The sequence below is a fragment of the Strix uralensis genome, chromosome 2, assembly GCF_047716275.1.
Source record: "Strix uralensis isolate ZFMK-TIS-50842 chromosome 2, bStrUra1, whole genome shotgun sequence".
NCBI classification, from domain to species: domain Eukaryota; kingdom Metazoa; phylum Chordata; class Aves; order Strigiformes; family Strigidae; genus Strix; species Strix uralensis.
Genome location: NC_133973.1, coordinates 30,629,055 through 30,773,233, shown reverse-complemented (window position 1 = coordinate 30,773,233; position 144,179 = coordinate 30,629,055). Strand labels below are relative to the sequence as shown.

The following is a 144,179-nucleotide window of genomic DNA, read 5'->3' as shown; positions in this document are numbered from 1 at the left end:
ACTGCATAGCACTGGCATGACCAAGGCTATCCTAAGCCAACCCAGAAGAGAACAGAAAGAATAAGGAATAGAGGAAGCACAGCAATGGATATATGGTGTCAGAGAAAAGGTCCACCTAACCCAGATCCTGCGTCCCATGGTGACCAAAAATCGAAGGCTGGCGAAGAGTGTCAGAGCATGGCAAGCTCGCAGTCCTGCTTTCCCTGGGTATTCTTCATGCCTTGTATAAAACCATGGTTCAGAGAATCTGCCTGCCCCAGAGATAGTGGTTTTGTATTTAATTCCCCTGAGTAAAGATCTTTTTTCCACAGCCTGCCTTGCCACTCTTAAGCCGACATGCATTTTAGCATCCTATGACAGTCTAAGTACATGTTTGTGAAGAACCACCTCTTTTTTCCTCTTTTGGACCTTCCACATAGTAATTTTATTTGATGCTCCCTAGTTCTTGTACCAAAAGAAGCCCTGAGGAATTGATCTTCACTTGTCCCTTCAGTAATTTTAGAGATTTCCTAGACATCCACTGTGTTCTCCCCCAGCGGTATCTCTTTGCCAGGATTCCTTGAAGGGTGCTAGTTACTGAGTGTACAGCAGCTGGTGCAAACCTCAGAGAACATTTAACATCCACAACACCTGGTCCAGATAGGCACTTCTAGAACATGGCAGTGCAAAGTGGGGCCTTAATGGAATGCAGATGTATAGGCCCTCTTTATAATAGAAATACACAGCAGAGTGTGTCTAGCCAAGATAACTGTTATAGCCTTTGGCCTGTATTGACACTTTAATGCAGAATCACATTTGTGTCACAGAATCATTAGAATAAAACCCAGCACTTTTAAGCAAGCAACATGTCAGAGAATAAACTCTCTTTAATTTTGTTGAACATATACCAGTCCCACCAGAGGACTGAATCATCATTCTGAACATGACTTTGATCAAATAATATAATGCTTAAACATAATGGTTAAATGACATAATGCAAATCAGAATGATAATTTTGCAGATTCCTCAGAACTCCCACCTTCTCTAGCCTTCTGGCAATATTAAGGAATTGGGATTTGGTATGATTTTAGTTGAAGTTGCTACTGAGCTCATGGCTAAAGCTAAACAGTATAAATGCACATTGAAGGTGGCTTCAGCTTTCAAATCTGAACTCTAGATGAAAAGGTAGTCTCAGTATTGTGGCAGGTAAGTAAATGGCATTTTGGACTTCTCTTTGTAATGCCACATTTAAAAAGTATGTGCAATTAGAAATCTATTGGATGTCTGACTGTAAGAGTAACAGCAGACGAGCCTCAGATACCAGCTAAGGGAAAGGACTCAAGTTCAGGGAGCTTCCAGACCTTACCCATATTGCCACCTAAACTGCTGAACTCTGTAGACCTGTAAATCCCTTCTGCCCCTGCAGCAAAGCCACGTGAATCCTGTTCTGGGAAGATGCTTGTGATTTCACATCCCTGCTCCTGGGACAGAAGAGGTAGCAATGAGACCAGGCATTACCCACCCCTCACCACCATGCTGCAGGTAGATGTGCCAAGGAAGCCGGGGTTTTCCTTCCTGTCTTTCCTGAAGTACAGGCTCAGCCCCATGCCCACCTACAGACTTGTGACCAATGAATGTACCATAATGAAGAGATACAGCTCTTCATGACTTCAGAGTATAAAGAGTTAATTAGTCTCATCATCGTTTCTATTTTCTAGTGATAAGCCCACTGACAGGAGCCTTCCTCAGCATATGGGACACAAGATGGCTCAAGTCCTGAGCTGCAGAGGTTTCAAACATGCTTTTCCCATTTATCCCAGCAGAGTAACCTGCCTACCCAGTGAGATTCACAGGTTCAGCACTGGGAGGAGGCTCTCCTGCCCATCCTGTGACACCTTATAGCATGAAGTTAACTGAGCCTGAGAGGGAAAAAGAGCCTAAGAAGGCTCTGGTAAGGTAGTCATGAGGGTTTGGGGATTTTGTTCATCCAGATAGGGGAAGTTGTGGAGTTCTGTGTTAAAAATCAGTTCAATACAAAATAAACAAGGGGCAAAAACCTCAACTGCATTTTATGAGCAGAAGATTAAACCTTGCACAGTTTCTGGAAGGAGGAGACATACAAACCTACTCTCTGGGGAGGATTTATTGCCCTACTTTAAGAGGAAGCAGAGACAGAGCTCTGAAGCCCTGAGGATATGGAATAAACACCCACATCCTCAGGTTTTCTTACTGGTTTGCTCTAGAGGGCTTTCTAATAATTATCCTGACTGTAAGGCATCATCTGAGGCTTGGGAACCAAGCACGTTGAAATAAAAAACAACACCACAGCTTTTATGTGCATCAGTCTTCTATTGATCTGCCTAAAATCATAAGCCCAGGCATATGGCTTTGGTAGCCATATGTGAGTGCTGTAACAAGTTTAGTTGAAAGAAGGAGCATTCCGCAGCATTAGCAGTCCTATGCATTCAAAACATGTGCTTGAGCAATGCAAGATCCTGAGACTTCAATATATTATGCATTCTTATCTATCTCCCTCCTGCTTTCAGGGCCTTGAAGATATACTCACAGCTCACTTCCAAGCGCTTGGCTGCACTCACACGGACTACAGCCTGCTTGTGATGCGGTGGTCAAAGCGCAAGGCGAGATACTTGTGAGATTAGTCCAGTCCATCATCAGCCCACATGAAATCCCTAATGCTGCTGAGACTGAGACAGAGTAAAAGATCATATTTTGTGATTATAAAATTGCCCTTAAAAAAAAAAAAAAACCAAAGAAAAAAAGCACCACAACACTTCTATATCATGCTGGCAAAACCAAGCAATTTTATGTCAGAAATCTTACCAAGTTAGCATACCTAAAATACATACCTGTTCAAAATGCAGTGCCTGTATGCAGGCAAGACACCAAGAACCGGGGATTTAGAATCGGGGATTTAGACTCAGAAGTGAGCATGAAGATTCACTTTTCCCCCAGTAAACTCTCTTAGCCCACTAGTATGCAGAAACACAAGCACAGCTAATACCTAATCAAACAATTTCTCTTGCTGGCTGGGAAGGAAGACAGAAAATGCTACTATTATTTCTATTTTGACATAATTGGGAGCTGTTTGAGGTCCGCAGCTCTGTGGATTTATAAAATACACAAGATTCTCATTAACATAGACTTTTATATTTAAAAGTTCAAATTTAAATACACAACTCAGGAAAATTTCTAAGTCAAAGGCCATAATAAAAATAGGCCTCTATCACACAGTCAACTACATTAAGAATACACACTTGTAGATCCATCTCTGTGAACCTATAATTACAATAAACACCAAATATATGCACAGTGTAGGCAAGTCAGTGTTAGCTGAATGGCATTTTAAACGGCTCCATATGCTTTTGACTAAACTACTTTGTAAATGTACACAATAAAGTCCTCAACATTTTGCTACTGCATAATGGTTCCTTCAGTTTTTTTATAGTGCTGCAGACTATTACACAACCCAAGAACAAACTCTGGCTCCATTAACACAAAACCATGGATTTGTTTATAATTCTGCTCAGATTCTTTTCCTCCCACCTGGTTGCAGACTACATAAACTGTAAACTCTTTGAAAGTGTCTTTTTTTAATCTGCTTTGATGGCACTTAGCTGAAGGACACTCTGGTCCACAATTGATACTTCTTCAATAATAAATAATTAGATCTTAATAAGCACTGTTAGCCTTTTCTTCTCTGTGAGCAAAGGTCTTAATTAGTTTAAAAGCAGGCAAAGTATTGTCTCTGTAAACATGTAACATTTTCCATCTTGTATCACTTCCAGTTTGGGAGCCTTCAGCTCAGGACTTCATGAAAGAGGGTAGTGCATAGGTCTCGATATTACAAAAGAAATGCAAATTCTTCCAGGGTTGAATTAGACAGAGCTGTTCAAGCAACTGGAAAAGACAGCAGGGGAACCATGAAATATAAAAGCTGTTCTGCAGGAAATGAGTGCTGAGATGCATAGAAAACTTCATGCTGCTGCTGCTTTTGATGAAGAGAAAGCTGGTGTGACATCTGGCTGAGCCTACCTTAGCAATTAATGCAGTGTAATAAGTGTGGATCTGCTGATCAAAGCATTTGGTCCTGAGGCGTCTCACGTCCCCATTACAACCTAAATTCAAGGTGTTCATTTCAGAGTATCTATAATCCAGCCTCCAGGGCTAAACAATTCGACTGCACATACGGTTTGGCACTTTCAGGAGCTGAGTGACCCCACCAAACCCTGTCTCCCTCACTTGTCATCCCTTCTAGAAAGTACTGCACTGTCCTTTCATCTGTCTTCCGTTAAAGTGTCACTCCCAACATCAGTTCATACACACATCATCTCCCTTTTAAGGCTTAATGCCAAAAATTTCTCTATTTCTGTCTTTCCTGGTGCTGGTCCTGAGTGGCACCATGAAGCTGGCTTCTCCATCCACCTCCCTGCTCATGTTTGGACAGTGTGATCTGCAAGGGGCTGTGGGCCGAGGGCTGAGGGTGGGAGCCTAATCCTGAAGCAGTACTGGGAGGACACCTGACATCTGTTGTCCTGGACTGTTTTTTCCCAAAGGGTGAGGATGGAAGGATTTCCTCTTGAGTGGCCACCATGCTTGGACTCCTTTACCTGATTGTGATCACGCCCTTGGGAACATGTGGGGCTGCATCACTCGTGGGGTGCTTCCAGACATCTAGTTTCTGGATGTGAGTGGCCACAGTCAAGACCATCAGCTGTGAGTGTACTCCAGTGCTCCATGTCACCTTTTGGGAGCATATCCCTGGGATCAGAAGTGGAGATACTGCCCTGAGGCATCTCACCATGCAAGTCCTGCCAGTCAAACACTACCCAGTTTGGGGTGGGCAAGACTGCCAGGGTAAGGTGGTGCTCAGCATTTGTGAGCCAATCCTCCAGGCTTGTTTCCTCTGAGCAGTGCAAGTGGGAGATGCTGCCAAAATAATGCAACCCTCCTGGCCGTTGCTCCCCACGGGAGACCATCAGGGGAGCTGCTGGCTGTGCTCACCTTATTGTCCCAAGCTTAGCTCAGGGAGGCGTGACTGCTCTGGCCACCAAGGCTGCCTAGTCATATAGGGGCCTTCGTGGACCCTCACAATATAGTTATGGACATCTCTGCAGGACTCATGTCACCCATGGCATTTGCGTCCAGCCTTGGATTCAACAGCTTTGCTGGTACCTTTCTTTTCAAGCCCTCACCACTTGCATGGTGGAAGTCAATGGCTGTTTCTTGACAGAAGAGCCCTGTGTGGCTGACGAGGTGCCAGTCCTCCCATGGCATCCAGGACATGGAGATAATGGCTGTCATTGATGAGGACCACAAACACAGTGGTCACCAGGAGTGGACTGCATGGCAGGGTGGGGAACATGCTTAATCACGGATGCTTTTGTCATTAAATGTCAGTGGATATAATGCCAGTACAAAGAGACTCTCTGTCAACTTTCTCCACTCCCTTTCCTCGTTGTTCCTACACCCTTTTCTAAGATTTGCCTACTCCACTCACTCACTCCTGAGTAACAATCAATCTACAAACATGGGGCAAGCAGGGTTACTTGAGTTACACCTTCCCCAACCCTCTGTGATTACAAACAACTACAGACTTGTTTTTACCCTTTGGACTGCCCTGGGTTTGCTCATGATAACCACTTTTCCCATCTAGCAAGTGTACAGGGTCAATCTTTGAATTCACTAGACACACCACCAAAAAGCAAAAGGTTTGCATTAGGTTTTCTTACTGCTATCCCGGTCATATGAGTCCAAGCCACGCAGTTTGTCAATGCTTTTATGCTTTCACACTATGCATTACAGTCAGTGCAATCAAGCAAATGAGTCATCTCAACCCAAAATGTATACATTTGGTTGCAGAACTTGCATGCTAAACTAGATCACCATTGACTGAAATGAGAGAGGAGGCAGCCAACATGGTAGGGTGTGGGGGGACTGTAGTTGTTACAGACACCTCTTGTGGCAGTACAGATGTAAAAATCCCAGTGGGGAACTATAACCTTGGCCTGAATGGGAGAAAATCATCTCTCTCCAGATACTGGGTTCCTCTTGTTTCCTTTTATCTGTCTACAGTGTAGGCATCTGCTCCTGAGTGGCCTTTCCATTGACCATCGTGGGTCTTAGGGACCCACTCTGTACGTGTTACTCATAGCTACATGATAGAGATTTAAAATGAGGCAAGACAAAATGGAGTAATTAAGGATGCTAACTGAAGGGTCACTAGCTCTACAACAAGGAACCTGGTTCAAAATTGGGAGCAAGTGTACCAAAGTAGAGCACAGTAGCTAGCAAAACCAGAGGCTTTGTAAACCAACAATAAATGTATTATACATTCACCAGCTGGCCAAAAAGGAATCCCAGTAGGTAAATTTACTGACAGAGGAACCCAGTTCAAGGGTAGAAAAAAGCTGGAATTCCTACAGGCACCAGTTTAAGCCTTTTGCTCAAAATACCTGTCAGTGGGGACATTTTTAAAGCTTTTGACAACTCCCTCGGAAAGCTTCACTACACAATAAACATTTGTTGCAAAGCTGCAACATTTTCCTCTTTTCCATTCTGACTGTAAGACACCACCTTCACCTCTATGCCTACAAATGATTAATTAGGCAGCTGGTGTGTGGATGCTGCTTATCACACCAGAGGAGAAATGGTAGGACACAAGGTTCGGGGTGCGAGTGAGGAGGCCAGCCGTCCTACGCTTGCTCTGTGGGCAAGGAGACAGAGCTTCTAGGGTGAGTCAGGGAAGGCAGACTCGAATGGCACCCCCCATTCAGGGCTGAGTGCTGCAGAAGAGATGAGATCTGAAACTTTCCCAGGCAGGCACAGTCTCTGCGCTAGCTATCTGCAGGCATAGCGCGTCACAGGCTCTGGCTTGCTTAGAAATAACTCAGTTGTAACTAAATAGCAGCTGCATTTTAGAAATGCAGAAAGAGAAGTACCAGCTTTTTGCAGGTGTGGTGTATAGGTATAAAATGTTATGGCAGGAGGAAGGGTCAATCAGAACAAAAACTGAGGGGTCAAGCTGACTATCTGTGTACTGCTGGAAGTGCCAGGACAGGTCTTCTTCCTTTCTAGGAAACCCTGATTTGTAGGGAGGAACAGAAGTGGAGAGGAAACCACTGAGATATTGATTTGCAGCTCCCAAGACATCCCAGCTAGCTGATGATCCACAAGCATTTTGCCTTGTACTACAAAGTTATTTCGCCTGCTAGTGCCTGTCCTTGAATGAGCCACAAGCAAACCCTACACCCAACAGTGTGATGCACGGGGTGGGGGAGAGAGAGGGATGGGGAGAAGTTCTTGTTTCATTTGAGCAGATCAAAACACAGCTGGAAAATAGTCTGTTTAAAACACCCACATTCTGCTGCCCAGTTCATTAGAGGAAGAGTTTCAGACTAATGCACTGATACTCAACGTTAATATGGAACTAAACCAGAAATAGTCACATGTGACAACTTATGGAAAACTCAGTAAGGAGACAGACAAAAAAACCAACTGTGGTAATATGCACAGCTTAAGATATCAGCATTTCAGAATCTTATTTTTAACTTCCTGAAAAATGCATTTACACATCCCACACATTAGCTACATAATCTCTTCCTAACACTAACAAGCCAACAAACCTCCCCATCATATAGAATATAAAGAGCTCATTAACCGCTTGGAGAAAGCAAAGAAAGCATCATCTGGGGAGGCCTTGGGCTGGGGGAGGGGTGTGACCCAAGGTTTACAAAGCCGTGATGCTGGATGTGTAACTGTTATCCATCACCTTGTGCACAGCTGGAGTTTGAGGGCACCTTCCCAGACAGGGGAAAGCAAGAACATCTTTACACCGCAGGCAGTCAGCTTGCACTGACTGCCTCGGGAGCTCGAGAGGGCAGACAGAATCATCAGGTCCAAAAAGGGACTAGAAAAGTTCATCAACAATAGGTCCATAAGTAAATACCAACGAGACTAGGCAAGGATGTACCCTCTAACAGCCCAAATAAAGAGCCAGGGAACGTGAGGAGAGTGAGGAGGAAGGGCTGCCACTGGTACCTGGGCTCACATGCTCACCTTAAATGGCATCTCCCGCTGGCACTGTCAAGAGTTAAGATGCTGGGCGGCCGAGATGGCCCATTAATCTGATTCAGTAGGGCATTTATCATGTGACAAATGGGGGGGAAGCCCTTCCAAGTGACTGCAGAAAATGAGAGAATCATAGAGAGCATTTACAGTCGAGGGAGCTTTGGCAGTGCTGGCCACCTCAGGAGCTGCTTAATTACACCGTTAAGCCCGTTCCCCCCGGGGGCTCTTTGCGGCCAGCTAGCACTGGAGAAGCACTGGGGGTAATATTTCAGATGGACTGACAGCAGAGATCATTGTCAGGGTCATTTTGCTGCTCTCTGTGCATTAGAAAATTAATATGAAAATGCAAATGATGGCAATTCTGGAGCAGGAGTGGGTACTGAAACAGAAGAATAACACCGCAGTGCTGACATGGAGTAAACTCTGACCAGGAGAGGTTAGGGGTATGCATGGTCGGTGTTCCCTTCACTGATCAAATTTAAAGCAAGCAGTGTGGGAAGTAGAGGAGCATACGTCACACTGCCACAGGGGTGCAATGCCTCGGACATTGCAGAGCTAACAGTTTGCTTTTCCCCTCTATGTAGATCTGGCCCATGCTGCGCTGTCTCGGTCTGTTCATGCAGCAACTAAGACAGGCATCACCAGGGCTGCTGAGAGAGAGCTGGGGAGGAGGAGGAGTCAGATGCTGTGTCCTGGCTCACCTGGCCGCCACACAGTATCAAGCAGGGCTGATCCCTGTCAGCACTGAGGTGGACAGGTGCAAGGTGAAGATCTCTGGGAGTGTGCAGGCAAGCTTTCACCACTCAGTAGCACTGAAGATTGGGGACCAGCTGCTGAACTCAGCCATTGCAGATGGGTTTTGTGATGCTACGGTTTAGACCAGAGATTAACAAACCTGTCTTCAAGTAGCCATTAGGGATGTGATAGAACAGATGCTGTTTCTCTGCTTGCATCCCTCCTGTTGAACATCCACCTGTGTGATGTGGCCACCTATACTCTCACTTTTGATTCATACCTGTGTTTGTGTGTGTACTTGCTCTCTTCCTACCAAGTGCCTTCTCACACTAAAGGGCCTTTGAATGTGGGGTTTCTTTTTTTACACTATCATTAAGGTACTGTATGGACCCCCATGCTCTAAACAAGATTTGTAGCCATCAGGACTCAGGCAGCTTTACAAAAAAGAACATGAAGCAGATAACTCACTCTTTTGATAGCCGCAGGTCTTTTTGCTGGTGCTAAAGGCAGTGGGATGCTACACCTGCTGTTACCAGGCAACATCCAGGAGATATCTTTTCTTTGGGGCTTTACCCAGTGGACTTGTCAGGGGAGGTTTTCTGGCCCTGAGAGGAGATGGGGAGACTGGAAGCCTCAGGGAAGGAGGAGCCGGCTCAAGAAGTCTGCAGATTACAAATTCCTCACTAGTCTCTCAGACTGCTCTCCCTTTCTTGTCTCCACAGGAAGACATTAGTTGGTCCATTGTCAAGGATGCTGGAGCTGTGGGCTCAGACACCACCGAGCTAGTCAGAGGTGGGCATCAAAATCGGCTTGACTAGCTGAAATCCTCTCTCAATCTCTCTCTGGAAAAAATAAAAAAAAAAAAAAGACTACTTCATCATTACCGAGAAACTCATTTCAAAATTCTGTAACCAAATCCTATGAAGTAACACAGTGAATTTCCTGTGAGCTTTCCTGGGAGGAAGACGCTAATCTGGGATGTTCTCCCCTCTCCTTTGTCCTGCACTTTCTTCTCACCTCCCTCCCTGCTGGGCACTCCTCCCCGCTTACAGGGAGAGCCTGGCCTTCCCTGGGGTTTAATTTATTTGTCTTTGTGGCTTTTATGATGCTAAAATAAAATGCTGAAAAAAAAGTGAAAACTATCATTTGTGTAAAGCTGAAATGAAGAGCGATTAAGTGTGTGCCAAAAAAAAAAAAAAAAAAAAAGGAAGCAAAGGAACAAAAAAGCTAATTTAGTCTTACACCCTGTCTCCAGAGACCCCCAGTGCCTCTGCTTGCCTTGCCTGGAAGAGCCTTTGCTGTGAGGATACACATCAGGGAATTTAGCAGGGTGTCAGTGCTGTACAGCCTCTCCACTTCAGACCGGCACCCAGCCACCCCTTTTGCCTGGCCCTGGAGGTGTGAGCTTCTCCGGTGGGCAGGCGGCTTCGTGTGCAGTTACAGCTCCAGCTCACGGGGAGCCAGAGCCCGTGCTACAATCGTACAGGGGAATCAGGTGACATGTGCATGCCTTTTCTCTCACCACATTTCATAACACTCCCTATGAATTGCTTTATCAGCAGTTGGTAACTAGTGTTCTAAAAACCCTCCACATCTGGGGCAGGAATAGAGGAGGCGGATGACAGAATGTCATGTCCTGTGTGGAAAGGTGCAGCTCTGCCATTACTGCTCGTGCAAGGACCATGGTTTGCTATGACTAGTTAAAAACCTCTTGGTAGCTCCTATGCTTTTTTGAAAGAAGAGCCCCCAGAGCAGTCTGTAGCCTTGTAGGCTCTGCCTTGGGCTGCCTCATGGATGCCTTAACGGCAGCCTCTGTGGGCATGGCTCACCCAAACTCACATCCCTGGACAGATGGGGTCTGCAGGCTCCCGTGGGCTCTGGTGGTCACAACTTTGTTGCACCTGAGACCGTGATAGCCAGCTTAGAATGAAAAGGCAGGCTACTCGGTTTGGAGGGCAGTCCCCAGGCTGCCCATAACAGAAAGTACTGACACAGTAGATTAGTATTCATGAATCATGCACTAAGGGGAGATCTGGGGTCAGGTGAACGTTACTGTCTGTGTTGCAGCTGGCAGGCTGGGTACCTGCGTGCACTAGCAACACCTGGGCAGCATCATGCCATCTGAGCCATCCTTAACAGGGAGCCTACAGGAACTTCTGCCTACAAACAAACGTCAAGGGGAATTTCCTTTCCACAAGGCAAGGGTGGTTTCCCTCTCTTGAGTCTTCTCTGAAGGACCACCCATGGCAGGCAGGGTGGTTGATGGTGTGCCTGTGTGGTGGGCTGACCCTGGCTGGACACCAGGTGCCCACCAAAGCTGCTCTATCACTCCCCCTTCTCAACTGAACAGGGGAGAGGAAATACAATGAAAGGATCGTGGGTTGAGATAAGGACAGGGAGAGAACACTCAGCCTAATATTACCATCATGGGCAAAACAGACTTGACGAAAATTAATTTATTACCAACCAGTACAGAGTAAGTTAATGAAAAATAAAAACAAAATCTTAAAATCCCTTCCCCCCCACCCCTCCTTTCTACCTGGGCTCAACTTCACTCCCAATTTCTCCACCTCCTCCCCACCAGCAGCACAGGAGGACAGGGAATGGCAGTTGCTGTCAGTTCATCACTCATTGTTTCTGCTGCTCCTTCCTCTTCAGGAGGAGGACTCCTCACACTCTTCCCCTGCTCCAGCATAAGGTCTCTCCCACAGGAGACAGTCCTCCATGAATTTCTCCCATGTGAGTCCTCCCCACAGGCTGCAGGTCTTCAAGAACTGCTCCAGGTGGGTCCCTGCCACGGGGTGCAGTCCTTCAGGAACAGACTGCTCCAGTGTGGGTCACCGACATGGTCACAAGTCCTGCCAGAAAACCTGCTCCAGTGTGGGCTCCTCTCTTTCCACGGAGCCACAGGTCATGCCAGGAGCCTGCTCCAGCGTGGGCTTCCCACGGGGTCACAGCCTCTTTCGGACACATCCACCTGCTCTGACGTGGGGTCCCCCACAGGCTGCAGGTGGGCATCTGCTCCACCGTGGACCTCCACGGGTGCAGGGCACAGCTGCCTCACCATGGGCTGCACCATGGGCTGCAGGGGAATCTCTGCTCTGGCACCTGGAGCATCTCCTCCCCTCCTTCTTCACTGACCTTGGTGTCCTCAGAGTTGCTTCTCTTGCACAGTCTCACTCCTCTCTCTGCTGCTGTTATTGTGCAGTAGGCTGTCTTTCCATTATTAAATATGTTATCTCAGAGGTTTTACCACCATTGCTGATGCTCTCAGCCTTGGCCAGTGGTGGAGCTCCATCTTGGAGCTGGCTGGCATTGGCTCTGTTGGACATGGGGGAAGCTTCTGGCAGTTTCTCACAGAAGCCACCCCTGTACTCCCCCGCTACCAAAACCTTGCCAGGCAAACCCAATACAACCTGTCATCCTGTGATTCTCATCTGTATGGGGTACAGCACAGTACCCTCAAGCAAATAGACCCCCTTAACGTGGTTTGGGTTTAGTTTTTAAAAAAATAAATTGAGTAGCAGTAAGCTAAGGCTGTTGCCCCAGGAGCAGTGGGTAATTCTCTGACTGAAGAAAGGCAGCAGGTCAAGGAAAACATGTGGGCTGCAGTGCATGAGGGCTTTCACTGATCGCAGCGTCAGGATGACTCACTATGAGATGGTGTGAGGGAAGACCTGAAGAGGGCTAATAAATCTCTTAGGCAAGCAGGGAGCACCTGCAAGTGCCCTTTTCACTAAACTGCTTAAGAGAGACAACATACTTCCAGGGATCGCTTGTGAAAAAATAGAAACACAGAGCTGCTACTGCCGCTGGCAGCTGTTTCAACCAGAAACTGTGTGCCCTCTCAGGCAGAGAATAGCATTTTATGGGCTGGGTGAAAAGGAGCAGCAATCCTCCTGTCCCTTAAAGGCCTGCATGTGCTCCTTCCTGGCAAGCTGCTGCCAGCAGCACTGCCAAACTTGTTGACTCTCCAAAGAACTGATAACATCACCAAAAAAAAAAAAAGGAGAGGACTGTAGTGGGTTGACCTTGGCTGGCTACTAGATGCCCCCACCCAGCTACTTTCTCACTCCCCTTCCTCAACAGGCCAGGCGAAAAAAATAAGATGAAAAATCTCAGGGAACAAGATAAATACAGGGGATCACTTACCAATTACTCTCATGGGCAAGCATTAATTTAGTTTATTGCCAATTAAAATACAGTTGGATGGTGAGAAATAAAGACAAAAATTAAACACCCTCCCCTTACCCCTTTTCTTCCCAGGCTCAACTTCACTCCATCCCCAACTCCTCTGCCTCCTCCCTGCTCCCCACCCCAAGCAGTACAGGGGGATGGGGAATGGGGGTTGTGGTCAGTCCATAATGGCTCCCCACTGCTGCTCCTTTCTCTGCACACTCTTCTCCTGCTCCAGCATGGGCTCTCTATGGCTGCAGTATTTGTATTGCCTGCTCTTTCTGCTTAGACCAAATACGCTTAGAAAATCCCACATACAAGCGCAGCAGGCACAGCTTTTGGCATGGGCAAAACCATGAGCAGTGGAAGAGCTACAGCCCAGGTCCCACTGTACAGTGCTACTGCAAAGACCAGGATTTTCCTCTTGTCCTCTGGACAACAAAATTCAGTGTTGCTCATGCTATGAGGGCTTTGAACTTCCTCTGTGTTTTGCATCAGCAATGTCCTTTCCACCCTGGCTGCTGCGGTGTGGGTTGAAGGACAGGAGAGGTGGGCCCAAGATAGCTTCCTCTCTCTGGCAATGACTCACGTGGGTGAGAGATGTCTTTTTCTCCATTGAGAAGTCTGGATGAAGGCTTTTCAGGCAAAATATTTTCATTTTTGGAAAACAAAAAACAGTCTGACCCGCAGACGTGTCAGTGGGAAAGACAGACAGGCCCAAACACATGTATTCTCTTCAGAGACTCAGGTTAGCAAACACCTAAATCTGACAGAGAGCTCCACTGACATTGATGCTGACATGGAAAAGTTTCTTCTTTCCTTTTTGGTCATGTCTTTTTATCCTCTAACACAGAAAAATGAGGTATAGGATGTCTTTTGCTCTCTAAAGTCCTGAATAAATTCAACCAGACAGATGTATAATGAGGTTTATTTAACGGACCTTTTACAGCTCAGATGTTTCCACAGAGAAGCATGTATGTGGAATCCATCCATTTCACAGGAAGCCCATAATACCCACTTGAATTTAAAATACACACTTAAGAAAAAATTGCACTGTATCTTAATAACTGCAGGGGACTTTCGAGGTCATGAACATGGGGAGACAAGTGGATGTATTAGCATCAGACACTAATTCCCTTTTGTAAGGTTTAGCAGCACATGGCAGTCCTTGACCTGTCACAGTGCAACATTGATTTTCCAATCCTGAGTGGGCCTCTTCTGACCAGAAACCAGCAATTGTAACAAACTGCATCGCAGTTTTATTAATCAAACAAACACCCACTGGAGACTGCTATTTTCACTAACAACTCACTAATATCTTTGGACAAATCCCATGCATAGTGCCAGCAGGGATTTAAATGGTAATTCAAAGTTCAAGCTAAGGCTCATTTGTGCACTACATCAGGGTCACCTGTGTAGCTGTCACATTTCACATCAGAGTGAGGAAAAGAGAGAAAAGAAATAACCAGTACAAGCTAAAAGTCATCTGTTAATTGCTTTGGTCAAGAGATTCCTGATGGTAACCCTTTATTTACAAAATTACTGCTTTTGTCTCCTCAATGCTCATAATGAAAGATAGATATGAAAAAGCACTCCTGACATCTTCCATATGTTCACGTGCCTTCCAGTGAGGCTGGGAGATATGTGTGAAAAATTCCTTATGGCAGGACACAGCTTTCACAGACAAAAAAGTAGCCCAAGGGCAGCCGTGTCACCCAGATGCAGGGTCCCTCCTTGGGCTGAGGGTCGCTTCATCCATTTGTCTTGGCACTGCCTGAAAACCTACTCTGTTTTCAGCCTACAGAAATGATCCCCAGGCACACATTTCCAGGCTGCTGCCTCAGAGCATTTCAGGGCTCTCTTACTTCAGTCAGAGGAAATGCTTTTAGAAGTAACGTCTCTGGCAACCTGTGTTTATTGTCCTGCTTTTGCATGATTTACAAAGTCTTTTCAACGTTTTCAGCATTGTCTCTTTCTTTTCAATAATATAAACAAATTTCAAAGCAGGTATCACAGCATAGTAAGTATTACACAGACAGCTCATGTGTGTAGAATATTAGCTTCTTTCTACTCTCAAGAGAAAAGATGAAGGGATCAGGCTATCCCAATGTCTGTTAAGAGGTGTTAGAAGCAAAGATTTTGCTGAGCAGCCCTTACAAATACATATGGCAGCAGGTTGCTAAGACAAAATATTTGGGTTTCCCTTTTTAGCATATGCAGACAATGGTCTTGGAAGGCTCAGAAAGGCTTTGTGGGGCTTGCTGACTTTCATCCATGCATCAAATTTGTGAGAAATAACAGACTTGTAGGAAAACAGAATAACCTTGACTGGATATTGCCTCCTTTTTTAGGGTTGAGTAGGGCAGTGATTTATGCCTGAATGTTACCACATGCAAAAAACCACCTGAACCCAGAAGGTATCACAAGGATCCATTAGCTCCCTGTGAGCAGGAAGGCATTTCACACTACTTTGCTGGTTTAGGGGCTGCCTCTACCCAGTCAGAGTTGAAGGGGAATAAGCTTCACCTTGACACAATCAGATCAAACCTACAGATGCTGTGAGAACTTGTATGAGTATCAGTTTTTCTGCACCATGCTGCCTTCACGCATGGCCTCAGTCTGTTGGTGTTGCTTGACTTTGGAGCCTGGAGCAGCCTGCTGACACAAGCTGAACAGAAATCAGCAGCGTAAGTAATGCACGCAGTCATCTGTTTGAATTTGCTGGCCTTGCTTGCCTTGAGAGAGAGGATTCTTGAAAATCCATGTCTTGGGGTTCAGCATGATTGCAGACACCAGTAGGAAGTCACTGAAAGTGAAAAATATCATAGTTTTAACAGAATAGAAGACTAATATGGTGGTTGAAGGAAGGGGAGGACCTTCTATCTCCTTAAACCATAATGGTTACAAAATGTGAGACTCCTGTGTCTCTAAATTACTGCTTACTGAGGCACTTCAGTGAATCAATCTCTGCAAATAGCTATCCCATTTTAACTTCTCTCTAGGCATCCACTAACCCAGCCTCCTGCTCTGACTCTGAATGCCAGAAGTGGCTGCCACTGGCTACTGAATTATAGGCTCTGGCATCATCACAGTGACATTTCATAACAACAAAAATTAGCCTGGGTTTAAAATGAAAAAAACCCAAACCGGAAAAAGCATCTGAGGGGAGAAGGACGTTTTCTCCTTCTAGTCACTGTACATGTGACAGCAGGGTACCCTCTAAGAGAACATGAGCAGGACTTGGTGCCAACACACCAACACAAGCTGCCTACCACTTCTCATGAAACTAGAGGTGAGAAGGATCCCCTCCAATTGTCTAGCAACTTCACTAGGCCAGTTATTGGAGTCCAAGTGTACTTTTAGCAGCTGCTGGTGTTCAGGAGATATGGGCAGTTGTATATCATGCATGCTAATGACACATAACGACAGTGTTGGCTGATACTTCATTTCTCTCTACAAATCGCACTTCCAGTAAACTGACAAAGGAAAGGAAAGTTTTAGGGATCAGGTTAAGACCTGAGAGTGCTTCACAGCATCATCCCTGTGCCACCTCTTGGGTGCTGGTCCCAGGGACATTGCTGCCAGAGGCAAACCCAAGCTGAGCAGGGCCTGGCCCTTGTCATATGCACATGTATGTTTCTATCCCCATGCAGTCTTCTCCACTGAGTCCATTACAGCTCACAGGGACACATCATTGGCAGGATTGTAGAACTGATCCAGCTGAAAAATAACCCTAACAAAACTACTGTAAGGGTTATTTTAAATAATTTATCTATTCTATGCAAATATTAGGTATATACAATCACATATTATGTCATATATAACTGCTATATATGTTTTCATACATGTAAATGTATATTTTTTTACTATATCTGCCCAAACATCAAAACTCATCATTTTTAACCTGTTTGAGTTTACTGGTCTGGCTTACCTTCCTGCAAAGCAATGCATTTTTAACAAAATCATATTTCGCAAAGCCTCTGCCATTCACTGTTGCTAGATCTGATCGGTCTCCGGTACCGCTTTCCAGCTGGGACTCCAGGTTGGATCCTGTCACCTCATGAGCATGCAGCCCACAGGCTGTAGCCAGGACACATCATTTATCCAACCCAGCGAGAGCATAAAATCTGAGTGGTGACAATGCTGGCCACCCAAAAGATTCCCCACTTGAACCAGTGGTCCCCTCTGTCATCTGGCTGGTCCGCGACCTAGAGATGGGGAGAAATGAGGTATGGGGATGCTCCCTGAAAAACCCAGAGGCGCCTGTGCTTCTGCTCACCTCCTTGGCTGCAGAAGGGCAGAGCAGGGAGTCAGCAGCGCTTTCTTCTCTGCCTCCCCCCCCCCCCGCCAAAAAAACGCTGCTGGAGGTTGAAGGACTGTACCTGTGCACTTTGCAAAGGCCTCACCTCACTCAGGAAAAGAGGTGCAACCAGCGGAGCTGCTGACCAGCCAGGCCAGGGTGCCTCTTCTGCTGTGCGAGCTGCAGCCCCAGAGTAGTCCCCCTTCTTCTCCCACAGCTTCCTGTGCCTCGGTGCTAAAACATCAAGTTGTGTAATAGCATAATGGAACTGATTTTTTAATAAAAAAAGGCCCTGCTTTTGAAGTCAGAAGTAAAAAGATCATAAATCTTTAGAAATAGCTCATTAGGAAGCCGGAATTAACCACAAGCGAGTAGGAATTTTAAAGATGACATTCTAATTTTTTCATTCAAATTATTGATAATGCAATCTTCTATTAATTTCTCTGTAATTTGTATATGAACTTAAGAGAACATGTATCCCCATCCATCTTGTCAGGCACATACACCCAGGATTTTACTAGCAAGAGACTGAGAGAACAACCCAAGGTTAGCAGGGAGAAAACTGCAGCAACACCCACTGTCACAGGGAAACCTGAGTGCCTCTCCAGGAAATACATCAGAGCAGAGTTTTGTAATACAGGAGGCTTGCAGACCCTGTAGCTTCACAGCTTCCCCCCACCTCCTCCCCGCATTACTTCAGTTGAAGTGTTTCAAGCACACCACTGAAAATGTCAGAGAACAGATCAATATAATCGAGAGGAGAGTGTTGTTGATGCACCACCGTATCGCATGTGACGAGAGGGACAGCACTCATGTCTGCAGTGGTTTTGCTGGTACGAATGATACTGCCTGACACTTTCCCCCTAGGGAAGAAAGAAGGGTTGGGATTTTAGTCTTACTTCCACTAACCATCCTCACTGTAATTCAGCTTAAAGCTCAGAAACCATGACAAACCATCTCCAGGGTGTGTCATAGCAGACAACCAAAGTGATTGTTTAGAAAGGACGGGAGTAATTTTCATATACTTGGAAAAAAGCCTGGGTTGAAAATAACCATTTTCAGCTGATTCATTGCATTCACTACCTGCTGTCCCAGAAGACACATTTTCCACACAGTGAGGAAGGCAAAAGCTCTGTGCCCACAGCCGGCAGCTGCAGGTGGTGGGGAGGAGGAGGAGGAGGGATGTGCATTCACCCCAGGGAGCTGCAACCCGACCAGGCAGCTTCAGAAGGGCTGAGGTGCAGCAGCAGCACATGGGAAGCTCTCTGCTGGACTTGGTGACAAAATGGTGTGAAGCAGCATTAAAAAAAAAAATCCAGTAAAGATGAGTGGTTCATACTTTTCAGCATAGTTCTGCCAGAATCCCTGCAAATTCAGACCAGGGGCCCTGAGAGTGCTTTGTCACTGTGGGCCCCACCTCCTTGACACTTTGTAGGCACCCAGTTAAGCAATTAACCAAGACAAGCAACTTTCTCACAGGAAGAAAAAAGAGGCTGTCTTCAACAGAGAACTTTGACATGTGACATGGTCTTATTTTGGTAACATAAGAGGGAGTTTTGAAAACGGTTATGGAAGATCAAGGGGGGTTTTCTGCTTTTTTAACATCCTGCTACTTGTCATTACCTGGCAATCTTCTGTTATGCTTACCTCATGTGCTAAGCCTACCCATTTATAATTACATCCTTGCTTTTGACTTTATAAATCCTTTTCGCTTGCTTTTCAGGTTTTTTATGCTCCTTTGTGCATTTGCACGTTATCTTCTTAGCTTTTTCTGGGCTTTGTTCTGATGTGAAATATGACCAAGTCACATGCAAAGCCTTGGAGAATATTCATCATTACCTCTTTTCTGGATTTAATTTCCCCCACACCCTTGACAGCATTATTCATGTGTTTCTTGGCTGACAATAGTGTACTTGGGATACGTATACCTGATGACTCTACTGAGATCTGGAAACTTCCCCTACCGAGCTGCCAAATACCTGCAGCAATCACAGGCTGCCCCTCCAATTCCTTGCAGGAAGGATGTGGGCTACCAGGCTTCTGGGCAATGTCCTCCAGCCAGGCCCAGCCCTGCCGCAGTGGAGGCCAGGCTGCAGCAGAGGCCTCATGGCACCGCGAGCCAGGGGCCCAGTGAGGGCAGAGCCCTGAGGGCGGCAGGTGGCCACGGTCAGTGGTCCCGTCACCCTGGAAATGACCCCCACCATTTCTGCTGGCCAGGCCACAGCAGCCGAGCGACACTGTGGGGCTCAGCTGACCGCTGGTGCCCACGCTGAGCCTTCACCTCCACCATAGGTGTTAACACATCTCCCTCCTACGCCCCCAGGATGAGTGTCCTCCCTGTTCAGGAGCATCATTAGATTTTAGAGAGTGCTGCTTTTCTCTCTGGTGTGCTTGAATTCATTGTCAGAGTGACATCAGCTGGGAAAAGCTGGTACTGGAGCAGAACTTTATTTTAAAGATGTTTCTTTCCACCCAAAAGCGAGTTCTCCCCACGTTGCACAGAACACCTCAGATCTTCTGAAGTCCAAAAATCCCAGGTAAATTATAACTTTCCATAATCTGAAAGCAACCAATGACCTCTCTTTTCAAGAGTGTTACCCAGATTAATACTAAATGAAGTTTTACTTTAATTATTAATTTTAACTGTAAATTCTTCATACATGAAATGAGCAAGAGAAAACTGGAGCACGACAGTGCAGTCAGCCTCGTTGAAGGACAGAGTTGGGCACAGTGGGGTTTTCTTTTTCAGTCGTACAGGAACGAAGCTTCAGTATCAGCTCTCGTGGGGCCTGGAAGTGACAATTATCATACTGATGGGCTGACTGCCTGATATGATTCTTTTGGGGGGGGTCCTTCTGGTGGTAGTAATTGTATTTTAATGTTACACTAAGACTACAGGCTTCTTGTTAAAAGGCAAGGCAGAGGCAGTTGCAACACAATACTAAGGGATTCAACACGTTTGTAATAATTTCTGCTTCTGACTGGCAACACATTACTACGCAAGAATCTACTGTGTTTTGTATGATCCAGCCATAAATCAGGACTATATTTCTTTCAGAAAGATATCAGCAATTGCTGTAAAGTACCTTGCACAATTCTGGCATATACAGATGAGCAGAAATATATCAAGGTTTTTCCTTTGGCAAGAAAGCATGCATACTTTATTTCTGAATGTGTGATAGGTGAGGTTGGAGAAATCCTCAAAGAGGAAGACAGGTAAAGAAATCCTTAGGGACTCAGATCAGCATTGGAAAAAGGTTTTTCTTGGGGCAGAAGACTAATGTTTATGGAACTTTTTCAACCAGAAATCTCCATAGGTGCAGCTGAGCTTGTCTTTTGGGAAAAGAAGATGTATGAGCTCTTACTCAGTGATACCTATGATTGCTACTCTCAAATCTATTATTGATTTGATGAACCACCACAACTGTGACAGAAGGGCTTCTGATTAGGATTTTGTTTAGTGACTGAAGTTTTGTAGTTCCAGCAAGTGACAGGCATTTTTCAATAAGGTAAGCCTTGAAAAGGGAAATTGCCCCTTTTTCATATAGAAAACTGATTGCCCTGAAGGTCACAGGAAAAAAAAAACTTTCTAGACACAAGCTAATTTAAGAGATGATGGAAATATCACATGAAAACCAGTCCACACACAGCATGTCTTTTGGGAAATGGGAAAAAGATTAACTTCCCAGGAGAACATCACTCCTGGGCTTGTTTTGGCACCAATGCCCTTCAGTAAAAAGACAGGTGCTGAGCTAGCACTCTCCCTGGGACCACTGTTGGAAAGAAGGAGTATTTATGCCTTTCGTTCTTCCATTTCATTGAAGAGTTTCCAAGGTTATATAAGGAAATGGAAGGAGCAAAGGGCTTACTGGAGTAAATAGCTCCAGTAATTCCCAAATTATTTTTGAAAATAGATGAAGTTGGTATGAGGTTTGTGAGTTTCTCTGCAGTGAACAGCATCTGGCCTAACTTTAATTCTGCTGCTAGTTGAAAGAAAATTGTGATCCGTAGCTCAAGCAATGGAAAACTGCAGGAAAAGTGTAGAGCATTACAGCACGCTTCTCTCCAGCAAGAGCTCTGCTACAATCACAAGTCCAGATACGGTTTTAAAAAATGAAACACAAGGTTCCCCGGTATGTAGAAGCTTCAGGATCAAAGTCTTTAAATGGGTCATTTAAAATGCTTCATTGAATAAGGCTGTAATATAACAGTGTGTTGGAAGCCTATCTGCTCCCTGGGATCACCGCTCACTGGACAGATCTGTTATCTGACATTGAAAATAATTCTGCAGAGGATGTCCAAAGTTTAATCAGAGCAGGTTTTTCAAAACCCTTCACTGAAACCCAGATAATGACAGAAGAGATGTTTCTAGGTGTACACTGTTGAAAATGAAAGAGGGAAAACTGTGTTTATCTGTTTACTCTTCCTGGCCCAAGGGGATAATTAATGCGGCTGCTTCGGTCAGCAGCTACGGAGAATATAATCAAGAACTACCTTAACACCATCTGGTTTAGTTAGAGGGTCCCTGAGATACAGAGACGACAGGAGACAGTCCCTTGGCATACAGTACCAGGCTGCTCCCAGGCAGCAAGCAGCAGCTACAGCTCCTACTGTGTTTTCCTCAGAGCCGCTTCAGCTGAGTCAAGAGTTTCTTTGCTTCCCTGCATTTTTGTTTTTCAGTGATGGCTCCATTTGCCTCCCCTCCAGCTTGCCTGCACCTTCAGTCAACATCAGTGCTCTACCTGTATTTATAGTCAGCCTATGAAGTAACACATGCAGCCTCACAGTTGACATTTCTGAGCAGCTTTACACCCCTAAGGAAGAAGTTTTTATTTCTTCCCTCAATTTATTCTTTTCAGTCAGGTCTTTTTTAAAAATAAAAAAAATTTAAAAAAGCACTCATCCATTTCAGCTTTGTTTACTGCACACTGAAGTCCAAAGGGCACAACACTATGCAACCAAGCAAAGCTAGGGGTGACCCCCCTCAGTATATACGTATATATTTATAAACTTGCACAGCACTTTTCTGTCAGGATGTGTTCAGTCCCTCAACACAAGCCAGTTTTATTCCAGCCCTGTCCAAAGCCCCTTTGATTACCCCGGCAGAACATCCAGGCAAAGACCGTCTGTCCTCTTTGTACCTGCCAGCCTGGTCTAGCTTGCCTTCTGGTCCAGGGAAAAAACTCATCTCTATTGCCACCTGTCTGGTCTTATAAGCTTTTACAACAGCTTTCAGAAATTAATATTGCTATTTTCAGCTTAGTGTCATAAATCAGCTATTAGTATGGTACTGCACTCTAGCTGGTTATCAGTCATCCTTGAAGAACTATCCTCCTTCTGACAAAATATTGCAGAAGCAACAGTGAGTCCTTTCCATGCCAACACACACATGTCCATGAATCGCAGCTCTCTTCTGTTTTTCCCTACTTCTCCAGTTGGGTAAAATTCAGCCAGTCCACAAAAGCATACTGTTGATTGCAAAAAGGCTGAATCATGCTTTATTTTCCTTCTGGGGCACACCAATTTGAGCATGATTGCACTTACTCAGCTCTTCAGTTTCACAGAACTCCTGAACATTTATTGTTTGCAACCCTTTAGATGTAACCAGCCAACAGGTTGAAAAGTTGGTAGAGCAGGAAAGACGACTTCTCTGTAAAAAAAACCCTCTACAGTGGAAGTATTCCTCAGCTGAGTTTTTTTTCTCTTAATTCTTATAGAGCTCACTTTAGACCTGGTGAATTATTCCCGAGGACAAGTTCAAGATCCTGTTACAGCTTCTAGTTCTTTGTTGGGTACCGTTCAGGTCATCTTATTCATTTATGGTTGTTAGCCAAACTGCTTCCCCATCAGTTCTGCCTCCCTCAGCTGTTTTTAGTGGACAAGAGCCAGGAGAGGCTGCAGTTACACAGTGAGTTTCGCATCCCCAGCGGCTGCCTCTAACCTCCCTTCGCTGAGCTCTGTTGGGAAATCAAAGTCCTGAGGTGGGTATTCTCCTGCATGGGGCAGTTCCTGCGAAGCCCAGCACGCTTTAGGGAGCAGGGACCGTGCTTCATTTTGGGAATAATGCTGCTTTGATGAAACATCGCTTTTACGGGGAAAAAAAAAAAATTAATACCTTTTCTATCTTAACCCTGAAGTTTAAAGAACTGCACCCTGCAGGTGTCCTTCTCCCCAGTTAATCTCATTAAATCTCACCTCTTGCATTCTCACTCTTCCAAACTCAATTTTTCCATGCACGCTGTTTACAGCTTTCACTCTTACAAGATTTTTTTTAAACATACTGGTTTCTCATTGTCTTCTACAGCTGCAGCTTTTTGCTAACTCAGTTCCTATGAAGCAGTTCCTGCAGAGTCCTTGAAAACGAGAACACTGAAAAACCTAAGCTTACTGGGATGAAGGGGGAAACAGCTAATGCTTTTTCATCCTAAAATACCTTTCCCTAACTGGGAGGGATTTCAAATAAACAACAAATCTTCTAATTTCTAAGAAACTGTTTGTTTAGTGCCATCCATGCTTGCTTCAATTACAATCAATAATTGATATATATTACATATCAATTATAATATAATTTATATAATTTTCTTTTGGTCTACTGATATGGGTGTTATTCTACTTTCATTAGTGAATTCTGACACGTAGCCCACGTAGCACTAGAAATGCAGCTCCTAAATGCTAATTTCTTCCATGTAGGCTACAAGGCAAGTTGCAAAGGTAAGAAAGAGTTGTGTCTCAAGATAACAGATCTATTATGAGCAATAGGCTTTTTTCATACTAAAGACTCCCAGCTCATTTACATCATTAGTAGCAAATACCTGAAGCTATTCAATAGACAAAATCAAATGTTTCCACAAGTTTTCACACTCAGCTGTGCTGAACTAAACAAGCATTTTTCCTACTGTTTTTGAACAATCATTTCAGTGCCAGCAACCTGAAAATTACTATAAATTGAAATTTTATTACTATCTGCTGTCCAGCAGTTGTTTTATAAGTCAAGAACTGTTGGGCAATTATAAACTAATGCACTGCAGGTAGCTTCAGCTGTTTCTGCTAACACAAGACAACTATTTAGATGAGGATTTCAGCTGTTCCTGATACAGAAGAGTTATCTCCTCTTCTAAACTGTCTTTATTTTTACTGAGTAAGTGCATAAGCAAGTTGCTTACAACTACAATCAATAACAAAAATTATGTTTGGATTCTTTCTTTCCCATCATAGCCAGTTACGGTGACACCACCTACAAAAAGAACCAACTTGGATGTTGTGTGTCACGAACCACAAATGCAACAACCAATTCCTCCTTTTCCAGGTAAATGAGAACTGTTTCATGGGTTAGATACATCTTCTGATACCACTGCCATTAGCACCATTTAATTTTGGTTTCCAGAAAACCAGTTCGAGTAAAGAACAATTTTAATTACAGACATTCGTTTCTTCCCCCTCAGCACTTTTTAACATTAGTTTCAAATTATTAATGGCTGAGATGTCAATACTCTAAAGTTACAAGATGATAAAATTTCAGTTTGGTGCCTGATTAGATGCTGTCAGCTCTAATCCTGAAATAATGATGCAAAAATATAATTGAGTCATGTCTAATGTATTGGGTCCTGCATTACAGTTCTCAAAACCAATCAATCATTCCTCTCCTTTAATTATTAAGTAATCTTCTGTTTAGCATCATCCACATTAAGAATTACTTTTCCAAAAGAAAAAAAAATTGTACAGTTATCAAACCAAGTAAATTGCAGAAGTCCTGATACAGGTATATCAAAACCACAACCTTTAAGAATATGTATGATCTTGAAAAACAAACACCCCTCCCCAGTCTAAAAGTATTCCCCATAGACCTGTGAGCATGGATCTTACATCACGCTGCTTTAAAAAAAAAAAAATCCATAAACCTACGTCAGCAGACCTTGTATCATCCTCCTTTTGCTATCAGGCAGTGGAGCCTTATGTCAGCAGATCGACAGTTGCAAGCTGTTAGTCTGTAATTCCCTATTGTTCCAACAAAAATTTCAGTCCAAGAATGGGAATCCCCAAACAAACTCTCACTAGCATGAAGATACTAATAACTATAAACACAAATAAAAGATCCTCTATTAATATGATACTGAACATTTGTAAGTGTACTTTAAGAGGTCAACAAATTATTGAAATGTCCAAACCATTATTTTCAATCCATTACATGCTGTTGCTGCTGAGCTAAACAAACATTTTGAAATCAAGTGATCTGGTAGGTTTAAGGACAAAAAAATATTTCAGTCTTTAATTTGCCAGTCCAGATGGAGGAGTTCAGAGGTATAATGAGGATATTTCTATTTAAACACAATTAAAAGATAAGGTAATAACAGTATAATCAGAATTTTATCTTCTTTTTAAAAAGGACAGTACTAACCATTTTGTTAGTGGGCCACTAAAAGTAAGTGGGCCTATTTGCAAGAATGAAACAAAGTCCAAAGCTTACAGATCAACATGAACCTTTCCAATCTAAACACAGCTAAAAGCACAAACTATTTTACAGGGTTCCATTTTGTCCTACTATTAAGTTCCCATCATTTTTATCAAAGCCCCATTTTGAAATTTACAATTAAGATGTTAAAGAAAGTTGTCACTGTAATGAAGGACAGAGTTACATTTAAAAGTAGAACCACATAACCAAGTATTGAGTCAAAGATGCATTTTCAGAAAATAAGGTAAATCTGCCTTCTTCCTGTAAAGAGCTTGTGATCTTAAGAGTAACGAGAATAAAGTGCACGTATTCATCTTTAAACTGGTTGCACCTGAATGACATTACAAACGACTTTCTGAAAAATTAAGAAGTCAACAGGCATTAGCTGTATAACATTTTTATTTTACTATATTGACATTTTATGCACAAATATTTTATCAGAGTAAAAATAGAAAATAATTGTTTCATGTAAAATTACCAAAAAAAATGCAAAACACAAAAGAAATACATAATTATTAGCAGAGTATAAGTGTTTTTATTTAGAGTAAAAAGTATGCAAAAAACCTTCCGTTTTACAAAAAATTGGGAATATTCTTTCTATGTTTTCCTTCTGGCAGCAACAGAACAACCTTTGACAATATATTCTACATCTTTTATTTTATTGAAGACATCAAGTTAGTCACAGATTTTTCCCTCAACTACAGAGAATGTGACAGTGATTTTATACCATTTGAAAGATTCCATCTTTACTAATTAGAACATAGTGGAAAAGCAGATGATCCCACAACAAAGAACCCAAAGGACTATCATACCTACTGAAAAGCTGCAAAATAATAATCAGATTATTTACAAAGAAAGTGTGATATCAGAAACTTCCCCTAGGGGGCCTATCATGTAACAAAAACATGCAGGGGGATAAAGTATTGATAGAACATTTCAATTTTGCTGTTAGTTTATCCTCCTACTGTCCAGTTTGATCTAGAAAGCTGATATTTTAAGCTTCTTTTTATACTGTATTTTAACTAAAAAGGCCTCCCATGAACTCTGCTAAATAAAACTAGTGACTTGCATTGGACTTCCCAGTAATGAGCAGTGTTATACACATAGTTGCTGTCACCGAACTATCAGCTTCATCATATTCTTCGTAAGCAACCCTGCGTCTATCTGCGGAAGTCACCTGAAACACCTGCCAGCTGGTGGGATCAGACTACTGTAACAGTAATAAATGGATTGGTGGTTGACCTCTCATGACAGATGCGTTTACATATTTTACTCAGGGCTTGAGATGTAAAAAAAAAAAAAGAAATAAAACCAGCACGCTCAGTAGATGGAGTGCTTTAAGAGTTCAAGAATGAAAACAAGAGTTACTGTAAGAATCTGGCAAAAAAAAAAAGTACAACCGCGATGATGAAAAAAGTAGGCTAGAACTACATGCAACATTTCCAGTTAAGCAAAAACTATCTGCCAATGAACATCCACCTATAAACGAAAAGCTTTGTCCTCAAAGCATCTTTAAAATATACATGAGCCTTCTGTGTTCTTTGTCCTCTGCCTGCAAGTACGACCCTTCCTCTTCAGATCAAGAGCAACAGCCCAGTGCTCTTGCTACTCAGTATAAACACATTTTATGTTTAGAACCTCACTGCACGAGCATTTCGATTTAAGACTTAAGAGTAGCTCAATCCTCCACAGAATTAAAGGTTTTCCCTTATAAATCTGCATTTTAATAGTTCAAGTGTTACCAAGGGGTTTTCATAAAAAGTTGGAAAATATGCATGGTGACATAATACTCATACTGTTTAGTAACATGAAGGGGCAAAAGCAAACCCAGAATCACACCCATTATCAGCCATCAAAAGAAATAATCTAATAGGCATCATTACAGAAGCTCAAAAGTTGCAGCCTACTTTTTACTGCACATATGTTTGCATGAAGTACTCTCTGTAGCTCAGAATTCAGGACACATTCCAAGTATTTCTATTCACCATCCTGACTTCAAATTGCACCCAGCTCTGGAGCGTGCATTTGGCTTGTGAAGCTTCAAAAACATCACTTGAAGTTCAGAAAGAATTAATTTTAAATAAAAAATACATCTTTCTATTTTAATATATGTCAGACTGTACAATAATTTGGAAATCAAACTTCAGTTCTCTGTAAAACTATTTTCAACTTGCATTTTGTTTCTAAACAGGGACTACTGACTGTGATTAACTGAAGTCTTCAGTTACTAAGGTTGACTACCGTGTAGGTATAAGCACCTTATAGAATAGCGCATTAAAACTCCCCACCAAAACAAACTACTCTTTGGGTGAGGGCTATTTTTTCAAGTTTTCAAATCACCTGATGGGGGTGGTAGTGGGGGAAGAAGTTTGTCTTCACTTTTTGCTAAATGGTTAGCGTTAACAGTGTCTTTCAAAACAGGTACTTGCCCTCATATATGCATATTATCTACACATTACAATGAAATACTCATAATTGGCTTTTCACCTAAGCCAGATCTAAACCTGGATCTCCTTCTTCAGCACTGATCTTCAGTTCGGTCTAGTCTTAGTTTCCTTCGCTTATAAACACAGAAGCTATTTTAAGAACCTGATGCTTTGCCACGTTTAATGTGCCTTTCAGCTCTGCTTGATTAAATGAGAATAATGAACATGTTTAGCTTTGAAAGCATCATTTGGTAGTTCAGCAGAGAACAAAAGACTGGACAAGACTGAGTTCAGACAACTGATCAGCCTGCTTGCAGTAAGTACTTCATTTTTGTTAAAAGCGCTGCAAAAATTACTTTGTACAGCTGTGGAGACAGAGCACTGACCAGTTCAACCTTTCTCACCAATTTCAGATTGCATACCACAGAGGCCCTGATTCAAAGTTGCAGAAGTTGTGGTGATCCCTTAACTTATATTGAAATATATGCTGTTAAAAGATCCAGATTTATGCGAGTCCCAGTTCTTTACAGAAAATCATGCTCTATATTGTACTGTCAAGAAGCAAAAGAAGTTTCCAATTCTGCTAAAGGTAAGAGCAGCAATTGCTCTGGTTATATAGGAAAGGCCTCAGGCTCCCACTTTCAGGTCCCAGTGCTTAATTATCTTTCTCTGTTTGCAGGGATGCGGTAGCTAGTGCCACTGCTGTAACTGGCTGTGCAATGCCATGGAGCTGCATCTTGGCTAGTTTCTTCTGCTCACATTCTGTGACCAACCGATTCAACTCCGCTGCGCTGTATCCAATGAGAGTTTTCAAGTCGCAGACAAATTTGTACACAAACCTCTTGCCTTGCACTTTGCAGATCATGTCTCCATCATAGTAATACCTGTAAAAAGAAAAAAAAAAATCCAATATAAATTTTCAGCATCTGCAACTTCCATATGCATTGGTTATTTATTTAAGGTCACTTGGAGGCCAAAATATTAATCTTTTTCTCATGAAGATTCTCATATAATTTCATATACCAAAACACTGCTTAGGCATTTTCTTATATGAGAAAAGGGAAGAGGGTCAAAAATTGTCCCTGCACCTTAATATGTTAATGAGAAACAAAACACAGTAATTATTTTATAGGCAGTCAGAAGCACCAGTTCAGAAATGAAGGTCTCGGAGCAGTTTAAAAACAGCTTAAGGTGGAATAAGTTTTATATAGTGCTTTGCCTAAATAAGAAAATATTGCTTCCCCCCTCATTATTGTCCTTTGCTTTCTCTACTCGTCTCTGCTTTTCTGAGGAAAAAATTCATGTTGGAAACAGTTTGAGAATTAGCATTGTAGTTTCTATGACACTAAAGAAGCCATTCTCTCCCTATTGTTTTCAAAGAAGGAAGTAAAACTATAAAAGCATCTTTGTTTTTTTTTTTATAGTTCATATGCTGGCAAAACGACATTTTTTGCCTTTATTTACAACTAAATGTGACTAACTATGAATACTTTTTACATTGTGTCACAAAAAAATTATCAGACTGCGCAGAAATGCAGTAAAGATAACAAAGTCTATATGACCCACTATACTTCAGAGGCATTATGAAACTTTAGGTGATACCAATAAAACAGAAGTTAGAATTTTACAGTTTTGTTGCTGTTCTTGTCTCACTGAAGGCATTAATAGAACACGTCACATTTCTCATTAAAAAACCCCAAGTGGCTGGGACATAACTTGGACTTGATGAGCCTAACAAGCATGAGATAAATTTGGAAAAAATCAAAACCAAAACCAACGAACAACAACAAAAAAATAATCACACAATTTAATTTCCTCAAAATCATCGCCCAAATGTAGTACAAATGAGCCCAGATTTCTTGACTCTACAACGCAATCCTCTTGAGTGACATGCTTGTAAAGCAAAGACGATTCTTGTTCATGAGCAAAATCAAGTCAATTGAAAGACTAATTTCTGCCTCCCAGCCCTAGTGGAAAAGAGATCAATTACAATCAAAAGATCTCAAAAGAGATCAAATCCAATCAAATTTCTTCAGACACCTCAAATTCTGAAAAAAAGCCTTTTAATTTCTTACTTTTGAGGGTCAGGATCTAAGCAACAGGACCAAAGCAAAGATGAGACTATATAGAATGAGACTATATAGAAAAAATGCTGGCATATATAGAAAAAAGCTGCTCTTCTATTTTTTCACCTTGCCCTCGCTTCTATACTGCTTGGTTTTCCTACAGCTGGACAGAAGAGCTAGCACATTTCTCAATAATATCAACATCATTTTCTTTATTAACAAACAATTGACACAGTAATTTCAGTACATTAGTAAACAAAACGTACCACCATTTAATAAAACTTTAGCTTGGCAACAGTGTTTATCATGGGAGTAGCAAGAAGCATTAAATATCCCTTCAGACATTCAAGTCTTAGAAAACATGTCAATATTGATGCAGCTGCCAAAATGGTAACATTTTGAGGAATGTGATTTCTGTAATTCTGTGAATAAAATATAAATGCAAAACTTCTCTAATAGTGATTTATGCAAATTACTGTGCAGACATCTGTTTAATATCCCAGTGATAAGAACATTATTCTAAAGTTCTTCAGCTGCCTTTGAGATCTTCTGCGGAGTTTGTTGACAAAACCCAAAACACATTAGCATCATTTACATCATTTTTATGTTCCAGAAAGTTTTCACATATACCTTCAGTACACAAACATATAGATTCACAGAACCAGCTTGGAAATATGGGAATGGTATTGCAACAATACAGGCTGAGGGGCAGGTCTACTGGAAAGGCCCTGCTTTGGGCAGAAAGTTTGACCAGAGACCTCCTGATGCCCTTCCCACCCCAGGGATTCTGTGATCCTACAAAAAAGTAACATTCTAATTTAATGTATAAATAATGCAAGAACAGCCACACAAGACCAGACTAAAGATCTATCTAGAACAGGATATAGACTCCAACAGACCAAAAGAGGATGCCTAAGGAAAAGCATGGAAGTAGAGTTAAGCATGTATCAGTGCTCTTCTCCTTGCTTCCAATGATCTGGGGGGCTCAGGAACTTCCAGAAGTTGCATCTTTCCATACCTAATATCCTTCAAAATATTTCTTTTTCATTAATTTGTCCACTTTCCTCTCAAGCTCATAAAATAATTCTGGCGTGCACAATACTGTGCCTAAAGAAGTTACAGGACAAACAAAAGGGAATAGTTAAGCTGTGTATCTGGTGCCTGGCAGTTTCTTCTGACGCCTCCTGTTCATGTAAATGAGCAGTCATTCTTTACTGACTCTGCACCAGTCCTGGTCTTTTAGACTTTGATCTCCCCCAGTGAAAGTGAAAATTCAGCATTACACATATTGATGTTATTTAAATCCTCCCTAAAAGACTAAAGAAAGCCAGAATATGGCAACTTTACCATCATTTCTCATAGCGGTATTTTTAAATGTAAGTTGATGGGGTTTTTTTAAACAATGCTAGATGAGTTTACTTCCATTTAAAAAAAAAAAAGTAGCCAACAGTGGAAATGCTAAAAAGTAAGTCTTAGATCTCAGACTTCAACCAATATGCAACTTCACTCATATAAAAAGAGTTCCTAAAACTGCTTCAATAATTTGCAGTATTAGGCAGTAAATACCTTTCTTGAAAACTGATCAAGAGAAGTAGATTTAACCGTATCAGAGTAAGAAATAAGAAGTTCAGTCTTAATGATTTCAGAGAACTTGGATAAATATTCAGATTATTCCAGGGGCCAAAATAATCAGGGAAAAAAAGTCTAAAATTCAAGTACTTGCATTCTTCCCCCTCCCTTTTACCAATGTCAAACTACAAAATCACGATGGAATGAAGACAGCCTGAAATGTTTCCATTTCTTCAGATGATAAAATTTCACTATGTTGGAATCTCAGCAACTATTGAAACTTACCTGTCAACTGCATTTTTCAATTTAACATCCCTACTTTAAGAAGAATGGAATGTACCAATGAATATCTGAACTTAGAAGAAGTTTTTTTACATACAGAAAAAATTGTTACATACAGAAAACTACTACCAATTATGTAATTACAGGAATGTATCCACTTCATAGCATAACAAGAGCAAGAGGAACACAAACAAATAAACTGTAAAATATAAAAATAAGTCAATAATTCAGAGTCTTCACACATTTCTGTATCTTTCACCAATAATCAATATTGTTTGGCATACTACTGAAAACATAAATGCTGAAGATACATCAAAAAGAAATATTTCTCAAAGTGTGCTACCCAAATTAACTACCATGTCAGTGTTTAATAATCTTGAAAAAAGAAAATATATTTTCAAGAAGTTATTGTATTAGCTTCTTTAAAAAAAAAAAAAAAAAACAAGAAAAAAAACCCCAAGGAAAAAAAAAAAAACAAAAACAGGAAGAAGAAAAAAAACCACCCCCCCACACACACAAAAAAAAGAAAAAACCCCAACAAATACCTTGCCCCTAAAACTAGTAAGATCTGGGAAGGAGTAGCTTCAGAGGATCTGTTTATCCCTTTACTAAAAAAGCTGCAAGTCTTGCATTATGATAGTTAAAAATAAACTAGCCAAGTGGAAGCAAATCACTTCATACCTGATCAGTTCCTAAAGTTAATCTTACCTCAAAGCCCGACTAAGCTTCTCATAGTTCATCGTGGGTTTGTTTTTGCGCTGTCCCCATTTTTGCGCAACCAGTTCAGGTTGATTCAATTTAAACTCTCCTTCATCACCAACCCAAGAAATACAGTCCCGAGCATCTTTGTCAGTGAGAAGTTCTAATAAAAACTGCCACAACTGGATCTGGCCATTGTTTCCTGTTGAAATAGGAATAACAAGATACATTTCAATTAGTGCTTTTTATGTTCCCCTCACAGTTAAAAATTTCCAACTAACATATTAAAGCAGACCAACATAGAATATATGATGGAAGGAAAACTTGCACTTAATTTCTTCTAATTATTATTTTTCAAACATTTTCTTGCAAAGTCATCAGTATTAATCTATTAAAAAAAGAAACTGATGAATACAGAAAAAAATAAACAAGATTTCTCATAAATCTGTCCCTAGAACATACAAAAATTAAGTAACACTACACACAGTCATTTAGACACACATCTATCCAGTAAAATAGAACAGGTTTAGCAAGAGCTGCTTATTCCTCTTCAGGCATATAAACACACACATATGTATATGCAACAGAAGCTGTTTTTATAAAAAATAGTTTAGTCTCCAATTTCATGAAATATTAGAAATAAAAGAAAAATCAAACTTCAGCTTACATCAATATAACATCTTTCATGTCCAATTATTAAGATTTCTTTTTAACTCGAGTATCTGCAGTTAAACTCCTAAATTTTCAATGAGATACAGATAGCAGACCTCATGTCTAAAGAGAGAAACACAGAGTATTCCCCACTGATGTCAGCTGGTAACATCTTGGCCTAAGAATCCCAAATGGCATTATAATAGACTTTTATGGAGAGTTTAAAACAAGTAAAAATTCAAGGGGAAGGAGAGGAAAGGATTTAACAGAAAAATTCACAACAGTGGAGAGAAGCAAAGCAAAAAATGACAGCAACAAAAAAATAAGATAAATTAAGAGGAATTATTAATACTCAAAAGAGTATGTACAAATAACAGTAGCTCCAAAAATAAACTGCAGATTTACTGTGCAGTTTTCTAGAAGGTGCATTCATTTAACAAAACAAGAAATCTGAAACTTGCCAAATTCTAAAGTCATGAAACTTGGGGGTGGGGCGGGGAGCGGAGAGGAAGAGGGCAACAAGTAGAGAAAGTAGTAGCTAAGCTAGGATTCTACAACATACAGTTTATTTTCTCCCCCATCTGGAAATGAAAAGTGGAAAGAAGTTAAAAGCATGAATAAATGCTATGGTTTGAGAGGGCAGACTGTTAAGTCACAGGAAGAGAAACAATTTTATTCCTTTTATTTACCGCAGGACTCAAAAGCTGCAGCACCACATTAACACAGTGCCTCTGTGAGCTAACCAACCTGCCAGGGCTGCCTGTGCTTGTGAAGTATTTTGTAGCTATGGTCCCCTGCATACCACATGGACTTCTAAAACCTCACATTTAGAGTGACAAAGACACATTCTACAAAACTGTAATTCAAATTAATGAGTAACTGTTTACTTCATTTGCATTTAAAAATAATGGAGACAATACCCGTTCTGTTCCCAGGGGAGCTTCTATCTTCCCCAGAGATCCTTGGAGCTCTCTGTACTTTAGCTGCCTTTGCGCTGCTGTTTATTACTTTAATGGTGGTTGGGGTAGCAGGCTGTACAGATGCTGGAATAATCTGCACAGCTGTAAAGCAGAGAACATTGCAGAACATCAATTATAAATTGCTGGCACAGAAATAGGCATATATTATTTATTACCTGTATTATCATAACATCTAGGAGCTATTTTTTTTTCCTTTGCTAAAAAGACACACTGTATAAGTCACAATGCTAAGAATAATGCAGACTTTTTACTTCTTACAGCAGAAACTGTGGTTTCAGACTTGTAGTAGAGATGCCTCATTACACATGAAACATCAGCTTTAGTTTACTATCATGTGTATTACATGTTTCCATTAAAAAAAAAAAACCCTCTCATGCCTTTGTTTTCATCTTTATGCTGTTCCCATATGGTCTGCCCTAATGCACTTTTCTCTATAGTCACTGTACAACCCACCACAGCTGCTATTCAAACAGCAATTAAATACCCTTCTATTGCAATGGTATAACAGGATGCAATACATGGTCTATCTATTTAACATATAAGCTGCTTACAAGTCTTCTGAAAATTGATTTATGTTAATAATTGAAGACACTGCTTCAGCTGGAAGAATGAGTTTCAAATAAGCAGAAAGTTATTTCAATGTATTTTTCCTAGTACTGGTTTCTAAGTAAATCCTGTCTTCCACACTCCTGTTCAGCTTTTTGAAACACTCTTTTGAAATCATAACATTTTAATGTATCTATTCATTAATGCAATATATAACCTAAAAAAACAGAAAAACTCAAGACCTCAAATATGTATCCTAGGCAGCTTATTTCAAGACAGTGGAAAACCTACCATCCAAAGTGAGAGTTAGAAACTTTCAGAGTTCAGATCATACACCACCTTTTAGCCAGTAACAAAATATCAAGAAATCCAACATTCTGCTTTGAAGTTTAAAATATGCCCTCTTCCTCTCATCAAGGAAAACTACCCTCTCTCAAGTGATTTTCTAAATGTTGTACTAGTATAGCACTGAACCAAAGTACAGTGCTAAACCTGCAAACAGTTAATTGTGTGAATTAACTGCTGACAGAAGTACTTACGCTGATCAATAGTAACAGTTGCTATTTCTCCAGAGTGTTCTTGGCTAGCCAACACATCTGCAAATTAGGAGAAAAGAAAAAGCGAGTTTTTATTTAACCCACAAATTTCAAGTCACCCAAAGATCAAAAACTTTCATGCTTCAAGGAGGAAAAAAGTGAAAATTTGGTATCAGTTTTCAAGAGACATGCATAGCTCATGGTCTTATGAATAGAGACACTTAATATCTGTCATTCAATTTTTAGAAATAAGGATGTACATGGTGAATTTCAAGTATCTTATGCATTTTCCATCCCCTAACACCTCTAGCTATACCATGTAAATGGAAATAGTTTTTATTCTGCCAAGCATGGTAAATCTGAAATGCACATATACATTATTGTATTACATACATAAAACTCATCACTTATTGGTTGTGTACAATCTAAGGATTTAATTGCCTGTGCTTAATAAGCTTCACTTCTGTATGAGAGAGATGTACATTAAATAACTCACAATCGATATTTAATTATAAAACTGTCAAAATCAGGAGATGCACAAACTAAAAATCTTTATTAAAACAAAGGAGGACTCATCAGTCACTATTCCTCCCTATTAGTTATGAAGTTTGATGAAAGACATGCAGTGTTTAGTATGCAGACATGTTTCATAACAGCAGACATTCTCACTAATACCTCCTGTTATCTTGTATTAATGCCCTCATTTTTACTGCCAATATTAAACAGAGGATAAACAACTGTTCACAATTGGCTTCAGCTTTAAAGAAAAAAAAAATAAAGAAAGAAGCGGGGACAGGGAATAAGTAAAAGTAAAATCTCCCATACACTTTCGAAGAAGCTCCAAATGGCTCCAGAGGATTTCTCCCCTCGGGACACGCTGGAAGAAGTCTTCCTGACTGAGGTTGCAGAGCTCCCGCCCAGGAATGCTGAGGGCATTGAGGTCAATGTCAGTCATGCTGAACTCCTTCATCACCCACACCACCCAGTGGAGCACCTGGTCTGTCGACCACTGCACCGGGTCTGGGAAAAGAGAGACAAAACTGCAAATCATCCCATTATATACTGCAAGGCTGCTGCTTGCTGAGGATACAGAGCTAGTCCTTACTGTAACTGACAATAAGAATGAAATACAAGTGGCTTCTGATCCAGAGCTTTCAAACGAGTGTAACCTAGAGTTCACTTTTTTGTATGACCATTTCTGAAGGCCTTTTAAGAAACTTTATTTAGGGGGGTGGTTCTTATCTATTTATTTTTAAAAAAGGGCCTGCTTCCAGGCCAGTCAGTGCTGCTATTCAGTTAAAGTCCAATGATAGTATATTTTCAACTATACAATAACTTCCATGAAAGAAAATACACAGCACTGAGAAGTGTAGTTACCATGACCAAATCTGACTGGATGGAAAGCTGACTCCTTAAAATGCTGATGGAGTGGTGTTGCTTGGTGGGGAGATGGAAAGAGCAAAAGAGGGATTTTCTTTAGCAAAACCTTTTACATCAGAACTACACCTGACATTTCTCAAACACAGAAAATAATTACTTTTCTTTTTCCATAGGTCTGTAGTTCCAAAAAAAGAGTAGTCTCACACCACAATGCTCTTCCTCAAATATGTTGATCAGCATGTGATTATGACTAAATACTACATTCTCAATACATTCACATTATCCCAGTTTCTAAACTATTTAAAATCATCGTCATACTGGGTTTGGCTGGGATGGAGTTAATATTCTTTATAACAGCCCATGTGGTCCTGTGTTTTAGGTTGGTGACCAAAACAGTGTTGGTAGCACGCATGTTTTAGTTACTGCTGAGCTGTGCTTGCACAGAGTCAAGGTGTGACTGACTAAAGCCCGAGGGGTGGAACATGACAATGGAAGAAGGCTGAGGAGATGGGCAAGGGTGAAGTGCCTAAGCAGCTCAGAATAATGCAGAGCAGCTGACTTTAGCTCAACAAAAAGGAGGTGGAGGGTGGCCTTTGTCTAAAACAAAGGCCTATCAACAGCTAAGTGGATCAACTGGTGTAAATGTCTCCCTGAGTCAGACAGACCAGCATGGGAGGAGTGAATATGCTGCTCAGCCCAACACAGAGTACACAAACCAGACGCCTAGCAAAAGAGTATCAAAGAGAGCAATAGGCTTGGGCTGGTTTCAACCCACGTATTCCTTCCTGGCAACTAGGGACACCCAATGTCGTGATGGTGAGTATATTATATAGAGACCAGTTGTGGGAGTCACATTGGTACTCTGACTGAACAGTGTATTGCAACTGCTGTATTTTTCTAAGTGTAACTTACCTCTGTACTGTGTTTTTAGTATAATTTGTATTACTCTGCTAAATCAGAAATCCCATGTAACATCAACCATCTTCAAGTAAATTTGATATTAAACATTACACCCTCCACGCATGGAGTATCTAAAAGAGACTGGTCAGAGAGTACTGGATTCCAACAAGGCATTCTCTGTTTCCCACTCGTCCACCCCAGCGAGTAGGCTGGGGGTGCACAAGAAACTGGGACGGGACAGAGCCAGGACAGCTTATTAAATTGTCTTTATATTGACCCATGATTTTTTTTTTTTTTTTGTTTAAACTGGCTTTGTCCCTTTTGATTCTTTTCCTCATGCCTCTGGAGGGGAAGTGAGCAAGTGACTGGGTGGAGGCTCACCTGTCAGCTGGGGTCAACCCACCACGTGGGTGGGCTAATAAACATGCACAATATATATAAAAATATAAAACAGTAAGTGTAATACACCACATTTAGAAAGACCACATTAAATAAACCATTAAACGAACATTTGGTACAGTAGGACCCAATGCATGCCTGTATTTGAATCAAACAAGCCACAGCATCAAGTGTTGGGATGCCTATCTGACACTTCACCAGAACACAACACACACATCATTTAAATGCCAGTGCCAAACACACAGAAGTACAGACAATTCACACAGCAGAGGAACACATAGAAACGGAAATAAATAATCAACTCAAGACACATGCAATACATGCTTTGTTGACTTGAGACATTTTAACATAAAAAGTCTGTTGTTTCAAACAGCAATAGTGTGAACAAGCTAGAAATGGAATGGGTAAATCTAAGCATCATCTTCAAAACTTCAATATAAAAACTTCAAAGCTTAATATATGCAATATATTAAAACATGTCAACAAGTATGAACTGGAAATGGAAACTAAAGCAGGAATATTCACTTTAACTGTCTGAAAGGCAAAAACCAGGAGCAGAACAATTATGTATTTTTAAATTATACCCCAAACAGATGTCACCTTGAGAAGTTTTTATTTTAAGAATTAAAAAGAAAACAAAGCTTTCTAAATCTATAAACTTCATTTAAGAGCCACAAATTCCACTTTGCTTAATAAAGAACAGTAACACTGCATCATTTTTCAGTGATGCTACCTAAAACTATGCAATGTAATCCTTTGGGAAAAGCCACACCAAAAGGGTTTTTGGTCTTCAAAACGTTATCAGCAGTTAATTTTCATTAAAAAGCTGCTAATTTGCTCTCATTGACAGAACACAATCTTCAAAGTAACATGAATCATTACTTTCTCTAACCAGTTCCATGGTTTCCAAGCTTTCTGCTGCTCCCTCTTCTGGTTCTATTTCTCATACCAATTAACATTTTCCTTCCTTCCTTCCCTGCCATGGTACCAAATTTTTGGATTCTATTAGAAGAAATACCTTTAACAGCTAAGAAGAATCTGTAATCTCTAGTAAAACCCACCAAAACCCATAAAACAAAGAGAAAGCCACAACATTTTAAAGACCTGCTAAAAGCTATTTTTCCATTTGCAGCAAAACAGAGAAACCTGTAAGGATGAAGATACAGAACCTCTACCCTTCTGGATGATTATTTACTGACTGGACTTGACTTTTAATACCAACATATCCTGTCTTTTGAAAAGATTCAAGGAATAATTTCACAGAATTTTACAGAACCAAGTCTCACAACTCTGAAGGAAACTCACCTCTTTATTTTTTAAGATGTATATTTATAAATGGGGGGGGGGGGGGCTTTTTGGGGGACTGCGTAAGAACCTTAAGAACATTCTTTATTCTCAGAAACTCCTGACTGCATCATTAACATTTTAAGTAATTTTCGTTTTATACTAATGGGAGAGCAGGGTGAAAAATATCAGTCTGCTCCTGTTAACGTCTCAAGATTTTTTTTCAAACATTCTGCATCAAATCCCTGATAATCAACAGACATAGCATGATGAAAACTATTTTGGAGGTGTTTGGCAATGAGAACAACAAAAAAGCATGAAAAAGCCACTGCTTTAGTTATCAAAAATATGTTCAAAATACTGGCAATCTGCAAAGATGTGCGATTTCACTGGAACTCTTAAACAATTCCAAATGGAACTCTTAAACACTTCCAAATATCCCACTTGCCAAATATATTCCAATTTTGCAGGTCTGCTTAGATACTACAGCTTCATGTGCTGAATATGACTTCACAGTATGTATCTGCAAGTCACAAGCAACTCGGATAATTTTCTGAATGTAACGTAGGTTCCAAACCCACAGTTTCAGTTCAATCCTAAACAGACATTCAAAGATGCTTTTTCTAAGCTAACATTAAATTAGCAGTCTGCTAAGTAACAACATTAATTCAAAAGAGATGATGACCAACAAGAATACTTATATTCAGTTCTGAATCATCTTTTTCCAGTATGTTGAAGTATGGCTTTCCATGCAAAATCTGATTTAATACTATAGTCAGCATCCTACAATCTGTGAACAATTTGTTTCAGAATCTTTAGAGGCAACCCCCACCAAGTACTGATTCTAGTTCATATTCAGACACACATGAAAAAGAGCTTTATCATTAACATACACATTATTAAGGAGGGGAAGAAGAAGAAAACTGCTTTCTAAAAAATGCAATAAGGTTATGGAGCAAAAAGCACTATTTTAATAAAACTATTACAAGCTTTGATCCTACTTCTCTTTAGGCTTCTCTTATGCAGATATTTGCACTGTACTTACCCATACCATAAGAAGCCTTCTCTGATGTATTGGAGCACTTTAATTATATAACCAAAATAAATTATCATTTATGAAAATACACCAATCCCCCAAACAAACAGAAGAACCCAGCCCTCACCTGAACACACACATGCACACACATGCACACCCAGAGTATTATTACCATAGGGTATTCCAAGGCGCTCCTGCTCCTTTCGGTAGCCTTCCAGCGCTGCAGCCCATCGTGTCACTTGTTCAGAGGTTTCGTCTGAAATTGTTGTAATATGTTTTGTTCCATCCAAGGTTATCACTTGAGCTTCCTCAACAAGGTGAGCTTCAGCCTCTGCATGATGAGCATCTGGATCAATCACTACCTCCACAGTCTCCACAGGCTTCACAATTTCAAGGATGTTTAATTTGGGCTCTATCCCTAGGTACAAAAAGAACAAACAGAAAACTTAAAGACAGCAATGCAAATACAGCAAAAACATTGTTTTAAAGCTTTCTGATTACTAGGTGTTAGCATGCTTAGGAAAGAAGCATGACACAACAGCATCATCAAATTTCTGCAAGTGTCCTAAATTAGAATGACATATTCTATTATACAGAATATACTTCAGTAAGGCGAATACAAAGCTGTCCCTCCTTGCCCCCCTCAGTATTACAGCTTCCTGTTCTATTCAGACTTCACATATCTTGAACAGAATGTTCACCATGTGGGCATAACAAGTATTTCGGTCTGTAAGAAATATATTGAATCAAAGAAAAAAAAAAAAGCAAACCCCAAAAAACAGAACAAGCATCCACCTCTTTCCCCCAATCAAGAGGCACTTCTTTCAGCCTTTACAGTATTGCCCAGATGTTTCTGAGGTCTACACAGAGGAATTTAACATTTTCTTTCAGTACCTTGCAAGAGGCAATGTGTTCAACAGCAAGTTAAAGGAAACATGTTTTAAGCTTCATCAGCTATTCATGTTTTGGTTTTACGTCTGTCATTTAAGATACTAGATCACGGAGCTGGACCATCTGTACCTGTTCTGCGGCAATAAAGACTACATTCACTAATGCTACTAATGCTTTGTATCACCACCTTCTGAGAACGTATTTTGTCCAACTGGTGCCTCACCAAATTTCTGACATTGTATAGAAGATTTTCCTTGTCATTATAATACGCTAAACAGAAAAAATTCTTTCAATTTTTGAGACCCATAATTTCCATTATAATAATAACTAACAACCACACTTCTTTAAGAGATTTTTATCAAACAAAACTGCACATTAAAAAAAAATTCCATTTTCTATGACTTGGAAAACCTTGACTAGGGTTAGGCAGTTGAAAGTAGGATTCACAGGACATCACATGGCCAGAATAACTTCAGTATCTTGTGCCATAAGGTATTACTTTGTGTCCCTCCCATCTAATCTATATTAAATCTCAATGTAAGATGGTAGGTTCTGTAGGTGACCGTCTTAAAAAGTAAAATATTCACAGTTTATAAGGGAAAACAAATGGAATACTTACCTGTAGTACAAGTAAGAACAAACCAAGCCTTTTTCAGAAAAATATTCCTCTACACTTTAAAAGAAATTCAGCTTGAGAAAAATATGAGAAAAGGAACACTACAAAGACCATAAGTGCAACATGCAGCAATATGAAATTAAGGAAGTGAAATAGATGTAGACAATCAGTAAGTGGCTGATTAGATGAAGAATCAAACATGAAGAAAAAGCAAACAAGTACCTTACTTGGGAGAGTAAGTGCTTTATCTAGGCTTGTTTTAAAGTCAGATAGAAATGGGTAAGGAAAAACACTAAGGGTTAAGATTCTGGTTTTGATCTTAAAAAAAAAAAAAGAAAAAAGCTTCTAGAGAGAACAGTTCACTATTGCTCAACAAAACAATTCACTGTCTGTCAAATAACTATATGTCAAAAGAACTGTGAGTCTACTGTGTTATCCATAATGCAAACAGGGAGATCAAAGTCATGAGTCTCTGTAGAGGAATCAGCTTATAAGTAAAAATACTGTGAACAGTCTGCCACCTAACATATTGCAACATTAGATCAACATTAATTTACTGGGTTTGTCTGCATCTCTTCTCACATCTCTCCCTTTACCTAGTGCACAAGAAAACAGATGTTCTGTCTTCCTTGGACAGCACATAAGTTGTGGAACACAGTGTATCAGTCTCACACACCACAGCAGTATCAACTGGTACAAAAGTACAAAAATTCAAGGATGTGTCCAGATGCTGCCAGTACAAGCCCCTTCACTACTAACTGTCTGAAGCTAGAGAATATACTAGAGTTAAGACTGACCTAACAAGCAACGTGGGTTTTTTTTTTTCTCCTTGAAATGTCTAGTATTAACCACAGCCAGAGACAGGACATTAGTCAAACTGCACTTTCAATCTGAATCATTATGTTTCATTACATTTATGAATCATACCTTTACATACTAAAATAATAAAAACCTAGTTATTGAAAAAAACAGTTTAGAAACCACAGTCAAATGAGGAGTTACACACTTAAAACAGGATTTGGACTTCAGCTACCTAAATCCAAAAAAACCTTTTGTGCTTGACCACCACTTAGTCTCAAAATCTGTGTAAGTATCTATAGTACCGCTACATACACATGCTCAGAAATTTTCAAAACAGTTAAACATTAACTTCTTATGTCAGTCAAGCATTTAAAAAGTAGGTGGAACAGCATCTATTTGGAAAAATGTTAAGCTTGCAGGTGTGCTCTGGGTGTGCATTAACAGAGAAAACCGAGCTCACCACAAACAGCAGCTACACTTTCATTCACAAACACAGCTTTGACTGGTTTGTGTACATGGTATGTCAACGACCTCAATGGCAGGTTAACTGGACTCCCTAAAGTCCATATACTTTGCAAACAACAAAAAATAGAAGCAAAACTATATTTTCTGCCTCCTATTGCTCAAACCAATGACTGTCAGAGATCACTGTTCTCATTCTAGCCCTTTCAATCTTGTATCTCTGTCTCCCACAGTTCATATGAAAAAAGTGTGGCAAGTACCTCCAGTCAAGCTTGCCTCTACTCTGTTGATTAAGGAAGTAGAAAAATCACAAAAAGATTCCTTCAGGTGACAGGCTGCCAGCCAGATCTTCCACCTCTGAAGTTTCCCCCAAAATATTTGTCTATGCCATACACCTAGCACTGGAGTTTACAACCTGAAAAGTTTATCTTCCCTCCCCCACTACCTGTTTCTTTTCTTTAAAAAAAAAAAAACAAACAGCTCCACCACCACCACCCCCCCCCCCCCCCCAAAAGAAACAACCAAAAAAGAAAGTTAGCAACTAAAGATAGGGTCAGAATTAATTTTATCATATCTCAAGCAAAAAAACACCTATCAACCTTAAGAGTTTAAGGATGGCAAATGTTAATCTGGTATTATCTACAGTCAGACAGGCAGGAAAAGCCTTGATCAGATATAACTTGTGTCTGGATTAAAAACAAAAAAAAGAGACCAAAATATTTGCTACGGAGGTCTTAAAAATTAAAGTTTTTTCAAGTTTTTTTGACATACAATGCAACACAGTTACTCAGATCTCCACAAACTTGCAAGAGTCTTAGTTCAGAGCAACACAGAACAGGGCTGCACCCAAAATTGCTGTTCTCACAATGACAGGAAAACCATATACATCTCCATTCTTCAAAACAGAAGAAAAGCGTTAAGGCAAGGTGGAGTGACAGAATGGTCTTTCTAGTAAAAAGAATAAACAGGACCAATATTTTATCTGCTGTAACTTATATTAAGATATCTTTACATGAACTGCTATAAATGAACTACAATGGACTATATTTCAGCTGGTGTTTATTCTTCTGAATTTACAGATGGCTAATCAAAATTTGACAGAACACTTGAACTGACATAACAGCTTTTCTCTTAAGAAAGTCAAATCCATCACAAGGATTAGCATCACTTATTACTGCTAGCTGAATTCTATATATTATACAAGTTGGGGAAAAATAAAAATAAGTACATCGAGAATCTTTCAATACCTCATCCATACAAGAAAAATATGCGGATGGCGTAAGAACCTGTTTTTTCCCCCTCTGTCTCAAAGGGGCACTGCAGTCAGAGTAACAAGTCCATTTCCCTGTTAGTGATCCAAATACCTTCCTTTAATTATTTATATCCCTGCTGTTTGTTTTCTGATATTCTGTCTTGCCATATTTTACTTGCCTTCAGACAGTTAAGTGTCAAGTATCATGGCCTGAAAAACAACCACTGAGGATTGTGCTGAAGTTATACAAAAATGCTTAATACTCAGGTGTTTCTTTTAAGGAGAGAGAAACAGAGAGAGCAGGGGGGGGGAAAACACTCCTTGTGCTATATAGTCATGCACCTCAGTTTTAGATTAAAGAAAAAAAAACTAAAGAAAGAAAATGGAAGATAATAGTGAAGATATTTATCACCTGCATCCTTTTGAAAATGGAAGTCTGAGCATTGCATACTACAAGTTACTGGGCATGAATTAAGAGTAGTTATTCTAGCTCCCTGAAGGATATTTCTACGCTATTTTTAAAACCAGAAAGGTAGCTCAATCCCCACTACATACAGGGAACAGAATTCAACCTAGTACTAGTCACCTGACATTCAGCATCAACTGCAAATTAACAGTATTAAGTAAGACTGACAATACAAAACAGAAAGGCTTTCTTCTGTCTAATATACACTCAAGCCACAATAAAACAAAACATGGTCCCCAAATTATGCTAATCTGCTTTGCTGACATAACTCAAAACAGATAATCAAAGATACTGTACACTCCAGTAGGAACTTGTTGTCACTGTTTGTTTGAAAATATGGCAACAAACATCTGTAGCTGTTCCCAGAGCCCAACATGAACACTGTCTTCAGTGAGTGGTGGCAGTCCTTCCACTCAAGACATATGGAGGGGGCAAAGGAGAAGAATAGGACAAAAAGCAAAACAATGAAGCTACTAATTCCTGAGGATTCAACACAGGAAAATCCTGTCATACCTGATAATATGAATAAAAACTATGCATCAACAAATCCTTACCCACCTGGTTAATGCTCCTCTGTCACAATGGTTTACTCTGACTCCTCATCCAAAGAAAACAGACAATAGACAGTGATCCTAGCCTCTCATACCAATTTTCGGTTAGCTACATATACTCTCATAATCAAATCATTCATGAAGCACACAAGTTCACTCACCTCACAAAGATGAAATTGTCACCTACCTAGACAAAAATCTTTCGCCTGCTTAGATACTTGGCTTGGTATGAGCAACTACTCACCCTTAACAAAAGTCTCATGCTGTAACTGTCATTATTTGACCCAAGTTTGTCTGGGGTTTTTTGTTTGTTTTTTACCTCAAAAATTGATATGAAGTTACTATAGACAAACATTTCAAATAGCATCAGTCCATGACATTTATTTTAATTACTACTACTTATAACCACAGTACACAATGAAAGAGACATTCTGAAGCTATGTGACCATTCAGTGATTTTCTCAATTTTACAGCTAGAAATAGTAGGGGATTAGATTTGCTCACAAGCACTTCTACAATATTAATTTGTCTGTACAACAGATGAACATAACTACTTACCTTGCCTAGATATTACTTGCACACTGAGTTGCACTGTTCCATCTGTTTTTACTCCTTGATCAAAAAGGCTTCGATCTGGGTCCAGCTTGATAAAAGCAAAAAAAGATTAAAAATATGTATTAGTCACAGTTATAAGAAACAATGCTCCTTTAAACTTTAGAAACACTTAGTGTCTGCAGCAAATTTTCTGAAGAAGCATGTAAATATTTTTAGTAGTATGCAGACATAGTACAAGACAAAGAATTCGACTGGAATTTGAAACTCGCCACTCTGTTTAAGGTAGTTTCACTTACAGGTAGTTTCACTTACATTTTTTAACCTAAAAAAATGCAATGCAATACCTGGAAGTACCTTCACTTTGTGAAAAGTATCTACAGTTCCTTTTCTCAGTTTTTAACACATTCATAAAAATTCCAGTCTTTAAAGCAGTATTCTCCCTGTTGTTTCTGGAGAAGCCACAGATGTCTGATTACAACTATAAGTAAAACATGCAGCTGAACACATGTGAAACAGTTACATTGTCTAACATGTGGCCATGCCTGTAAAAATAGTGTGCGTGTGGGTTTCTTAAGTAATGTTTTACTGTCTATGCAACTGAATAGTATAAAAACCCTCTTGCTTTATTCAGATTCAAAACAAGATTAGGCTCACGGAAGTACAGGCAGCAACAAATTACGTGGGCTACCTCAAGAGAAGATAGCATTGTCGTTGCCCTCATTCTTTTTTCACTTGCAAGGTGGCAATTTTTTGCTTTCTTACCCTCACCTCAGGAACCCCAAAAGTATTTTGATTTTATTCACACTGAAATAGTGTGTACATATTAAATGGTCTGATGATAACAAACCAGACATAAAATTAAACTCTTAATTGTAATTAATGTATCAAATGAAGCATGAATTCCATGAACAATAGAAGAAAGTGACGAAGTATGTAAAATGCTTCTCCATTAAGAGGTTAAATCTTTCACAGCCTTTCAATTTACCTGGATATCTTGCAGGCAAATTTCATGTGCATCCAAGGAACACTGCAGTCTGGGTTCCAGCAACTTCTTAAGATTTCCAATCGGTTCATTGATGTCTATAGCTTGACTCACAAATTCTGCTGTGGTGTAGGTTTGCTCAACAATGCTTAAATACCAAATTAATACAACAAATCATTACCTACATGTTCATACATAGGCATAGGAAAAAAAAGTTAGAAGTAAACTACAGAAGAGGTAATACTGACTCTGAAATCTTAATGCCATGCAGAAAACCCCTTAGCTTGAGTAGAGTGAATTACTAAATTTGGTCCTATTGATGTTACAGTTGTGCAACTCTTCTTTCGCCCTGTTGCCATTAAAAAGCTAAGTCAAATACCAAGATTATTTTCAGATCACCGTTTTCAAGAGACTAAGTCATGATTAGTATGTTACACATTATTAGCTTGCATAGAGTAAACTAATCCTATTTACCTTGCCTAGACTGCATTTAAAGGATATTCAAGTTAAAAAACACACACAGAAACTTAACAGATAGGGAAAAAAGAAGGAAAAAATGTCCACTCTCATACAGAGGAATTAATTGTCCATATCTTTTCACCAGTCAGCACAAGGACTTAATGCATACAAGAAACAATCGGAAGGAACTACAGAAACATGGAGCCTTGAAGGAAACATTAGTCATGTGTCAGGGCTGTCCTGCACTAAAATGATGACAGTATCAGTGTAGCCATTCAGAAACCTCAATGTTACGAGACACCTGTCTTAACAATGACCTCAGACAGTTGGTGTCTCTACAGTTAGAAGGAAATCAGAAAGTATACAGACATAGTTTGTAAGTAGTAAAATATACAAGGAGCTCAGAATAAGAAGAAACTAGTAAGTGGCTTCGAATCAGTTCTCCAAAACAGGTTCTTAAAAAGCAGGTCACCCAGCAGCCTCAGCTATTTCTATCTAAAACATTAACTGTCTTTCTGTACTTTCAAAAACAGTTGTAAAACTTAGGAGGGAAGCATTAGGAAGAAAAAAACAGGCTGAGGTATCAGACTTCAGTATCTATGGTTTCAATGGCCCTAGCAACAATATAGTCAATCGATACAGAACATCATTTCTGCCCTGTTGAAAACAAACGACCCTGTGTAACAGTAAAGCAAGGGACTGAAGAAACTGAAAGGTTCATCTCAAGTACAGAAGGATACATCGAAGCTGAGAGGTTTGCAGCATGTACGTGTAGATATATTCCTACAGACATGAAGTTAGGCGAAGAGGACTACTAAGAACGCAGCAAGAGATAAACAAAATGGTTTGGGAATTAAGACTGAAGAACATGATAGCACTATACTGGTTTTCCTATAGTAGCTACAGCTCCACTTGAAGAAAGTCACCGTTTATTTAGATAAGAAACAGAAAAACTGAAGAGAGCACAAGCAAAACCATGAACTTTGTATCCAGCAAGAAAGCTGAAAAACTGTGGAAACAATCAACAGCAGGATTACAGAGATCATATTGAGCGAGTTACATCCGCCAGTTTAAAGTTACTTCTTTTGCCTAGCTAGAAAACACTTATTTCCTAACCATTCATGGCCATCTCAGAAGCATTACACAATACCCAATAATGAATCTGAATAACCAAACTTAGTGTGTGCAGCCACAAATCTGAAACCAATTAAAGAAAACAAATAAATAAATCAATTGCAGCCTAAGGACCCCAAAAAGCAAAGACGGTACATACCTTTCTTCAGTGCATTCCTGTTTCTCAGTTCCATCAATTTCTATTTCTATCAGCTCCTCTGCCTCCCTCTTAGTCATGGCTAAAATGTCTTAAGCACAGAGCTATGAACAGAAAAGAATTTTTTGTTTGTAAGTCACAGAACAACAAAACTAGATGATGGGCTGTGTCCTATCAAACATTTTTTAAACCAAATACCAAGATAGCTTTTTAAAGACAAGAATTCACCTAAAAAATAAAGCCAAAATCTACTACAGATTTCACAAAATAGATGACATGACAATACCTGTTCCTCAAACAAACGTTCTAGGTGCAAATCCAGGACCACAAATGGACATTAGCACTGAGTCCAAAGCCTGATTTTCTTGGAGGCATCCAAATTTACTGAATGTTTTTGTTATGGGCCAGCTACAGCTTTTACTGGCTGGTTACAGAGAACTTCTGAAAATTCTTTGAAAGTTATGTGTATTTTTGCCATCTAGATTAAGCTACATATCACTTTCCTAGCATGGCTGCAAGATGCTGCTTATGAATTTAAGCAGCATTTTACATAAAATGCTGCAACAGGAAGCTAGACAGAAGATCCATGATTTCCTCATAAGTAAATAAACTCAACAATAAAGCATTTATTGACAGTCCCATCTTTCCATGCATCCCTCTCACGGGATGCATAACGAACACATCTCGTTAAGTCCCAAACCAATGCAGTATGTTAGCAATTAAAAGGAAAGCTATCCTGTGATGATATTCTCATTGACACTGCAGATTTTCACACCCTGTAGAATACTGGAGTCTGCTGGAACGTAATGGGTAAGAAAGAATTACAGCATTTGATCTGTAAATACATAATTTGTATAATATTATCATGTTTCACTAACCATCCCATATATCGTAAGTATGAAATACACAAGATAAAGAACTGGGCCAAATTATATTAACAGTTTACAATAAATAACACAACCAACTCATAGGAAAAGGAGTAGGAAGTAGGAGTACAGAGGAAAAAAAGTCGCAGTAGAAAAAGCAAACATGCTACTATGTAAATATCCACAACAGAAGAGATTAGCAAGGTTTCCATCCTGGAATCATTCTTTCCCAGGGACTACTCTACTGCAAACCCAACTGCTACTAGAACAATTTATTAAAGACAACTTAATAAGAGAACTCATTAAACTTTAACATTTCTCAAAAGGAATAATAGCCAACTAAGTTGTACAGTTGTTAGAGAAAATGTGTAAAGAAATTCAAACTACTCAACTTATTATCTCCTTCAAAAACTATTATCTAAAACTAGTTTTGAAGAAATCAAGTCCTGCATGTGATATCAATCTGTAAGAAGCTACCACAGCTAGACAGGAAGCAAAGGGCACCTCATTAAGTATCTCACCACTAGAAGCAAAACCAGGATCTTTTCTGCTCACAGACCTGGCTCTGTGAAAATCCCCGAACTGCCAGGGTAGGGTCCACTGAACTGCAGTGGTAGTGCCCACTGACAGGGCCCTGGGAGTCCAATTCCTGTATCGCTTAATCTCGTATATCATCTTCATGATAAATGGGGAAGAATGAAACACCATTTCTGAAGAATGCAGAGAAGCTTAATTAAGTATCTGAAAGAACTGACACCTGCATGGTTACAGGTGATCTGGTTGACTGTTAGAAGATTTTTCGAAACTAAGGTTTGAGCAAAGTCCCTCACTGAATACTCCCAAAGAAGCTAACTGGTATCATGAAAAAGGGGGGAAATTCTTTCCTGTATTAGCAATCAGATTAAAAACCCAAAACAACAAGAGTAAGTTATCATTTTTTCTGTGACGAAAGGAGTTTTGTGAGGAGATTTCTGTTCCTTGACGTACTCGTAAGTTATTTATTGAGAACTGCACAGACCTGCAGGGCCTCACCATTTTGAATTATTTCTGGCAGAAAATATTCAATATTGGTAAATACAAAGTGATGCACAGTGAATAAACATTAGAACAGCATAGTTGCTGTGTAGAAGTAGGTAAGACATTTTGAAGTCCCTATGGATTGGACTCCAAATTGGCAGCTGGACTAGTAACTGTTCACTCACTCTTCAAAGACAGTTTGTGGTTGCCTCTTCCAGGCTCCACGTTTCTGGTTACCCTGGGGAAGTGGGAGGGGGGAGCACAGGCACAGAATGAAGGATGGCAAGAAAGGAGATGACAGGTGGAAAGAGAAAGAATAACATTATGAAAACTTGTAAAAGTCATTAACAGTTCAGAGAAACCTAATGGGGAAAAATTATTCAGTGTTTCCTATACTGAAATAGAGAGATTCCCGATGATATAAACACTTCACACAAAGTCTGGAGAAATTTGTTGCTACAGGATGCATTTGTTCAGAGGAACATATAAAACTGTGCTTGATTTGTGGAAGGTATGGCCAACTGATCTGTTAGTTTTTAATTTCCCTTCAACCTAAAAAGCCCTAAGACTTACCTGTTATCCAAGAAGGAATCTGACCGTAATGCCCGACACAGACCTCCACTAACTTAAGCAAGAGAAGGCACTTGTCAACAGAGCCTGTTTTGCCCCTGCACAACAGCCCAGTGCTACTCCAGTATCTTTTACAGTTTCACTTTTTGCAGTCAGGTGAGAAGTCCCATTGTTCTGTTAAGATCTATCTTTTCTTTTCTCTAGAACACAAGGAATTAAGCAAGTAACAAGCCCATCATGATACGGGCACAAACTCCACTAGTAGAATTAGCGTTTGTTATCCTACCAGGTAATTGTGAAGTGGGGGCAACTGCTGGAGCCCACATGCATTATCAACTGATACTGAAACCCAATCACTGGAGATACTTGTGCTCCCGAGAAGCTCCGGTGTTCGTGGAGCATTCGGTACTATCCATCCCTATTATTATTCGAATTGTAAATACCAACACAAACTAGGTAACAAAGCACACAACCTATCCCTTCCAGATCAGCTTTTACAAGTTATCAGCCAGTTCGGATTTAAGACAAAGACAGCGGACCACCAAACGGGGTGGAGTCACGCCAGATTTCAAGTGGTTTTCTTCCTTATCAACAGTCAGACGTTAGAAAATAAATCCGAACTGGGAGAAGTGGACGTGCAGCACGTACCTGGCGGAACACCAGGAAGCAAACGCAGTAAGGTGCCAAATACCCTCTTACGTTTTCACCCAAGATAAGTAAGTTTTTACAAGTGGAGGGAAGTTCTTACGCCCCAGAGAGGACTCGCGGACCGCGCTCCGGGCCGTAGGACCTGCGGCGGGAAGGGCTTCACCCGCCCCCGCCCGCCCGCCCGCTCCGCCGCGCTGCCCGGGGGCCCTTCCCCGCGCCCCGCCGCCGGCTCCATTTCCCGCCCGCGGCCTGACCCGGCGGCGCCGAGGCCCCTGGGGACGCGGCGCCCCAGCCCGCTCCTCCGGCCGCGAGGCCGCCGCCACCGGCCCTCCCGCGGGCGGGCGGCGCCGCAGCCAGGCCGGCGCAGATCCGCGGCTGGGCGAGGCCGCTCCTCCCCGCAGGCCCCGGTTCTCCCCCCGCCACCCCGCCCGCTTCCCCCCCTCCTCCTCCCCGCGGCGCCTCGTCGTTGTTTGAACCCGAAACGGAAATGAGACTCGCGGCGCCGGGGAGAAACGGAAACAAAACACGGGCCGGGCCGCCAGGCCACGCCGCGCTCACCCGCTGCTGCCACCGCCGCCGCCGCCCGCCGTGCCGGCCCCGAGGGGAGCGGCCGCACGACACCTCCCGCCGGTCGCGGCCCTCGCAGCTCCAGCGGGTCCCGCCGCCGCCGCCCTGAGGGGGCCGTCGCGCGCTCGGGATTGGGCAGCGCGGGCCCGCGCGGGGAGGGTGCGCCAACACCGCCACCCCCCGCGCAGGGGCGGGAACTACAGCTCCCGGCGGCCCCCGCGCGGCGCCAATCGGCGGGCGGGGGCGGAGCTGGGGACACCTGTCACTCCGATCCCTGTCACCCGCCTCACGCACACCCGGAAGCGTATCGCCTGCTTCCGGCGGCGGCCGTCGGTGCCAGGCTCTTCCGTGCTCCCTCTCCCCGCGGTGGGCAGCTGAGCGGGGCCGTGCGGTGGGGCGGGTGCCGCCGCCACCCCTCCCCCCCCCACTCGCGGGGGTCCCGTGTGCGCGGCCACGGGGTTTAGCGCTGTGGCGCTACCAGGCCGCGCGGACGGGGCAGCTTTCCCGGCGTGCATTGCGCGGGGGGCGGGGCGGACCTGGAGCGCTGGCGGTGGTGGCGGCTCCCAAGGTGACCGGTGCTGGGCCGGGGCGGCCCCGGGAAGCCCCTGTACCCTTCCTCCCGCGGCGCCGGTGGGTGCCGGGGGGCGGCTCCTCCTACCTCGGTTTATGTTTGGGGCATCCGGGCCGCAGGGCTAACGTCACCTCCCGGCCCCGCCGCCTGCGGGGGGTTCCTGGCCCGGGTGAGGTGGAGACAGACGGGGGGAACAGTAGGGCCGGCGGCCGGTGCTGCTGCTGGCTTTGGCTGGGTTAAAATTGTTACTTCTTTTTGTAAACAAAGCAAAACCTGAATTTCCCTGTTGTCTCGGTCGCGCTGCGCGGTTGAACGGAACGGTAGCGGCGTGCGGGGTGCCGTGGTGCTCGAGTTCTGGCCCCGGACTGCATGCTCGTTTTAAGTATTTTTTCTGGTTTAAGGTTCATCCCTGATCTAAATTTTTTGCTTTTCTACGCATTTACATTGCTGAAAGAGCTACCTAATTCTGCGATTCCGTTTTGGCTTTTTTTTTTTTTTTTTTTAGCTAAAACGTTAGTGTCATCATGATTCTGCATCAGATTCTGCGACTTTCTTCCATTTTCCGCTCTGCTGTTTCCGTTCACTTGCGCAGAAACATAGGGCTTTCTGCTATTGTCTTCAATAAGGCAAAAGAACTTGATCCAGTTCAGAAGCTCTTCTTGGACAAGATCAGAGAATACAACACAAAGAGCAAGTAAGTAAAGGAAATTATCTTAAGGCTGATGGCAAAAGAGGGAAAAATACTGATTTTGACAAAGGCTAAAATATGCTAGCTTTGTAGGTTGGTCTCTAAGCATTTAAGTATGTTTTCCTGCAACGCTTGCTGATAACGTCACAAGTGAGAAGGTTTGTTCTTGCATAGCTGATAGAAAATGTCTATTTTTTTCCCCTTAAAAAACAATAAGGCTGATGTTATTCTTCTTGGGGAGTTAGGCACTCAATTAAGGTTTTTTGCACACTATGTGAACATACCAGTATGTTAATTTTTACCCATCTGTGTGTTCTGTAAGTAGAAAAAAAAAATAAAAGCACCTTTTTTTTGTCTGAGAAAAATGGTTATTCTTCAGTCTTGTTTCCAGAACCTGAATGGAAATAGCCTCCAAAAGCAATTGAGAATTAATGGCACTGTGAGGCTGATTTAAATTCAAATGGAATCTTAGATTCTTGTAATGTTTGAATGAACTATTTAACAGGAAACTAAAACTGTAGTAATGCTGCATAATTTATTCTTGGGAAGGAAGTAAGAACAACTTAGTTCTAGTGGAGGAAGATGTGTGTTTCCACACCTACAAGCTAGCCTGTGTAGGGAGGCATATTTTTTGTGACTTTACCAATCATAAGTGATACCTGTGTTGGTACAACTGAACATTGGAAGTCTAAGGAGTTACTGTTTTAATTATTTTCTATTTGTATCCCAAGAAATTCCTGTCTGAATCTACATGAACATAAGGTGCCCCGTCTCTTGGTTTTTTTTTTCTTGTTTAGTGTTCAAAACATGTTATTTTTGCAAGAACAATTAAGCTTTACTAACCAAGGTCACTAAATCAGAAATAGCAGAGGTACAAATCCCAATTTTGTTAGAAAATCGCACCTAGAACAAGTGAAACTAAGAGCCCTGAAAGCCTGGATAGTCAGCATAGTTTTATGTCTCAGAAGGCTACCTCTGTAGCTTGGATTTTCATCAATGATCGTAGAAAGCCTGTACTTCACCTTGAGAACCTTGTTTATGTGTATGTAGGCCCTGAGGTGTGTCATATCTCAACTTTGGAAATATTTTAAATGGTTTGCTTTAGTTGGTTGTCAAAAAGATTTTTAATTCATAAATGGCCATGCGAATGTAGAACTTCCACATGAAATTTCAGAACTGAACTGTTAATCAGAATGTCTCATGTTTTTTAGGCAAACTGGAGGACCTGTTGATGCAGGTGCTGAATTTCAGAAAGACCTGGATGAATCCCTTGCTAGACTTCAACGGGCATATGGTGAGGGAGATCTAACCAAGTTTCCAGAATTTAAATTTGAGGGTGAGTAAACAATCTTACTAAATTTCTAATTGAAAGTAAGGACATGTTCACTGATTGGTTTTCTTAATTCCCATTTAGTTTTCATTTGGACCATTAATTTCATGTAAGATGCCCTCAGTGAATCTCCTTGCTTTTGCACAGTTCACATCTGAATTCACCTGACTTCTTTTTTTGATTACTTGCCTTTTCCAGTAAAGATGTAGACTTACCCTGATGCTTAACAAAGCTTGCAATCAGATCAGGCTATCTTAATTACCCTTCACAGACCCTAAAGAAATAGCCCAAATATAAAAGTAACCCTGGCCTATTATAATTTTTTTTCTCATCCTTCCAAAGGGGTCAGCGGACTATAATTTGAAAAACAGTTGTCAGTGTCATCCAAACTGCAGTTTGTAAATTTTGTAAGCCTGTGTGGAAAATCAGTGATTTCAGAAAACAAACATGGAACTTAACTTTGTTACTTATGATTACTTTGTGACTAAATTATATTAAACCTTTTTCTTCAGTTATTTGGGTATAACTTTTGTTTAACTGCTCTAAGTTTGTGTTAGGATGTTTTCATATTACCCAGATTGATTATGACAAGAATGCTTGTGAGGACTGGTTTGTCAAGAATGCAAAGAAACTGCACAGCCTCTGTCTGCCTTAAGACATAAAGGCAACTTAATTTTCTTAGACAGGCTCATTTCTATACTTTTTCATTTCTTTTGCTTGCTTTTCTAAGTACAGCTCTTAAGTCTTTGTTGCTCACAAGCAGGTTTACTAAAGTCAGGTTTTGCAGGAGGTAAGCTGTCTTTCTTATAATCTGTAAGCAGCTGGTAGCTGGCATTCAGCAGTCTTTTGAATGTACCAGTGTATTTGGTTTATGTGGTGAGGTTTTGGTAGTGGGGGGCTGCAGGAGTGGCCTCTATCAGGAGAGGCCGGGGGTGTCCACACATCAGACAGAGCCAGTTCCATCTGGCTCCACAACGGACCCACTGCAGGACACAGCTGAACCAGTCAGCAATGCTGGTGGTGCCTCTGTGACAATGCATTTTACAAAGGGTGAAAAACGCGGTGTCTATTCTCAACCTTTCTGTGGAGGGAGGGAGCGAGCGAAAGAGCGAGAGAGCTCGAGGCTGGGTGCCCATCTGGCAGCCAGTCAAGGTCAAGCCACTATAGTCTGTGACTTGTAATTCTGATCAGGCTAACTGGAAATTCTAATTTAGACTAGGAACGCACCTAAAAATATTTGGGTGGTATTTCAGATGGATTAAGGAGCAACTTGGTGTCAGATTATTACTGATGCAAATAAAACAGAGCGTCTGTAAAGTAGGATCCATGGTGTTTCTTCCCCTCCCTCCCCCCCCAGTTTTAGGGATGTGGTTTCTTTATATTCAGTTTTATTTCTATGTAATATGTGAAACAATACCTATTAAAGTTTAATTTGTGTGACCATAGGAACAGAACAAAGCGGGGGGGGGGGAGACCATGTTCTTTTACCACTGTTGCCTATACTTAATCTAATTTCAGTAAGTTTTCAAAGCTAAGTGGCTAGATGGGTAGAAACTTTTTTTTTTGTTAGTGCAGCCTACTATAAGCTGAGCCTTACCTCTCAGACTCTTTGTAGCAAGAACAGGCATTAGTAGCCCACCTGTCAAAAGTCCTAACCCTTCTGAGTTTGTACCTTTGACACCAAGAACTCCTTCCTCAGTGTTTGTATGTGAAGAATATCTTTTTCGGAGTAGAGCTGAAATTGTGCAATCCATTCTGTTCATCAACTAGAAGATGCTAATCAAGAGGAAAGAAGAGCTTGGGTACTTGTTCTTATATCAGAGCTACGTTGGAAATACTAGTGTCACATCCAGTAACATTCTGGTTGACTTCTTCAGTTTCTCTGTTGCCTTCTCCCCTGCGCCACATGCGCACTTTGGTAACATTCTGCCAAAACAGCTTTTAGCAACGTCTGTCTAAACCTTATGTACAACTCCTCCAAGGTGGAAGAGACCTGTCTTTGGCATAGTTTATTCTTTAGTGCTGCCCACATCCAATCATACCCTGGTCCAAACAAAGTAAATGGTGATACAGACTGTAACATACAAGAGCTTGCTTTAGCTTGCCAACTTAATGTTCAGTTTTCTTTGAATAACAGATGAATTGCGGCGTTTGAGGCTGGTATAAAAAGAGATTAATGGCGCTTTTTTTCTCTCTCCCCTTCTTCCTCTAGAGCCCAACTTTGAGGAGACTCCAAAGTGATACCTGCAGGTTGTACACCAGACAGCAGTGTACACCAGTGGAGTTGCTGAACATGGAACCAGTTGTAACTTAATAAATGTAGCATTTCAGTTTGACTTCAGAAGTGTGAATAAGTTCTTAACTGTATGGTGAGCAGAGTTAGCTATGATCATCAACTCTTTAAGTGACTGAGGCATCTGATCAGTGTTTCTCAATGTCAGCTGCAAAACTCCTTTGCCAAGCTACATCTTAGTGCTGAGAAGTTGTAACACCAATAATGACACACCAAGGAACTACATGGTTTTGAGTTTGTTACATCCAAAAAGCTTCTACAGAAAAAAAACCCCATGAACCCTAAATCTGTATCAAAGCTCTAGGGTAGTAATAGATCTGTACAGCCAAAAGCAGAGGCACAAATATACTAATTTTACACTTGATCAATAAACACACAAGTGATGGAAGTGTTACTCTTATAGAAGCAACTGGAACCTGTTAATGAGGCTATGAGATTTAAATTTCAGTAACTGGACTATTGACACAAACACTTCAGGTTCTGAGGAACTATTTATTTGTGACACTTAACAGTTAGAGTCCGGATACTATAACTTGAGTTGTACTGGCATGATTTTTCTTCAGAATTAAATTACATATGCAGTCTACAGAGAGAGGTATACTTCCTTGTGGAAGAGAAGCTGGAGGCATTTTATATTAGACAATAAACCACTGCTTGACCCTCAATTACAGGAAGCTTTATTCTGTCAGGATAGTGAGTTTAAGTCTGCGTGACTACTTACGCACTTATAGATGGCTTTGGCAAATCTAATACAATGTCAAGGTACCAGTAAGTCAGAATTGCAGGAGAGTTTGAGCCCTTGACAACAATGTAAGTAGTACAAGTAGTGATGAAGGTCATCTATGAAAGTTACTTGAATAGATTGTTCCAAGCTGTAAGAGTGAATCCTGTATTACTGCATATATACATGAACAAAATGAGAAGGCTTCACACAAATTGACTTGTACATTCAATTTAGTTCTATTTTTAAGTGAAGTTTTTTTGGGTTTTGTTTTTTTAAAAAGCCATCACAGTTAGGTTGACTAGATTGAAACATTGGCAGTTTCTATCTTCTTCAGCATGGAGTACATGGAAACAGTATTTACAGAGTAGAGGTCAAAAGATCCCTTTGATACTTTTGTATAACAAGTAGTCATTTGATGTCCCTCACAGAGGCAGAAATCTTCTAAATAACAAAGGACTTGGTATGCTTGAAATCCTAAATGAAGCAGACAAGGTTATATAAGTAACAGTTCGAAGATTTTAACCAGATTGACATTTAGTGTACATTTCAGAAGAAACTAAAGCATCAAGATTGAAAAGAAGCATGCCTGAAGCACTGTTGGTTAATGTTTACAAGAAAACAGCTCTGAGCATCAGGTTAACAGCATTAATACTGATAAACAGATACCACTTCAAAGTTTGTTCCTTCCAACTCAGAGCAATCAGGTAGTTGGCCTCTGGATGTTTCTTTTATACATACTAGGTGAAGGAATAAGCTTATGCTATTTAGTACATTCTGTTTTGATTAAAGAAATGAGTGGCATTCAGTGAGCTTTTAAGGCTACTAATGTAGCACTATACATAGTGAAATTACGTTGCTTCTAGTTGAAGCTTTAGCTGGCGCTCCATTCTTTTTGCACCCATCTGAACAATGGACGTGCAGTTAAAGCCCTTGAGCCCTCCCAGTGAGGAAGGGGGAAAAAACTAGTAAGTTTATCTTCCATATTTAGTCAAGCCTTTCGACCCACATTACTCTGAGAAATTAAGGCCCTTCCTCTCACTGCTGCCCTGGACTGTGTCTCAGTTAGTTTCCTTGGTTAACTAATATGTTCAAGCAAGGCAGAGTGGAATTCTTCACAAGAAATGGCATTATTAAGTGGACAGTACAGAGATGATACTACCAAACAGTGTAAGGGTGTTGCCTCTTTCTGATAGAAAATAATCATGAAAATGGGGAAGAAAAAAAAATGAAAGCTAATAGAACAGGGAAAGGTAGGAAGAGGTAGGTAAAAGACAACTGGGTAAAAATCTGGTTAGTGTGGTAAAAAGATAGTAAAGTATGGAGCAAGGTACTGTAGTTGTATGGCACTTACAAGTGAGTAAGGAAGCTATAAAAGCAAACAGAAGGTATCTCCAGGTATTGGTGGCATGTATGGGTTGGCAGGTGTGTGTGGGGGGGTGTATGTGTGCAAAACCATCAAATATCTAAGGAATTCTGAAGACATCTAAAACTTTTAAAACACACTATTGAATGCAAAATACTTGCCTTTTCACTTGTAGATTGATAGTTGGTCTTCTTTCTGTTAACAGAACAGGAAAGGAACATAGGTTAAATAAGTCACTTTTCTGGTGTTAGCATTAACCCTTTGAGAACATTATTTATGAATGCATTCTTCCAGATTTCCAGCAATCCTTAGAGTTTTTTCCCCCCCTCTTAGAAAAAAGTTACAATAACACATTCATTGAATGCTTTTAGATAGCTGTCATTATCTCATGAAGCACTGTCAAACTACCTTCCCTAGCTTGTTTTTTCAAGTCTCCCAGTTATGCTTTTTGTCTAGTTCATGGCCAGTATAAATCACACAGTATTTTAAAGTAATATTTATATTTCTCTTTAGTACATTACTATTTTTTTTAACCTGCTATTATCTAAAGTGCAACAATAAACTTTTAAAAGAAAAAAAAATTGGAGGCCAGCCTCCATTGAAGCATACAATTTTAGCCTTGTGTGGGAGCACTAAAATAGCGTGAGGAATTCTGACTTGCTACTAAGACATTTAAGTGCATGAAATGCATTCATATCAAAGGAGTAGACCAGACACCCTTTCTGAACACTGAAGTTTCCACCAGTTATATTTTTACAAAACATTTCCTGAAATAATCTGTAGACATGGATATGAGGACAGTTCAATTTGGTTCTGATCATGTTTTGTCTAGTTTGAAGAGGAAACAAATGCATGCCTGTAACTGAGTTAGGGGTGTAAACCCTAACTATGTAAAAAGACGCATCTCTGCACATTTATGACAGAAATAACGCTTAATTCATTTTCTGACCAGCACACTGGTTCTAATAAGGGAACCAGCTGGTGTGTAGGATCAGGTTTATTTCAGTGTTCAAAAAAGTCACTGTACAAGGATCATGTAAGAAAGGCCTTAATCAATCATCACAGTTACTAAATCAGCAGAAATGTAAATAAAGTTTGCAGTGATTTGTGTTCTGCTTGCATCAAGATACTTACTGGGAAGAGCTTTCCTCTGGAAAACAAAAAAAAAAAAAAAAAAAGAATTAGCACAAGAACAGTTTCCTCAGCTGATTTAAAGTTCTTTGAAATAGTTATTCATAGCTTATTCAGCTCTTTAGTTTCTAGAAGGAGTTTCTGGATCAAATGTCTCTTTTTAGCGTAGTGAGTTTAACAGAAAAAAGATTATGTTGCTTTCAAAGGTAAACGAACTTCGAAGTGAGCATGAACTCTTAACAGCAGCTCTGTTATACTGTTACTTTGAGGCAGCAGACCTTCCCAGACCCCGATATCTGGCATCCCTTCTTGCTGTGCTGAACTCTAACGGCACTAATGGAAAGACTACGGAGAGGATGTCGAGCTTTTTGCAGCAACCTCTAAAAGCAAACTTTCTCCAGGACCAGAAGAGGGAGCCAGTTAGTTTTCCCTTCATCAGAACTCAGTCGCTCGGACCTTTCAGACTAAAAGTGAACAGGCACGGATTGTTTTTTGTTGCCTTTCTTTACCATTCCCGCTCAAAACTAGAGCGGACAGGCTCCAGGAACCAGGGTTCAGCTCGTTGCTTTCCCCAGGTTGCTGTTTGGTAGCCTTATGCAACTGCAAACGTCTCCATGCCATTTTTAAAGTATCGTTTGCAGTAGAAGTTGGCAGAATAAAAATGTCTACACCAAAAAAGTTGCTGTTGTAAAGCTCTTTAGCTTTAGTACCATGGAGTTAGAGCCCCACTGAAAGGAGGACAGAAGTACAGACTTTTTTTGACACAAGGAAGGAGTGATTTTATTTCACTTACTTGTAAAGTAGCCCTTTTTTTGGGCATAAAATACTCCAAGGCCACACAATGCCATTACCAGAGCCACAAATACTACAGCAGCGATGATACCACTTACATTAAGGTCATCTGTAATCATAAAACATAAGTCCAGTGTTGGGAGTTGTAAAAATTTCCATTGGCTGTTTTCCCCTAATTACTACAGGCACCTTTTGTATCTATAGGTGGTCTTTGTCACAAGCTGCATAAGTTAATTAGCAACACTCAGATGTAGATAAGAAGTCCAAAAGCACTACTGCATCACAGCCACAGTAACAAGAGTGCCTGATACACCTGAACTGCTTATTTTGGGTCAAAAGGAGGGAAAGAATAAGAGGGGTCGAGGGATACACACTCCTCATTATACCTATTCCCAGTAAGTATTACTATTCAAGTCTCCAAGGGAAAATATCTTGAAATCTTTAAAAGTCTTAAAGCGAGTGTTTTGATCTAGTTAGTTTGCCTAAAATAACTGAAACAGCTGATGCCAACATCAGAACTCTTCAGGCAAGTTATTTAAAATTCAATGCTTTTTTATTTTTAAAGAGTAAGGCTTTTAAAATTCAACACAATAAAGCCCAACAAATATTTTAGCCCCAATGCCTTAACTTAAACTCTACACTGGGCTACTGAAACATCTAGCCATAATTATTTTGAAGGGGTTTTTTATTTTTATTTTATTTGAACCCATATCCATTTCCTGACATAATGACTAAGAGCTTCCCACAATCATCTATATTAGGAAAAACAAAAACATCAACAGCAGAAACGTTTTCATAGGTTTCTGTTATACATCCAATTACTTATCTGGATCCTGACTTTAAGCATACATAAATATATGGTCGAGAATTTTACCCCCAGACCTATCAGTTTCTGTGCATTAGTTGACAGCAATTTAGGACTTCGGTGAATATTTCCACAACAGAGGGGTTCTATCTTGGTAGCTTGTGGAACACTTGCTCATAATCAACCAGGAATGCATTAAAAGCCATGATACAGTGATTTTCAGTTAAGTTCCAAGAAAGCACCAGACAATTGCTTTACAGAATACTTGGATATTAATTTCTGTGCAGTATTTGTTAGAATTTGTTACCATCTGCTTTCCTATCACATCTGCAAGATCTAGTTTTATATTTTTCAAAAACATTCATACATTTTGGGTTATTACAGAATCTCCCCTTCCAGCCTTTGCTAAATTCTTTACTAGCTAACCAATGTTACACTTCACTTACACTGTGCAAGTAGAAAAACAGGCAGCAGGATTTTTTAAAAATTTTTTTTCTTTTTAAGATACAGTGTTCCTCTGGCAGGTATGAATGACTCATTCAGTCAAACTTCTGATCTGCTATATTCAGATCTCACATGAATGCATCTCAAAAGGGAAGCTTTTCATAAAGAAAATAACCCAGTGGACAGGCACATTATCCTGTACACCTTCCACAAAAGAATTCTGAAATATTTAGGCTTTCACATGATACTGCTGTTCTGTAAAGTTCAGTGTTCAGCAACTTAAAAGGCTGCCTTCTGCAATAATTTTAAGGTACTAAACTAGCTGCTTTTCTGTGGAATGCAGTGAGATATGGTTGTGCTGTAAGAAAGGAATGCTTTAAGTAGCCACAGCAACTATGTATAAAGAACTTATATATTATTATTATTGCTCCCCTAAAATGCTATAATCAAACAAAAAGATATAATTCATCTTAGCTTTTCAGTTGCATCATGCAATAAAATCATTCCTATGGCAAGACTGTTTCCCACCCTTTTTTTCTTTGACACATACCTACTTGCATTCGCTTCACTGAGCATTTCTGAGATAATCCAACCCCATTGGAGGCTTCACAGAAATACTCTCCAGTGTCATTCTTTGTAACCGTGTTAAATAGCTGTTAAGACAGAGTCCAAAACCATTATGAGAATGCAAAAAATTCAGAATTTCCTGTGGGATAGAAATTTTGACATGTCAACAGGGTTTTTTTCATTTGGTTGTTTTTTTAAACAAAAAAAAACCTGAAAGGAAGTGAGAAATTCTACTACAGTTCAACTTCATAATTCAGTTCCCTAGTCACATTCCCTGGTCCTTAACTTCAGCTTCTGGTCTAAGATGGTCTTTTAGGCTGACATTTTAGCTAGATGGAATGTATCTACAAGGACATTGTTTTTCAGTGGATGAGTACTTTCTCAAAAAAAAAAAAAAAAGCATTTTCTTAGACATGTTCTAATTTCAGAATCCCTGAAATCAGAACATTTTGTTCATTTTACCAAAAAACAACAAACTAAAAAAAAATATCACATACTACAAAAAATATTTCCCACAGAAAACTTGCGGGTTGTTTCCCTCAACCCCCCCGACCAGAAATGGCATTTTCTCTCTTCTTCCAATGGAGAAATGCTAAACTGCACTACTTATCAAATACTATTACTGTAAAAATTAAAATGAGGAGCAGTAGATGGACAGAGACTGACCTTATGTCGATTTCAGTGTTTCTCTGTATTTATTTTTTAAAATCATTAGACTTGTTAACTTTTTTCCCTTTAATATACGCCATACTTTAAAAATAAATTTTCAGAAGTGATTAGTAGTTTTGAGTAGTCCACCCATTTCCAGTGTGCTGAAAGATCCACAGCACCTCTGAAGGCTTAGTCACATTTCAATTTCCACGTTTGACCATGCCCAAGAGTAGCATGTTCCTAGAACAACTCTTTACTTCTGAAAAGTCGCAGCTGACAATGCATTTTAGTATGTATCAATTTTTTTAGAAGGATCAGCTAATGAGGGAGGGATGAGAAAGAGACAGTCAGTTCTGAGAGGAACACCACTCCTCCACCCCCCCAAAAAAATACTCCGAACTACAACTAAAACAAAAAACCACTAAGCTTACTTACAGTCCCCACTCATTCCCACTGACTTCACAAGTACTGGACTGAAAAATTGTAAATGCCACTGGATTGCACAGATCCTGGACCCTCCTTAGCGCTGCACTCCCACCAAAGTGTGTGAAGTTGGTTTTTCAGATTTTAAGGTACTATGAAATATAACTCTGTTGACATACTGAGAGATCATTCTCACCTGGCACTAGTTAGCTGACAAGGTGAAATTTCTCACGTATTTTCTAGATTCTGCTCATTTATCATTAATGCAGTCTTGCAACTCACCCAATTTGTCTGTCTCAGACTAATGACAAGCCATAGATGTGGAGTGAGGCAGAAATCACCTTTTACATTTGTTAGCACTTATTTCAGCATGACATTGATCTCTGACAAAGACCTTGCGCATTTTTGGATTAAGACCCCTGTGCATCGTTGTACTAAACAGTAAATTTGGTCTTCTTGACAGCTGGTTATGACAGAGTTGGTTATTACACTTACCAGAGTGCCAGATTTTTTATTCATGGTGTAAGTTATGTTTGCTGCTCTAGCACTGCCTGTTCCTGTCTTTTCCAGTAAGGCAACACCATTCTTGTACCACTGGTACTCAGACGGAGGAGACCCCTCAGTCTCCTTACAGCTCAGTTCCACTACTGTTCCCGTCATTGCGGAGCTGGGTACCTCACATACTGGAGTAGTCGGAGCAACTGGACAATGAAATTGCACTTGTTACACAGTCTTATCAGTATTGTCTATGTGACAACAGTTTGACAGTCACTGGTGAGGGGGTGAGCACTTGTGTACATGCTTAGAAACTACCACGTTAATGAAATGAGGTGTTGGATAAGAGGTTGAAGGCAGAGAGAGTCCTGCTACTGGAGAGCACAGTAAAATTTATGAGTCTCTAAAAATGGAGGAGAGGTTTGCTCCCAGCCTCCTCCACAACGTGCTGTGTCATCCTGTCTCCAATCTATACACTCTCATCCAACCCCTGAGAGTTTGTTTCACCTCGTTTCTTGTTTGGGGACTCTTGCTCACAGTCAGAGGAGGGATAATTCAGGGAATCTGTAGTCCAGGAATTCCCCACTTCCCTGCCCCAGTATTTAAAAACAGAAGTGAGAAAGAGGAAAAATATTTTTTCTATTAAAATTTGTCAACTGGTTTTTGAAAAATTATGTCAGAAAGAATTACCAAGACTGGACATCATCACAGCCATTGTGTAAATCCCAGGTTGAAGACCAAAACCAACTGGCTACTAAATTTCATTTTAGATTAAAAACATTTTCAGGAGAACTGATTGTTCTGTCTGCCATGAAGATGAATGTCCCCTTTCCGATTTTTATTATGTGAACAGAAAAGGAACTTTTTTTTTTGGTTACTTGAAGATAGGTAGATGAAAATGAAGGATGAAGAGGCATGCATGGAACATTAAAAGCACAAGTGACACCTTAACAAGTATTCATAGCTTTTTCTTGGCTGATTTTAAAATAAAATGCAAAAATAAAGAAAACCAAGTCAAATACTAACTAATTCACATCAGCTTTCAAAAAGGTTTGTGAGCAACACACACACTCTCTCTCCTTTGGGGTCTAAGATTTCAACTTCAAATTAAGAAGCCACACTTAAAACAGGAAAGCTGTTGAGAGAGTGGAAGAAAAGTAATAAATGAGGTTATCTCATTGTTTGAGCTAATCAGAAGTTCATGAATTTATCATCCTTTATGTAGAACTTTGAGCCTTTATTTCTAATTTTAAAAGATCAATTATTTTTGTATAGAAAAAACCAATATAGAAACTACAAAAGCAAATATTTTCTCCCTATATGGAAAAAAGCAGAAAACTACCAGCCTCTACTATTCATTGACTGGGAAAAACACCAGCAACAATGTAAGGAGAATGTGCTCAGTATTCACTTTTCCCTCCTCTCCCCAGCTGGGAAAGAAAACAAACAAAAAACCACAAAGATCAAGCACCCCCCAAGACAACACCATCTCTCCTGTAAATAAACTGCACAGGTTGCTAGCTTGCTGGCTGGCACTGCACAGACACTGCAGCAGTTTCTCCTTCCAAAAACAGGAGGAGACTGTAACATATTGGAATGAACTGCTGCTTAGGAATATTTGATAAGTGTTGACAGATGCTGACTTTCCAGTGCCAAACACCATGATCAGCTTATCCAGATTCTTGGACACTGAGTGACTTCAGTTTTAGTAGAAATGGAAGTTTCACCATCACATAAATCAGCATATTTGCTAAGTTTTGAGAACTGAAACCCACATTTATATCAACAAAACCCTAGTTATATTCCTTTCTAACACAAGTGTGCATTTTGAGAAGCTCTTTTCTAAAGTATGTTGTAGAATGTACATGTGCACGTGTGTTTATAAACCTACCCCAAAGAAGACCCAAAAACCCATCAGTCACACACCATATGGACAACCCTACTTTCAACACCCCTTGCCATCATTCAGTTTTTTTACAGAAGTCCAAGTAATAAAGTTTGTACCCAGTACTGTGAGAGTAATAGTAGCCTCTCCCAGGTGTTGCCCCTCTTCACTCTTTGCACTGATTTCACAGCGGTAGGTCCCAGAATCCTTTCTGGTCACATTTCTAATACGGATTCCTGTATTCAGCATCTCTGCTCGGCCTCGAAGATCACCTTTAAGGGAGAACAGACAGAGAGGTTTCTGCTCTTCGCTTATAGCAAATGTCTACATCTCATTGGCTTGTTCTGAAATCACGTACAATGTATGAAGTACTGCTCATTTGTTCAGTATTAGTTATCTATCACCAAGGAGCAAAATGTAACCCCCCTCCCAAGACAGTAAGAACCTTCCACAACTTGTCCATTTAGTTTAAAAACCCCTCAGTTTGAAAAACCTACATCTGTCATACATTTCTAGCTGGAAGATGAAATGCTTTTTTTCTTCAGATATTTCAAGAAAACATGTATAGCAGTAGTCAGGTGACAAAAAAGACATAATTTTCCACTACAGGGATGGCAATCAGTAACTTAATTACCTTACAAAAAGAATTGTGAGCGAGACCACAGCAAAGTATTTGACATTTTAACTTTGCAAGAAAAACTTGATGCATTTAGCAAAGGTATGGCCATCAGACTTCTTACAATGAGGGGTTTTTCATTCTACAGCTTGTTATGAAATTAAATTTACATGCACACACAGAACCATGAATTCCAGTGTTTCTCTAAATGAAATATATGCAAACAAAACCAAGTTCATTAACAAGATGAGCACAACTTGCAAGCTCTACAAACTAACAAAATTGCTGTGCTTTTATTTTACTCCTCAACCTTCATTTATTGTGTACAAGGTACCAAAGACCCATACACATAAAGCTGAGGTAAGTCCTTGTCAGAACAAATAAACAGAAATTCCACTTCTGAAAAGAATACGAATAATTTAAAATATACAGCTGAGTTTATATTTTATGTATATAAAAATTGCTGCATTATTCATATCTAAGCCTCCAGCTCTACAGGAAGCTTCAGAAACCTCTTTGTAGGATAGGAGGGAAGAGCTTGCAGTAGTTTTGGGGAGTTTATATCAGCATGTAAATGCATTTTTGAAAAATGTCGAGGAATGTGCAGTGCCATTTTTTCTTAGTCTTGAGTTTTATTATATTTAACTTAATTTAAAAGATAACTAATTATTGATGATTTTATTAAGAAATGCTTTTTTTTTCCTCATGGGGAAGAATTCTTTTCCTCAAAAGGACAGCTGTTCAGTATGCAGAGTCAAAAGCATTCTCTTTCAGTCATTTTCCTAATGTTATTCCACAAGAAAGAGTCGATGTCTCTGCTAGAGAATGACATGTTAAACTATCAGTCCAAGTCTGTAGTACTGTACCTGTAAATTCACCATTGTAGTAGACAAATGAGACTCCTTGAGACTGGATTTTCTTCCATTCTATTCTTAAGCTCATTCCTTTTGAAAATTTGTGCTTGCAACTAAGAATAGCCTCTAGAAGGGGGAAAAAAAAAATTAACACAAAAGGGAAAATTAGAGACTTTAGCACTGTGTGTGTTGCGCATTCAGCTCCATGAAATTAATGTTCCCCCTTCAAAAGAACTTGAGCAGTCAGCAAGGGCCAGATCTACTTCTCAGTGTGATGCCATCAGACCCTCTCCAGATTTACTCAAACACAATGGGGAAACAGAAACTAGTAATTTTCCCATACTTCAGTGGTCTTGGATCAAACTTCAGATGTTGGGGACTAGATATTTCCATGTTGGATGGGCAGAGATTCTGTATTACTACCCTCATTTTAGGTTTAAATATTTTCGTCAGTGAGCATACCGCCATTAAAAAAGGACTCTGACACTGTTATCAACAGTATTTTGTGAGTTACCATTCTGAATTCAGTATCAGTAGTTTAACTGTTTAAATGTATAACAATGCAGATGGAAAACATACCAGTAAGGTCGTTAAATATTCTCTTAAGTAACTTACGTATTTAGTTACAATTTCACATTGGTTATTGTAAGGGTATGTGGAAGGTGAGTCTGCTTCATTAAGGTTTCCCAATCAAGGACCTTTTCAATGCAAAAGTGATAACAAGTAAAGGGGGCAGCAACAAACAAAAACACAGGGACACAAGCATGACAGACAGGGACTAACAGAGATGGTGACAAAGACTATCAGTCTCCAAACAAACTGATGGGACGGTGGTGTGGGCAACTGGAGCAAGTGAGGGTCTCTGCATCAGTAGTTGGAGGGGCCACAGATGTTGGGAGTGTGTGTTGGTGAGTCTCAAAGCACACATGCCTGGAGTGCTAGTTATCAGGGCAGAGAGCAGTGGCTTGAGTAAATTTAGGGCCAGCAACTGGGTTCATACTGGGGGGTGTAGACACCCCTGGGCTTGTGGTGCTGGCTTCTGGCAGAGGGGGTGTGTGATGTGTGCACAGTGTCTTCTCTAGACCTGGTGTGCCTGGAGGTCTGTGTGTAATTCACAAGCTGGGTGAGCTGGTGAGTAGGGCAGGGGTAGCGGATGGGCAGAGGGACTGTGCAGGGGATGCAAGAACATGCATGTGTTTGTGCATCTAGAGAGTGTTCTGTGAGGGCTTTCACCGCTGAACTTCAATCTCCACCAGCCAGAGAGGAGGAAGGAGGCTCAGCTGTCTGTACTTATAATGATTTATATGACCCCAGGCAGTGGTCTGTGTGGGGGCTGTTGAAGGCAATGCTTTGTCTGTGGCAGTCTGTGTAGCTGGCAGTGCCAGTGTCACGAGTGTGTGTATGTGTGGGTGTGTGCACACACGCATGCATCCCTAAGACACACAGGCAGCCTTGCTACTGGTTGAACCTGCAAATGGGAAAGCAGCAGCTGTGTCCATTGGCCTGGGACAAAGACCCCCAAGGCTTCCAGGTGCGTTGGGAGGAACCCCCAGGCCCCCAGAGCTGCTGGTGGCAGAGGCTGCTCCCAACATTCCTTGGCAGTTACCTCTTATTTTTCTTGAATTCAAGAAAAGGTTCATACAATTCATCTTTTTGTCTGTCCACTCAAGTTTCCCTGACTTATGTGTAGTAAGCATCACCAATCAAATTTCACAGAGAGTCTGAGGTTTCAAGTTACTGATTATTGCTATATATATATACCCATATATATATATAGGGTATATGGGTAGGAAACAAATCAAAATTAGTGCTCCTAATGAGAAACAGCTCTACTGTTATTTTTTTCCTCCCTCACAGCTGGGCATCAGCATATGTCATCACTAACATGTAGCTGCATCATAGTAATTCTGGTCTATGGTCAAGCCTATAGTTATTATGGGGGAACTAAAGAGGGAGAGAAGACATGACAAACTGTATAGGTGAGTTACTGACACAAACTCAGTGTCTCTGTACTTCCATTCTCTGTGGAACAGCATGCTGAAATATATGTATTTTTTTCCCCGGTAAATAACTCTTAAATCAACGTATTAATAAGAATTGTTGAGAAACAACATCAGATGCAAGAATCCAACCATGCATCTGACTGGCTCCAAATCTATTAATAAAGTAAAATTTAGTATCTCCCAGAAACTTCCGTAGAAGAAACAAATACAACATTGGTCTTGCCACCTTTAGACTCCTCATCTTCCAATATAGGCCAGAGTATCAAGGATCAAAAGCCTTTATAGTTTTGGCAATGACTGTAGCTTTCAGGAACAAACATCCACTGCTCAAACATGCAGTCAATCTGTATTAAGTGGCACCCTCGTTTCCAATCTCAGCAAACTAGGCTGGAGGGCAATTAAGAGCTACCGACAGGCCTACTCACTCATCCTTTAGAGTCTGACTTCCCAGGTCTGTTCTGTAGAGAAACCGAAAGCTTCCAAGAGGCCAGACTGGTAGCCTTGGTGATCTCTCACAGGGAAAAAAAATGTCCAGACTTGAAAGAAAAATTGCAGCAGGAGGGCATTCTTTGCCAGAAACATGTTACACACACACTGGCCGCTTCGAAAAACATGCTGTACACTCAGGAAGCCTGAGGTTCCTGACTTCAGGTTGAGTGTATGGGTGGAGGCTTCCTGAATCTTAAGATTTGCTAAAGTTTCCTTTCCATTTTGTTTTTGTATCCTTCTAACAAAGAAAAACCATCATTCAAGCTCAGCTTGCTTTTGCTACTGACCTTGTGACAGTTGGCTGGTCTCATGAGCTGGTCTATACTAGTTGACAGAGACAGCTCAGCTGAAGCGTTCTCAGCTGAACAAGTCACCTCCATCTTGAATGAGCTGCCCCTTTCTTGCATGCTACATTTTTTCATTTCAGGAAAAGCTAGCATTGATGCCCTCCCACTAATATTATCCAGAGAAAGGGAGCGCATGCAGAACAGAGAAAACATAATAAAGCCCTCCTTAGTTATAGTTCCCCTCCCACTTCTTCTCATACTAATGGAGTCAGCGAGATTTTCCAGAACAGGTCTACTTGACTTGCATTAAGGTAGGCCCACAGGATGCTGTGCATCAACACAGCCTCTGCCAGGCTTGGAAGAACCTTCTGGGATCTTGGAGAGGTCTGGACAATGTTTAATTTGGATTTCATCTGGTCTGGAGGCTATTATTTGGTTATAGAATGAATCATAGAATATCTGAAGTTGAAAGGGACCCATAAGAATCATCAAATCCAACTCCCTGCTCCTTGCAGGACTATCTAAAACTAAACCATATGACTAAGAGCATCATCCAGACACTCCCTGAACTCTGACAGGCTTGGTGCCATGACCACCTTCCTGGGGAGCCTGTTCCAGTGACCAACCACCTTCCTCTACAGTAACAAGAGTTAGAGGAGAAAAGAAAAATATATTTCAGACAGCTGCATTCAGTTGAATAGCTACATCTATCAGCCCCTGCCACTCCCTTGGTGTGGCTACACAAAAAGAACTCGGCATGGCATCTGAGCCATGCTAAACTGATCTCACTCTATCATACAAATAACAAAAGAACAAAATGCAAGCCATATATCATAAAAAGACAGAACCTAATCAAGCTTTAATATTACCTGAATTGTTTCTCTCTCTTCTTGCCTGTCCTGAGCTCTAAATGTATTAAGTTTTTCTTCCCCAAAAGTGACAAGAATATTTGACAGGAGCCCAGCCAACAGTTTGAGAGACCTCATTTGAGTATTAGCTCAAACAGATGAATAAAGCCTAAAGCTCAAATAGTTCTTTCACTTCCTAAATTCCCATCTCTCTCCATTCCAACCAAATGCAAAAACCAACCAACCAAACAAAAAATACCTCACATAACCCACAAACCTCACATGCACACTACTAGGATCCCTTTCTCATCTATCCAGCAAACATCAGGTTTTCCTCACTGCCTCCTGAACTTCTCTAGCACATTACTGGAAGCCAATTGTCATTTTACATACGACATACATACATAAATACATAAATAGCCATTATAGTTGCTGACAATTAAAAAAAGCCATTGAATTACAGTTACCGACAATTAGCTGACTTACAGTTGTTCTCTCTCTAGTGCCTCACTTGTCTATCTTGTAAGATAATTAATGCTTCTCCTTTCTATCAGTTCTCATCATTTTTGGTGGAGGGAAACCATGCAGAAGTTAGAGAGTGAGCTACCAGGACTGACAAACAAGTCAGACAATCACAGAATAGATGAGGCTGAAAAGGACATCTGTGGAGCGTTTAGTCCAATCCCACATCAACTAAGAGAAAATGGGGACAAGACCAAGATTACACAAAGAGTCAGTGGAAAGAGTAGCATCAGGACCCCTCAGGAAAGAGGAAGACAATCTTAACAGCTGCACAACTTCTGTATACATAGCTTGCATGCATTGTGTATATATTGAAAATAATCACAGCAGTGCCCATACTGTACCCTTAAACTCCTCTGCTTTTACGTTTTTGTTATCCGTTTCAATGGAAATTCCAGACACGTTATGATCTGCAAGGGGACAGAAAAAAAATAAAGATAATTCAGCAATAAACAATCACAATTTCGTATGTGCTTCAACAGCTACAAGCAATATTTTTGAGACTCCTTACACTGGACAGATTAGCTCTGTCTTCTAGAGACAGCATGGGACTAAGATCTAGACCAGGGCTGGCCATGTAGGTGGCCTTGAACAATTAATCTTTTCCTCTCCAGGCCCTGGCACCTGTAAAAAACAGCGATATTTCTCTTTTACAGTAGCATGATAATATTTACATGTGAGAAGTTCTATATAAACAGTAGGCATTGTTTTATACTGGGGTAATGTCTCAGTCTATTTCTACCTGGGGAGACTTGTATTAATCCGTAAGTGTATTTACCATTGTATTCCTGTTACAAGGCAGGCATGTTTACTGAAGAATACCATATACAGCTTCCATTGCATAAAAATATGTGTGTGGTAATCAGCAGTTACCTCAAATTCTTGTTGAAATGATAAGGAAAACATTAGTCAACATTTCTATAGTTTTATATCAAAGAGGGAAAATCCCCCATATATTCTTGGATATCTCTTGTATCAGGAATATCAAAATTCCAGAGAGAACAAGTGAAATAACTACTACCCCTACGTCAACCCCCACCCAGCCACTTCCTGCCTCACTGCACCTGACTACAAATCCTCCCTTAAGAGCTGCTCTCCTCCCAGGAAAGGACTCCACCTTGTTCCCTCACGATTCAGAAGCATTCCTGCAAGGCCCAAGAGTCAGTCACAGTTATTCTCCATATACTCCATGGCAGGCTACAAGTCTACTAAGTGCTTAAGAACAGCTAAACACAGTTCTGTACATGGGTTTACATTAACTTTTTTTTCCAAAAGCATCTCAAGTTCCCTTGGGTTTTGGACCAGTCTTGAAGACAGCATGCACATTCCTAATGCAGCACAGTCCATTTCCTCCATCCGCATCAGACAACTGAACAATTGCTACAGAGGGTATGAACAAGAATTGAGGCCCTGTCCCCATCAACAATACTGAGAAACATGGCTTGTTTAAGAGCATAATGTTCTGATTGATAGAAACTAGTCTTGCTTTACTCCTTTTAGTCTAATCTTGCTATTTACCGCTCATGCACACACACCTCCTTTTTCATCCCCAAATAATTAATTTCCATTTCCCCTGCCCAGGAAAAGAGTTGCATACAACCTAGCAGACAGGTATCCAGTCTTGATCAAGACATGAGCAGACCAAGAATCTTTTGCTTGTTACCGTTTTGACAGCTGATTACTTCTACTGAAGCATGTGCCTCATTTCTCACTTGAGCGAGTCCATTTGGGCTTTCAGCTATGGGTTCTCACAGCTCTGAGTGAGCATATTGTTTTCTTTGTATGAAGGTACCATCACTGAATCATAGAATGGTTTGAGTTGGAAGGGACCTTTAAAGGTCATATATTCCACCCTGTCCTGGTTTCGACCAGGATAGAGTTAATTTCCATTGGAGTATTTCACACCATGTGATGTCATGCCCAGGTGGGCGGGCTCTCTCGCTTGCTCTCGCTCTCTCTTGGCTTTTCGCTGGGGGTTGGCACGGGCGCCGTCTGCTCGTCGGGCGGTATTGTTGCTGGGGGGGTGCGGTCGTCGTGCTCAGTAAGCCACTGCTGCATTTTACCCGTTTTCTTTTTGAACTCACTATTGTTACTGTTATTCTCTTGTTATATTTAGTAAATTCTTTCTTTTTTATTCAACCCACGAATTCTCTTCTTTTGTCCCTCCCCTATTTTGGGGGGAGGGGGAGGTGAACGGCCAGCCACGTGGGGTCTGGCTGCCGGCTGAGTTCAAACCTCCACACACCCCTCCCTGCAATAAGCAGAGACATCTTCAGCTAGATCAGGTTGCTCAGAGCCCCATCCAGCCTGACCTTGAATGTTTCCAGGGATGGGGCATCTACCACCTCTCTGGGTAACCTGTTCCAGTGTTTCATCACCCTCGTTGTAAAAAATTTCTTCCTAGTATCTAGACTAAATCCACCCTCTTTTAGTTTACAACCATTATCCCCTGTCCTATCGCAACAGGCCCTACTAAAAAGTTTGTTCCTGTCTTTCTTATAAGCCCCCTTTAAGTACTGAAGGGCTGCAATAAGGTCTCCCCAGAGCCCTCTCTTCTCCAGGCTGAACAACCCCCACTCTCTCAGCCTTTTCTCATAAGAAAGGTGTTCCATCTCTCTGACCATTTCTGTGGCCTTCCTCTGGACCCTCCTCAACAGGTCCATGTCTTTCCTGTGCTGAGGAGCCCAGAGTTCCACACAGTACTCCAGGTGGAGTCTCACAAGAGCAGACTAGAGGAGGAGAATCACCTCTCTCAACCTGCTGGCCACACTGTTTTTGATGCAGCCTAGGACACAGCTGGCTTTCTGGGCTGCGAGAGCACATTGTCGACTCATGTCCAGCTTTTCATCCACCAGTACTGCCAAGTCCTTCTCTGCAGGGCTGCTCTCAGTCTCTTCATCCTGCAGCCTGTATTGACACTGGGGGCTGCCCCAGCCTAGGTGCACGACCTTGCAGTTGCCCTTGTTGAACCTCATGAGGTTCCCGTAGGCCCACTTCTGGAGCTTGTCCAGGTCCCTCTGGATGACATCCCATCCCTTGGGCATGTCAAATGCACCACTCAGCTTGGTGTCATCTGCAAACTTTCTGAGGGTGCATTCAATCCCACTATGTCCATTAATGAAGATATTACAGTATTGGTCCCACACACCATCATGGTTTTCTTAATTAAAGATCATTCCTTATTGTTCAAGTCTGGCACTACAGAGGGAATTCTCCATCCAAACTGTTCCTACAGCCTATTCCCTCATAATTTTATAGGTTTTTTTTCCAGCATCCTTTAAAAATACAGATTGAGGTTCTAGCTGTATCTATAACCATTGCCTCTGCGAGTCATGAAGCAACAGAGTTGATATTTGAGTCCCAGCACTGTAGCAGTTGTTACTCATTCACTGTATCCTGTTGTGGCGGGTTGCCCTGGGCCAGCTGCCAGACGCCCACCCAGCCACTCTCTCACTTTCCCTCTTCAACATGACAGGGGAGAAAATAAAATTAAAAAGCCCATGGGTCAAGAGAAAGGGAGATCACTTAGCAATTACCATCACAGGCAAAACAGACTCAGCTTCGGCAAAATTAATTTATTGCAAATTTAAAACAGAGTAAGGTTGTGGGGAATGATGGCTGTGGTCAGTCCATAGCAGCTCCTCTCTGCTGCTCCTTCCTCCACACACTTCTCCCCTGCTCCAGTGTGGGCTCCTCTCCATGGACTGCAGTTACTGCCAGGAGCCTGCTCCAGCACGGATCCTCCACGCACTTCAGCTTCCTTCAAAGCATATCCACTTGCTCTGGTGTGCGATCCTCCACAGGCTGCACTGTGGATATCTGCTCCAGCATGGTCCTCCACGGGCTGCAGGGCAATACCTGCTCCACTGTGGTTTCTCCACGGGCAGCAGGGGATCCTCTCCCTCTCCCCTCGGGGCTCTCAGGGCTGTTTCTCACACTTTTCCCCTCACCCCTGGCTGCCGGGCAGCGTTTTGCCCTTCCTTACCCAGGCTTTCCCCGAGGCGCCGCCATCGTGTCTGTGGGGCTCAGCCGTGCCCTGCGGTGGGTCGGCTGGAGCCGGCTGGAACCGTGTCCTCCCCTCACAGCCGCCCAACTGCAGCCCCCTGCCAGCCCGGGGCACCCACACCTGGTACCCCTGTATTACTCTTCAGAGTTGCTGCTTTCTAGATCTCTCACATTTGGAAGGGGGGAAGGAGATAGTACGTCCAACATTTCTTATTTCTAAGAGAATACAGCTTCACACTTGGCAACGTAAAGTGAATTTTCATATGTGCACATCACCAAAAGATCCAAATTTTTGTGTAACTATCCTGTCCTTAATATGTTTTAATTTTATCACCACCTTTGTGTTACCCCAAAGTAGTTAAAGCAGAAGTTTTTAATACAAAAATAAGATGACGACAATTCCAGCAATGCCATTTATGTCCCCTTAGAATACTGAAATAGCAAAAAATATTTGCATTACAAATAGCGCTTGAAAATTTTTTCCACCTTATCAAGAAAGGAAACTTTCCTGTTGGACTTTAAAAAAAGAAATAAAAAACCCCAAATGACCCCACACACACCCTGCTGAAGCCAGAGGAGGCAACCACTTCTCCAGCACCTCCCAAAGTAACCCTTTCTCTTGCATGTCCACACAGAGCCCATCTCCTTGTTTTTGTTCCAGCTTGGTCTAGAATAAAGCCCGAAATCATTAAGTAATTCTCCTTTTAACCCATTAAGCCCTACTTAGATTTGTGGAAAGAAAATCAGCTTTTGACTTTCACCAAACTATGTTGTTTCTAGAACAATAAACACCCTGTCACCCATCTATATGCCAATAGATTTAAAAAAAAAAAAATCATCTTTATTGAAATAACATTTTCCTTCATGTGTTCAGGACGGGGAGGAACATTTTGTTGAGGCTCTGAGAGCAGCTAATGCTTGCTAACACTTAGGAAGCATTTCTAGGTCTCTGGTGTGTGGGTAAAACCATTTATAAATTACTGGCACATCAACCTTCTCTGTCTGGACCCAAACTAAATACATGCAGTTCGCCACTTTATTACATTACACTGTTTCATGGACCCATGGATCTCTCCTTCTTTTTAACACATGTCACACAGCTCACTGTCACAGTCTAGGTATTCATAAGCTAGAAGTCAGAATAAGAAAACAGGTTGTATGACTTCTGGGGCAGGATCATGGTACTTCATTATGGAAGTTATCAGGAAATTACATACTTTTTATTGGGAGCTTGCAATTGCACAAAGTCTCCATATTTCTCCTTGTATCAAGGGATTTATAGAATACATGAAGATCCTATTATGCGGTAAGTACAAAATACGTCAGAAAAAAAGAAGTTCAACATAAACACAGCCCTTCTCCTCACACACACAAACTACACATATACATGACCCTCTTCAAGATGCAGTACAGTCTGAATGGTGACTTAATGTGGTACAGAGATAGGTAACCGGATTAAAACCATTATATATTCTGAACAAGCAGAAAGACAGAAGAGCTCTTCAAAGCTAAAGCATCTCTTCCTTAAAATATCCTTATAGAAATGCCTCCACCAATTATTTAGAATCCCAGATTTAATCTTTGGATTTTAATTCACCATATAAAAAGCAATAGTGAAAAAGATGACTTATTACTGTACCAGTAAACTTCTTGTTCATCAAACACTTTTATACAGACTGAAAAAAACCCTACTTGTATGTGTCAGTAAGTTCACTTGTTTAGAAGCAAAGCCCAAAAATACACACTTTCCATTTGATAATCACTCACACAGCTGTAAACTGATACTACTAGCTGGAGGAGTCATTAAGGAAGAGCATATTAGTCAAACCAAATCAAAGGAAACAGTGTGCCTGGAGGAAGTTACATGAGAACACAATCAAAACAAAGTAAAGAGAAAAAGCAGTCTTGTGGTATTTGTTTTGCCAAGTTCTAAATGGCAGGTGGTCTAGAGCAAAGCTTAACAAAGGATGTGAGAGGATACAGTAAGTTTAGGAAGTCCGATGTCCCAAGAATAAAGCAGTAACGAAGCCAACTCTCTTACTGAAATCCCCGAAGAGAATAGGAAACCAGACATCTGTTTGGTGTTAGCATCCTTCAGACACGTGACCACCTTAGGATAAACCATCAGCAACATGCTTAGATGCTGATGCAGACTTCTCAGCTATGTAACTACCTACCATGATGTACTCAAATGATACCTAGAATTTTGCCACAGTCACATCATTTAAACACTCATGTCTATTTTGGTTCTCCTGTTGCCATATTTTTTCTTAAGAGAAGTAGTCCATAGATTACATAGTCCATAAATGGGGGAGGGGGAGGAGAAGCTATCTGCCTTTGGACAGAATTAGTTGTGAATCACCTAAAAAAAAAATAAAAGCCTAACTCCCATTCTTTGTAGTCTAAGAGACAGTTGCTACAACCAAAAGGCTATCAACCCTGCTCATGGTGGCACTGGCAGGCTAGACTATGTTAACTCTGACAGTTAACAGCCACCAGCCAGGGCTCAGACCCACCACTCTTCCCAGCCACATTGCTGTCAGTCAGTGTTTAAACAGCCTTTGTCTCCCACCAGTTCTGCTTGGTGAATGCTAACCTCTATCAAACATGCTGGAGAGAGATTGGGAGTATTCATAGCCTCTGCAGGAGTCTCCTGTGTTGGTCAGAGTTCTTAACTGATCTCTGAAATTGACGATTTAGGCACCAAAATGTAGCCTGAAATAACTGGAGTAAACCCAGCTTAAGTAAACATACCAAACATGGCATTAACACTTCAAACGTTGAACAAGTGCTAGAAGAAATTATCCCATGTCATGGGAAAAAAAAAGGAGAAAGAAGCTCAACTTCAGTTATCTTGAGTCTTAAAGAATAATAATAGAACAGGATTTACTTTGGGCAGAGTTTATCCGAATCACAAAAAACCAAGCCTGCATATCTTCAGCCACAGAAAACAAATAAGGGAGTAGTCTGAACAGGGGGCCTGCAGGGTGGGAATAATAAGCCCATACGAGGAGAGCAAGTTTGTATTTTAATAGGCATGGTGTGACTGCATAAAGGATGGTAACCTAAGAGAGAAGGCACATTTTCTGGCAGACCAGCTAAAGGGGTCTAAAACACAAAAAGGAGCTTAAAGAGCTTCTCAGCCACCCCTTCACTTATGTGATAGCTGTCAGCAGTGCTTCTGTTGTGTTTTGGAAACTACTAGACTTAAACACAGCAAGTTTTAGTCATTCAGACCCCAGAGCTGCTGCAACTCTGAGACCTGGTGGTAATGCATACAGGTCTTGAGAGTAGTTTAACATGCTGTGAAATACATGGCAAGATTTTCAACACTCTTACTGGTTAATTAGGACACAGACCTTGCAGATGTTTTTAATCAAGGAAAAAATGTAGGGATTCCACACTATGTACACATGTGCTATCTCTGTATCAGTGGCAGATGAAAAGTTTTTCTAGCAGCTTGAAGAAAGTGCTTTTAACGAAGAAGTTAAGTCTTCAGTCCTTACAACTATAAGGAAAACTATTCCTCGATACAAGCAGATGCAGTTCTGGTTTCCTGACACTACAAAGAAGTTGTCCTAGTGTATCTGTGCTGGTAGTGTTTCAAGCATCAGGAAAAAAATACGGCTAGTTATTTTCAATCCTTAGACAGTACAAGAGCTGCAGTATCTTGGTCTTGACTCTTGGGAATGACAGATACAGCAGAAGCAGCAGGCTTTTAGATACTCATCAGGTTCAAAGAATAGAGGGATGCAGGGAAAAAAGCTCACTGGCAGAGTAACAGACCTTACCTTCTATGTTGTAAGCAGTGCCTTTTCCATAAGGAGATTTAATAAAAACCTCATGAAAAGCCTTGTAATGAACCGCAATTTGTGCGGATAGATATCTGCTCGCTTCCTGTCCCCTTGTTTTACACAAGCCCTCTCCTGACAAATTTTTTTATTCATGGAAAAATGGACTAGGTTTTTGGAGCAAGGGAAGAGCAGGGGCAGTGGGAAGAAAACAGCTAAATCCAGTATTTGGTTTGGCTTCTCTTTTGGAAGAGCAGCTATTACAAAATTAGAATTCCATCTCTACAGCTGAGTCTGACACACAAAAAATTGACCTTCCCCCCACCCCCAGCAAAACCAAAAGAATTTCCCCAAAACCCAAAGGTATTTTCCCCCCTCTTCCAGCCCAGGCTCAGAGCCATGCACAATGGAGTAATCCTCCACTCCGTTTGCTCTCCTGAGCAGAGCTATAAATTTGAAGCTGATAACAAGGCCAGCATCCAGATGGTAGGTCTGTTTGAAAGCCACTGCACTCTTTGGCAACTGGGCAAAACCTTTGTAGCACCATTTTCCCTTCCTTCTCCCCCCTAAAAAAAGGCGGCTGGGAATTTGAAAACAGTTGGAAAGCAAATAGCAACGGTATATGGATTTATTACTTATTACATATCCAGAGGTCTAGAACCTAATACAAAAAAAGTGCTTTTATTTAGATGTAGCATAAAAATAAAAACAATCTTTCACACTCATCTGTTACAGAAAGTAGGTTTTAATCAGCTTCAGTAACTCTGCCTTCGTAATGGAAATCACATGAGGAACAGAATGCAGAACTGCATTTTCATCCAGCCAGGAGTTATTTAAACAGGGGAAGAGAAGCTTTGCCAGAAAGTGACTAATAGTAGGATTTCTACCTGTATTAAAAGCTGGTATTGGATGATCTGAGGAGCTCTCAGTCTCACAGGGGAAAGAAGTTCTTATGTTAAATGCCTCAACTACAGAGCAGACTAGCAAAGATGTCTTCATTTATAATGACAACCTAAGAATGAGTTAAGCCTCCGCTTTGTGTGCGCCGTTTAGTGCAATCTGGAAGGCTAGCACACCAGCTGATGGTGCTTTTACTCTCAACTTTCAAGTTAAGCAAAAAAAAAAATCCTGAAAGTAGTAAGAGACTGAAGTTTCAGAGCAAATTATCTAAAGTTATCAGTAATGGTCCTAAGAGTTTAAGATCATGTTAATGATTCATTTCAGAGAAGAGCCCCAAGGACGGTTGGCTCTGGAAACACAAAACTGGAGTGCTTGTAGAGGAGAAAGTAGGGAATAAAAATCAAGTGGCATGGGACAAGAAAGGAGGAGATTTAGGTCAGCCTTTCTGAAGAAACTGAACACCAAAGCACAACAACTCCAGATAAACTGAACAGCCTTCTAAGTGCTTTCAGCACTCACAACACTGAAAGATTACTACATGAGATGGTGTGAGAAATTCTGGGAAGAAAATAAATTTCCAATTAATTTTTATATAATTACTAATAAAAATGTAACATTCAATTCCCTTTGAAGTTTGGTTTTTTTTTTACCTTCTCTTTTTCTGCTCACACAGAAGAGAGGAACGGTTTGAATTCACGGCTCGCAAAGGTTCAATCTAGCGTGGAGTTTATTCCAACAGAGTGACAATCCAGAAAGCATATGCTATTAACCAAATAAATATTTATAGCTCGCACTTTTACAAGACTCAAAACTCCACTACTCTTTTTGTCTCCATGGCAATTCAGAGGGAGCTTCTGAAAACGGGGGATGGGGTTTTAAACTAGTCAGGCTCTCACAAAAAAGCCTATTTTCCAGCCCTCTCCCAGTCCTGCTCAACACTGGTTTCCATGGCAACTCAGCAGCGGCTCAAAGACAGCTTGTAACTGCAGAACAAGCCTAGAGCTGCTTCAGCTCTTGCTTGTTTTAAAATGCATCAGGATGCTGATGACTTGTATCTAGTACCATCATCCTTCAAAAGACCATGAGAACAGGCCACGGGAGTAGAAACTCCCTGCTACTGCTGTCCCACCCACCTCGTATCACACACTACTGCAGTGATCTGAAGAAACACATCTCCACCAGTTGAATTACCGGGTCTAACTATTCAGCAAAACACTTGCCTGTGCAAATACCTAGAGAAACTGTTGCAGAATTATTATTAAATTTACAAAACAAAGCTAGGTACCCAGTGCAAACTGGCATGTTCCTCTGAAGTCAGTAGTACTAATCTACATCAACTGTAAAATCTGCCCTGAAACACAACAGAGTTGGGAAACTGGAAGAAATAAACAACCCCCCTCCAAGACCCACACAACCATTCTCGCCCGTAATTTGAGATAAAATCTCTGATAAAATCTTGAGAAAAAGATCTTTGAAATCTCCTACAACTTTTAAGTGACTTCTGCCAGAACTGCCAAGCAATTTGAAAAGGATAAACACTTTCAAGAAGTTGCATCATTTATACACCTACAAATACAGACATTACTTATCTAAAACCCCTGAACACAAATTTAGTTTACTTTCCAACTGTGCCAACCACATTAGTTACAATTCCAGTAGACACTACATGAAACTGGAGTCCCTGCTCATTCAGAACCAGTGAAGTCATTCAAGCTCCCTCTCTGTAGGATCATGTTTCCAGATGCTAAGAACATCAAGACTCTACAATTTTAAATCGCTGTAAGTAAATACATCGTTATAGTGAAGAAATGTCTCTTCCCATAGTCAGTCTTACTCATGTAAACTGGAACCAAATTTCCTGTGCATCCTCAGTCCTTTCTCAAGTTTATAGCAGTTTTTCCCCCAGTAGGTCTTCTCAAACCCTTTTTGATTATCTAAGCATTTCTACATAGTGCTTTCACTGCAGAGGATGAGTACGTATGAGTATGTATTAAGCTCTGGCTTCTAAAGGTATAGAAGTAGCTAACTAACCATAATGGTGCATTGCAAACAGATCCGAAGTAGCAGGTAGGATAGCTAATTTCACCGACTATGCCCAAATGTCTCATTTTCAGCAATGTGTAATAATCAAAGCCAAGTCAGCATTGTCACCTTATGTCCCCCACTGAAGGGGATGATACATCTGAAAAACATTCATTTAAAAAAAAAAAGTTGCTCTCCCTGAAGCAGCTATTGACTTAGAATATACTTCTGTACTAAAACGCAACAGATGCAAGAATAACTCCTTGTGGTGAGTTTTTAAAGAGGGCTTTCCAGACGCTTTCTCTCATTCAATTTTTCATGACTTTGGGACATACCATGACTTCATTCTAGCTAGCACGTCTATTAAAAAAACCGAGCCAGTGTCTTTTCAAAAACCCTAGGATGTTCTTTAAATACAAATACTCAGCAAGAGCCTTGTGCAATGCTTTGTGAATTTGGGCTTTCTGAGGAGATGTTTCCAACAGCTGGGGATGGTGGTGGTGTTTTCACTTCAGCAAATTTTACTCGAACCATGGATTTTAGGACTGCATCCTATTAGTGATAAACAGCACTGAACTTAGCTCTTTAACTTTTTTCCTCCAGACTACAGACCAGATTCTTTGTTAATATGAGCTGGGAACATGACTACTTCTCTCCTGGCCAAAAGAATATGGTGGACCCTTCCTAATAATCCAAATGGAATTGCCAAATTAGCACATCCATTTCCACTCACACATTATTTCTTACACTGACAAGTTTGCTCAATAGTCTCCTCCTGCCAGAAGCATCCAATGGTCATGTTTGATGACTATTACATTCAATCAACATCATAGTTTACAGTGCAAATGCATATCTTTAGCCTTAATTCTACAGGCCTTTAATAGACAATTTAGTTCTTTAAATATCAAATTTTAAAAGAAGCATCTTCCACCACATTTGAACAAGACTGAAGCCACTCCTTCAGTTAAGGCTGATATGTATGGAGGGGAGCTAGAACAAACAGAAGATGTTTTGCACACTTAAAGGAGAAGGGTGATTAGAAGAAATCCTCCGGAAGGTAGAGCTAGGAACAATAGGTCACAGTATAATAGCTGCCAAGTTTTCCTTAAAGGGGATGAAGAGGGTAAAAAAACAAAACAAAACCACTACAGTCTTCATCACATTAAAAGCTACACAAGCAAAACAAGGTATGGGTATTCAGATTAGAAATCTGAACACGGAACAGGAATAAACATAATAGGGTAACTCTGTGCTTTGTTTATTTATTTTTAAATCAAGCATAAATGTTAACTTGGTGCTCATAACAGCTTTTCAACAGAAGAGATGTGTTAGGAGCCACACCCTCAGAATATTTGGTAAGGTTCACTAATGAAACACTCTGCTGCTGTGCGTCAGAAGAAGGGAAAGCTCAGTATGTGAGCTAGCATTCACAATTGACTGCTTTGCTGCTTCATGTAATAGGATTTGATGATCTTGTCTGCAGGTACTTAAACTAAGAAAGTACCAGCTGTTTCACACCTGCAAAAATGAAAGAAAAATTACATCAACAATTCTGCAATGCTGTAAAACTGCAACAAAAAAAAATAATCCAGGAGACAGAATGATTTGTATGGAAGACAAATAATCTTGTCAGAATTAACTAGCCAAACTAGTCACAGTTCAGAGTCAGAAATAGTAGCAGGAACATGTAGAGCTGGGAATTTTTTTTTTTTAAGCCATTAGATTTTGTTTGTTTGTTTGTTTAGAATAAACCATATCTGATTAAGGATTTGGCCCACTGGGTCACTACCTTCTCAAGGACAACTTTGTGGTTAAAAGTCTGGTGGTTAGCATGTCTATATCTGGAATACTCTGCAGCACACAAGATACAATATCATCAAAATAAACGTGCTAAATTTCTAGAATACTTGTTAAGAGTCACTAGATCAACCCATTTCATGAAACCATGACTCTCAGATAGGCATATACGCTGCTTTAAACTACTGTTTTGCCATCTCCTTTGCCTGCTTCTGCCAGTATTCTGTTTGTAACCGACTGCTCATGAGATACTGATACTCTAGAAACTTGTGTGACACTATTATTGCTTAAACTGAAGTTTCCTTTAGAAATAAGACTAAATACCACTTTGAAGGTGCTTGTGCTCCTTAACTCAGGTCAACTAATTTCAGTTTAAGGATCTCTTTTTGAGAAAGATGACCAAAGAACAGGCAATCCCCTGTTGTTGCAGAGCTGACCTGCCTGCAATGAGCCTGGTACAGAGCAGGCATCAGCAATGAGTGGTTAAGAAATCAAGAAGGACAACAATATGGCTTGTTGAATAATAAATTGCTACCAGCATTTCTCTTCTAGAAGAGGAACTTATCACCAAATAAGTAAAAGTTCAACAGTTCTGCTGAAAGCACATTTGTAAAATAAACCCATAAAGTTATTGTTTATGTTTATGAGTGCCAGGTATTGTTTTAGGGCAGATAAGGAACAGGTTCTTACTCTTTCCTGTGAAAGAGTATCCACTTCAGAGCTTAGAGATATGCAACTCTTCGTAGCCAAGTCTACACATATCTTCTACTTACACAGTCTGATTTCTTAACTAAGGTCCTTGCCACATCTAGCCATAGGAGCTTCCTTGGATGTTATCTGTCCACCCAGCACACTATTCCCATCCAAAGGCAGAGGCAGCTAAAGAACATAGACTGTCTACCCTTTAGTCACCACAGCTGACAATCTAAAATAATCAGATTTCATACTGTATTTTCAGTACAAGATTTCAGCATGGGTCCATAAAGTTATATGGGATTCAAATGCAGCATATAGGTGCAGGACTGCAGCCTTAACAGCAACATGATGCGGTAAATAATTTTTCTAGTTTTCACATGATTAGTCCCACCCCAAAACTGAAAGTGTTTAAGCTACTAATGTATCTATATTGGACATATAGATATATTGGACATATTTTAAATAGTATGCCTGTAAATAAGGTTACTAGTACTCCAGTCAACTTCTTTATGTACGTATTGGACACACAAGCTACACTCTTAGTTCAACTGATATTATCTCTAGCTATGATTTGTCCCACTCCTTCTCTTTGTATTCATGCAATGTGAGCTAATTCACCTTCGAAAGAAGGGCAAATTCCTCCTTACCTCATCCCAATATTTTCTTAACTGCTTGTAACATTTAACTTCTGCTGAGTCCACAGGTACAGCATCGCTTCAGTAACAAACAGCAGCTCCGTTCCTTGCCCACCCTGTTCTAACTGCAAAGCTGCGCTTTTGCTTTAGGGGCAGGGGGAGCATACACTGATGCATACAATCAATTGTTAAAGATGCCAATAAGATACAGGTACAACTTTGCCCCCCCCCCCCCCCCCAGTCAGATGAAGTTAAAACCAGTTGTGTTCAGAGTTTATCAAATGCTAGGCTGATCCTAAATACTGACTTATTGCCAGCTTTCCAAAGTGAAGTGTAAAACAATCTTTTGGGTTTAGTAGATTTTGTCACACAGATATTCTTTTAGGTTCTATTATTTTACTAGAAGACAAAGTATCTGTCTTAAAGTTCTATGACATTTTTGAGAACGGTCAGTGTTAGGTTAATGGTTGGACTAGATGATCTTCAAGGTTTTTTCCCAACCTAGATTATTCTATGATTTTCATAAGAAAATATGAGTTTTCTGTGACTTTTTTGTTAGACTGAAGACTATCTTAAAAAGAGAAAAAACTTCTGCACAGTTTTGACATTCTGTAGAAGACATTAAGTTTGCTTTAACTCAGGAAAGATGTTCTGCACCTGAAAGTCTGTACATATAAGAGAAAGAGGAGGGGGACGGCCACTTCTGTTTATACAGCTTTCAAAAGCTTTGAATAAACTTCAAATAAGTTTAAATACTTAGAGACACATCACTTCCTTCTCTCAAAAAATCAGTGCATTCTCCCAACAGCTATTTATGTTAGAAAGCCATCGCACTCTTTGGCAACTGGGCCTTTGTAGCACTGTTTTCCCTCCCTTCTCCCTAAAAGAGGTGGCTAAGAACTGGAACACAGCTAGAAAGTGACAGCAACTGTGTGTGGATTGTTACAGTCTTGAGGACTCAGCTAGAGATACAACTGGAACATAAATGAAATAAGAAACAGAGTATGCAGTGACAGGGGAAAAGCAGAGCTGAATTTTTTAGTTAAGTCTCTCTACATATGGTGCTGATTTCCTGTTGATAAACAGCTTCCCCGGATACTTTTATCCCCTAGAACATTATTGAAAGGCTCAGACAAGTGCTGTAAGTACATTAACTTCTGAGAGTACCCCTGAGCCATCATTTAAACAACACTTAAACTGAACATGTAGAAAGAGAAGAATCACATTTACTTTTCATGCCTAAAACATTTCTGAAGACTTCTGTATCACTTGATTAGTGATACAGCACTAGTTGATGTCCAGGATGTAGGTCTTATCTAGAAAATGGAAAAAAAAAAATTAAAGCAATTAACTTACAAATGGAATTATGTGAAGGCCTCTTAGACTGTATGGCAAGAATGCAGCCCAAAGGGTCGCTTCTTGATGTCTAAGCATACTTCCACTATGGATGCATCTGCTTCCTTCTCTCGTACCTCCCCTCCCATGCACCAACCTTGATGTTGCCAGTAAATTTGGAGTGTCTGAATTTGTTTGCTTTACTAGTCACTCCAGTACTACAACAGCATCATCTTAAAAATCTTATAAGCCCTTACTACTGCCTGGCTGTCCCATCCCTTCATCTTTTACATTTTCAGATGCTGTACTTCTCTATTCCAATATTGAAATATTGATTTTCCTTTCAGGAGCCTCTCAAATGATTATGACATTCTTGTGTGTCGGTGAATCACATTACACCAGGGAGGACCATTACGTTGGTGAACAGAAGGGAACAGCCCCATTCATTGCAAGATACAAAGAAGACTCAAATACTGACAAAAATAAAACATTTACCTTTCTCATAAAAATATTTACTGACATTTAAATGGAAAGCTACTAAGTCTTCTCAGAGGCTAAAGACCGTTTCTGCACAAACTCTTCCAACATCTAAATGTTGCTATTAATGATCTTTTAATTGGACTTTATGTGGACAGTAGAGGAGGGGAAAAAAAAAAAATAAATAGAGACACATCCCTTTCCCTCCTTCCAAGGAGAAACCTGTTCTTTAAAGGAAAGCAGGGTGGATGAACAGAGTCACAAAAAACCCAACAAACCAACAACACACAACAAAAGAACCCAGTGCAGCAACATTTATCACGTATTTTTGTTTCTGAACAGTGCTAAGCAAATACCTGTAGTGGAATATCAAAGGCAGACACTACTTCGGTAATAATCCCCTATTTAATTATTCCTAGAGTTAGGAGTTGCAAAAATCTGAAACAAGCTTGAGTTGTTTATGTACAGTATAAGTTACTGATTAGTTATAATCTTCCCAGTTTCAAGCAATCAAATATATACATTTATCTGTTGGAAGTTACTAAAAATTTACACTTTTCCAAATCTTGACATACAACAACTTAATTAGCAAGACATCACATTAAAATTTGTTTAATTCAGCAGCAACATTTAAAGAGTCTTCATGCACCTCACATTTATTACAGAAAGCACATATTTCTGTTTAGAATTAACTTGCACAACTTAAAGAGTCAATGCACGCACCTTTCATATAGCATGGGTCAGCTAAGCTCAGCTGGGCCCGACTTTGTCGCAATTTACATTTTAAAAATGTTCAGGCTCTCAAGCCAGCTCAACACCTTAACACCAGCCAACTGGACCCAGCAGAGCTCTGTAGCTCAGAACACCCCAGCCAATACCACTGAGTCACGCTTCAAGCCAGAGTTGCAGGGGCTGCGAGCCAGCAGCCTTCCACAGGTCTTGGCACACCAAAGCCCACACTTCTCATCCCAAGTTGCTGTGCCCTCTCAGATTTTTCTGTATTTAGCCAGGGAAGCAGCCTCCCCAAACACAGAGGTATAGCCCTTTGTTATTAAATACATGGGACGGCTTGCTTCAATCCCGGTGTCAAAAGTGATCACTACCACCAGTCTGAACAGTGTCAAAGCTGCATCAAAGTCGTGTCACACTCCTCGAAATCCCAGTCCTTCTGTCACAAGGATACATAAAACAAGAGCTACAGACAACAAGCCAGGAGTTTACAAGAGAATTTCTCACCTTTGTGGATGACTAGCTTAAAGACTAGAGGAGGGGTAGAAAATCAGTTCAGGTGGCCCAATAGTCAAAGGGCAAAGAATCAATTTTAAAGACCATTTTATAGAAACAGAAATATTACTGGAGCACAAAAGCTAGCCATAACATGCACCTAAAGACACCTATGAATTCTACAGATATTCCTGATGATGCACTTTTACTCCTTTTTTGCTAGTACAGCTGCTAGAAGGCTTCAGTTACGAACCAAGGCATCCCAGAGATAAGTACTGTCTATACATTCAAGAAGTAAGCTGCTATCTAACTCACATAATATGTATTCAAACTCTGGTTTTATGCATATTGTTTCCTCATATGTTTACAAGTATGCCAAGTACAAACACTTCTCCAACTCTAACCCAGCTCTAGCCACAAGTCCTTAGCATACCACCCCCAAGAATTTCTCCCAATTAATACTGGGCACCTTCTGCAGTATGACATACAATACATAATCATTTTGGTTTCTTTATTAGTTTGAGCAAAAGTAACTTCTCAAGAATGCATGTTCCAACATTACCTCCAAGTACTATGCTAACAGATTGTGAACAGCAAATATAGTCCCTATTGTTAACATTATCTGGTACGAAAACAACCCTATAATACATCACCTTTCATCCAGACAATAATGTTTTGTTTCCCTTTGAGTCTGATCCAGCAGTTTGGACAGGCTTGAGAGCATGGTCAACCCTTAAGAAGTTAATCCAAACAAAAGCAATGTAAATATATCTATTGAAACTGCAAACCTATAGGGTCTGTTCTTTCCAGCTCAAGTCTGACCATTTCTTACCATTTTAAACATCCAGGATCAAATTGTGGCTACTTCAATGTAAGTTTGATCTTCCCATCTCTTGCTGAAAACTGCTAAGTTTTGAATTGTAAAAAGCAAGCATTCAAAAAGGCTTATTACCAGATTTTTCCATCATGTCTTCCCCTACAAATAATCTGAGAGAAAGTGGATGCCTGCTTTACTTCCTACTAACCAGAAGGGTTACGGACTTACTAGTGCTTCAACAACTACTGCTGTTGTATTACTTGCTGTTGTTCAGAAATGGCTATTTTCCCCTTCTTTGTTCTCCAAAAGCTCCTTCACCTCCCAGCATATGTTAGAAACCGACAAGTGAACAGGACCAGATGTTCAGCTGCCAAGTTCACCTTCTGTCTGGTTTAAGGAATTTTATATAAGCGCTTGAGTGCTCAATGATATACTGTGAGCACAGAGGTGACATAACTCATTGGAGCCCTCCAGAAAAAAAGTGGCTTTGGAAATACAGGTGAGCACAAGCACTGGCAGTCATCCAAATGCTCCTCCAGCCTTGTATGCTGTCTCATTCTTTGAAATACATATTCATTTCCCCCCAAAAAAGGTCTTTAGATGAAGGAAACAAATAATTTGTCTTGACTACAAGACATCATAATATTTGCTTTAAGCTTCCTGCAGCGGAATTACAGCATAATCACGTACAACGCTTTGTGGGAGATGTGACAGGCTTTTCTGCAGAAATGTTTTGTTAAAACTGGTAGTTCGTTGAAAAGTACTCAGGATGGGAAAAGACATGCCAGAAAGTAAAACTGTAACAAAGCTAGCTTTACAAAATTCAGAGGGGGACAAAGGTGAGCTAACCAGAATAGAACTACTGGTAAATGAATTGCCTTTCAGCTTCCACATAACATTTCCATTAAAGTGATTACCCCATTGTAAGTTAGCCACTAAACTAGAAAGTAAGAACTTATAAACCATCTATTTTCCCCACATAGATGCAACAGTGCCACAAAGTTATCACAGTGGAGGGAAAAAAACCCCAGCCAAACAAGAAAAAACAGCAGTAAGATAGTTTATTGTACACATCCACAGGGACACCATTTTAAGCAATTTTTTTTTGTTTAATATCTCTGTATAACTTCAAGGGAACCTTAATTTAGCCATTCCATATGGCCCTGGCAAATAGTCTGCAATGACAAATACAAATGTCTACCTTGTGCTTCAATTGTTTTGATATACAAGATATTTATATTGCAATGTCAATATTTCTGACTGTGTGAACATCTCTTAGTAGTCTTGCTTTACATAAGCATTTTCTTACCAATGCTAGAGGTGACTCCAGTGTTAAAGTATGACACTAAGCCTTACTTTGAAAAAAGTATTCCTAAAAGGGATCACCAGCTGCAGGGAACCAATGACAAACAGACTGTCTTCAGAATTGCTCCAGCAGAAAGATGACATTTTGAGTGATGATGGACTCAAAGTAGATCACACCATATGTGACCTTTTAAATCAGAATTTCAGATCTAAATTAATAGTTGTTCCTGCCCCTCCAAAAGCACGGACAACCCAAACCTACACACGCCCTCACCCCCCCAACAAGGGAAGCTTGCTTACTGCTACTGCAGAAGATTCACATGCATGTCACTGTCCATCTTCAGTGAAGAAATATCACTATTATTTACTCATGTGAAGTTATGAGAAAAATGGATTTTTTTTTTTTAATAACCAGTTGTACAAGAAGATTCTCCCATACTTAAGAAGAGGACTTCTCTTATGACCACCAGCACTTGAGAAGAAGCTAAAGCACTTGGGGCATCCTTTGAGGAAGGGTAAAAGCCTTCTCTAGCATTTTTAGCTCACTTCTTAAAAAAACACAAGTCAGCACACACCCCCAATAACATTTGGGGTTAGTCAGTGGATGCAGACAAGGTCATGAAAGATGATCCCATATCTTTTGTTAAGTCAGTCACCTAAAGAGAAAAGGTAAAGTCAAAGTTCAACTACTTGCAAGTTCTTACCTAATCATTCATGATGTCATCAGCCAGTTTCTGCAGCAGAACCTGGCAGCCACTGTGTTACAGCAGACTGTTTTGGCAGCAGGAAATATAGGTATAATACAGGAAACAGTCACAAAAATATCTTTGTGTAATTCAGTTAAATAGCCAATGAGAAGACCTCATCCAGGCTCAATTAGATCTGCTAATCACAGTGGTAATTTTAGCTCTCATTATTAATGCCAGATGCCCTACAGTATTCACAATTACCAGAAATACATGTCCTACGACATTAACAAGAATCGTTGCAATGTTAAAGTTGAGAAAACAGGACCTCAAAGGCCAAGCAACAGCAAACCCAAGTCTTTCACTTGCATACACCCACCTTAAACACGAGAAAACAAGAGGAATTGCGATTGTCTTGACGTGACATTTCCAGGTACATTTCCTGCCTCCTGTATGCAGTGAGGGAAGACAGTCACCCTCATTTTTTCTTTTGCACATCCAATAGCAGGCTGGAGGGCCAGTAACTTGAACTAAGGATACTGCAGGGCCAGCCAAGGACCAGCTCTCTCTGCTGGGGAGAGAGAGGAAAGAGACAAAGCCCTTACCACAGAACAGCACTGCTTCTGGCTGAGGCCTCAGAAAAAGAGCGCCCCTTCCAAGTGGCATGGCAAGGTTTAAAGGAAATAGCGTGACTTGCTCAAATGCAGCAAAGGCCATGATTTCTGAGAGACATGCCAATAACTCAGAGCCAAAGTTTCTTCCGCACCCTGAGGATCCAACCAAGAGGGTGAAATTGTGAAGGTTCTAACAGAAGCTAGAGAGAAGCGTGTCTCCCTTTTAAAGACAGGAAGGTCTTCCAACCAAATCCTCAAATTTTATCCATTTTAGAAGCATTCAGGTATCTTGTGCAGTGTCACCACAGTCATAAATGAAAAAAGTTAGACTGACCATTAGAAACAAGTATTGCTTTTCTGTAGTTAATTTTCATTTGCTTGTTTGTATTTAAGAAGCTTACTCTCATCTCACAGCCTATGTTATGGTGCGTAAGGGTCAGTGCAGGTTTGTAGATCACTAGCAGTCTACAACAAAGAAATACTGCTTCTCAACAGCAAGAGAAGGAACCTTCCTTTGCTGTCTCTTTCCCCAACTCCTCTCCAAAAAATAGGTAGTCTGGTTTATAATATTATGTTGTACAGATGTTACTAGAAAAGTATGTAGTCCTACAAATTTAAGAAATCCCATCGCACCTGATACGGACTCCGATTTAGAAATCAGGTAAGTCCTTACCAAGTTAATGCAGCAAACAGAGTTCAACAGAAGACTGCAGGTTGACAATATTCTCAACTCTGAGTACATCAGTTGTACATCACATATAATCAGGAAAGCATAGTTTAAAGACTTCCACTGTCAATTCCTACAGTCAATGCAGTCATGCTTTATGATTTCTTGTTGGGGGTGGGGAGGAAGACACAAAAGGCTTTTTTGGTCTAGAACCTCTGTATCTAGATGAAAGATTCCTGAGCACTAAGGACTGTTTGTTTTAAAGCCAAAAACAAACAGACAAACAAGCCCTCACCTTATTTATTGCTCAAACTACCCTATTAAGCTCCATCAAATGTTTATATAAGAGTACTATTATTTATTGCCTCTGCATTGCCCTCACACAGACACATTGTACTGGATTTGCTTCCAGCATCACCAGCTTAAGTTTGATTTCGAATGCACATTAATGAAAGAAAAATCACACCTATAAGTTTCACAAAAAGGCTAGTTCATCAGTATGTACTATCTCCTCCAGAGTAGCCATTATGATTAATAATAATCATGTCTGTAAATCTTCTACCTGCCCTGCTAACAGAGCTCACAAGTCTTACTCTGTTGGCACCTTTTAAAACTTTCCAGAGAACATCAGTTTCAGAAGCTCATGCTGACAGGGGATATGATTGAAGACCTCCAACTCTTTTACTTTCCCCTAAATTAAAGGTGAAAGAAGATTTAACTCAGACTAATCACTATTTCTGCAGGTCATTAATACTTCTTAGTAGGTTCTCACTGAAAAGCAATCCAAATCTCATCTACTTCGGTACTGCTCTTGGCTATGCTGACATCCTGTGACAAACTTATACAGCTTGTCATTTCTGCAGCTGAGCTACCAAGCAAGCTCTCTATACCTGTTCCACAATATAATGCTCAAGCACTTCAGTTATCAACCACTACTTCTTTTCCTCAGTAGTTTCTGCCCATTCCCCACTGTCTCTAGAGCATGTGGGTCCCACGTAAGAGACCGCTCAGCCCGTACGTCTGACATGGATGCCAGTATTACTCAGCCTTATTGTTCATGTGAACATACTCCAGCCACAGGAGCAGCAGCAGACTCCTGATTGCCTGGATTTCCTCTGGCTCACACAATCAGCATTTGCACACCCACCGACACTCACTTTCTTCATGCCACAACTTCTTATCAGCACCATGCTAGTAAACTTTCTCCCCACCTGGCATTTCTTGGGAATTGGGACAGGGAGAGGAAAAAAAAACCCAAAAAACACAAGTCTGACAACAATGTAGGCACCAGACTTTGATCCACTGTACTGCTTCCAAACCACCCTCTATAATTTCCTCACTGGTCAAAGCCAGCACTGCCAACAGACACAACTAAACCAGAAGGCTGAGCAGCCTGAACACACTGAAACCTGTCACCAAGAAAACCACAGCAGCCTCATCTGCTCAGATATACCCATGCCAATAACAGCAAACGAAATAAAAAAGATGGAAGAAAATAATTTTTATTATTATTTCCTGTATGAAAGAGAAAGCCTGCGCTAGCTGCTCATCTAACAATGCAAAATTTCCATAAGGTCTCATAGAAACAGACAGGAAAAAAAAACTGCCACCAAACCAAAGACCTAACAGACATGCATCACTCCCAAGTCTCTCCTCTACAGGGCAGATCCCTCCTCTGCAAAAAAGGAGTTTCCACACAGTCAAGTTTCAGTTAGGTGAGGAGGAATGAGAAGTAAACTACAAAACATCAGCACCACGCATGTCCCACATCCACAAGGGACTGAGACCCCATCTCTGGCAGGTCCCAGGTGGGCGCTTCCTTGCAAGACGGTGCTACATAATTCTCTTCAAAACACATACGGCCTCTTTCCCTAAAATACCAGCAAGACACAAGAAGCATACAACAGGAGCACAGTAAGACATGATCTGAAAGTGACAGCCTTAGCACACGACTGGCACTGTTAACACTGTATATTAATTCACTGCTTCTTCACCGGTATGTGGCCCCACAATCTTTTTCTTATTTCTATGTGCTTTCTGGGTGGGGCAGCTTTTGTCAACTCATTTTAACATCCCCCCTTTTGTTTTTAAGGAGTTAGACAATAGGACCACAACGATATTAGAAACGGAGTCTGTTCTGGAGCAGCAGCATCCAGTGCTGGCAACAGCAAACACGCTCCCGTCACTCGCTCATTCCTCTCGCAAAGGCCCGCAGGAACAGCGAACTACGCAGCCCGCATCCCAAAGTTTGCATCACTGCGGAGAACCATCGGCTTGCGCTGAAACGCGCCCGGCTTCACCAGGTGACAGCTGTGTGGCAGCGAGAGGGGCACGGACACAGGGAGCGCGCACCCCCCGCCCCCCGCGGAGGGGCCCCCGCTCTTCCTCCGCTGTTGGATCCGGGACTCGGCTCCGCTGGCTCCGGGGCCGAGGGACGGAGGGAGGGCGGGCACCGCCCCACCGCCAACGCCCTCACCCTCGCCCTGCCCGCAGGCTCCCCGGGACGGGACGGGCAGCGCCGCCGCCGGGCTGGGGCAGGGCGGCGGCCGGGGCCGAGCCCCCCGCCCTCCCCGGCACACGCGGGCTTCGGGGGGACCGTGCCCCTGGGGGCGCCGCCGGAGGGAGCGGGACGCGACGGCCCCACGCCGGCTCCGCGGGGAAGGGACGCGGCCACTTACAGCTCAGGACCCCCAAGGAACCGAGGAGCAGCAGGCGGAGGCTGCAGCTCGCCATCTTCGCGGCAACGGCCGCTCCCCCCCGGCGGCAGCGGTTAATAACCGCCGGGCGACGCCGGCGGGGCGTGAGGGGCGGCCCGGCCCAGCCTCGCCTCAGCCCGGCCCGGGGGAGCGGAGCGGAGCGGGGCGGGGCGGGGCCTGGCGGGCCGGGGCGCCCCGGGAGGCAGCTGGGGGCAGGTGCGGCAGCTGGGGCGCAACGCCCGCACCCGCCGGGCTCTGCCTCCGCGCCGGCGGAGCCGCCCCAGAACTTCTAACGCGTCCGAGGAGGCGCCGCCCCGCCCGGCGCTGGCTCCGGGAGCCGCGGCCGGCTGCGGGGCCGCGCCCTGGCCCGGCGCCCGCCCTGCCGGGGGCTGCCCGGGGGCTGCTCGGGGCGGGCAGCAGCGCCGCTCGCCCCGGCCCCGCCAGCGCCATGCCCCCGCGCAACCCGGGGCTGCACCGTGTCGTAGCCAGTGGCTCTTCCCTCCCATGTATCTACTCCTTTTGAAACTCCGAGACCTTCATCAGCTCAAGGACGTTTGTTGCAACGGAATAAACTTTTCATGACGAGAGGCTCCAGCTTCTCAGAGAAGACCAGAGAGTCCCTGCTGGTGCACTTCCCGAAGTCAGACCGGCGGGGAAGCTGGCGTATGGGCTGAAATCATGAAACAACAGTTCCGATGTTCCGGATGAAGGGAGCGCGATGTGCCGATGGGGCGCGGGGTTTTTTAAGCTTCAGGCTTTGGACAAAGTCCCCGTGTGACCCCTTGTGCCTGTGCGGCTGGGCTGGGCGAATGCCACCCGCCATCGGGCACGTTAACCAGCCGAAGATGGACCACGCCGGCACCTTCGGGGCCTTTCTTATTACTGGTTTACAGCAGCCTGGGAGATTCTTGATGAAATATACAGGAGGTGTAGTGGCCCTTTAAATTTTTGAATCGAGGAAAATTACTCATCGTGACAGTTAATAGTGCATCTGAGTAGTTTCTAATGACATCTTAAAAATACATTGCCACAGATGTAATACGGTTCTATAACAAGAAAAGTATCATAAGCATTTCTTTGATAATCAGAACAGCAATGTTGGCTATATTGTGTTAGACTGGAGCAAAATGAGGAAAGATTATTTATAAATAAAATCTCTAGCAGCTGTTTTAACGGAGACCAAAGAAGTAGGATGCCATGATGCTCTTCATATCAAAATCTTCCTAGTTTTTCACAGGCAAAAATGTATATAGAATGCAAGAAATATTTCTGCAAAATATATGCACATATATATGTCCAGTATATCCAGTATATCTTACAGTATAATGGTGACACATGCTTTTAATAAAATCAAAACTACTGCATAGACAACAGAGAAGTTCTTTATTTTGTGTGGCCCAGCACATCATAACTTTAAGCATACACAAAGTTTCACTGATTTCAGTAGGACTGCCTTACTGTTTAAAGCCACACGGTGATAGAAACACCGTGTTGATATAAAATTTAAATATATGGGAGGAGCCTGGTAGAAAAGGTACAGAGGTGGAGAACGTTAAGAAACAGCACTACAGAATTAAATTAAGGGTTAGCTCGTAGGGTGACTACTAAAGCTGATGTAATGACAATGAATCAATGAGGGGAATGAAGAGATTAATTGCAAGGCAAAGGTATCCCATTAGTCGATGGGCTTGTACAGAGCCTTTCCACCACAGTAAACATTCGGTTCTAACTGCCCAAATACATAGGCTCACATACAGGGTTTAATTTGGATTTCATTAACGTGACTCTTACACCACAGCAAATCCACTTAAATGCATAGGGTTTATATAAGCATGAGGTCAGAGTAAAGTTCCTTTTTTTTCCTGTTCACTGTTTTGCTTCTTCTGCGAGTGAAGCAAATACCCAGTGTACAGGGTTGCCTCCCCGACATTTCTCTGACTTTTTCTAGTACGGTTTCATGGTATTTTCACAGTTTCTTTACATTCCCCTCTTTTATTTCAGCAACAACTAGATCACAGTTTCTCTGCTTGCTTTATACAACTCCAGAAAACACCAGCAATTAAATGTGGGCATTCTGAATGCATTTACAGAATTACTGGAAAAGTGGTTGTAATGCATATAGTTCATTTATTACATATACTTATTCTGTATGTACTTTGCTGAACAATGGTGTTCTTAAAAATACTGTTAAGTACTTTGTTAGAAGAGCACAAGACTGCTATCCTTATTTTTAATCTTTTTAAGTTAAATGTAGTAAAAATATTTTCATTAAAGAGCACATAGAGCCCAACATGGAAGAATTTGTTTGAGATGCTCAGTTTAACAGTTATTCTTGGAGAGCTTTCCATAGAAACTCCTTTTTAGAATAATATAAATAGTCTATAATTAACATCTGCACACAGAATGCTGGTCAAGAATATCTGTCTTGTTTTGTAGTAACTATTCTAGTCAAGTTCTTGGAATAGAAAGGCCTTTAAGAATTGTGTGGAATGCAACATGATTTCAAGACTTGGATGCTTCTTAATGATCTCAGTAATTCATAAACCAAAGATTACCACCATTTCATTAGATGATATTTTAGATAAATATACATCCTTAAATTGCAGTGGAATTCTTTCTCCTTTTAATGAAACTTTTTATTGCAAATGTGGAGTGCCGATGATAATCTGTTCTAACAATACAAGTTTACCTCTTTATTATGGTACCATCACTCTGTTAAAGAGCTCTGTGAAAAAACAGTTTTGAAAAATAATTTATTAAAATTCTGTGAAACACTATAAGCTGAAACTCTGGCTCTTCAGTTTGGGAATGTTTAATTTTTCTTAGCTATAAGATGATAAAAATGAATACAGAGAAATTAACCTATATTAAGAAAATACTCCGTTTGGTGATTTCTCCACTCCAATTAGGTTTTATTTTGCAGGGGGAACAAAACCAAATCGCCCCTGATTTATTTTCTGTCCCTTTCATGCTGATTCCTAGAATAACTTTGAGGTATAATAATAAAAAAAAATCAGTACAACAAATTAGAACTGCTAAATTTGGTTACAAAGGTGTTGCGATGTAAATTACAGATAGGTAAGAGGGGAAGATGATTGCAAGTCCTCTTCTCAAAAACATGCGTAGGATAGCGGGAAAAGTAGTGCGCTACAAGAAGAGAACTGGCTGTTTAATTAGCACTTAGAAGAGTAGGATGTTAATTCACTCATCTGTCACGGCTTACACATACCAAATTAGAAGACAGTCATGGGAGAGCTAATGAATATTCATCCTTGCACCACCATTAAAAAAAAAAAAGTTTCATGAAAGGCAATGCTTCCCTAGTATATCCCATTCAGGCATAGACCTGATATGTCTCAAGTTTACTCATTGAATTTAAGTAGACCAAGTAGTGTAACCCTAGTTTCATGTAAGCAAGTAAATATTTTTTATTCTGTTGATAAGCAGGTACTATGGATGTGTGATGATCTGTGAGTAGCTCATCTCTTGTTTGCAGAGTGAAATGTCAGTGAAAGCATCAAAGATTACAGTTCTGCACTACTTTTCCCTCTTCTTGCTGTGCTTTCCGAAGTTAATTGTTCGTTAAACTTTTTAATGTCTCTTAGCTGACCTATAACAGCAGGTAACCCGGCAAGGTTGCTGATAACTGCCTAGTTGAGAGGAGCAGGGGAGAGGATTTAGAATCTGGAGCCACTGAGGGAGAAAGTAAAAGACATAGGAAAAAAGCACTCCTGTGCATAAGCATGCCCATATATTTATTTATATGGAGAGTTGGAAGGCTGATTGTTACTGGAATTTACATTGTTTAGGTTTTGATCAAGAAGACATCTTTAAATATTTTTCCATATTCAAAGAAGAAGAAACAGATTTCTTCATATTTCTAAAAAGAGAAATGTTATGTTTGAGATGGTCAGAGATGCCATTTGGGACTTGGTGCCATAGCCTGTGGGTTAAATCTCTGTACACATCTTTTTTCCAAGCACACTGAATTGTTTGTTCTAGTAAGTGCTGAAGATGGGAGCACATAGCTGTAGAGTGACTGTTCTGTTGTGATTCTGGGCATGACAATGGGACAAATTGATAGAAATCTATTTTGCAAAACTGCTAAACCAGATTCCGTTTAATTAACTAGTTTAATCCCCAGAATACATATGTCATGTTCTGTGTTGCAAATCCTTTTTCTGAAACTCATTGATTGATGTGCTATGTATTTTTTGTTGTGCCCATACTACCAGCCTGAGTACATTGAATCTGTCAGCTTGAAAGCCTGCTCTTTAGTGTGAAGAGTTATCAGCAGCCATGTGTAAGCGTGTGGAGAGGCTGATATCTACAATTTAAGGGATAATTTTTTTCTTTTGCAATTTTTAATATCATGACACCTAGTTTTTATAATGTTCTGGGGTATTGCTTTAATGGCTATCCAGTCCCTAGTTACAGTAGACCTTGTCTCCTTTCTGCTTCTTTGGCATCTTGTTATTTTGTTTTGCTGCTTCATGGTAATTGTTTTAACTCCTGTCTGGGGAAATAAATCTGATTTAGCTGGCAAGTTATCTGTTTGTTTAGTACTTTGAATCTGAAAACTGTGAACAAGTATAGTTTTGAGAAAAGAAGCAAAAAAAATTAAATTCAGATACTCTTTTTTTTTACCAACCTGTTGTTGATGGCTCTTTAAAGACAGAGTATGCCATAGATTAGTTGCCTTTCTATAATGAAATGGGCTGGAGTGCTGTGATAGAACACTATATCTCTATTAGACTGTTAAAATATCTCGTATCTAACGTGTCAGCCACATTTGAACCAGGAAAGCCACAAAATGTGAGAGTAGAACAAGATAACAGTAATAGAAATTACTTGATCTCAGTAGCTTTTTTCTGTGAATCCCCCAGCTCAATTTTCTGGAATGTCTTGTATAATTTTATCTTTGACTTGCAAAGTACAGTATTAATGCAATTTTTTTTTCAACTGAATTTATGAGATTACTGCCACTGAGTAGACAGCTCAGTAGCAATCAAAGGTACATTTCTAAAAAAGATCACCAAATTGGATGGCATTGTAGGATGCTTCCTGATTCAACCTGAGTAACAGTCAGCAATGCGTTAGCCACAACGCTGGTGGTGGTAGAGTCAGAATTATTTTACCACAGTGTTTAAAATGTTTTGCTACTCCATGGTGGCATGAAGAATACGGCTCTTAGGATGTAGTTACACACTGTGTTGTCTTGAAGGCAACTGCTGCCTCTGGCCATGGATTACTGCTACCGCTTCATTTGTGAACAGAAACAAGTATACAAAGCTGTACTGTAAGACAACTCACTGAAATAATGTGAATAAAACATAATCTTTCAGCAATACTGATCCTGCAATTTGTATCACTTCAGTGATCTTGTGCTCAGCGCCTTGTACAGCACTGCTAGAGTTGTCTACCTAGAGGGTAATTGGTGAGAAACAGCCAAGAATAGCAAAGGGAGGGGCAGGAATTTTTGTGCCAGTTTTGCTTTTGAAGCAATCTGTAAATGAGCTCAGAGCTGGCTTTGGGACCATGAGGGTGATAAGCCGTCACGGTTTGTCACTTAAGCATTACTGTTGGGTCACATATTATGGCGTAGGAGCAATTATGGTGTTCCTGTTGCCTCATGGAGCAACCTCTCATTTTCTGCCCATGATAAAATAACATCCACAGTTTTCCTGAAAGTCAAAGGGCTTTATGAAGACTGATACCTTGTAATTATTTTTGTACAGTTTTGTTACCCATCTCTTCTCTGTACCACAGACATGCTCGGTGTTGTAACATGCTGCTTTTAAGCCACTGGATTTCAGCCAAACCCTTCCCAGAGTTCTTCTCAGTTGGAAGGCTTTTGTCCTTTGGCATTGAGGGATCAATAGCTGGGGGATTAAAGCAGGCCTGTACGTTCCCCCCAGGCTGCTGACAGGGCCGTGTTTGGCAGCTGAGAGTAACCCCCAGCTGGCACTTGGCTCAGTTCATGGGGTTTGAGTAGACCCAGGGGTTTTTACTCTCTCACAGAAGCCTCAAGTAAATATACTGTAGTAAACAGATAAATTATATTACAGTTGTGAGCCAGTTGTGCCAGCATGAATCAAAAGTAAGCTTGAAGTCTGAATTTTTAAATTAAACCCAAATCTATGCGAATGTTGTATCTCTTCCCTGCTTTTGTCCAGGGGCTGTAGAGATGTCAGCTGAACACTGGGTGAAATTTCCAGCAGCTTTGGATATCTTTTGATTTCCAGTGTGGGGGGTAAAGCTTTGCACTGTCACTCTGTTGATCGAGGATTACCAAAAAACAGAGGGCTACAGCCATGCTCCTCCTGTAGTCTTTAGTGTGTTACAAGTCCCAGGTGGCTTTTTATCTGCATTGTCCTTCCAGAGCGACACCAAACAAGTAGAAGGAGGGACCAGATATTCTACCACAATTTTTCTGATGATTAAGCTGAATAAAAAGTTTCAAATACTCATACAAAAGAAGACTTAGAGATTAGAAAGTAGCAATTTAAAACAGAAAGATAATAAAGTGTGCAGCATCAAAGAGGATTTTATTCTTGTTATTCAAGACTTCCTCAAAGTGACAGAATATGGTTTGTTTCTGTCTTTCATTCTCTGAACATTTCGAATTTATCTCCTCATAGAGTAAAAATGCTCTTTTTATACCTTTCATTGTGAACTTTGTTTTCTTTGGGATCTTTTATTTTTTAAACCAAAGCGATTATGTGATGTGATCGTTGACCGCGTACAATTCCTCAAGCCATAGAATAAAAAGTTAATAGAAGAAATGGTGTAGTTGAGCTATAATGACATAAATATTAATAGCATCTTTGTGTTTCCTCAGGACGTTTCACCTCAAGGCTATAAACTGTTTTAGACACACAAGTATGTAGGCTACAGTAAACCTGCTGCACTAAAAAATAACTTGTATTTAACTCATTTTAAAAAATGAGGAAGCAGGATGATTGACTTGCTGGAATTCTTAGTCTATCAAATAATGTAATGAAGGGCATGAGTAGCTACTGTACTCGCACACCTGTTTTACTGGATGAGAGCCCAGGTGAGCAGGAAAGCCAGTGCCAAGTACCAAACGAAGAGGACCCAACTGTCCCGCTGCTCTGCAGACATGTTTCCACAATGGAAAATTCTCTGTCTGTTACTGGCCCTTGCCAGCATTAACATATTTATTTTTTTGATGCTGAGTTTAATTACATCCTTTAGCTCTTAATGGCACTAATTCAGTGTAACTGTTTGACATTGGTATTCCGGATGACTGTTGTATCTTTGCCAACTGGGAACTGGGATGAATCACAGAATACCAGGTGGGAATGTGTGATAAGTTTGGTAGTGGGGGACGGGGCTACAGTGGTGACCCCCTGTGAGAAGCTTCTCAAAGCTCCCCTAGCTCCAAGTTGGACCTGCCTCTGGCCAAGGCAGAGCCAGTTAGCAACAGTGGCTGCACCTCTGCGATAACGTATTTAAGAAGGGGAACCTGAGATGGGGTTAGGACTTGTTAAGAGGAGTTATGAGAAGGACACCTATGTGAACACCAAGGTCTGTGGAAGGAAGGAGGAGGAAGGGGGGGAGGTGCACCAGAGCAGAGAGCCCCCCTGTATCCGATGGTGAGACAGCAGGGCCACCCCCGCTGCCACCCATGGAGGTCTACGGTGGAGTAGAAATACTGTGGAGGACCCCACAACAGAGCAGGTGACTGTGCTTAGAGGAGGCCAGGACTCTGAGAGGAGAAGCAGCCCCCACTGTTGTAGTTTGGAGCTGGGAGGACTGCAACACGTGGGGGGTGACCCACGCTGGTGCAGCTTGGGAACAGCTGCAGCCTGTGGAAAGAACTCATGCCAAAGAAAGTTCATGGAGGACTGTCTCCTGTGAGAGGGGAGCCACGTGAAGCAGGGGGAGAAAATGCAGAAGAGTGCTCCCCACCCCCCAGGAGGAAGGAGCAGTGGACTGACTGAAACCCCCCCATTCTCTGCCCCTGCGTCACTGCGGGGAGGAGGTAAAGATATTGGGAACAAAGTGAGCCAGGGAAGAAGGGAGGGGTGAGGGGAAGTGTTTTAAGATGTCATAACATTTCTCACTGTCCCGCTCTGTCTGTTAAGTGTTGGTTTTGTTAGTGTTTCAATTAAAGTGATGTTCTTTTCCTTCCCCTAACAAGTCTCTTTTGCCTGTGACCATAATGGGTGAGCCACCCCTCTCTGTCCTTACCTCAATTTCTAAGCCTTTTGATTCTTTTTCTCCTTCCCAGCGCTGGGGTGGAAGGGGTGAGTGAACGGCTGCATCACGCTCTGTTTCCCTCTGGGCTCAAACCATGACAGAAGGGACCTCAAGGATCACCTGGTCCAACCTTTCTTGGCAAAAGCACAGTCTAGACAAGGTGGCCCAGCTGAATCTTAACAGTGTCCGATGTTGGGGAATCCACCACTTCCCCAGGGAGATTATTCCAGTGGCTGATTGTTCTCATTGTGAAAATTTTTTCTCTTGTGTCCTATCGGAATCTCCCCAGGTGTAACTTGTACTCATTACCCCTCGTCTTTTCCATGTGGCTCCTTGTAGAAAGAGAGTCTCCATCTTCTTTGCAGCCACCCTTTAAATACTGGAACATGGTGATAAGGTCTCCCCTAAGCATTCTTTTCTCAAGGCTGAACAAACCCAATTCTCTCAGCCTTCCCTCATGTGCCAGGCTTCCCAGTCCCCTGACCATATTTGTGGCCCTCTCCTGGACCCTCTCCAGTCTGTCCACATCTTTTCTGTATAGCGGGGACCAAAATCAAACACAGTATTCCAGGTGTGGCCTGAAGCACTGAGTAGAGTGAGGTAATGACTTCTTTATCTCTGCTGGTGATACCCTTGTTGATGCAATCCAGTACCCTGTGGGCTTGCTTTGCTGCAGGAGCACACTGTTCATTCATATTGAGCTTGTTGTCCACCAGGATCCCCAGGTCCCTTTCCACAGACCTGTTCTCCAGTCAGGTAGATCCCAGCCAGTGCTGCCCTCCTGGATTATGTTTTCCCAGGCGCAAAACCTTTCACTTGTCCTTGCTGAACTTCATAAGGTTCTTATTAGCCCACCCTTCCAGCCTATCCAGGTCTTCCTGCAGGGTGGCTCTCCCTTCCAAAGTGTCTACTTCCATCACAGGCAAAACAGATTCGACTTGGGGAAATTAGCTTAATTTATTACTGATCAAATCAGAGCAGGGTAATGAGAAATTAAATCTGAAAAACCCTTCCCCCACCCCTCCCCTCTTCCCAGGCTCAACTTCACTCCTGATTTCTCTATCTCCTCCCCACCAGCAGCACAGGGGGACGGGGAATGGGCGTTGTGGTCAGTTCATCACACGTTGTTTCTGCTGCTCCTTCCTCCTCAGGGGAGGACTCCTCACACTCTTCCCCTGCTCCACACTGGAGACAGTCCTCCATGAACTTCTCCCACGTGAGTCCTTCCCACAGGCTGCAGCTCTTCAAGAACTGCTCCAGCGTGGGTTCCTGCCACGGGGTGCAGTCCTTCAAGAACAGACTGCTCCAGCATGGGTCCCCCATGGGGTCACAAGTCTGACTTGCAGAAAACAGACTCTGCAACTCAGAGAGAGTTATAAAGCAGGTATGTTTACTCCAGCGCTGGGGTGCAAGGGGATTTCTCCACAAAGCTTGCACCCCCACAGCACATTTTACCAAAAACTTATAGAATGTGGTTATACATATTCATTGGATTACATAATACAAATATCCATATGCATGAGTAAGGCTGGGTTAGTTCAAAAGGCTGGTGTCAGCAGTTTATGTTCTCTTTGCACCTGTGCATTGCCTCCTGGTGGGCGTCTTTGGGGGTCTTTTGGAGGAAGGCTCACAGTCTTTCTCACCTTGTACTTTTCCTCGGAGCATGCGCAGATTCTCTTAGCCAATTTCTTGAATAAAGAGTGGTTCCCACTGGTTTAGCACCTCTATCTTATCTAAAAGCACCAGTCTATTAATTTCTAGTGCCCATATATGGCTATCTATCCATAAACTTGCTAGAACACATCTGCTTTCCAAGGACATGTCTCTTATTTTTGCTGAACATAGTAATTCTTGGTACACAGAAAACTGCTTTGTTTTGATGAACACAATAGTCCTTGGTAAGCTTCCACAGAACAGTCAGGACAAGCAGGATTATTAAGCAATATTCAGAAATCATTATAAGTTGCTATAAGTAAATAAGTTGCAAAGTAGGTGATCATTTCCTTGTATCAAGTCCTGCCAGAAAACCTGCTCCAGTGTGGGCTCCTCTCTCTCCACAGGTCCTGCCAGGAGCCTGCTCCAGCGTGGGCTTCCCACGGGGTCACAGCCTCTTTCAGACGCATCCACCTGCTCTGACGTGGGGTCCCCCACAGGCTGCAGGGGGGTATCTGCTCCACTGTGGACCTCCATGGGTGCAGGGCACAGCTGCCTCACCATGGGCTGCACCACGGGCTGCAGGGCAATCTCTGCTCTGGCACCTGGAGCACCTCCTCCCCTCCTTCTTCACTGACCTTGGTGTCTGTGGAGCTGTTTCTCTCACATATTCTCACTCCTCTCTCTGGCTGTAGCACAATTTTCTTTTCCCCCTTCTTGAGTATGTTATCACAGAGGTTCTACCACCGTCACTGGTGTAGCCTTGGCCAGCGGTGGGTCCATCTTGGAGCTGGCTGGCACTGGCTCTGTCGGACATGGGGGAAGCTTCTGGCATCTCCTCACAGAAGCCACCCCTGCAGCTCCCCCACTACCAAAACCTTGTCATGCAAACCCAATACAGGGGGTCAGTGACGGCGAAGGGGAGCTGCCGGTGGGGAGCTGGAGTTACAGGGAAACTTGGCAGCCTGTGTGTGGTGCGGCCCAGCCACGGCTCAGCTACAGCAGGGAGCTGAGCACCAAAGACCCTTTTCCAACAGCCACCGACCGGGCCGTTAATGTGAATGTTGTAGCCCCCGTACAGCATATTTGTGATCCTCACTACCGGGAGGCTGAACATATACCTTAGGGCCATCCAAAAGATGCTAGCTTCGAGGATGACATTACTGCCCAGGGTAGCACTGCAGAGGCAAAAGGAGGGAGGGGGCCACGCCCCACGCCCTCAGCGTTCTGGAACTAATACAGACCTCCCGGGGCCTCTGGAGAGAGCGCGGGCGGCTGCGGGATGGGAGGAGGGACCGACCCCCGCCCCGCGCCTCGAGCCCCGGTCCTGATCCCCCGGCGCCGCCCGGCGGCCGCGGGCCGAGCGCGGGGCGGAACCGCGCTGCCGCCGCCGCTGTTTCCGGCGGAGCCAGGGGAAGGAGGGACGGGGCCGGAGCGGGGCGGCGGGACGCGGCCGGAGCATGGCGGCGCGCTGGGCTGCCCGCTGCCTGCGGGGCGGGCGGGAGCGGCGCCGTGAGTGGCGGCGGGCCGGGCGCGGCGGGGCGCTGGGTGTGCGCCGGGCCGGCTTCGGGCTCGTCCTGCGCCGGGGCTTTGAGAGGCCCGGCCTGGGGCGGCCGGGCCTGGCCGTGCCGTGGCGGGGCGGCTCGGCTCGGCCCGGCTCGGGTGCCCGGCCCGCCGGGCTGAGGAGGCCGCTGCGGGCGCGGCTGCCGTGGGCGGGAGGCGCTGCTGACCCCTTTCCCCGCGCAGGGCCGAGGCGGGCCGGGGAGGTCTGCGGTGTGTCGGGGGCGGTTGGCCTGTCTGAGGGAAGGGCCTCTGCAGCCAGAGCACCTCCTTAAGCCTCCGTTGGCTCGGAGTGCTCGGCTGTGACTCCCTGCAGGCGCTGCGGGGACCGAGAGCGGACGGGCTGTAGGAGCTGCTGATGCGTATTGAGACGGGCACAGGGATTAGCAGTGCGGTGGCATGTCTCCTTTTCTTTAGAAACGAACCTCTTATAAAGAGGCTTTAAAAACTCCTTATTGCTTATTTTAGATCTTTCCTTTTACCAGGGTTCATGTCTACACCAACAGTTTCTCGACTGACATCAGATGAAGTGATTCTGATGCGTAATGAACTCTTCAACAAAGAGAAAGAGAGGCAGTTGTCTCTTTATCCACGAATTGAGAAAATTGAAGTAAAATACACTGGGAAATCGCACCCCGGCACCGTGTTTGTAATGAACAAAGCCTTGTCTACTCCGTACAATTGTGCCATGCGTAAGTGAATGGACTCTTAAACTAACGTTGCGCCACTGATGTTGAAAATCGTGCTGCCAGTTGAAGTACTTATTATCTCAATTTGAAAAGTTAGTGTTATTGACATTTTAATGACCAAGGCCACAGGCATGCATTCAGAATATTTGTGTTTGGTAAGTTTAAAATACATTTGTACTAAAATACGTCAGCAGAAACTGAGCTAATTGTTGGAGTCTCTGTAAACAGCTCGTCCTTCCAAGTCATTTACAAAAATGAAACTTGCAGTTTGTTGTTACAAATGTAGGGGTCTAAACTGCTGACTCTGAGAAATATGGTTAATAACTGTGTACTACTTGTTTTACTTTCTTTAGACTTAAGTGAGTGGCATTGCAAGAAATCTGTTCTAGCTCTTGTGGATGGTGAAGTCTGGGATATGTACAAACCCTTGACCAAATCATGTGAAATTCAGTTCCTTACTTTCAAAGATGAAGATCCAGAGGAAGTAAACAAGGTAAATCTGTATCTTGTCCCATTGTAGGTGACCCTGATTATGACCACTTGATTCTGTTTGCCCCTTGCAGTTCTGTGTCCATCTGCTTTCTTGAACTTTGTGGTCGTGGAAGTTCAGATATTTTTAATAGGTGGTTGACGCATCATGATTATCATTAGCTGGATCAGCATGTGGGCTAGGTGATGTGTGGGCGTCCCTTTCAACTGATATTGTTGTATTATTCTATGATTTCAGATTTAAATATCTCCAGGGAAACATCTGGCTTGCATTTCAAGTGCAGTTTTGATTTTTTTTTTAATTGATTTTATATGGAGAATCATCTCCAAATAGAAGATTAAATACTAAAGAAAGTAATGCTTGGGTTGACAGCTAGGTTTGTATCACTCAGTTGGATGTTGGTATTCTTTTGGAATAAATAGCTGATAATCATCTGGTATGGGTTGTTCGCTTCTAGGTGATACATCTGTGTTCTGAAATTCTCTTTACAGGCCTATTGGCGTTCCTGTGCCATGATCATGGCATGTGTGTTAAAGCGGGCATTCAAAGATGAGTACTCAGTGAATCTGATTAAATCTCCAGAAGTGCCAGGTGATATAAGTGTTTTATATTGGTTGTCTTGTCTTTTCCTGCTTCTTAAGTGAGTGTCTAATAGTGTTACCAAAAAAAGCAGAGGCTCCTTTTTCAGCAAGTGAAGGTACTTAGCATTGATATGTGTTTTATGTGCTGTTGTTGTTGCCTTTAATTTATAGTAATCGCACTGAAAGCAATTTTGTTATCAAAGTACAGAAGATTGGTCTGTGTGATAACTGCTTTTCAGACCACTTAGGATTTCACAGGTTAAGTTAGTAACTTATGGACATAAGCTTTTTATTGTGAAGTTACATGAGTAAGGTATTTAGAAGATGTGATGTGTTTCTGTGAAATTTGCTCTAGTAACTACATAACCTTGTGAGCACTTGAGTTACTAAAAGTTATGATGTATACATTAAGGTGGAAGATTATTGAAGTACAAACAGGGTTAGTAACAACTTCTGCTCATCTGTGACCTGATCTAAGATTTCCAAAAGTGAGAAAATATGTGAGGGGAGCTTATTTAAATAACAAAGCCTGTGTGATTATGCATTTGATATACAAGAAGGTTGATTGCCGGTTATGTGGAGTCCTCCTACGCTTGATTCACTTTTTAGCAATTCCAGCATTTGTCTTGATTGGTAAGTATAGAGTGGATATTTCAGTTCCACCAGGATTTGGAGTATTCTTGCAAATACTGAGCTATATCTTTATACTGTATGTATAGAAATAGTGTGAGTTTACTGAGTTCATAAGCTTGTTTTCTAAGATGGCAATAATTGAATAAATATACACAAAGAGTGTTCTGATGACTATCACAGAAATTCGTGTTGTCTTTATAATAAATTTGTGCCATGCTTGTGTCACGGATAAACATTTTAGTTCAGCTCTAAGATTGTCTGATTTCTCTAAGCAATAAATTCCTCTTTACAGCTTAATAGTGCAAGTTTACTTTTGGTGTACAATGCATACACAGGGAAAATGTGAAATGTTTTCAAAGTGTTTTTCTTTCAATGTTAGATGCAGTGTTTGGAAGCACTAATTTTTTTTCTCTTTAATGGGGTTGTATTATACTGACATTACATTAAAACTCATTTCAAATTACTTATTCATTGAAATTAAATGAAAATGATACAGGTTTGATCTTCCATTTGTATAATCACAGCTGAAAACTTATATTTTATGGATTTCTTGAGATCATTTGTTTTTCTCATTCATTTTGATACAAGAATATATTATGACAATGAAATACATATTTTGTTACAAACATGAATATTCTTCTCTTTGCAATTGGAATTGCAGTGATCTCTGGAGCTTTTTGTTATGATGTAATTTTGGACAATAGACTGAATGACTGGACACCAACAAACGTAAGCACAATAACTTCTTGCCTGGAAAGTTGTAGAGCTTGTATCCTTGTCTAGTGGTTCTTTTTTAATGAGGGAGAGGGGTCAGTGAGTTTTTTTCTTTTTGTTGGGTATATCTACACTAGTGGTTTTTTAGGTTAGGAGTAGTCTTTGGAAACTAATCTCTGTATTTACCGCATACTGGCTGTCACTGCAGAGTGCTCTCAGAGCACACAGACTGTGTTCCTTTCAGATGCAATTAAACCTTGAGCTGTCCTCCAGATGCTTACAGGTTTTAGGTCTGTGGGACTAGAGTAAGTTCTAGTCTGAAATACAATTAAAAAGCGTTGATGTGGCCGTTGGGACCTTGGTACCATCTTTGTTACTATACAGATCTGCTCCTACTCACCTGCTCTTGCCTGGTAATGTGGATGAAACCACAGTTTTTGTGTGAGTAGAGCCCTCTGAAAATAAAAATGTGTGTAATATGCAGATTTTCGCTTAGTGGTTTACAGCATAATCAGTTTATTGTTGCAAAAGAACTATGAGCACGTTCAGCTGAAGCTCTCCTTAATAGCTTGCTTGTATTTCATTCTCTTCAGTAAATCTAATAACCTAAAACCTCATTTGGTAGCTGGTCTGATTACAGTTGTTTTAATCAGCTGGTGCCTATTCTTGTTCTCATGCCCAAATACCAGCAGAGGTGAGTATGGCTAACAAAGCAGTATTGGTACAATGCAGGTTTTTTCTTCGATATGATCTTGTGGTTGAAATAACTTAGTAGGAAATATTTTCTACGTGACATTATAAATGTAATTTGTCATAATAAAAATTTCTTATTTATCAACAAGTCTGAGTATGCAGAGCTTTGATTTCTGGACCAAGGTGATCAATTTCTATTTATTAATCAGTACTTTTTTTCCCTTTGATTCCATCACAATAGAGGTCATGTATAAGTGGAGTCACGATTCTGGGAAAAAAAATACACAGTAGCAAGATTGTGTATATATCATGTAGGGAAAACCTGAGAAGTTCAACTCCAATTAACATGTTGTTTCTGGTGGAAACATGCCTGTTGATTTGACTGGGCAGTGAATCAGTCCATTTAAACAGTGATGATCTGTGGCAATCTCTTGCTGATACATAGTAAGAGTAACATTCCTGCAGCAATATTCTTATATTTTGGGTTTATAGTAGATGATCCTTGTTGTTTTGGCTAATATGTAGTGTTTCCTATGCTTTGTCTATTCACTACAGCTGTGAAACAGTGGTGACGGTTTTGTACGTATGTTTTTTAGGACAACTTCCGTTCTCTTACGAGGGATGCCACAAAGCTAATTCATAAAGACCTGCCATTTGAAACACTGCATGTTGAAGCAAAAGTAGCACATGAAATGTTTCAGCATAACAGGTAAGTGCTGAAATTTGCCTTTCTTTTAGAAAGGCAATTAGGAATTTATTTAAATCTCTGTTTGGTTTTGTAAATCTAAAATAAGATGTGACAGATGAGGTAAGAAGGTAGTTCTCCCGCTACTTCGAATGAGCCTGCCTCCATTCTCTTTGTCACACAACCTTATATTATTTTTAATGTTCTCTCCAGAGGCCAACACTTTACGGGATGTAGTTTTGTGGCAAATGGAAAGACTGTGGACTTCTTAGTTTAATAGTGAGCTTTAAGATTTCACTGCTTTTAAATTGAAGCTCTGGTGGTTAGACTTGGAGTGCTAGTTACTCTCAGCCTTTGCTGAAAAGCTTTCATGTTCAGAGGAATGTAGATTTTTCGTATCTTGGTATCTTCAAATGAAGTTTTGATGAAATACAGCTTTTTAGCTCTGCAGAGCAAAAATGGATAAAATACTGTGACCTGTGCTATGAAAGAAAGCTTGTTCAGAACACTCTAGCCTTCTTCACTGAAAAAACACTTAAGCAATGTTTTGGGGGAGAAAAATTCTCTGGTCCACAGCTTTTTAACAGTTGGAGAGAGATTGGGGGCAAATAATAAATAATTTATCATTTTGTGAACCAAAATGAAATTATGTTAAAACTGAAGTTGCAAAAATAATTAGTTTTTTAGCTTAATGATGATGATATTAACGTGACATACAGACTAACATCTCTTTGCTACGTTGGCTGGCAAGCATTGACAGCAGGTGGGAGCTGACTTTTGATAATAGCTTTAGTCTGTGTGTCTGTAGAAAGAGCAGAGAACACTTGGCTGTCTTGCAGATGGCCAGCTGTTGAGGACCACAGATTGCATAAAATCAGTTTAGGTGATCTGATAGCGTCTTCTAGTCTTACCTGTGACTTGAAAAACTCTTATTTTTATTTGAAGTAGTAGGTTCATTTTATTTTTCCGCTGAGAGAGCATGGCCCTCCTATAACATATACGTAGAATAGAATAGACTAGAATAGAATATTATAGTAGCAAGGGACCTACAATGATCATCTAATCCAACAGGGCTGACCAAAAGTTAAGGTGTGTTATTAAGGGCATTGTCCAAATGTGTCTTAAACACTGACAGGCTTGGGGCATCGACCACCTCTCCAGGAAGCCTGTTCCAGTGTTTGAGCACCCTCTTGGTAAAGGAATGTTTCCTAATGTCAGTCTGAACCTCCCCTGGTGCAGCTTTGAACCATTCCCACACATCCTATCCCTGGATCCCAGGGAGAAGAGATCAGCACCTCCCTCTCCCCTTCCCCTCCTCAGGAAGCTGTAGAGAGCAGTGAGGTCACCCCTCAGCCTCCTTTTCTTGAAACTAGACAAGCCCAAAGTCCTCAGCCACTCCTCACAGGACATGGCTTCCAGCCCTTTCACCAGCTTTGTTGCCCTCCTCTGGATGCATTCAAGAACCTTCACATCCTTCTTAAATTGTGGCGCCCAGAACTGCACAGAGGACTCAAAGTGAGGCTGCACCAGTGCTGAATACAGTGGGATAATCATCTCTCCTGACTGGATGGTTTTGCAGTGTTTGATGCACCCCAGGATGTGTTTTGCCCTCTGGGCTGTCAGGGCACACACTACTGACTCATACTGAGCCCTGCTGTCGACCAGCTCTCCCAGATCCCTTTCTGCAGGGCTGCTCTCCAGCCACTCCTCTCCCAGTTTATACTTGTGCCCAGCGTTAATCCCTCGCAGGTGTAGAATTGGCATTTGAACTTGTTAAATTTCATGCCATTGATGATTGTTCAGTGCTCCAATCTATCTAGGTCCCTCTGCAAGGCTTCTTGTCCTACAAGTCAACAACACTTCCTGGTTTGATATCATCAGCAAACTTGCTAATGGTACATTCAACTCCTGCATCCAGATCGTTGATAAATGTATTGAACAGAACTGGCCTTAGAATGGGGCCCTGAGGAACACCACTGGTGACCGGCTGCCAGCCAGATGTAGCCCCATTCACTACAACCCTTTTTGCTCTGCCCTTCTGCCAGTTCTTCACCCAGTGCACCATGAACCTACTTACCCCACAGCTGGACAACTTGTCCAGAAGGATGCCATGAGGCACAGTATCAAAAGCCTTACTAAAGTCCAGAAAAACTACATTCACCTCCTTCCCTTCATCAACTAGGTGGGTGACCTTATAGAAGAATATGGAATTAGTTAAGCAGGTCTTTCCCTTTGTGAACACATGTTGACTGTGCCCAATGATTGCATTGTTTTTTGAATGCCTTTCTGTAGTATTCAGTATAATCTTCTCCATAATTTTTCTGGGAACTGAGGTTAGACTAACAGGTCTGCATGACAAGCTTTATGAAACATGTCATATAAAATTAAGAATTCAAACCTGTGTCAAAGCTCACATAAATATGAGCATGATTTTTAAGAATGCTCCTTAAATCTATCTCTTAAGTATTCTTATAAGAACTAGGTGTTAAAGGTGACGGTTTTTTTAATCTTCTTTTTTTGTCTTGTTCAGATACAAAATGGAGATGATAGAACGAAAAGCTTCTCAGAATGCAGAAGGAATTGTAACGTTACATAGGTGAGCAAATCTGAACTCTCATTTTGTAATGATTCACTGAAAGATTTGATTATATTGCAAGTACTTTCCACAGGTGTGGAGTAACCTGTGATAGTTTTCAATTTAAAAATCACTTGTATTCATTGCTGTCTGTAGTCTTTCTTAAGATGTTGTTTTTGTTTTGTTTTGTTTTTTTTTAAATACAACCATTGTTTTGTGATACTTAGCACTTGGTGGATCTCACTACATTTTTATTTCTTGTTATGTTAAAGGTGGTAAGTGCCAGGGAAGTCTTACTGCTTTAAATGCTTTTACATAAAATCTAAATAATTCTCTGGAGTTTGACAGGTTAAACAAAATACAAACCAAATACTTGTCTGCAAACAGGAGTTAGCATTGTATAGTGGATTTTTTTTCCAAAGTTGTCAAGATCTTCCTAACTGGCAAGCTGCTGCCTTGTAGTGGTGGAGATGAGAATGGCTCCTGGGATAGAGTGTTAAGATATAAAAGTTCTTAGTCTGGAAGCAGGAAGCTTGTGTTGTATCTCAGCCATAGAGAAGAATTTGAGACTAGCTTAGGCTGGTGTAGGATATTCAGTTTTCTAGATGTCTAAATTTTGCTGCATTTGATTTTGGAGTCTGCATCTCTCTAAAGGAACAGATGGCTTTGCAAGTGATGGTTCTTGGAATTTTAAAACAATGCTGTGTCTGTTCTCTCCTTCCTCACACTCTCCAGTTTGCTCAGTAAGAGGGAAAACGGGCTTACCTGTTGGTTTCTGGGAGACATTTGTTCCGAGTATTCTTTTGCTGTACTTTTTTTTTTTTTGTCTCGCACTTTTCTTAATTGATTTGCAGTTTTCCCAGACCTGAAAGGGAAATACCTGTGCAGGTTTTAAACACTGTACTGTGGAAAATACGTGCTGTTGGAGACAAATCTTCTTCTGGTGAACGACAGAGTTATCCCACTTTTAAAGCCAAGATGGCTTCAAAGATTTGTTAAACCTAGGATCCTCTGTCTAGACTTGCAGTTTAAATTTCATAAGTTAATTTTAGGAAATTTTGTGACTTGTACTTTTGCTTCAGGAGACCTAGAAATGCTGAACTGGGGATTTGTTTAGATTTGGTTTGGGATTTGTGTGGATTTTCTTTCATCTGTTCTGTGGATAGGAATTTGCTAATCAAAAATAAAAAAAAATAGGCTCGCACTTCTCTCCAAATACATTTGACATAGGGGTTTTTTTTCTCCCGTCAGGTTTGGTGACTTTGTAGATGTTAGTGAAGGCCCTCATATTCCAAGAACAAGTTTCTGTTTCCAGTATGAGATAACGGCAGCCCATAATCTTCAGACTAACCAATCTGAATTGATAAGGAGGTTCCAGGGTGTGTCCCTGCCAGTGCATCTGAAGGTAACTAATCCATCATGTACATGTTTTCCTTCTTTAACTTAGGGCATTTGTCTTACTTTCTGATCTTTATTATATGCTGTGCTGGTAGCCAAATGAAATTCAGAGGTGGGAACAGTAGCAGAAGGGGAAGGCCCATGGTGATAACTATGTTGGCTATTTGGGGTTAGTTTTCCTGGAACTATTGTGGATGTGAAGTCATCTAGAAAAGTTTGCATCAGAGGGCGCTTGATGTTATTTTTCAGTACTGAAAGTGTTGTTTCAGTTGTTCAATTTCTGCATGGATATTCCATTCGCCTTGCCTTAGTTGTGCATGCTAATCTTCTGAAATAGAGGCTGCTGACAGTGTTTATTCAGATTCAGGAAAGAGCAGAACTTTGAATTTATTCTCAAGATAAAGGATACCATTTTAAAGTCTTTTAGGACACCAAAGTAAAACTTAAGACTCATTAGTGCTAGGACTTTTTTTGTTATTAAACATGCACCACTGTAGGTAGAGGCAGTAGTCTTTCTTCCCATTCCTTTTGACTTACATGATTTTGACCTGTGGTCTAGCACATGTGCTACTCTCTCAGTTGGGGAAGTTTTCAAGAGACAAGTGGGCACTGGGTTCCTCACTTCATCTCTGTGTTCCCTTCCTCCTCATAAGATTTTAATTCCCGTTTTTGCCCATTACCCCCTCAATGATTCCACACAATGAATGTGTGTGATCAGCAGACATTTATTCAAGTCCCCCATGTGGGCAAATTGGACACTGAAATTATAAGATGTAACATCTAAATTAGGGATTGCTATGGTTTTGTGCCAGCATTTCTATACATTTATCAGAATCTATTCTATGATAAGATTTCCCCCACCACCACCCTCCACTAACATAATTTAATGACATTTAATGCAGGCTTACCACATCGTGTGGGACAAACTGCTGGAAAGATCAAAGAGGCTGGTAAGTTTCAGTGGTGAAGTACATCTTACCAAATATAAAGATATGCTGTGATAGAGTAGAATTTGAATGATATAGGTAATATATTCAGGAACTTATCTTTAGGAATGGAAATGTTCACAGGTGAAAAATTGGAGGCACAGGAAATCTAACAGCTGTGTAGCAGAGGGTGTGCTAGTACTGAAGTTTCTGGTTATTAAAATGCACTGTACTGTTTTAAAAAAATACTATTCAACTGATATAATTTGTACTATTAAAAAACAACCCTGGAGCAGATTATATCAGACTTTCCATTTGTGGCTCTGAAGCTGTCTGCTTCTGAGAATCCCACATGCTTTTTGTAATAATCTCTCTAAGGTGTTGTTAACTTTAAACTATATTAGTGTCGCAGATGAAAGTATTGACACGGTAATATTTAGTAAGAAATCTAGGTTTATTAATAACTAACAGCAATTTATTATTATAAAATAATTCAGAAATACTAAAAGAAAGAAAAGCGACTTATTCAGATTCTAAAATGACAAGATTCACACTAACTTACTTAACGGTACCTATATATATACATACACATGCATGCACATAACAAAATGGACAAACATACAGAAACAAAGGTGTTTGGATTCAGTAGAATGAACACAGAACGGACATACACACACAGAAACAAGGGTACGTACCCACACACACACACACACACACACAGAGTAAAGAGAAGCTAGCTCAAAGAAAATTTCCCTCTCGAGTTTAGAGCAAATACTCCCAATGCCTTGGCATTCCTCAACGGGCGATAACTGAGACTCGAGCGGGGGACTTCGCCCTGGCCTTCCGTCTGGAGCAGACGACACCTTAAGGGTTTGGTACCTGAGAGGCGTCCCAGCTCAGGGGAGGTGCTGGTCACAGGCCTGCTGCGATCCAGGAGAGCTCAAAGGGTCTCCCTGGTGGTCGCCATTTATAGGGTCCAAGATAATTGACTTTTGTCAAATACCTTCTGGTGCCTTCCAGCATTTACAAAAGAATTTGATGAATGTGCGACTCTGTTATTGTTCCCATCTGACCACATCCCAGGCACAGGTGTGCCAGGCCCTTAGGAGTTGATGGGCCATTTTAACCATTTCCGAGCAATCGGGAGGGGCAGGAGCCAGGCTCCTTAACATTGTCAGTCCTTATCTCCACAGACTGGTGTATACTTGGGGGGATGTGGGTGGAATCGCACCTAGCACCAAGCAGCCCAACAAAGAGGGGCGGGGGGGGGGGGGGTAAGAATTGCACCACCACAATTAGTATTTTTCAAATTAATCTCCAGAATTAATATTGGTATCACATGCATGTAAAATTTAAAATTATTTTTTCCTGTTTTAATCATGAACATGAAATAAGAAAAGTAAAATTGGAATAATGTATTTACACTTACCTAGATTTTAGGTAATAAGTTTTCTGCCACAGGTTTGAGAGAACACATGCAAACATATTTCTATAAGTAAATGCAGTGATAAAATCTAATACCACTGAGCGAACCTAGGTGAAAGTTACTGGAGATGAAAGCAAATGCTATGTCACTAAACTGCATAAATGCACTAGTTTGAGTATTTTTTTGCCTGTTTAAAACCTACATGGAAAATAAGTTTCTTGCAAACATTTTTCTGTTCAACAACCAGTGTTTCAAAGTTGAAATGTACTTATTTATCCAAGACAGGCTTTACAATGACTGAATAAATGCAAAAGGCAAGTTTTTATGATAAATGGAACTATAAAATAACGTAAGCTGTATATAACCAGAGACTCACTATCAAGGCATGCTTTAACGTAGGAAATCTTCATAAGAATTAAACAGCAGATGTTTTGGAGCCTTCAGATCAAAGACTTTACTATTTGTGTGTCAAGAGAGAGAAAATGTGCTGTATGTCTACTGAAACTTGTTAGCCAAGGATGTGCTCAGAGCCCATGACACTTTTCTCTGAAATCAGTTTGAAGATGCTTGTCATTCAGGTTGTTTCATTTTGGAGACAATAATTGCCTTTGTAGGCTATCCTTTCTTGTTGCAGTGACAGTACGAGGGGAGGATTTCCAGGGTAAAGGAGAATGAAATAATTTTAAAAAATATAACAAAATTGATACATTTCTGCAGGTCACTGAAGAAAAATATTTGGAAGCAGCAGCAGAATGTCATGAGGCAAAAGATGGAACGGAAGAAGGAAAAACTGTATCAAATTAACTTTAACCACTAAATGTACATAATAAAATGTGTATTTTTACATGACTTACTGTGCTTCATATAGAAATGTCTTTGGTAATTAATTTGAATTCTGTGGACCTAAATCACAGATAGATATCAAGCCATTATCAGCCATTTCAGTCCACTTTAAAAATTTCACTTAAAACATTACTTTCTCCCCTTTTTTTTGTTTTATTTGCGCTAATTCATCTTGCAAGTTACCCTTGTCCTTATCTTGACAGCAATTGTATGTGTCCCTGTGTTGTCCTCTGTGATTAATGCAGCATGGCCTACAGACTGTAGTTGAACTGGCAGCTGAAAAGGCCATCCTCTTTATTGTGATATAATTTCAAGACCCCTTGTTAGGTCTTCTGTGAAGGAAGTGCTTCTAATTTATGACCTGATGTGTGTGTTTCTTGCTGGAACTTCCTGATGAAATTCCACTGAGTGCTTTGCCTGCTGCAATAGAAAGTTGAGACAAATAGAATCTTAAAAAATGAAAAAAGGAAAAAGATGCCCTTTCAGAAGCCCTTAAAAGGTTACCAAATATTATTTTACCAATTTTGATTTCCTGTCAGAATTGAAATTATATACTCTGTGTGTTTCTGGTTCAAAAGACTGCATTCAGTAGACAACTGTGTAATTGCCATTGCTTTACTAATACAAAAGTAGCAGAATGTAAAAGCGGAGAAGTTCTTTGAGTTTAAGTATCTTCTGCTGTACAAGTGCAGTTAAAGATTGTTTTCCAGAATAGTACCAGGAGTGTAGTCTATTACTTTCATCCCCAGTGTAATAAGAATTATTAAGCATTTTCATGCTTTGATACTTAAATATGGTGAATTTGATTAAATTTCACAAGGGGTTTTTGTTAGATGATGTTTTCTGACATTTTGTATTTTCATCCCTAGCTCATTGGAGCTGTTCTCGTTACGCCAGAAGAAATTTTTATTACTATTTGAAGTGCAAATATTTTCTTTGAATTTTATCCCAGTTACTGTCTTTACCATTAACTGTGTCACTTGCTTTCTAATAATTGCTACTATGGTTTTGTAAGAGCAGGGTAGCAGTTCAGTAAAGTACATTTAGGTAAGGAAATCTTACCTAGCTTAATCCAACTAAACAATAAATAAATGCTGAGTTTGTCGAGCACAGAAGATGACATGGAAGTGTTAAAAGTAGTTTTTGGTGAAACTGCAGAAATCTGCTTAAGGTATGTGTTAAAATGTGTTTGTTCCTATGCATTTCTGTGCTTGGTGCAATCTTTAGCTATTCAGAGTTACTGGCATACAGTGATGTTTGAAGTCTGTCAGTATGCTGACAGTCTATGACCTCTGATTTAGTTTCCTGTGTAATACAACACATCTTTAAAGTATAGCCCATGCCTTCTCAGAGTACTTGAAAAACTGTTTTTTTCCTTGTGATTAATGTTGCAGAGGACTTAATGATGGTATCAGATGCTTATTGTTTTAAATAAGATTCTTGATTCAAGGTTTACCTTAAGAGTACACACACACGTTCTATATGTTTTCTGAAGACTATAAATGATCTTTGTACTGAACTTCAAATATTTGTGTTTCTTTTAAACCTAACCTTCCAGGGTATCCTTTGGCTTTGAACCTGTTGCTCTGGTGCTACTGAAGAAGCAGGCATTGGTTCCTGTCTTGAGGAACACAAAACTTGCTGGGGTTTTTGTTTGTGTTCTTTTTTGGAGGTGTCTGCCATCTCTGATTAACGCAAGACCATAGTGAAATTATGCCAGTGGGGTCTGATTTAGGTGGTGTGTTTTGAATCTTAAGCCAGTTACATCACCAACCCACAGAGTCTCCTGATGTCTGCTCTGTATTTTGGGAATCCAGTTGAGAATTCCTTCTGGATTCCACCACCTGCAGAGGCAGGTGAGAATGCTGCTTCCCCTTAGGAAATTTTTTAACCTTAGGTGGAATTTCATGTTTCAGAGCTTTTCTGGGTTTTTTTTTGGAGGGGGAGGGAACCTGTGTTTTACAGTGTAAGAAACTGAAAGGTTTATAGCTGGGCTGAAAAGTCTGGAGAGGGTATTTCCCTTTCCTGACCTTTATTGGGTCAAAGCCAAGCAGGTGTGGGACGGGCAGGGGAATTTGCTACAGGGCCTGGGGAGCCCCCAGAGCTGCCGCCGGTAGGTGGGAGCAGCGGCCACAAGAGGAGAGGTGCTGCCTTACTGCTGGGACAGGAGCTGTGGGGACACGTGTGAATCCCCATGGAAGGGACTTCTGCAAGTGCAGAACTATGTTACTCAAAATGCTGTTGAGGGCTGCCAGCTGAAGTTTACATGAGATTCAACTTCCTCCCTGCGTCTGTGGAGGTCTTTGTGTAAAAAGGTGGAAGCTCAAACTTCTGCAGCACTTGGCTCTAGCTCACATCTTGGCTTACGTGGGCTCCAGAAGGCAGGTCTTCCTTTGGGAGTGATGGGGCTGGGGGATGTTTTTGAAAAGTTATCAGGATTCTCACAAAGGACAGTAGCAGTTAAGAGAGCTGGGTTATAGAACGTAGAGTCCACTTCTTTCTTACCACCAATATGGTGGTTACAGCACTTTTTGAAGTAGGAGATGTAGATTCAATTCCCTCTTCTGCTAGAGAGGGATTTGGAGCTACACTTGCAGGGGGAGACATCTGTGGGATTTTTTTGGGAGGGATGGATCATAAGGTACTTCGAGTATTCCCCACCCAATCTGTATGAAGTGATGACACTACTAGAAAAAAAGTCCTGAAGATTTCCTAGATGAGCATGAGAACAAACAGAAACAGTGCTCACAGCAGCCACAGCAACAGGGAGATCAGGTCCCTGAGCTCAGGGTTGTTTCTGTACTTTATCATTAATTGTTGGCATATAAAATGCTGAAATTGTCTACCTAGAAGAATGTTACAGCAGCTAGCTAGAGTAATGCTTCCTTTCTCTTTTTGGCTTAAGGATTGCTGAACTGCAGGGTGGTACCAGCCTGGCTGGCTATTTGGGGCTGTGCTCTGACATACACCTGGAACTACAGCTGTATACCAAACTTAAAGCCATGGGTATGGTAAAGCTCTGTCTGCGTGTGATTCTACATGTGTGTGCATTGTCCTGCCTACCGTGGGGCCTGGCCCAATCTTCTCCATTGGAAGCCAAAAGAGACCACTGTAGGTCACTTCAAAAAGACAGTGGAAAGTAAGAGTTATTTCTCTATACTGAATGCTACAGATTCCAGAAACTACAGGGATTAGGGGAGGGCAGGTGGTCAAAAGAGACTGCAGAATTAAACCTAGTCCCCTCCTTGGCCATTTCTCCTCTTTATTAAATTGCTCTTCAGTGTAAAGAGGCAGTTTTTACTGTATCTGTTCAATGAAAGAAATGCAGAGACAGCTAAAGGTAAGGAAGAATCTAGGAAGACGCCGTACTGCAAAATACAGATGATGGAGAAAGGGGAGGGTAGGGTGATTTAGGCTAACACACATGAGCAGAAGACACTGGCCAGATTCTGATAAGGAATAAATAAGGAAGACCTTTTTTTTTTTTTTTTTGATGATGAAGGTGGTGAGACACTGGAACATGTTGCCCAGAGAAGCTGTGGCTGCCCCCTCCCTGGCAGTGTTCAAGGGCAGGTTGGACGGGGCTTTGAACAACCTGGTCTAGTGGAAGGTGTCCCTGCTTATGGCAGGAGGGTTGGAGCTAGATGAGCTTTAAGGCCCCATCCAACCCAAACCATTCTATGGTAACAGGGGAAGAGACAGGAGCTGAAGCCTTCTTCCTTGTTGCACATCTCAGTAGTAGCTCCATGGCTTCTCACATTCAGGTTGTTCCTCCTTCTACCTCTTGTTTGAAAGAGAGTTGAAACTTTTCTAAATTGCAGAATTTTTGCTCTGAGTTTAGGACTCTTTAGCCTTCCCTTTTTTATTTATCGATTTTGTCCAAAAAGGAATCTCTGTACCAAGCTACATGGTGTCTTGATCCTAAGAGGTGGCAGTAGAAAGGTTGAGCTGAGTCAGTTCCAGTTTTGTATACATGTTATCTGACCAACAGATATTTTTTTCCAGAGTAATATTCTGTAATTCATGTTATCATGGATTTTGGAGATAGAAAGTCAGTTATGATGTAGTTTGACTTCCTTCATAACAGGAGGAATTAAATCTCAAGAGAGAGTTGGGTTTTTTTACCAAGGAAGTGAAACTCTTCCCTGGGAAATTGAACACATGCAAGTGATGAAAACGCTCAGTCATTAGTGGACATCAAGTCCTTTTGTGACAGCAGCCAGAATGAGCTTCCCTTTCTACTATAACCTCTGGCAAGAAGTAATCTCTTACTGCTGTTTGGTAACTTATCTAATGCTATACCACTCTGCTTATCTCAATACTTGTTATATTTGAAGCCAGTGAACTTGCTAGTGCAGCTACGTTTATTTTATTAGTTTTTTAAGGAATCCAGATGCAGGAACTCAATATCACAGAGGCATTCGATATGAAGAGTTGGCAGTGGATATTTCTTGAAGAACACCAACCATCTGAAAATGGTAATGCTGTCATGCTGTGGTCTTTCACAAGATTTAACCCCAGTCATGGACAGCATTAACATTTTTTCAGAGTAAAAATAAAACCTATTTTTAAAATATCTGCTAATATAATATCTGCAACCTAGTACACCTGCTTTCCTGGGGAATCAGCTATGCAGAAAAAAATACACATAAATGTCTAATGACCATATTTATATTTGCTTTCTATTTCTTAAGTTTGCAGGTTACTCAAGTTACATTTTTAAAGAGAGAAAATGTAAAGGAACATACATTTGATTTTTAAAGCATTACTATGAATCTGAATGGTGAGTGGCAAGACCAGTTTCTCCCTTAATATACCTTCTATTCGCATGTGTCTACTTAGGATAGAAATGGGAAGTCCAGGATGGGGAGTGGAAAGGTAGGGTGAAGCAAGGAAGTCACTGTTTCACCCTAGTTCCAAGAAATGAGAATTTCTATTGATTCTCCTCCTCTCTTTCACCACAGTTTCCTACCCACTTTCAAAGCTATTTTTCCTGCAAAATGAATAGGAATAAGCTTTTTTTTTAACAAGATGTGCTTCACCACATTGAGAATCCCCCTCGGAGCTATAGCTCTGATTTTGGAAGGGATGAAGCTGGCTTTTGCTTCTTGGTGGTAGTGGCCCCTGGCTGTATGCATCTCCAGGGGAGGCACTGAACTTACAGCCTAATTTGTAAAACATATACACCCTGTAGCTGTTCTGTCTGAGTGGAAAAATTACATTCAGTGAGACTGTTCATATGTGAGACTGTTTTATATGTGAGAACATTGATTCATAAGTGTCTGCGGTCTTGAGGTGCTCTGTAATCATACTTCATGCTGGGGGTTCACAGTCAAAACACTGCGAACAGAAAAGGGTATACATATTTATATAGCACAAATATTAACCTTATTTCTTAATTAATGGTGAGTACCTTGAGGTTTTTTGTTTCGTCTTCTGCTCCCCCATCAAATTAATGTTTCATAACTAAATTATTCATTAAGGAGATTTAATGAGAGCATAAGATAGAGATTTTTAAAGTCTGGATCTGTCGCTCAGTTTTGTGACTGTGAGTATTCAATATCTATTTTGACCTTCCATAAAATGAATATGACAATACTTCCCTATTTCTCTGCAATTTTCTGAGACTTATTTGGAAAGTTTGGAATGCACTGGTAATCTAAAGTAAAATAAATATATTTTAATTTTCTCCTAATGACACATTGACACATTTGTCTTAATGAGCTGACAATAAAATCTGAGAAACATTTTCTGTCAGTTTTTCTCCTACATATAATAAAAATTTATAGAAATGAATAAAATGCACAGTTGCACATGCCAAAAGTTTAATTCATCATTTTTCTTTCCTAAATAAAATGAAGAAATACTTCTGTGGGAAGTAAAGCCAGAAGAGCTGAAAAACAATAAAACACAAAACCAGGGTGTTGTGCTCAATGTTACATGTTCTACATCCTAGTAAGGACTTACTGATACACAAAGCTGCTTTTTTTCCTGCTTTTTCCAGTGACTCTAAACGTAGCAAACATTCTAGCAAGTGTCCCTGTATGCAGAACAACTAGTCTTTTTACACGTAGAATGGAGGTTTTCCCAGCATAGCACTGACTGATTCACAATTTCTGTTCTCCTCCCACAGCAGTAGTTTGTTCCATGTGAATTCTGGTAAGAGGCATGATACAGTGTTAATGCTAATATGTAGGAGTCAGTCAGAGGTAAAAACCCCTATCACGATTAGCATTAACAACATACAGCCTACAGAAGAACTCCAGAGACTGGAGTATGAGACATAAAGAACTGAAACCACTGGGTTTTCCCCTTGGTATACCTAAAAAAAAAAAAAAAAGAAATGCATATAAAAAAATTATGTCAGAGAAAGGACAGACATGAGAGGAAAAAGGATTGTAGTTAGTTAAATACACAAGAACTACCTGCTGTACATTTAAAAACAGTCAAACCTGCAATTGTTTTAGTTACTTTTATAAGAGAAACAGAGTACCTTCACAATTCTTCATGTCTGAAGGACTTCCATCATTCTGCTTATTGCATTTTTTTGCGCTGCTTTACTTGCATTGAGCAGAAGGAATATAGATTGTAGCATGATCTTGCCTAATTTTGTAACCCTTTAGGTGTCAGTTAATGAAGACTTGTAATATCAGTCAGGTTCCTCGAAATGTTAAGAACCCAATGTAAACAAAGCAAAAATGACTTGGGTTTTATTTTTACTTAAATAAGACAAAATGCCTATCAGGAGAGCTGACTGTTTAACAGCATGTAAGAAACAGAGCTAAGAAATAATCATAGTTTCGTCAATATGTGGTGCTTGTGATTAAGCAACAAATATTCCTTTGGATTCTGGAATAAATGAGCACTTAGCAGAGAGAAAACCTGTTGGACAGATTTAGTTGCTGGTCTACAGGGCTCCTACACCCTCGTTCCTGTAGGCTAGAATGAGATTAATGATTATAATTGTCTGTGTTGAACAGTACGTAGTTTGTTAATTGCTTCTTAATATTAACCAGTCACTGATGCTTTGACCATAAAATTAGTAAGTGCTGAATTTTTTTGAACAAAGTTGAACATTTTTCATTTTTTTTTTTTTTTAACTTCTTTCAGCCTGTTATGAGCTTTCTCCTGAAAACTAACATGGAAAACACAGTTTTAGAAATCAGTAATTCTACAAAGTATTTCAAAAATCTGCAAAGAAATTGCATAATGAAGCAGAAATGCACTCAGTAGAAGAAAGGTTAGAGAATCTTCATTATATATCCAATTATCTGAAATTTTTTTATAATTTTCAGTTACTTACATCAGCAATAAAGATGCAATAGTTGAGACAGTCATTCCAAGGAGGTGTAAAAAGGCCTAAGTAATGCCCAGTTAGTTCTCTGCTAAGTATGTCTTGATTGAAATACATTTTCCTTTCTCCATCCTTCTAAAATAAAGTATCGGCTCCTGGGCAGAGTTCTGAAATGGTTGAATCTTGTTTGCTTTCTGTTTGGTCTCCCAGTAACCACTTTCAAAAAACCCATTTACTGTTGTTTAAGAAAAAAGTAGCAAGAAAAACAGTATGGGAAAGGAGACATTATATATAAGACGTGATTTTGGAGATCTTTTTTGTATGTAAATTTAAAGAAACTTATGTACTTTTATAACTTCCCTACTCTTACTAACACATGTTTTAAGAGGAAGTTAAAATGTCATAGTAAGACTGTGATCTAATTTAGAGATTTTAGGGAAATTACCTTTCACTTTGTGCCACTCTAAATGAAACCAGCCAAGTATATGGTTGTGATATGTAAGTGGCAAACAAAAATTCCAAGATGAATATAAAATTTTGGTAGGCAGAAAAAAAGTGGTTTAGAAATTTCCAAACCTCAATTTAAAATGATGATTCAGAGCTCTGTTGAGTGCTCAGGCTAAACTCCTACTAAAGCCAGACACTGAGACCTGTGGTGTAACATTTGCATTTGTGGGCAATGAAGTGAACAGTTTCTAAACCTATACATCAGTACTCCTAATTGTTGTGTGTGTGCATATGTGGTATGTGTGTGGAGGGTGAGGGGTGCAGGTCAGGGGAGGAGGATGAGAGATGCAAGTTAAGGTATTAATTTTCTTTTTTTTTTTTTTAAGGAAGAAAGCAAACAAATTCTGTCAATAAAAGACTATTGTCTTATCTGAATTTATTGTGGATTGAACCTGCTTTGAGCAGAGATTTGGATTTGATGACCTTCAGAGATCCCTTCCAATCTAAATTATTCTCTGATTCAATTATTGTACTTCTAATGTCTCTAAGTCCCTGGCTCCTTATTCACTTGCTGTCACCCAGTGGGCATACATCTTTATGATGCAAAACATCTGTTTCTTTTATGGAAACACTAAATTTGGCTTCATTAAGCTTTGGATAAAGATCATACAAGGCTGTAGGCCAAGAGATTTGCTACAAGAATCTTCTGTCACCTCCAAGTCTGTTGCCCCAAGAGTATTTGTAGAACGTGTTTGTAAATTTGCATTCTCTTAAATGTATTCCAGGTTGCTATTCTTTACACCATGTTTCCCAAACTGTAATTCTTTCACATATTTTTAGGGTTTGCCAGAGATTCCTATGGGTTTTGCTGAAATAGAGAATATTTTTATCTGTGGTTTGCAGCAGTCATTTGTGGTTGATGGCACTTTCCTCTCCAGTCTGCCTTCTCCTGCGTTCAGTCTTGGAGAAGGGGTGGTTTTGAAATTGATCACTTGAATAGATCTAATAATTGTTTCTCTAAAGAAGCTGAATGAGTGCTGTGCTTGCCCATGCCTACTTCCAACATTACTGTTGAGCAGTGAGGGAAACAAGAGACTTCAGGCAACATTTTCTCTGCAGCTTTACTCCAGAACCAGCCCTTCTAAGCTTAAGTGGGTAAGCTGGTAGCTATAACCACAGACAAGCCTTTGTCTGGTGCTCTTCTACTCTCATGATCTTGAATTTATGTAATGAAATAGTTTTGCCTAGGCTGGCACCCTAGCATTTTAATTTTGGGTTTAAAAGCTGCATAACATCTCCAATGCTGCAAACTGTTTTGCTTCTGTGTGCTAAAGGCAAAAAAAAAAAGAATCATGCTTTATCAGGAAGTGGTGAGAAATGACACGTGTTTCCTCTTGCTGAACCTTTGTAACAGCCTTTTGTACAGCTGTCAGATTTCCATTACATGAACAAATACATATATTGCTGCCTGTCTTCTCACAGAGCTCTAAAAATGTGGCCTCGCCATCAGTGGAAATGATGACCATCTACTCGTGCTTAAATATAATAAAATAAAATCCCCTATTATTTCCCTTGCAATGTTAAAAAAGAGAAAGCTCATAAGGTCTGGTGTGATTTCCTTCTTCCTCTTTCCAGCACTCTCTTCCTTCAGTCACTAATGTCAGAATAACACATTTATTCTTCCTATCTTATCTGCTGATCTCTGGTCATCAGGTCTCATCCACTCATCTGCTCTTCTCTTCCTTCATCTGCTGTAGTGACCTCAGATAGGTGTGTGTTTTAATTCAGTTTTCAAACTTCATATCTGCTTTCATTGCTATTGCCTTCACAGAAGCTGTCCATATCAGAATTGATATCTTAGGCTAGATTTTCTACCCTTTGATCATTTTATCCCTGTTTGCCAGTCAAATATACCTGAAAATGTTGTCCCACCTTGCCTTTTTGTGACCGTTCTTTCTCGGTTCTCCTCCTGCCTCTGTGGCCACAGACCTGTCTCCATATTTTTAGCCTTCATTTAATCATATAGACTTTGCCTATTCCTCTGAGATGTCCCTCTGGATTTCTTAGTAGCAACATTTAACTTAAGACATATAAACTGCAACAAATAATTTTTCCTCCAGTGTCATCTGTGCTTCAGTTATTCTCCATTCACATTCAATTCTTACCACTGTCTTTTCTGTCATTACTATACAGAAGTGATCTATTCCACCAACCATGTTTCTTACGGTACTTCATCTACTTGGAAAAGGCTTCCTGGAGAGGTGGTCAATGTCCCAAGCCTGTCAGTGTTTAAGAAGCATTTGGACAATGCCCTTAATAACATCCTGTAACTTTTGGTCAGCCCTGAAGTTGTCAGGCAGTTGGACTACATGATCATTTTTGCTCCCTTCCAACTGAAATTATTCTATTCTACTTCTCCTCATACTGTTTTACAGACCACTTTCCTTCAGACAAACATTTTTTCTCCACAGTTCCTTTCTCCTGTTTCAAATACCTCCTAAAGGTTAACTTCTGCTGTGACAGCTTCAAGAAATCTCCTAGTGCTTTCTGAAGAGCCTGTGAGGCAGTTGGGATAGAGTGAGAGGCTGGATGACCTAGTTTGAACTATAAACAATAGAAGTAAAATTAGTAAACATTGACAAGATTTTCTCTGCTCTTGTATACACATATGCACATATATTTAATTTCTTCTCTTAGTAATTACCTCAGTAAGTTGTGAAAATGTTTATCTTAATTTCTGTTGCAATATTAATGCAACTGATTGAGACCTTACTGAGACCTACGGCATTACAGAAAAATAAATATTGACTAGTGATTTTACAGACAACAGTAATTTTACTTTGCAATCTGTCTTCCAAAATGTGTGAGAATGGACATCGTACTCATAGCTATTTTTGTATCTCATATATTTAAAAAAAATAATCTATGAGTGATTGAGGCACTTAAAAAGTCAGCTCAAGTGTAGGTAGCTCATTGTTCCCTAACCTAGGATTTACTTTGGTCAATGAAATATCAGTGGTTAATCAGTTCATCCATATCATAGTCTATATTCAGTTTCCCTTCAGAAGGAGTACCACAAGTACAGTTCAAACTGTTTTGTTTAAATCTGACAAGTGCTCATTTCACCACATGTATATTTGTACATCATTGTATGGTACCTCAAGGGTCTGAGTGGACTTACGCTGCTCCACTGATGGACTAGAAGCATCCAGCATGTTAGTCTAGTTATGTGATTATTAGCCAGTTTTGCCTCTCCAGTCCAAATGACCAAATTCTTATTTACCTATTGGTCAACTAGAGGGGATCCTTTGTGATAAATTTGGGGTAAAACTCAACCTTTTGTCTTTGGATTGGTAGCAAGAGGACATGCCAGCTTTGATATACTTCCCAATATAAATTTTTTGTGAAAGCCACATGCAGGTTAGGAAAGTCATTCTGACTCTGCAAAAATTTGGTAACCAATTTAGAAAAGATAAAAGGTGTTCTCCAAACAGCAAAAAAAAAAAAGTAGAACTTTGCCATTTGGGGAACCTCATCTGAAGGTGCTTAAGGCTGTACAATCACCTCTGTTACAAAACCCCTTTTCAGTAGGAGGGTGCAAGGGAGAAAAGGCTGCTCACCAAGGCCAGAAATCTGCAGTACTCATGCACATGAGTAGGTACACTCACAATCATGTTGGAAGAATCGGATTGTGATGGACCCAAAGAGTTATGCTTTGAAGTTAAAGAATAGAGACCCACACTGACCGCAACAGCCTTTGAAACAGACTTAGTGAGCCCCAGTCTTTTATTTCCATTTACCTGCATATAAACAAGACAGAGCTCACAAGCATAACATCACATTACCTGATTCTGGGGGGAAAAAAATTCAAGGGGCTTTGGGGTCTTGAAAGAGATGTGCCAGCAAGACAATTGTGTGAATAGCTTTGCGGGGGACATGAACTGGGACTCATATCACCCAACTGCATCTATAGAAATATTAGGTCTTTAGTCTATGCTGTCTATCTGCATATACTCCCTTAACATTCACCAGAGAGATAGAGAAGTGGACACTGGCCAAAGAGTAACATGCTTCACCTATTTTATACCTTTCTCGGAATGTTGCAAAGTGCCCTCTGGAGATGCCTGTTTCCTTTTATTTGTCAAAACTAAAATTTGGTGTAGTATATGAGAGTAGCTTTTGAATCTGACTTTTGCAGTCATGAAAAAATCTTTTTTGTAAAAAATAAGACCAAAATGAAATGTACCAGTTTCAGAGGTGTTTTTACCCTTGAATAGCAGAAATCTAATTTTGACTGAAAAAGAATTAGGGTTAATACAATTAGCACATTCTATAATGCTTTTAATCATCTACAAAAGGTCGTTACACATAAACAGTACACCAGACATCCATTTTCAGGTACCCTGTTTACATTTTCATGAGGATTTTAAGTCTTCTATTGTCCTCTAATTTCTCAGAAAGTAAAGCTATTCTTTTTAAAACACTTAGAAAAATATTGAATTCAAGTCTCTTACTTAAGACACTGGAAGAGCTCCAAAGATGTGTATGTGGATACAAGAGGCCTTTCTCTGCTGAAAACTTCCCTCTAAAATAAAATGTGCCTATATTTCACTTCGTGGATCAAGTAGCTGGATTTTTTTCTTTAATACTATGTTCCAGCTATTTTGCTTGTTTCTTTGTAAATTAAAAATCGCCATATAAAAAAGCTAATAAAAGAAATGATTAATCTTAGATATTGGCTGCCAAATTTGAGTTCAGAGCAAATTTTTATGACCAAATTAAACCGTAGAGTTTTCACCAGACAGGTGTTAATGTTGAGCATGGAGCTCCTGTTTTGTCAGTGTGGGTATGCATTTCAAGGAAGTTATATGAAGTTTTTACATGGGCATTTTAAGCATCTTCATTTTAAAATGAATTAAAAGAAACCATAACTAAATGATGCAAGTCTAATGGGTATACTTTAAAGAAGGCATTTCTCTGTTGCTTATTTATGAAATGAGGACTAGAACTTGTCCCATGTCCCAAACTACTTGTATGGCCAAAATTAAATAAGTCAAACTAGTCTGTGCAGTTACTTTTCCCCACCTCAAAATGTCTCTGGCAAGCTGTAAGCAAGAGAAGAACTGCAGATTAGTCATAAACCTCTTTCAGATAGATAACTGAAACACTGTAGAAATTATATTCCATATTGCATGATCTTCTAAAGTATTAATCTCAAAAGAAAAAAAGGAGGGATGCAGGAGCTAAAAATCAGCGTGCATCCCCTGTGTCCTCTTAGTTGTCTACAGACAACTTTCTCATGTGTGCTGTCCCATCAGTTATATGAGGTCACCTACAAAAGTCAGTGCAAAGACAGCAAGGGGACTGGGTTTGTATTCACTTGAGACTGGTAGTCTGTGTGTGATTCTGGATGGCTGAAGGCATATTTCCGCAGGGATTCTGGATGGCTGAAGGCATATTTCCGTAGGGATACCTACCTGAGTATTTCTGCATGTGTGCAAATGTTTGAAGTTTAGCCTCTCTGACTCTTGAGGTTTCTAAACCCTGCCCTATGGCCCCTTCCCTTGGCCTGATCCCATCTCCTGTAACATACAAGCTTCTCATTTAAAAAAATAGAGCACATGCAAAAATAAACAAAAAAGCCAAAGAACCAAACTGAAAAACCTACCTGCTATGAGGCAGTTTCTTTACACAGAGATGCAAGCAAAACCAATGCAGCAAGAAGGCCACAGACTTCCTTTGTTCCATCTCACAGGTTAACCATGATCACTGAGCTTGGGCTGTGTTTTTTTTTTTTTTCTTCTAAAGAGAGAGAGGGAGAGTGAGAGAGAGAGAGAGAGAGAGAGAAATAAGGCAAACAAAAAATGAAAAAAGCAACTGAGGCAGGAGCAGTTGCCACAGAGGTCTGTTGGTCTGGCTGATCGCCTGATATCCCTGCAGCACAAGTTAGGTGAAGAAAGCCTGCTCCAAACAACTGGAGACCCTTTATAAGTCATGAAGGTGACTCATAACTAACCGACTTGCCTTGCCTTTAGTAAATCCCCTGCCTTCCTTTTCTTAGAACAGAGCTTAAAAAAAAAGAGAAAAGAAAAAAAAAGAGAAACCCAAGGAAAACAGAAAACTCCAATTAAACTGAGGATTTTTTAAAAATGCACCATGTACTTTCCTTCCTTCAGAGAGCTTGGCATCAGCCTTTGAACTGAGTAATAATAATAAATGCAAATGATTGTTTAGTAGTGACAGTACACTTAAACAAGTTAGGGTATGTCGTGTGAGAGAGAGTTCATGCCAGTATCTTCAGAGATCTAACTGGAGAGGGAGTTCACTGTGGTGAGCTGTTTCTTACTTTTCTCTGTATTACTTTTTCATCCAGAGCTGTTCTGCACAGACTTTTCATGTTATAATTAACCTTGGGAGATCCAGGCAGAAAAAAATAAAATAATCAGAGATGAATAAAATTCTCCTTGTTCTCAAGAAATGTGCAGACACCTGTAGCTGTAACTGTTGCAAACCTCTAAAACTAGGGACAAGCTCTAGACAAGTTAGGGTGTTTTTGGAAGACTGCAACACAGTGGATTGTGGAAGACTGTTTATGGCATTTTTAACATTCTTGAAAGACCACTGCAGTTGACTGGAAAGATTGGTTGGTCTAAAGGAGCAGGAGATATACATTTATACAGTTCTTAGGTTCTGAACATATTCTCAGAAAAATCCAGTTTATGTGATTTTCCAGCGAGGAAAGGTGTGGCTGCTACCTCCTGATATTCCTCAGACATTGACGGTTGTATGCTCTCAAAATACTACCTTTTCACTACGAATAACAGAATTTCTTTTGCCTCGTGCTCTGGAAGTTCAGTGATGTTTAAAAAAAAATATTTTCAGAACTCATTAAGAGGGCTGAAAGACAGTAGTTCTGTGTGCCAACCAACGAAACATAAGGAAATAAAAAAATCCTATAAAATTCTATCTTACACACACTGTTCTTCTCTTTGTTTTAGATGTGTAATTAGAAACGTCTTAATTTTCCCCGTTGAGCCCACATAAGTTTTGGGTACTTGTCCACAGATCTGCACTTATATGATTACATCAGACCCTCACACATCATTAACAATAAGATGTATTTTGGCTCTCGTGGTTATAGAGAAAAGTTTGAAGCTATGGCTGGAGCAGTGATGTTTCTCTGACACATCCCAGGTGAAGCAGCTCTGAGAAACACAATTAATTTTATCTCCAAGGTCCCCCGCTCTGGGGACATTGCCACTGCCCACGCTGCTCGAGGAGAAGAGGGCAGTAAGCCTGGCTGTGCTCTAATGCTCATGCTTCTGGATGGGTGGGGATGTTATGGCAGTCACCTTTCTGTTTTATTCCTATGCCTGTGGGTTGGAAGGAGACTGGGTTTCTCTTGGGCCTTTACCCAGGAAAAAGAAAAAACACTGAGATACTTTGTCTTCTCCCCTAATGTCTTCTCTTACTTGGTACTTGATGTAGGGCCAAAACTTGGGGTCAGCTTTTATGAGGAAGAAGAGGGAGGCTCCATTTCAGTGAGATTAGACACTGGGATTGTCTCCAACACAAAAATCTTAATTTTTACCTCAAATTCTTTTTTTAACTTGCATTTTTACTTGATTTCAGTGTAAATTGGAAACCTGTATTCCTAAGAAGATGAGATTTATAGAATCACTCTTGACATGTGTATGTTTGTGTATGTATCTGTTGATCTTCTCTCTAATGACTTGAAATCATGGGTTAATTTGAACCCACGATGACAGAGTGATATCTCAAGTATATGAAGCTCTTACGATTTTTGTGAAAACAAGTGAGCAGGTTAGGAAACACCTTATTAAAATTCCCATTTGTGGAAAAGACAGTAACTGAAGTTCAACTCATTAAATATTACAAAGTCCACACGGGAACTCAATTATGAATCCATAGGCAACCAGATTTTTTTCATTTTGCCACTCACAAAATGACCTGGTTTGTAAGGGATTATGTCAAATGCATGAAACACCAGTTAACACATTGATCAATAAAAAAATTTTTGATAAAGAGCAAATAAAAACCTAATGTTGCCAAGAACAATATACATGAGTAATTTAACAGGAAAACTGTCAATTATGCATTGATGCCTAATTAGGGGTAGCCTGATAAGGATTACGTGTGTGCATTTGTGTTTGAAGGCAGGCAGGCAATCAGCTTCAAATGCCCAGACTGAGGGGTGCCATGAGGTGGTCTGGTGGCATTGCCGTGGTCCAGGGCACTGCTGAGGCTGTCCCATGCTCTCTTCCTGCTCCTCTTGAGTTTCACTCCCTAAACTCTTTTTTGCACCTTACAGCAATTATCACTGTGGTTCTGCACTTGAGCATGGCACAGAACTGTAGCATAATTTCCTGGGAGAAGCATAAATGCCCTTTGTATTTTTAAGTGTGTGAATATGATTTCAGGGGCTACACCAAGAGATGCAAAGCAATAATGACTTGCAAGAATGTCAAAAAGGACTGTTTGGGTCATTAAGAAAAAATTAGTCTCTAAAAGTATGGCATATATTTTTAAATTCCTGGAGGCTTTCTGGTTGTCCAGCATACACAGAAACGTAAATTTCCTAACAGATGTGGTAAAGATGGTTAGGTTTCCTGTCTTCTGTGATACTCTATGAGATCTGCGTGACCAACAGAGGGCAATACATTCATACAAGCAATAGGCTCTTGTCCAAAACTTGTGGCAATCAAGGAGTGTTTCAGCGTAGTATGACACTGGTCAGAACCATAACTCTCAATACTAATTTCACTTGAGATAGTGGTTAAGACTCCTAATGACATCTATCAGAGACAGAAGCAGATTGCAATTTGAGCTCTATTAGAAAATAAACAATGAAAAAGGTGGAAATGCCAGATTTAATTAAAACTGTTTAATGACAGAAGCACCATCTTCAAATAGAGCTTGTTCATGAGTAACTGCAGGGGTTTAAAGTACGGGTCACTAGAAAAGGTAATAACAATCTAGAGGCAGCGAACTTCTCTTTTAATTAACTGCAGATTTCTTCAGACTTTCCAGACTCATTTTCTCCTCCTTTTTGAAAAGAAATTATTTTATTTCTCTAGTGAGGTTTTTGAGTTGAAAATTCCAAAGTTGCTAAAATTAATCTTTGCCATAAAAGCTGACTGTAAATTTTTATCTCGAGTACACTTTTAATACTTTTATGGAAATTGTGACATTGATTAGACAAGATATTTTTGAACAAAAGTTCTTTAAAAGGTAACATTTCAATTAGCCAAAAATTACTCTATATGATTTATCAGTTCTTGTCACACTTACTAGTGAAGTGTCTAAAATATAATTTGAGGTGGATGGTTGAAGCTTTTTCAAACCGACTCGCCTTGTTCTCTGCTATCCCTTTGTAGCAGCAGCCTCTGGCATTTCAACCTGTGCAGTCCTGGGTCTTAATGACAACTGAGTTGCTTTTACAGGAAAACAATCTTTTCTTGTGGGCACCCAAATTCTGCCCAAGTTACTCTTTAAGTGCCTATCACTTCTGTGATACTGAAATCCTACCGGTGAGCCATAGAGGAGACAGAATGCGATTGCTCAGATCTTTCTTCCTTTTCTGATTCAAAGCCCATAAGTCCTAGATGCAGCTTTAAACACTGATGAAGAGTGCCTTCCCTTTCTTTACAGTCTCTCCTGTCCATGCATTGGGGATGCTGCTTTCTAAAGCTGCCATGCAAGGAAGATGATCTGGGGGACCTACTTTCCAGTGGAACTTGTGGTGTTACCTGAGGACCCAGGGCTAAAGCCAGTACCCCAGGAGGTGGGGAGGCTCAGGAAAAGCAGATGAGCTGCTTGTGGTCCTCCTCCACTCGTGTCAAAACTGACAGTGAGAAATCCAGGAGGATGTGCCAGAGCAGTAAAATGCACAGACATTCGAGTGCAGCTTGGAGGCTGTTCCAGTGAAGAAGCGGGAGATCAGGCTTTGAACATGAACTCCAGAGCCCATGTGCTCAAGGCCCTGGAAGGAGACAGCAGTGATGGAGAAAGCTGCTTTAAAAGCCACATCCTAGGGAAAACAGGTTCCTTCTACTTCTTTAAGGAAGGGAAAAGACTCGGTCCTGTAAAGCAATGATAACTGGAACTAGTAAGGAAGGATCTAATACAAAAAAGGAATGGATATTACTGTGAACCGCGCTTGAGATTATCTTTACGCTACAGAATGGGCTATGTTTATAAAATACACATTTTAATGAATCCTGGATAAGTCTAAGTGTGGCTGAATAGAATTCAGGTGTAATTCAAAGTATGTTTAATAATGCCAAAAGACTGTGTGTAATCTCTAAGTGTTTTGAGTTGTATCCAGAAATCAAAGAATAATGTTTAGGTTTGTATCCTAATGGCATTTCTTCTAACAGTGTTCTCAATTTACAGTTGGAGCTCTGATAGTTTCTGGATATTTTCTTTATTATAGCATTTTATTCTTGGAGGAAAACTGATACCTTTTATTCCCAGACTTTCAGTAATTTTAATTTCTAGCAGTCTTGAGATAGTCCTTTATTTTTTATTATGTTTGGCATCCATGTTTTGTCCACTTTGATTCTAGGAAGGAAGGCAATAAAATATGAATTGGAAATAATTTAGATGTACTGGAAGCCCCTTCCCATTACTTTGTTCATGGTAAAAACTGTTGTCATCCTTTCAAATATGGAAAACCAGAGGGAATATGAATATTGCTGCAAACCACGGGGCCAGAGAACAAGGTAGTCTGATGCCCATACTCTTCCATCCAGTGCGCTTCTGTAATTCTCAAATCTCACCAACATCATGGGGGAATGCAACATTTTTTGCTCATTACATTCATATGTGATTTCTGTGTATGAACAGCAGCTGGTTGGATTTCTGCTACCCTTTTGCTCAGATGGATTCTGCCCATGGTTCTGGTTTGTGGAAATCTCCTGTAGGCATCTTCTGTTTCCTCAGACAGACTAGTTCCTCACACCACAAGTGGTGCCAGGCAGCACTCCTGGTACGCAGAGCCACCACTTGATGGAGAGCAGCCCTGGACATGCAGAGGTGCTTTATAGTGCAGCCCCTGTGCTCCCCTCAGGGCCTTGCCAGGGGCAGGGGCCAGGGGCAGCCCCCTGGGTCTCTGCCGTGGGGAGGAGATGCTGAGGAACGAAGGGGTATGTATGTCGGCTGGCAATGCTCCCTGCCAGCATGGCATCCATAAACCTTCAGACTCTCTTTCTTAGGAGGTTCCAGTTAAGGGAAGTATATGACAAGTAGAAGAGAAATCTCTGCTGGGTTTGGCAAGAGGAAAAGGGAGTGGGGGGATGGGTGCAGTCACTAAATGATAAAATAATAAAAGATGCTTTCGTAGCAGAGTTCAGAAAAATTGAATTCACGTGTATCTCCTCATGGCTTCTTAAGAACTTCTTGGAGCTTTCCTGTTCAGCTATGTATTATAGTCTGCAATTACATTAGAAAAAGGTAGCCATTGAAAATCTGACTGAGGAAGTTAATCACCATAGAAGTGTGTTTAGTCTATGTTTAAACTGGACTACAGAAATACATGTGTAACCTTATGCAGGAAAGTTTTATGTTTCTACTTTTTTTCCCCTCAGTCTTGGTAGGCATAGGCTGAAGAGACTAACATGACTCCTGCTTGGAGAAACAATTTTCACAAATCGCTTAGGTCCCTCACTAAGCTAAAACATCCTGTAGATGTCTTAGGTGGGAGCCAGAGATAAGCTTAGACCTATAACTAAAAGAGAAATTTTTCTCCCATCCTAACCCAACTGTTGCACTTGCACTTTCACGGAGAATGGGAAAAGAAATCAGAGTCATGGAGAAAACTCTGAGTGCCTACAGTGTTATGGAACCTCCTTCTACCTGCAAGTTATATGTATACACCTTTCTTACATGGCATTTGAGAACTACTGTATTCCTTATTATAAGTACCCTGAATAGTCAGAGCAGCACTTGTATGATTTTTATATAAGCTGCACAGAAAAATGTGTAGATCATACACACAGAAGTGCCCCAAGCATAGAGCAGATATAAAATTCTTCAGCTTTTACTTCCTTCTGAAAAATCAGAATTAAATTTTTGAGAATCAGAGTAACATTTTTATAGGCTGAAAAAAACTGCCAGTCTGTGGAATTTATTATTTCTGAAGTTCTATTATATTTCTGAGTGTGATAAACATTTTTTTTTTTTTTTGGCATAAGCCAGGTTGGTGCTGTAAAAGAAATTGTGTGTTCTTTTATTCCTGCCTTTCCCAAGATAAATAGTTTTAAATGTGAAATTGGACTAAGGGTCAGCTGACTTTGACAATAACCGTTAACTGTTTGAACTTATTGAAAAATTACAACTACATACCAAAGGTACATGGAGGCATATCCTCAGTAAGAGAGTGGGAAGTAGAACAGTGAGAAGTAGCAGTTCAGAATTTATGAGAATGTAAGACTGAGTACAAAGCAAAAAAAAGGCTAGGCGAGCCTCGTTTCCTCACAAGACAAGAGTTGGCAATATTTTATATGAATTAGGGGCTGTCTGCTGCTATTTGTGAGCATCACTTGAAGGTCAAAAATCCTTTCCCTCAAATATGACCTATTTTATTTTTGAAGATGATTCTCACGCTGTTCCTTTCTCAGCTGCATCTATGTACCTGTTCAATGATTTTGTTTAGTTGCTTTCCAGTATAGTCAGATGCAGTGCGATAATGTGGTCGTGTAGCATGAAGTTCCTTCCAACCTGATATTATTCAGTGGTTCTGACAGCAGAGTTCAGCTCACTGTAGAATATAGCACAGATACAGGATTTCTTGGAGAAGAATGCAGAATTCATAGGTAGTAAACAAAAAATTCTGATAGTTGGAGTTAATGGTATACATTTTGGTTTTGGATCTTGAGTTTAAGATTTCTGATCACCTCATTATGCTTTAATCTGAGGGCCTCTGTGCTGTCTTGTCCAGTTTGGACTGCAAAGTAAATTTTATTCATGTAAAAATATTAGGATATTTTTAAGTGTGTGGGTGTTTTGATAAACCATCATCTGCAGGACATTAAGAATTATTAAGAATTCCACAGTGCAAGATATCCTTATTACAGTTCCAGACTTTCTCTTTGTCTGGATGTCTAGGGAGATCTAGATAATGATTATGAATTTGTATAGCCTTATTCAAAGATCCTAACCTCTTGCAGGTCTGCAGATCTCTAACAATCCAGCAAGAGGTTTCAGCAAGAACTAAATCAGAAATATCTACCACATGTTGAAAATTCAGAGCTCAGGGTACTGCTCTGTTTCAGCCACATATTAGGCCGTCAAATCAAGAAGAAAAACAGATGTTTATTTTCTAGGCTGAGAGAGCACGCTAATGTTTAGTATGAAAAAAATTATTTTGTGACTGTTAGAAACAGCAACGTTGTAAAGAAGGGACACTCATTAAAACAGTCATAAATATCTTTTGTGGATAAATAAAAAAAAAAGAATACCCAATGAGTAGAAAAAAGATTCTTAAAGAAAAAAACCCTGGCCACAATCATTGCTGTTTCCCATTGAGACTGTTTATCTTTGTTGAAAGACCTGCAAGACTACAAGTGTGTAAATATATCATGTATTGAAAGGGTTAATGGATTTTATCTGCTTCTTTTATACTCACAGGAAAACTACTTAGGTTGATTTCCTGTAACAAAGAGGGCTGTATCACAACATGAAACACTCAGCTGACAGTTTTATGGCAAGAAATGGAAGGAGCAGCTCTGAGAGAGTGTGCTTCAAAGAGAATAATGTGGGTGGGGAATTTTTACAAGCTACGCACAAGCTCAGAAATTTCTGAAGAAGTCAGTCTTCAATCAATGATCTTTCTTTCTGTAAAGTACATGGGATTTTGTGCTTTTTTCAGTGGTGAATATTTCCTTCCCAGAATCCCCTTAATGACAACACTGGTTGTTACTACAGAGATATGAGATTAAAAAAAGAAAAAAGATTGCCTGGTAATATGGTAATAAGTATCTTTATGATACAGAGAGAGAGATGTTGAGTGAAAAATTACATGTTTGGATGTCTTCTGTGCTCTTGTATGTTCCTAGGAAAACTGAATATAAATATAAATCTGCTAAACATATTGTAAGCATGATTACACAATTGCATTTTCTCTTTAAATGTCAGTAAGATTTATTAATAAATGTCAATAAGGTTTATTAATAACAGTAGCAGCAGTAACAATAGTAACAACAATTAATAATTTAATTCATAACTCATTTACTGAATAAGAGTAAATAAAAATTCTCATCAATTATAAGCACTCTCCATTCAAGAAATGTATGAATAAGTAAATAAAAAAAAGCAACACATAAATAAAACAAGTGGAGAGGGCTGGTTTCACGTGAGGTTTCACCTCTGAGAAAGGACTTTACGTGGAACAGTGTCACACTTAAAAGTAAGTTGTAGCTGAAAGCAGAAACTCATTAGGAAAGACCTCACTATAGCCAATATCACTATAACTATACTTCTATTTAGCTTTTTTAAAAAAAGAAAAAATGGAGTCTACCATTCTCCAGGCTGACACCCTGAAAGTGGCTGCAGGGAAGGCTATATATGAGGGTGTTTCAGTGCCATGAGGAGCCCTAGGGCTCCTACTCACAACTTTCTGTAAGTGGCAATGGGACAATTAGAATAATCAAGCCTCGAGGGTCTGTGTTACCAGCATCAGGTTGTCTTGAAAAACCAATTAGTAATAATGTGCCTAAAAATAATGTTATTAAGTCACATCTAACATAGCCTTCAAAGGAGAAGCTGTGGCCTTCAATGTGGGGCCAACAGTTTTACTTTGAGTCACAACCTCAACTGATTTCTTCTCCATTAGAGGGAGGAATGAAGGGATGTATCTGTCTTGTTTCAAAGACAGCAACACAATCCCACACCGAGAAAAAGATACAGCTGCATTTGTAACAGCATGCTCTGTTTTTAAAGGACATTGTAGCACTGAGGACTGGATACCCTGTGGTTTTTTTCAGGTGAGGAGCACTTCCTCAGGTGACCAGTCCTGTTGTTGGGTTAAATAAGATTACACTTGTGTCTGTTAACTGTAGGATCTGGACCATCTCTTCCTCCTACATTTCCGGAACTGGAGAAAAACAAAGAAAAATACCCCAAACCAGAGCCTGACTCAATAACAAACACACGAACAGGGAAGTAGCATTATATCTAACAATATGGTTAACAGTGTGACAATGCAGCAGACTATATCTGTATCCTCGTAGGTCTTGGTTCTGTGAATGATCCGTTATATGTCCAAGTTACCTCATCAGCCCAAGCATGGCTAACACAGGCACACACGATTGCCCCCCCTGCAAAGTGAAGCTGGAGGTGAGATTTGGCAAGTGCGATGCTGTTGGAGGTCTGGGCTAATCGAGGGCTGCTCCCAGCAGCTGGCAGACTGTGGGTAGGTGTTTGGACTCCCAGGGAGTCTCTGGCACACAGGGGTGGTTGGAAAGTCCCTCAGGGCACATCTCTGCTATCAAGTGCAAAGCCCAGGAGCCAGAGAAAGTCCTGCTTCAGAAAAAACTCCATGCATCTCTGCATAGAGGGTAATGTGAAAGCCCTCTGCAATCAAGGTTCTCCTGCCCTCCAGAGCTGCTGAAGTGTTTGCTAAGGCATCCTAAAAGTCCCGCTTTAATTTGGGACAGTTTGGTCCCAAGGCAGCCCTAGTGGGAGGGAAGTGGTACTCTGGGGCCACAAGCCTCAGTGATCAGTTCTCACAGTGGAGAGATGAGCTGGAAGGAAACTAGGGGGAATGCTGCTCATTATTGAGTGAAAGTCTTTTCAAACAGAAATGTTTCCACGAAGCTTATGGTCATCATAAAATTGCACTACGTTGCAGGATTCTTCACTAACTCTATGTGGTGTCTCCAAGTGCAAAGAGCTGAAGACAGAAGCAGAATACCAGCACATTGATTTAGAAGTGGTAAAACTGGTTTTCCTGTTCCTTCATGTGTTCTGCATCTTAGGATCATGTTTTCAAGTGTGTTTGGGTGCAACTGGGAGGGGTTGCAAGCTTCCCTGAGTGAAAACTGGAAGTATGATGTTACTGTAGAATTCTTGAGTCTGAGTTTGCTAAGAAAAACACCTAATATCCCAACGCTTCAGCAAAGTGTAGCCACAGTATAACTTCAGTCTTTCAGCTTGTACTCCCTTTCCCTACATTCTCCTATCCTGCAGGAAGAACAGGCGGCAGAGTAGAGCAAGGAAGATTTGGTATCAGTCAAAACATTTCTCCTTGTCACTTTAGCTCCATGTAGTAGTTGACAACTGAGCACAAAGTGAAACTTAGGAGGGAAATATTCTCTTCTAATCATTTAAAACATCAAACAACTATGTTGCTGTGTATTCGATGCTCACAAAGAGATAAATTGCTACGAATAATCAGTCATGTTTCCAATGTTCCAAAACTGAAAAAAAATAAAATTCAAAAATGTTTCTCAATGAAAGAAACCATTTTGGAAAGATACTTTCATGTCTTAGGGGATCTCAAAGTAGCAAATTTATCTGAGAGGCTGAAAGACCAGTTCATATTTTTCCAGTTCTTTTCAGTGTGCAAAATAGCACCCATCTGGCTAGAAAGTTTGCTGCCAAAGCAATGCTGATGAGATGAAAATGGAAGATCTAGCTGGAGGAGATGAGACAGACCAGTACCTGTAAAACCCCTCAACCTGAGGGAAGTTAGTTGGGGATGAGGAGGCTGATTGCAAATAACAGTCCATTTCTTCTGGGACTTTCACTATAAAGATGTAGATCAGTCTGCTGTTGGAGGTTTGAATGAGATTGTTTTAAGTGTGTACATGCCTATGGATATGTCCCTCCCCTCTCCGCCCCAGCTCATGGCAGTGTTTGCAGTAGGCCACTAGATGACTGCGTGCCATATGGGCACTTCTCAGAATACTAAACATATCTATGAATGATTTTCAGGAAAGATAAAACAACATCAGCTGGAGGATCAGTAGATTTGTAAATTAATTTATGATCCAAGAATACATACATGGCTATACCACACACACACACACACTCTCTGTTATTTCCTGAGTCCCTAAAACTCCAATGGCAACTTCCTTTCTATATAATGTATCTATACTCCAGCATAAAATGTAAACCTTTAGGTATCAAATATTACTTGTTTCTCTGAAATTTCATCCTTTGAAAGACAAGAATTTATAAAGCAGAGCCCACAACTAACAACAAGAAATGTATCCAGTAGTTTCATGCCCACCACATACATATCGTATCTTCTTTTCCAAGTGACATAGCTTCATGTGCAAAACTTTTAATTTCTGAAGTGACTCATGAAATGCATGCAGGCTCTGTTTATGCTTTCTTCACCTTCTTAACAAAGAATGCCAAACCACTGAACGTTAGGAAGCATTCCTACTTCATTTCTTAGAAGTTTTTGCTGTTCCCCT

At 40.8% G+C, this 144,179-nt stretch overlaps 4 protein-coding genes across 10 annotated transcripts; 2 read left to right on the top strand and 2 right to left on the bottom strand.

Moving 5' to 3' along the window:
* Positions 1-26,108: 26,108 nt before the first annotated feature.
* On the bottom strand, positions 26,109-52,595 carry GABPA (GA binding protein transcription factor subunit alpha). 4 transcript variants are annotated; one of them, XM_074858120.1, is made up of 10 exons: positions 52,446-52,595; positions 48,790-48,890; positions 47,061-47,205; positions 46,079-46,163; positions 40,654-40,899; positions 36,308-36,502; positions 35,486-35,542; positions 34,341-34,481; positions 32,779-32,971; positions 26,109-29,037 (listed from the first exon to the last, which is right to left on the bottom strand). In XM_074858120.1, the coding sequence occupies exons 2-10, from the start codon at positions 48,864-48,866 to the stop codon at positions 28,809-28,811; spliced, it is 1,368 nt and encodes a 455-aa protein (XP_074714221.1). In that variant the 5' UTR covers positions 48,867-48,890; positions 52,446-52,595; the 3' UTR covers positions 26,109-28,808. The 4 variants fall into 4 exon arrangements, with proteins under 4 accessions (XP_074714221.1, XP_074714222.1, XP_074714223.1 ...); XM_074858121.1 differs by lacking the exon at positions 52,446-52,595 and adding an exon at positions 51,888-52,020; XM_074858122.1 differs by lacking the exon at positions 52,446-52,595 and adding an exon at positions 51,243-51,883.
* ATP5PF (ATP synthase peripheral stalk subunit F6) lies at positions 51,898-57,379 on the top strand. Of its 4 annotated transcripts, none has more exons than XM_074858129.1 (4): positions 51,898-51,919; positions 53,531-53,719; positions 54,925-55,049; positions 57,256-57,379. In XM_074858129.1, exons 2-4 carry the CDS (start codon positions 53,550-53,552, stop codon positions 57,282-57,284), a joined length of 324 nt encoding a protein of 107 aa, XP_074714230.1. In that variant the 5' UTR covers positions 51,898-51,919; positions 53,531-53,549; the 3' UTR covers positions 57,285-57,379. The 4 variants fall into 4 exon arrangements, with proteins under 4 accessions (XP_074714230.1, XP_074714229.1, XP_074714227.1 ...); XM_074858128.1 differs by lacking the exon at positions 51,898-51,919 and adding an exon at positions 52,701-52,820; XM_074858126.1 differs by lacking the exon at positions 51,898-51,919 and adding an exon at positions 52,805-53,084.
* Positions 57,380-57,808: 429 nt separating this feature from the next.
* JAM2 (junctional adhesion molecule 2) lies at positions 57,809-96,157 on the bottom strand. Its single transcript, XM_074858124.1, has 10 exons — positions 95,885-96,157; positions 72,580-72,645; positions 68,099-68,212; positions 66,736-66,888; positions 64,732-64,937; positions 63,146-63,248; positions 61,348-61,455; positions 60,558-60,573; positions 59,585-59,618; positions 57,809-58,534 (listed from the first exon to the last, which is right to left on the bottom strand). The coding sequence occupies exons 1-10, from the start codon at positions 95,937-95,939 to the stop codon at positions 58,502-58,504; spliced, it is 888 nt and encodes a 295-aa protein (XP_074714225.1). The 5' UTR covers positions 95,940-96,157; the 3' UTR covers positions 57,809-58,501.
* Positions 96,158-107,204: 11,047 nt separating this feature from the next.
* On the top strand, positions 107,205-120,513 carry MRPL39 (mitochondrial ribosomal protein L39). Its single transcript, XM_074858119.1, has 10 exons — positions 107,205-107,293; positions 107,827-108,033; positions 108,384-108,523; positions 109,012-109,111; positions 110,396-110,463; positions 111,738-111,850; positions 114,357-114,422; positions 115,653-115,806; positions 116,702-116,749; positions 118,869-120,513. Exons 1-10 carry the CDS (start codon positions 107,242-107,244, stop codon positions 118,953-118,955), a joined length of 1,035 nt encoding a protein of 344 aa, XP_074714220.1. The 5' UTR covers positions 107,205-107,241; the 3' UTR covers positions 118,956-120,513.
* The last annotated feature ends 23,666 nt before the right edge of the window (positions 120,514-144,179 follow it).

What these genes read in the sequence shown, in the direction of transcription:
- GABPA (XM_074858120.1), bottom strand. Translation starts at nt 48,866, where the DNA reads ATGACTAAGAGGGAGGCAGAGGAGCTGATAGAAATAGAAATTGATGGA. An exon ending in TTTGCCTGCAAGATATCCAG is followed by an intron (nt 46,164 to 47,060) that starts GTAAATTGAAAG and finishes GCTTTTATCAAG; the next exon opens with CTGGACCCAGATCGAAGCCT. An exon ending in CTCCCCTGGGAACAGAACGG is followed by an intron (nt 32,972 to 34,340) that starts GTATTGTCTCCA and finishes CTATTTCAACAG; the next exon opens with GAAACAATGGCCAGATCCAG.
- ATP5PF (XM_074858129.1), top strand. Translation starts at nt 53,550, where the DNA reads ATGATTCTGCATCAGATTCTGCGACTTTCTTCCATTTTCCGCTCTGCT. An exon ending in GAATACAACACAAAGAGCAA is followed by an intron (nt 53,720 to 54,924) that starts GTAAGTAAAGGA and finishes CATGTTTTTTAG; the next exon opens with GCAAACTGGAGGACCTGTTG. An exon ending in TCCAGAATTTAAATTTGAGG is followed by an intron (nt 55,050 to 57,255) that starts GTGAGTAAACAA and finishes TTCTTCCTCTAG; the next exon opens with AGCCCAACTTTGAGGAGACT.
- JAM2 (XM_074858124.1), bottom strand. Translation starts at nt 95,939, where the DNA reads ATGGCGAGCTGCAGCCTCCGCCTGCTGCTCCTCGGTTCCTTGGGGGTC. An exon ending in TTCCTTGGGGGTCCTGAGCT is followed by an intron (nt 72,646 to 95,884) that starts GTAAGTGGCCGC and finishes GTCCCCTTGCAG; the next exon opens with ATCATAACGTGTCTGGAATT. An exon ending in TATTACTCTCACAGTACTGG is followed by an intron (nt 64,938 to 66,735) that starts GTACAAACTTTA and finishes TTCATTGTCCAG; the next exon opens with TTGCTCCGACTACTCCAGTA.
- MRPL39 (XM_074858119.1), top strand. Translation starts at nt 107,242, where the DNA reads ATGGCGGCGCGCTGGGCTGCCCGCTGCCTGCGGGGCGGGCGGGAGCGG. An exon ending in GGGCGGGCGGGAGCGGCGCC is followed by an intron (nt 107,294 to 107,826) that starts GTGAGTGGCGGC and finishes TCCTTTTACCAG; the next exon opens with GGTTCATGTCTACACCAACA. An exon ending in GGAATTGTAACGTTACATAG is followed by an intron (nt 114,423 to 115,652) that starts GTGAGCAAATCT and finishes TTCTCCCGTCAG; the next exon opens with GTTTGGTGACTTTGTAGATG.